Below are 144,179 nucleotides of genomic sequence, written 5' to 3'. Positions count from 1 at the left end.
ATTGGATCATAGTAAAGCAAGAGAATTCCAGAAAAACATCTACTTCTGCTTCATTGACTACGTTAAAGTGTTTGTGTGGATCACAACGAACTGTGAAAAATTCTTAAAAGAGATGGGAATACCAGACCATCCTATCTGCCTCCTAAGAAATCTGCTTGCAAGTCAAGAAGCAACTGTTAGAACCAGACATGGAACAATGGACTGGTTCCAAATTGGGAAAGGAGTATGTCAAAGCTGTATATTGCAACCCTGCTTGTTTAGCTTATATGCAGAGTACATCAGGAGAAATGCTGGACTGCATGAAGCACAAGCTGGGATGAAGATTCCTGGGAGAAATATCAATAACCTCAGATATGCAGATGACACCACCCTCATGGCAGAAAGTGAAGAGGAACTAAAAAGCCTCTAGATGCAAGTGAAAGAAGAGAGTGAAAAAGATGGCTTAAAACTCAACATTCAAAGAACTAAGATCATGGCCTCTGGTCCTATCACTTCATGGCAAATAGATGGGGAAACAGTAGAAATAGTGACAGACTTTATTTTCCCGGGCTTCAAAATCACTGCAGATGGTGACTGCAGCCATGAAATTAAAAGATGCTTGATCCTTGGAAAAAAAGCTATGGCCAACCTATATAGCATATTAAAAAGCAGAGACATTACTTTGTCAACAAAGGTCCATCTAGTCAAAGATATAGCTTTTCCAGTAGTCATGATTTGAGAGTTGGACCGTAAAGAAAGCTGAGCACTGAAGAATTGATGTTCTTCAACTGTGATGTTGGAGAAGACTCTTGAGAGTCCCTTGGACTGCAAGGAGATCCAACCAGTCAATCCCAAGGGAACTGAATATTCAGTCCTGAATATTCATTGGAAGGAGTGCTGCTGAAGCTAAAGCTCCAATACTTTGGCCACCCAAAGTGAAGAACTGACTCACTGGAAAAGATCCTGATGCTGGGAAAGACTGAAGGCAGGAGGAGAAGGGGATGACAGAGGATGAGATAGTTGGATGGCATCATTGGCTCGATGGAGATGAGCTTGAGCAAGCTCCAGGAGTTGGTGATGGACAGAGTAGCCTGGTGTGCTGCAGTTCATGGATTATCAAAGAGTCAGACATGACTGAGCTATTGAACTGAACAGAGAACTCAATAGCCAAATACCAAAATTTGATTTTATAAAATGAACTAAGGACCTGAATAGGCATTTATCCAAGGAAGACATATAAATATCTATCAGGTACACGAAAAAATATTCCACAGTCTATAAATGTAAAGAAAATACAAATCAAAGCCACAATGAAATATCATCTCATACCTGTAAGGATGGTTATTATTTAAAAAAATAAAAAAGATCACAAGAGTTGGTGAGGATGTGGAAAGATTAGAACCTCTGTGCACTGTTGCTAGAAATGCAAAACAGTATAGCCATTATGGGAAACCGTATAGAGGTTCTTCAAATAATGAAAAGTAGAACTACCATATGACCAAGTAATCCCACTTTTAGGGTTTTATCCAAAAGAACTGAAACCAAGATCTCAAAGAAATATTAGCACTTTCATGTTCATTACACCACCATTCACGATAGCAAAGATGTGAAAACAACATAAATGTCTATCAATGAATGAAGAAACAATACTGTACACATACAATGGATTATTATTCAGTCTTTAAAAAGAAGGAAACTCTGCAATATGCAACAACATGGATGAACTTTGAAGATTTTATGCTAAACAAAATAAACCAGTCACAGAAAGACAAATATTACATGACTTCACTTATATTTGGTATCTAAAATAGTCAAAATCATAGAATCAAAATGTGCAATGGTGGTTGCCAAGGGACAGAGGGGTGGTATGAATTATTAATTAACAAAAGTTTTAGTTAAGCAAGATGAATAAGTTCTAAAGATCTGTTATACAATATACTGTTATCTATCCTATAGTTAACAATGCTGTATTGGACACTTAAAAATTATTAAGAGGGTAAATCTCATGCTAAGTGTTCATTCTAAAAATGAAATTTTAAAAAAGGACTCTGAAATAGGTCTGACTTTCTTACATCAATTTGTTTTTGAGGCTCTGAGGGATAACTTATTTCTTACCATTTCTGCTCTCTAGAGGCTACCCACATTCCTAGGCTTACTGCCTTCTTTATTTCATCTCCAGAGCCATCAACATCAGACGAAGACTCCCACTGCTAACTCTCTGGCTTTGTTACACCTCTCTCTCCCATTTACATAATTACATGGGGAACATCTGGATAATCTCCCTATACATGGGAGAGTGATTAATGTCCTCCAAAAATACCCAAGTCTGAATTTCTGGAATCTATGATTACTGCCATGTAAGGAAAGAAGACTTCTGCATATGTAATTAAATTAAGGATTTTGAAACAGGGAAATTATCCTAGATTATCTGGGTGAACTGTAATTACAAGTGTCCTTATAAGTGGGAGATTGAAGGAGATTTCATGAAAGAGATATGACAGAAGCAGAGATTAGAGAGATTTATGCTGATTGATTATATTCTTAGCAGCCAAAGATAGAGAAGCTCTATACAGTCAGCAAAAACAAGACTGGGAGCTGACTGTGGCTCAGATCATGAACTCCTTATTGCTAAAATTCAGACTGAAATTGAAGAAAGTAGGGAAAATCACTAGACCATTCAGGTATGACCTAAATCAAATCCCTTATGATTATACAGTGGAAGTGAGAAATAGATTTAAGGGATTAGATCTGATAGAGTGCCTGATGAACTGTGGATGGAGGTTTGTGACATTGTACAGGAGTCAGGGATCAAGACCATCCCCATAAAAAGAAATGCAAAAAAGCAAAATGGCTGTCTGAGGAGGCCTTACAAATAGCTGTGAAAAGAAGAAAAGCGAAAAGCAAAGGAGAAAAGGAAAGATATAAGCATCTGAATGCAGAGTTCCAAAGAATAGCAAGGAGAGATAAGAAAGCCTTCCTCAGTGATCAATGCAAAGAAATAGAGGAAAACAACAGAATAAGAAAGACAAGAGATCTCTTCAAGAAAATTAGAGATACCAAGGGAACATTTCATGCAAAGATGGGCTCGATAAAGGACAGAAAAAGTAGGGACCTAACAGAAGCAGAAGATATTAAGAAGAGGTGGCAAGAATACACAGGAGAATTGTACAAAAAAGAGCTTTACGACCCAGATAATCATGATGGCGTGATCACTCACCTAGAGCCAACATCCTGGAAAGTGACGAAGTCAAGTGGGCCTTAGGAAGCATCACTACGAACAAAGCTAGTGGAGGTGGAATTCCAGTTGAGGTATTTCAAATCCTGAAAGATGATGCTGTGAAAGTGCTGCACTCAATATGCCAGCAAATTTGGAAAACTCAGCAGTGGCCACAGGACTGGAAAAGGTCAGTCTTCATTCCAATCCCAAAGAAAGGGAATGCCAAAGAATGCTCAAACTACCACACAATTGTACTCATCTCACACACTAGTAAAGTCATGCTTAAAATTCTCCAAGCCAGGCTTCGGCTATATGTGAACTGTGAACTTCCAGATGTTAAGGTTGGTTTTAGAAAAGGCAGAGGAACCAGAGATCAAATTGCCAACATCCGCTGTATCACTGAAAAAGCAAAAGAGTTCCAGAAAAACATCTATTTCTGCTTTATTGACTATGCCAAAGCCTTTGACTGTGTGGATCACAACACACTGTGGAACATTCTGAAAGAGATGAGAATACCAGACCACCTGACCTGCCTCTTGAGAAACCTATATGCAGGTCAGGAAGCAACAGTCAGAACTGGACATGGAACAACAGACTGGTTCCAAATAGTAAAAGGAGTATATTGTCCTGTATATTGTCACCCTGCTTATTTAACTTATATGTAGAGTACATCATGAGGAACACTGGGCTGGAAGAAGCACAAGCTGGAATCAAGATTGCCGGGAGAAATATCAATAACCTCAGATATGCAGATGACACCACCCTAATGGCAGAAAGTGAAGAGGAACTAAAAAGCCTCTTGATGAAAGTGAAAGAGGAGAGTGAAAAAGTTGGCTTAAAGCTCAACATTCAGAAAACTAAGATCATGGCATCTGGTCCCATCACTTCATGGCAAATAGATGGGGAAACAGTGGAAACAGTGTCAGACTTTATATTTCTGGGCTCCAAAATCACTGCAGATGGTGATTGCCGCCATGAAATTAAAAGACGCTTACTCCTTGGAAGGAAAGTTATGACCAACCTAGATAGCATATTTAAAAGCAGAGATATTACTTTGCCAACAAAGGTCCATCTAGTCAAGGCTATGGTTTTTCCAGTGGTCATGTAAGGATGTGAGAGTTGGACTGTGAGGAAGGCTGAGTGCCAAAAAATTGATACTTTTGAACTGTGGTGTTGGAGAAGACTCTTGAGAGCCCCTTGGACTGCAAGGAGGTCCAACCAGTCCATCCTAAAGGAGACTAGTCCTGGTTGTTCATTGGAAGGACTGATGCTGAAGCTGAAACTCCAACACTTTGGCCACCTCATGCGAAGAGTTGACTCACTGGAAAAGACTCTGATGCTGGGAGCGATTGCGGGCAGGAGGAGAAGGGAACGACAGAGAATGAGATGGCTGAATGGCATCACCGATTTGATGCACATGAGTTTGGGTGGACTCTGGGAGTTGGTGATGGACAGGGAGGCCTGGCGTGCTGCGATTCATGGGGTCCCGAAGAGTCGGACACGACTGAGCGACTGAACTGAACTGAACTGATGCTTCCAAGATAGAGGAAGAAGCCCCTAACCAAGGAATACAGGTATCCACTAAAAGACAAGAAAATGGACTTTCCATTCAGAGACTCCAGGAAAAAATTAGCCCTACAAACACTTTTATTTTAGCCCAGTGAAACTGATTTTGGCCTTCTGAAATCCAAAACTGTAAGAAAATAAATGTGTACTGTTTTAAGCTACTAAATTTTAGTAACAATAGGAAACTAATACACCATCTCAAGGTCTGCTGATTACCAACCTTAATTCCACCTGAAACCTTCATTTCATTTGCCTTGTAACTTAATATACTCAGTTTTCAGGGATGAGGACATGGACATCCTGGGGGAAGGGCATTATACTGCCTATACCACAATTTCACATAAAGGGAAAAAATAAAGAGCGGGTCAACAAAATAAGTAAATGTCAAATATTAACAGCAAATATAGGAGAATGTATTTACAATCTTGGGTGTGTCAAAGGTCTTAAGACAACAAGATTGTTAAGACTGCTTTTTAAAAAACTGATACATTTATTTCCATTAAAGTTTTAAAACTCTGTAATCTAAATTACATAAAGCAAAAGCACAGGCAACAAGCTGGCAGAAAACATTTGCAGCATATATAACCAAGGATAGGACTTCCCTGGTGGCTCAAATGGTAAAAGCATCTGCCTACAATGTAGGAAACCGGGGTTCAATCCCTGGGTCGGGAAGATCCCCATGGAGAAGAAAATGGCAACCCACTCCAGTACTCTTGCCTCGAAAATCCCAAGGACAGACGGAGGAGCCTGGTAGGCTACAATCCACAGAGTCTCAAAGAGTTGGTCCAAAGAGTCAGATATGACGGAGCGACTTCACTTTCACTTTAACCAAGGATTGCATGCGTGCTAAGTCGCTTCAGTCGTGTCCGACTCTGTGTGACCCTATGGACACAGCCCACCAGGCTCCTCCGTCCACAGGATTCTCTAGGCAAGAATACTGGAGTTGGTTGCCATTTCCTTCTCCAAACCAAGGATTAGTAGCCCATTTTATACTAGTAAAAATAGAAAATGACTTAAGTGTCTATCAGTAAGGAAATGATTAAATGGTGCATTTACCCATATAATAGAAAGTTAGTTGCACAGCCATGTCCAACTCTTTGTGATTCCATGGACTGCAGCCTGTCCCACTCCTCTGTCCATGGAATTCTCAAGGCACAAGTACTGGAGTGGGTTGCCATTTCCTTCTCCAGGGGATCTGCCCAACCCAGGGATCGAATCCAGGTCTCCCACATTGCAGTCAGATTCTTTACCAGCTGAGCCACAAGGGAAGCATACAATAGGCTACCTACAACAATTTAAAAGAATAAGCAAGAATTTTTCTGATTCTTTGCAAAAATCTCAAAGACACTGATATTTTAGACAGTAACAGAACAGTATGTACTGTATAATGCTATTTTTAGGGGGGAAACAATATGCACCAAACAAAACCATAAATCATAAAGTATTGTCCTCACTTTTAGGAAGATATCAGCAGTTATCTCTGGGCAGAAGAGCAGCAGCAAAGGGAAACATTAACTTTGTTCTATATTATTTGAAGGCAGACACACTCATGTATAAACTGAATAATATTTTTTAAAGCACAATTTTGTCTTGTTCATCATTGTATCCAAGCAGCCAGCACAGTACTTGACTGGTAATGTTTGTTTAGTGAATGAAATCCAAGGGGATGAGATTTACTGCTGATGATGAACATGCCTGAGTTATGCCTAAACTCTTCCTGCTTCAAGCCCAGCTTGGTATTCATTTGGAAACTGCTTTGGGGAAATTGGAAGTCTGAGCCAAAAGTGAGTGAGAGAATATGTGTGTATGTGTGCTTTAGTATGTATAATAATTTATATTCTTTATGCTTCCAGACAACAACTCTGCAAAGTAGTCATCCTCATACCCATTTTACAAATAAGGAAACTCAGGCTTAGTTAGATAAGAGACTAACTGAAATGACTTACCCTAAGGTTTTCTTTGTTCTCTTCCTGTAAATGCAATTTTGACAGTAACAGAATTCTTACAAAACAGATTGTGGTGAGTTCAACAAAAATACTTCCTTCTACCAGTACTTGATTTACTTTACTAAGTGTTTGTTTTACTTGTATTAGATAGTTCATAGCCTTGATTTTTAAACTGGCAGTAAACTGTATTCGGTACAAAGTAAATCTCCCTCCACACAGCCTGCAGTCATCTACCTCCCTCCCTTGAGACAATAGTCAGCAACTTTTTCTGTGTCTTTTCGGAAATATTCCATGTATATACAAGCACACAAATATACCTGAAATCTAATTTGAAGTATTTTACACATAGAGTCCTGTACTTTTCTTATTTCACTCAACAATGTACCTTGGAAATCATTTCAAATTTGCTAGATCCACTACATTCTGGTTAATAGCTGTACATTACTAATTTTAGGGAAAACTCATAATTTAATTAATCCCTCATTTATGGCGACTGCAGTTGTTTAATATCTCCTGTTATTACAAAGCTACAGTGGCTATTGTTATACATAGGCCATTTTGCACACGTGTAAATGTATCTGCAGAATAATTTCTAGAGGAGCAATAGCTGAATACAAAAGATGTCCCTTAAATTTTTCATAGATACTGACAATTTTCCTCTGTAGATGTTATATAATTTTACTACCCCCCCACCAATGTTTTTTTATACTCCTCTGCCAACACTTGGTAATATTTTCTTTTTTAAAAATTTCATTTATTTTTTTTTGTAATTAATTTATTTTTTATTGGAGGCAAATTATTTTACAATATTATATTGGTTGGTTTTGCCATACATTGATATGAATTCGCCCCGGGTTTACATAATTTTCCCCTCCTGAACCCCACTCCCACCTCCTTCCTCCCTTTATCCTCCCTCTGGGTCATCCCCGCATGCCAGCCCTGAGCGTCCTATAACATGCATTGACCCTGAACTAGTGATTCGTTTCACATATGACAACATACGTGTTTCAATGCCATTCTCCCAAATCATCCCACCCTCACCCTCTCCCACAGAGTCCCAAAGACTGTTCTATACATCTGTGTCTCTTTTGCTGTCTCGTATACAGGGTTATCATTTGCATCTTTCTAAATTCCATATATATGTGTTAGTATACTGTATTGGTGTTTTTCTTTCTGGCTTACTTCACTCTGTATAATAGGCTCCAGTTTCATCCACCTCATTAGAACTGATTCAAATGTATTCTTTTTAATGGCTGAATAATACTCCATTGTGTATATGTACCACAGCTTTCTTATCCATTCGTCTGCAGATGGACATCTAGGTTGCTTCCATGTCCTGGCTATTATAAACAGTGCTGCAATGAACATTGGAGTACACGTGTCTCTTTCAATTCTGGTTTCCTCGGTGTGTATGCCCAGGAGTGCGATTGCTGGATCATATGGCAGTTCTATTTCCAGTTTTTTGAGGAATCTCCACACTGTTCTCCATAGTGGCTGTACTAGTTTGCATTCCCACCAACAGTGTACGAGGGTTCCTTTCTCTCCACATCCTCTCCAGCATTTATTGCATGTAGACTTTTGGATAGCAGCCATCCTGACTGGTGTGAAATGGTACCTCATCGTGGTTTTGATTTGCATTTCTCTGATTATGAGGGATGTTGAGCATTTTTTCATGTGTTTGTTAGCCATCTGTATGTCTTCTTTGGAGAAATGTCTGTTTAGTTCTTTGGCCCATTTTTTGATTGGGTCATTTATTTTTCTGGAATTGAGCTGCAGGAGCTGCTTGTATAATTTGGAGATTAATCCTTTATCAGTTGCTTCATTTGCTATTATTTTCTCCCATTCTGAAAGCTGTCTTTTCACCTTGCTTATAGTTTCCTTTGCTGTGCAGAAGCTTTTGATTTTAATTAGGTCCCATTTGTTTATTTTTGCTTTTATTTCCAATATTCTGGGAGGTGGGTCATGCAGGATCCTGCTGTGATTTATGTCGGAGAGTGTTTTGCCTACGTTCTCCTCTAGGAGTTTTTTAGTTTCTGGTCTTACATTTAGCTCTCTAATCCATTTGGAGTTTATTTTGGTGTATGGTGTTAGGAAGTGTTCTAGTTTCATTCTTTTACAAGTGGCTGACCAGTTTTCCCAGCACCACTTGTTAAAGAGACTGTCTTTTCTGCATTTTATATTCTTGCCTCCTTTGTCAAAGATGAGGTGTCCATAGGTACGTGGATTTATCTCTGGGCTTTCTATTTTGTTCCATTGATCTATATTTCTGTCTTTATGCCAGTACCATACTGTCTTGATGACTGTGGCTTTGTAGTAAAGCCTGAAGTCCGGCAGGTTAATTCCCCCAGTTCCATTCTTCTTCCTCAAGATTGCTTTGGCTATTCGAGGTTTTTTGTATTTCCATACAAATTGTGAGATTATTTGTTCTAGTTCTGTGAAAAATATCTTTGGTAGCTTGATAGGGATTGCATTGAAAGTATAAATTACTTTGGGTAGTATACTCATTTTTACAATATTTATTCTTCCAATCCATGAACATGGTATATTTATCCATCTATTAGTGTCCTCTTTGATTGCTTTCAGTAGTGTTTTATAGTTTTCTATGTACAAGTCTTTTGTTTCCTTAGGTAGATATATTCTTAAGTATTTAATTCTTTTCGTTGCAACAGTGAATGGAATAGTTTCCTTAATTTCTCTTTCTATTTTCTCATTATTAGTGTATAGGAACACAAGGGATTTATGTGTGTTGATTTTATATCCTGCAACGTTACTGTAATCGTTGATTAGCTCTAGTAGTTTTCTGGTAGAGTCTCTAGGGTTTTCTGTGTAGAGGATCATGTCATCAGCGAACAGTGAAAGCTTTACTTCTTCTTTTCCAATTTGGATTCCTTTTATGTCTTTTTCTGCTCTGATTACTGTGGCCAAAAATTCCAGAACTATGTTGAATAGTAGTGGTGAGAGTGGGCACCCTTGTCTTGTTCCTGACTTTAGGGGAAATGCTTTCAGTTTTTCACCATTGAGGATAATGTTTGCTGTGGGTTTGTCATATATAGCTTTTATTATGTTGAGGAATGTCCCTTCTATTCCCACTTTCTGGAGGGTTTTTATCATAAATGGATGTTGAATTTTGTCGAAGGCTTTCTCTGCATCTATTGAGATAATCATATGATTTTTATTTTTCAGTTTGTTAATGTGGTGTATTACGTTGACTGATTTGCGGATATTGAAGAATCCTTGCATTCCTGGGATAAAGCCCACTTGGTCATGATGTATGATCTTCTTAATATGTTGTTGGATTCTGATTGCTAGAATTTTGTTAAGGATTTTTGCATCTATGTTCATCAGTGATATTGGCCTGTCGTTTTCTTTTTTTGTGGGGTCTTTACCAGGTTTTGGGATTAGGGTGATGGTGGCCTCATAGAATGAGTTTGGAAGTTTCCCTTCCTCAGCAATTTTCTGGAAGAGTTTGAGTAGAATAGGTGTTAGCTCTTCTCTAAATTTTTGGTAGAATTCGGCTGTGAAGCCATCTGGACCTGGGCTTTTGTTTGCTGGAAGATTCCTGATTACAGCCTCTAGTTCTGTGCTTGTGATGGGTCTGTTCAGATTTTCTATTTCTTCCTGGTTCAGTTTTGGAAAGTTGTACTTTTCTAGGAATTTGTCCATTTCTTCCAGGTTATTCATTTTATTGCCATATAATTGCTGATAGTATTCTCTAATAATCCTTTGTATTTCTGTGTTGTCAGTTGTGATCTCTCCATTTTCATTTCTAATTTTATTGATTTGGTTCTTCTCCCTTTGTTTCTTGATAAGTCTGGCTAGTGGTTTGTCAATTTTATTTACCTTCTCAAAGAACCAGCTTTTGGCTTTGTTGATTTTTGCTATGGTCTCTTTTGTTTCTTTTGCATTTATCTCTGCCCTAATTTTTACGATTTCTTTCCTTCTACTGACCCTGGGGTTCTTCATTTCTTCCTTTTCTAGTTGCTTTAGATGTAGAGTTAGGTTATTTAGTTGACTTTTTTCTTGTTTCTTGAGGTGTGCCTGTATTGCTATGAACTTCCCCCTTAGCACTGCTTTTACAGTGTCCCAGATGTTTTGGGTTGTTGTGTTTTCATTTTCATTCATTTCTATGCATATTTTGATTTCTCTTTTGATTTCTTCTATGATTTGTTCGTTATTCAGCAGCGTGTTGTTCAGCCTCCATATGTTGGCATGTTTAATAGTTTTTCTCCCATAATTGAGATCTAATCTTACTGCATTGTGGTCAGAAAAGATGCATGGAATGATTTCAACTTTTTTGAATTTACCAAGGCTAGATTTATGGCCCAGGATGTGATCTATCCTGGAAAAGGTTCCATGTGCACTTGAGAAAAAGGTGAAATTCATTGTTTTGGGGTGAAATGTCCTATAGATATCTATTAGATCTAACTGGTCTATTGTATCATTTAAAGATTGTGTTTTCTTGTTAATTTTCTGTTTAGTTGATCTATTCATAGATGTAAGTGGGGTATTAAAATCTCCCACTATTATTGCATTATTGTTAATTTCCCCTTTCATACTTGTTAGTAATTGTCTTACATATTGCGGTGCTCCTATGTTGGGTGCATAAATATTTATAATTGTTATATCTTCATCTTGGATTGATCCTTTGATCATTATGTAGTTTCCTTCTTTGTCTCTTTTCACAGCCTTTGTTTTAAAGTCTATTTTATCTGATATGAGTATTGCTACTCCTGCTTTCTTTTGGTCTCTATTTGCATGGAATATCTTTTTCCAGCCCTTCACTTTCAGTCTGTATGTGTCCCTCGTTTTGAGGTGGGTCTCTTGCAGACAACATATATGGGGGTCTTGTTTTTGTATCCATTCAGCCAGCCTTTGTCTTTTGGTTGGGGCATTCAACCCATTTACGTTTAAGGTAATTATTGATAAGTACGATCCTGTAGCCATTTTCTTTATTGCTTTGGGTTCGAGTTTATACACCCTTTCTGTGTTTCCTGTCTAGAAAAGATCCTTTAGCATTTGCTGGAGAGCTGGTTTGGTAATGCTGAATTCTCTCAGCTTTTGCTTGTCTGTAAAGCTTTTGATTTCTCCTTCATATTTGAATGAGATCCTTGCTGGGTACAGTAATCTGGGCTTTAGGTAATTTTCTTGCATCACTTTAAGTATGTCTTGCCATTCCCCCCTGGCCTGAAGAGTTTCTGTTGAAAGATCAGCTGTTATGGGAATCCCCTTGTGTGTTATTTGCTGTTTTTCCCTTGATGCTTTTAATATTTGTTCTTTGTGTTTGATCTTTGTTAATTTGATTAATATGTGTCTTGGAGTATTTCGCCTTGGGTTTATCCTGTTGGGGACTCTCTGGGTTTCTTGGACTTGCGTGATTATTTCTTTCCCTATTTTAGGGAAGTTTTCAACTATTATCTCCTCAAGTATTCTTTCATGGTCTTTCTTTTTGTCTTCTTCTTCTGGGATTCCTATGATTCGAATGTTGGAGCGTTTAACATTGTCCCAGAGGTCTCTAATATTGTTCTCATTTCTTTTGTTTTTCTTTTTTCCTCTCTGTTTCATTTATTTCTACAATTCTATCTTCTAGCTCGCTTATCCTGTCTTCTGCCTCTGTTATTCTACTGTTTGTTCCCTCCAGAGTGTTTCTGATCTCATCTATTGTATTATTCATTGTATATTAACTCTTTTTTATTTCCTCTAAGTCCTTATTAAACCTTTCTTCCATCTTCTCAATCCTTTTCTCCAGGTTATTTATCTGTAACTCCATTTTGCTTTCAAGATTTTGAATCATTTTCACCACCAAAATTCGAAATTCTTTTTCATGTAGATTCCCTATATCTTCCTCTTTTGTTTGTGTTGGTGGGCATTTATCTTGTTCCTTTAATTGCTGGGTATTTCTCTGCCTCTTCATCTTGCTTATAATGCTTTGCTTGGGGTGGCCTTTCCCTCTTCTGGCCGTTTGTGGAGTTCTCTTTATTATGTAGTTTCCTTGCTGTGTGTGGGGTTGGACAGGTGACTTGTCAAGGTTCCCTGGTTATGGAAGCTTGTGTCGGTGTTCTGGTGGGTGGAGCTGGATTTGTTCTCTCTGGAGTGCAATGAAGTGTCCAGTAATGAGTTATGAGATGTCAGTGGGTTTGGAGTGACTTTGGGCAGCCTGTATATTGAAGCTCAGGGCTAGTTTCCTATGTTATTGGAGAATTTGCGTGGTATGTCTTGCTCTGGAACTTGTTGACCCCTGGGTTTAGTGTAGGTATGGAGACGTTTGATGAGCTCCTATCGATTAATGTTCCCTGGAGTCAGGAGTTCTCTGGTGTTCTCAGGATTCTGGCTTAAGCCTCTTGCCTCTGGTTTTTGGTCTTATTCTTGGAGTAGTCTCTAGACGTCTCTGTCTGTCATTTCCAAGGTGGTTCCCTCTGTTTTAGCTTCTGTTTGCTGGTCTCTTCAGTGTCTAATTTCCACCCTGATACTAGGGGGTGGGTGGACACTTTTTAAGGCTCAGTTGTTCAGTCCTGTTCTGGGAAGGGAGGAACGCTGCAGACGAATATCTCTGGCGTCTGTGGGGAGTGCTCGCAGCGTCTCGGCCACACTGGGTTTGCCCCCGCTCACAGCGCGTATGCTGTCCCAGTCTACACTGCGCAGGCTCTAGGTTGCTCTGCCGGGAACTGTCCGAGGCCGGTGCCGGGTTGTATGCACTTCCCAGGTCTGAGCGGCTCAAGTTCAGGTTCTCAGGTACTCCACAAAGGCGCAGACTTGGTTGGGCCTGCGTTTTGTGCCTTCCCCGGTCCGAGCAGCTCAGGGGACCAGGTGTTTGGCGAGCGCGGTCTCTGCGACTTATCGCCTCCCCAGTCCCCGCCACTCAGTTTTCTGGGTGTACAACCGGTGCACCTTCTCAGGGGGATATCGACCGGCCCGAGCCCAAGAAGTCCTGATTAGCAACAAGCCTGTGTGCAGTTTGTATCAGATGCCTTTCTGGCGCCGCGGTTGCCCGCTCCGGCTCTGGCTGCGCTCCCTGCCTGTCTCAGCGGGGGATGGGGGATGGGCCAGCCGCAGCTGGCTCACTCTGCTCAGTCCTTTATTCTGTGAGCGGGGCTGGCCGAGTCATAGGTTAGAGCTTTCCACTTTTTCGTGGGGAAGCTATCCCACAGTCTGCTTTGCTCTCCCCAGTTCTCTCAGATTGTTCTTGCGGCATTCAAGCCCAGTCCTCTCTCTAAGCAGTTCAGCCGGCTCCTCCCTGCCCAGCCCCCGCTTGCTAATGGCGTATGCAGGCGTCTGTGCTGCTTTTCCGCTGGGAGTTACCGTTTGGCGGGTAATCTGTGGGTTTTAAAAAAATCTTAAAAAAAAAAACCGAGGGTTATGTGGCCCTCTGAGCTTCCAAGGCTAGCCACAGATTCGCCAGTGAGAGTGTTTCCTGGCATTTGGAAACTTCTCTCTTTTTAAAGCCTCCCTTCCCGGGATGGAGCTCCGTCCTTACTTCTTTTGTCTCGCTTTTTATCTTTTATGTTTTTTCCTACCTCCTTTCGAAGACAATGGGCTGCTTTTCTGGGTGCCTGACGTCCTCTGCCAGCATTCAGAAGTTGTTTTGTGGACTTTACTCGCGTTCAAATGTTCTTTTGATGAATTTGTTGGGGAGAGAGTGGTCTCGCCGTCCTATTCCTCCGCCATCTTGTTCCTTCCTTCATTTATTTTTTAATTGAAGGAAACTTGCTTTACAGAATTTTGTTGTTTTCTGTCAAACATAGTGTTTTCTTATACAAGGAAAAGAAAAAAAAAGAAAAAATTTATTTCATTTGCATTTGGCACCCAAAGGTGGCCCTTTCAACCTTGCCCAGGGGCAAGTTGCAGTTCCATCAACACTCCAATTCCTGCAATGGTACTACTTATCAACTGAAACTGAAATCTATTTCCCTCTCTTTTACCTTAAACATGATTGATCTACTTCATATAGGGCTCGGCATGGAAATTATTAATTCTGCTCTTCCATTTGAAAGATAACTCTCCTTTCAAGGTGATCAACCCCTCACTACCCTGGGTCACTTTCTGATTGAACTCTCCAGAAACATCCACGTTCGGTTCTAGCATGGAACCACTGCCGCTTTCTGGCAAGTATTTACATCAGTAACTTTTTCTGGCAAAAAAGGAACACACTGTTGCCATCTCTTTCCTCTCTCCTTTCATCAATCTCATCTCAATGGCCCTTAGGAAAACACTTTATTTCATTATTTCAGTTCAGTTGAGTTCAGTCCCTCAGTCGTGTCCCACTCTTTGCAACCCCATGAACTGCAGCACGCCAGGCCTCCCTGTCCATCACCAACTCCCAGAGTTTACTCAAACTCATGTCCATTGAGTCGGTGATGCCATCCAACCATCTCATTCTCTATCGTCCCCTTCTCCTCCTGCCCTCAATCTTTCCCAGCATCAGGGTCTTTTCAAACGAGTCAGCTCTTCGCATGAGGTGGCCACAGTATTGGAGTTTCAGCTTCAGCATCAATCCTTCCAATGAACACCCAGGACGGATCTCCTTCAGGATGGACTGGTTGGATCTCCTTCTAGTCCAAGGGACTGTCAAGAGTCTTCTCCAACACCACAGTTCAAAAGTATCAATTCTTCTGAGCTCAACTTTCTTTACAGTCCAACTCTCACATCCATACATTACTACTGGAAAAACCATAGCCTTGACTAGACGGACCTTTGTTGGTAAAGTAATGTCTCTGTTTTTTAAAATGCTGGACTTGCCTGGTAATATGCTGTCTGCTACTGGTGCTGCTGCTAAGTTACTTCAGTTGTGTCCGACTCTGTGCGACCCCATAGACGGCAGCCCACCAGGCTCCTCTGTCCCTGGAATTCCCCAGGCAAGAACACTAGAGTGGGTTGCCGTTTCCTTCTCCAATGCATGAAAGTGAAAAGTGAAAGTGAAGTTGCTCAGGCATGTCCGACTCTTTAACCCCATGGACTGCAGCCTACCAGGCTCCTCCATCCATGGGGTTTTCCAGGCAAGAATACTGGAGTGGGTTGCCATTGCCTTCTCCAATCTGCTGTCTAGGTTGGTCATAACTTTCCTTCCAAGGAGTAAGTGTCTTTTAATTTCATGGCTGCAATCAGCATCTGCAGTGATTTTGGAGCCCAAAAAAATAAAGTCTGACACTGTTTTCACTATTTCCCCATCTATTTGCCATGAAGTGATGGGACCAGATGCCATGATCTTAATTCTCTGAATGTTGAGCTTTAAGCCAACTTTTTTACTCTCCTCTTTCACTTGCATCAAGAGGCTTTTGAGTTCTTCACTTTTTGCCATAAGAGTGTTGTCATCTGCATATCTGAGGTTATTGATATTTCTCCTGGCAATCTTGATTCCAGCTTGTGCTTCTTCCAGCCCAGCGTTTCTCATGATGTACCCTGCATATAAGTTAAATAAGCAAGGTGACACTATACATCCTTGACGTACTCCTTTTCCTATTTGGAACCAGTCTGTTGTTCCATGTACAGTTCTAACTGTTGCTTCCTGACCTGCATACAGGTTTCTCAAGAGGCAGGTCAGGTGGTCTGGGATTCCCATCTCTTTCAGAATTTTCCACAGTTTATTGTAATCCACACAGTCAAAGGCTTTGGCATAGTCAATGAAGCAGAAATAGATGTCTTTCTGAAACTCTCTTGCTTTTTCCATGATCCAGAAGATGTTGGCAATTTGATCTCTGGTTCCTCTGCCTTTCCTGTATTTCCTCTATTTCTTTGCACTGATCACTGAGGAAGTCTTTCTTATCTCTCCTTGCTATTCTTTGGAACTCTGCATTCAGATGCTTATATCTTTCCTTTTCTCCTTTGCTTTTCGCCTCTCTTCTTTTCACAGCTATTTGTAAGGCCTCCTCAGACAGCCATTTCGCTCTTTTGCATTTCTTTTCCATGGGGATGGTCTTGGTCCCTGTCTCCTGTACAATGTCACGAACCTCCGTCCAGAGTTCATCAGGCACTCTATCAATCAGATCTAGTCCCTTAAATCTATTTCTCACTTCCACTGTATAATCATAAGGGATTTGATTGAGGTCATATCTGAATGGTCTAGTGCTTTTCCCTACTTTCTTCAATTTAAGCCTGAACTTCGCAATAAGGAGTTCATGATCTGAGCCACAGTCAGCTCCTGGTCTTGTTTTCGCTAACTGTATACAGCTTCTACATCTTTGGTTGCAAAGAATATAATCAATCTGATTTCGGTGTTGACCATCTGGTGATGTCCATGTGTAGAGTCTTCTCTTGTGTTGTTGGAAGAGGGTGTTTGCTATGACCAGTGCATTCTCTTGACAAAACTCTATTAGCTTTTGCCCTGCTTCATTCCGTGCTCCAAGGCCAAATTTGCCTGTTACTCCAGGTGTTTCTTGACTTCCTACTTTTGCATTCCAGTCCCCTATAATGAAAAGGACATCTTTTTTGGGGGTTAGTTCTAAAAGGTCTTGTAGGTCTTCATAGAACCGATTAACTTCGGCTTCTTCAGCATTACTGGTTGGGGCATAGGCCTGGATTACTGCACTATTGAATGGTTTGCCTTGGAAATGAACAGAAATCATTCTGTCGTTTTTAAGATTGCATCCAAGTACTGCATTTCAGACTCGTTTGTTGACCATGATGGCTACTCCATTTCTTCCAAGGGATTCCTGCCCACAGTAGTAGATATAATGGTCATCTGAGTTAAATTCACCCATTCCAGTCCATTTTAATTCACTGATTCCTAGAATGTCAATGTTCACTCTTGCCATCTCCTGTTTGACCACTTCCAATTTGCCTTGATTCATGGACCTAACATTCCAGGTTCCTATGCAATATTGCTCTTTACAGCACCGGACCTTGCTTCTATCACTGGTCACATCCACAACTGGGTATTGGTTTTGCTTTTGCTCCATCCCTTTATTCCTTCTATAGTTATTTCTCCACTGAGTTCCAATAGCATACTGGGCACCTACTGACCTGGGGAATTCCTCATTCAGTATCCTATCATTTTGCCCTTTGTTACTGTTCATGGGGTTCTCAAGGCAAGTATACTGAAGTGGTTTGCCATTCCCTTCTCCAGTGGACCACATTCGGCTGTGGTCCATGTGATCAGATCGGCTAGTTTCCTGTGATTATGATTTCAGTCTGTCCGCCTTCTGGTGCCCCCTAGCAATACCTACCGTCTTATTTGGGTTTCTCTTACCTTGGTCGTGGAAAATCTCTTCACAGCCGCTCCAGCAAAGTGCAGCCACTGTACCTTACCTTGGGTGAGGGGTATCTCCTCAAGGCTGCCCCTCCTGACCTTGAACGCGGAGTAGCTCCTCTCGGCCCTCCTGCGCCTGCGCAGCCACCGCCTGTTGGACGTGGGGTAGCTCCTCTCGGCCGCCACCCCTGGCCTCAGGCGTGGGGTAGCTCCTCACGGCCGCGCCTCTTTGCGTGGTTCGTTGCGCTGGGGCCGGCGTCTCTCGCGTCGCGTCTGCACCGCCGGGGCCGGCGTCTCTCGCGTCGCGTCTGCGCCGCCGGAACAACAGAATAGGAAAAACAAGAGAGCTCTTCAAGAAAATTAGAGATTCCAAGGGAACATTTCATGCAAAGATGGGCTCGATAAAGGACAGAAATGGTATGGACCTAACAGAAGCAGAAGATATTAAGAAGAGGTGGCAGGAATACACAGAAGAACTGTACAAAAAAGATCTTCACGACCAAGATAGTCACGATAATGTGATCACTGACCTAGAGCCAGACATCTTGGAATGTGAAGTCAAGTGGGCCTTAGAAAGCATCACTACGAACAAAGCTAGTGGAGGTGATGGAATTCCAGTTGAGCTATTTCAAGTCTTGAAAAATGATGCTGTGAAAGTGCTGCACTCAATATGCCAGCAGATTTGGAAAACTCAGCAGTGGCCACAGGACTGGAAGAGGTCAGTCTTCATTCCAATCCCAAAGAAAGGCAATGCCAAAGAATGCTCAAACTACCGCACAATTGCACTCATCTCACACGCTAGTAAAGTCATGCTCAAAATTCTCCAAGCCAGGCTTCAGCAGTATGTAAACCGTGAACTCCCAGATGTTCAAGCAGGTTTTAGAAAAGGCAGAGGCACCAGAGATCAAATTGCCAACATCTGCTGGATCATGGAGAAAGCAAGAGAGTTTCAGAAAAACATCTATTTCTGCTTCATTGACTATGCCAAAGCCTTTGATTGTGTCGATCACAATAAACTGTGGAACATTCTGAAAGAGATGGGAATCCCAGACCACCTGACCTGCCTCTTGAGAAACCTGTATGCAGGTCAGGAAGCAACTGTTAGTACTGGACATGGAACAACAGACTGCTTCCAAATAGGAAAAGGTGTACGTCAAGGTTGTATATTGTCACCTTGCTTATTTAACTTATATGCAGAGTACATCATGAGGAACGCTGGGCTGGAAAAAGCACAAGCTGGAATCAAGATTGCTGGGAGAAATATCAATAACCTCAGATATGCAGATGACACTACCCTTATGGCAGAAAGTGAAGAGGAACTCAAAAGCCTCTTGATGAAAGTGAAAGAGGAGAGTGAAAAGGTTGGCTTGAAGCTCAACATTCAGAAAACTAAGATCATGGCATCTGGTCCCATCACTTCATGGGAAATAGATGGAAAAACAGTGGAAACAGTGTCAGACTTTGTTTTTTTGGGCTCCAAAATCACTGCAGATGCTGATTTCAGCCATGAAATTAAAAGACGCTTGCTCCTTGGAAGGAAAGTTATGACCAACCTTGATAGTATATTAAAAAGCAGAGACATTACTTTGCCAACCAAGGTCCGTCTAGTCAAGGCAATGGTTTTTCCCGTGGTCATGTATGGATGTGAGAGTTGGACTGTGAAGAAGGCTGATCGCCGAAGAATTGATGCTTTTGAACTGTGGTGCTGGAGAAGACTCTTGAGAGTCCCTTATCCTGCAAGGAGATCCAACCAGTCCATTCCAAAGGAGATCAATCCTGGATGTTCATTGGAGGGACTGATGCTAAAGCTGAAACTGCAATACTTTGGCCACCTCATGCGACGAGTTGACTCACTGGAAAAGACTCTGATGCTGGGAAAGGTTGGGGGCGGGAGGAGAAGGGGACGACAGAGAATGAGATGGCTGGATGGCATCACCGACTCTGTGGACATGAGTTTGAGTGTACTCCGGGAGTTGGTGATGGATAGGGAAGCCTGGCGTGCTGTGATTCATGGGGTCGCGGAGAGTCGGACACGATTGAGCGACTGAACTGAACTGAACTGAACTGAACTCCTCTGCCTTTTCTAAAACCAACCTTAACATCTAGAAGTTCACAGTTCACATATTGCTGAAGCCTGGATTGGAGAATTTTGAGCATGACTTTACTAGCATGTGAGATGAGTATAATTGTGCGGTAGTTTGAGCATTCTTTGGCATTGCCTTTCTTTGGGATTGGAATGAATACACCTTTTCCAGTCCTGTAGCTACAGCTGAGTTTTCCAAATTTGCTGACAAATTGAGTGCAGCACTTTCACAGCATCATCTTTCAGGATTTGAAATAGCTCCACTGGAATTCCATCACCTCCACAAGCTTTGTTCGTAGTGATGCTTCCTAAGGCCCACTTGACTTCTCATTCCAGGATGTCTGGCTCTAGGTGAGTGTGAGTGATCACACCATCATGATTATCTGGGTCATGAAGATACTTTTTGTACAGTTCTGTGTATTCTTGCCACTTCTTCTCAATATCTTCTGCTTCTGTTAGGTCCCTACTTTTTCTGTCCTTTACTGAGCCCATCTTTGCATGAAATATTCCCTTGGTATTTTTAATTTTCTTGAAGAGATGTCTAGTCTTTCCCACTCTATTGTTTTCCTCTATTTCTTTGCACTATCACTGAGGAAGGTCTTCTTATCTCTCCTTGCTATTCTTTGGAACTCTATATTCAAATGGCTATATCTTCCCTTTTCTCCTTTGTTGTTGGCTTCTCTTCTTTTCACAGCTATTTGTAAGGACTCCTCAGACAGCCATTTTGCTTTTTTGCATTTCTTTTCCTTGGGGATGGTCTTGATTCCTGTCTCCTGTACAATGTCACAAACCTCCATCCATAGTTCATCAAGTACTTTGTCTATCAGATCTAGTCCCTTAAATCTATTTCTCACTTCCACTGTATACTCATTATTATTTAGCTTTGTGCAAACTAGTTTCCCCAATTCCCCAAACACAAAGATAGACTCCTTGATTTCTAAGGCCAAATTTATTTCTCCTTACTATTGGGCCATTAAAACTAGTTTCCCCAGTTCCCCACCTACAAAGATAGACTCCTTGATTTCCAAGGCCAAATTTATTTCTTCTTACTACCGGGCCAATAGAAAATCTATTTATTCTTACCTATACAAAGTTTGTGGAGAAGGAAATGGCAACCCACTCCAGTATTCTTGCCTGGAAAACCCTATGAACAAAGGAGCTTGGTGGGCTACAGTCCACAGGGTCACGGAGAGCCCGACATGATTGTGCTTGCACACTCACACAAAGTTTGAAAATATGGCAACTAAGAAAATCTTTTTATATGTTTAAATAGCTTTAAAATTATATAGCAACTAATGATGACTTAGACATTACCAAGTAGAAGGATCCTGAGATTTGCTTCCTAGATTGCCAACTTCAAATTTCATCTGCGACAACAGTTTTCTCACTTGAGTTACTAACAATAAGAAGAACCATTTCATTATATGATTTATAATGAGGGTGGCACTATTTTTCTCTCTCTCCTCTAATAAAGAAATAATACTATCAGTAGCTTCTTCTGGGTAGAGTCAACATGTTGATTTGTTCTCTTATTCACTTAAAAAAAAAACTTTGGGGCAATCTTTACCGAATCACAGATATTTGGCTTGATTGCAAACAGTTATGATGTTAAGATGTTTGTATAACAGGAAAGATTTTCTCAGAAGGTAGCCAGAACAGAATATTGGAATGTTTATGATCAACACCAGTACTTTATGTTTTGTTTTTATCTGTCCTTAGAGATGGTGAGTCTTGTAGTCCTATGGCTTGGCACAGTGCCTGACATACAAGAAGTACTCAATAACTATCTCTTGCATAAACTAATGAAAGAGAAGACTACTTACAGAGGCAGAACTCCTCACATTCTTCCCCCTCAAATCTCACATCTTTTTTTTTTTTTTTAGTAAACTGGTAGGGTCTGGGGCAGCTACATTGTCCACCTGAATGGAAGCAGAGTTTAGGGAATGATTATACTGTTTGCTCAGAAATACCTTAAAGATATATATAAACAGAGAAGATAAACAATTTCAGGTAGCTGTATATGTGGCAGAAAATGTAAATGCAGCCTTGTTCCTCGACTGTGATGCCTCAATAGAAACAATTCTCTAAGACCAAGCCCATCTACAGACAGAACTGGAGCAACACTCGATTTAGTCAGCTATTTAAAGGAAAAGACTACTGAGAATTCAGAAAACAGTCTAAATTACTGTAAAACAATTCACTCAAAGAAAATTCAAATAGAAAAAAACAGGAAAACTGTATATATATATATATATATATATATATATATATCTCTTTTTGTTTCTTTTTTGACCATTATTGCTTAAGTTCTGCACGGGAGTTCTGAGGGTAGGTGCTCCTTGGAAGAAAAATTATGACCAACCTAGACAGCATATTAAAAAGCAGAGACATTACTTTGCGAACAAAGGTCCTTCTAGTCAAAGCTATGGTTTTACCAGTAGTCATGTATGGATGTAAGAGTAGGGCTATGAAGAAAGCTGAGAATTGATGCTTTTGAACTGTGGTGTTGGAGAGGATTCCTGAGAGTCTCTTGGACTGCAAGGAGATCCAACCAGTCCATCCTAAAGGAAATCAATCCCGAATATTCATTGGAAGGACTGATGCTGAAGCTGAAACTCCAATCCTTTGGCCACCTGATGCAAAGAACTGACTCATTTGAAAAGACCCTGATGCTGGCAAAGATTGAAGGTAGGAGGAGAAGGGGACGACAGAGGATGAGATGGTTGGATGGCTTCACCGACTCAATGGACATGAGTTTGAGTAAACTCCAGGAGTTGGCGATGGACGGGGAGGCCTGGCGTGCTGCAGTCCATGGAGTCGCAAAGAGTCGGACACGACTGAGCGACCGAACTGAGCTGAACTGGGGCCCTCCCAGGGGCCGCCAGGACCATGCAGGCACCTGGGAGACGCGGCCGAACCCAGGGTGCTCTGCTCTCAGGGAGCCTGGGGCTCTGGGTTCGCCGCACCCTGCGCGCTCCCCACTGACGCTAGAATGCGCCTCAGTCCGGCAGTACCTTTTTTTTTTCCCTCCACGGCCGGTTGACTCCGAAGTTTCGTCCGTTATTACGGGGAAATCCCCGGCCGGCCTCAGAGCCGAGCTGCGGTCCCGCGGGCTCCAGCCGGCCTCTGGGAGGGGGCCCGCCGTCTAGTTAAAAACCTCTCCCTTTCCTCTTCCTCGCTCCCTTTCTCTCACCTCCCTTCTCGCTCTCTTTTGTTTGTTTGTTTTTGAAATCAGGCCGCTCGCAGGAGGCCGCCGCCCAGCCCCGCGTTTCACTTCCCAGTGGCGCTGGCGGCGCTCTGAGCGCCCGGGCGCCGCGCACGTGCCCGCTCCGCTCGGCTCGGCGAGCGCAGGTTCCGTAAAGCGCCCGAGCCGCGCTCCTGTCGGCCGAGCCTCTTCCGGGCCTTCAGCTGAGCGCAGTGGGGCGCTCGCTCTCGTGGAGAACAGGGTGTGCGTGCGTGTCTGTGTGTGTGTGTGAGAGAGAGAGAGTTGAGGAAAGAAGAGCCTCCTTTTACAGTGCAAAAAAGAGGAAGGCGAGCGGGTGGAGAAAATTTTGGAAGAGGTAGCTGAATGTTCCTGGAGTAGGAAATGGCAACCCACTCCAAGATTCTTGCCTGGAAAATTCCATCGACAGACGAACCTGGCGGGCTACAGTCCACATAGGATCGCAAAGAGTGGGACACGACTGAGTTCGCAGATACAGCTCAGTGTTAGAGCCAGACGGGGCTTCAGAGACGTGGTCGGGGACAGAAAGTGGGAAGGTGGGGCAGGGAAGACTGAGTCACATAGGATGTATGAGAACGGAACCTGGCACGTCAGAGTCATTTTGCCATTCGGCTGGAAAGCAAAACAAAACAAAGAAAAGACAGAAGGACTATCAGTGGAAATGGCAGAATAGGAAGCTCCATGGGCCGTCCCGACACAGAAACACCAAAATGGTGTCAGAAATAACTTTCTGGGAGCTCCGAGAAATAGTTGATCATTTGTAGCATTCAAGTGAGCCCTCAATCAAGAAAAAGATGATTTAAATACAGCATAATGGAGACATTCTGCTGCTGCTGCTAAGTCACTTCAGTCGTGTCCGACTCTGTGTGACACCATAGACGGAAGCCCACCAGGCTCCCCCCTCCCTGGGATTCTCCAGGCAAGAACACTGGAGTGGGTTGCCATGTCCTTCTCCAATGTGTGAAAGTGAAAAGTGAAAGTGAAGGCACTCAGTCGTGTCCGACCCTTAGCGACCCCACGGACTGCAGCCTACCAGGCTCCTCCATCCATGGGATTTTCCAGGCAAGAGTACTGGAGTGGCTTGCCATTGCTTTTAAGGGAATAAAAAAGACTATAAGAGTAAACTATGAACAATGTACACTAACAAATTAGGTAACCTAGATAAAATGGACAAATTCCTAGAAACATATAGACCATCAAAACTGATTTGAGAAAAAGAAAAAAGAAATCTGAACAGCCTTATAACCAGAGATTGAATCAGTAGTTAAAAAAAAAAAAAAACCACCACCTTCTGATGAAGAAAAGTCCAGGACCAGATCAGTGGTTCACTAGTGAATTGTATGAACTGCTTAAAGAACAATTAACACCAATCCTTTTCAAACTCTTCTAAGAATAGAAAAACAGTCAACACTTCTTAAACTCATTTGATGGGACCAATATTATGTAATACCAAAACCAGAGACATCACAAGAGAAAACAACTACAGACCAATATCCCCTATGAATATAGATGGAAAAAATTCTGAATAAAATCCTTGCAAACTGAATGCAGCAGAATGTTAAAATAATTTCACACCATGACCAGGTGATATTTATCTCACAAGGGGTTCCACAAATAAGAACCAATCAATTATATTATACCATATTAATAGAATGAAAGAAAATGTAATAATCTTCAATTGATGCAGGAAAAGAATTTTACAAAATCCAACACTTTTCCATGATAAAAACATTAAACAAGCTAGGAATAAAGAGAACTTCCTCAATCTGATTAAGAGCATTTATGGAAACAAACAAACAAACCCTACAACTAACATCAACAGTAAAAGACTGAAAGAGCTACCCCTAAGATCAGGAACAATAACAACAATGCCTGCTTTCACTGCTTCTATTCAAAATTGTATAAAAAACATTGTCCTGAAAGTTATAACTTGAACAATATGTCAACAAAAAGGAAATAGGAGACATCCAAATTGGAAAGAAACAAGTAAAACTATCCCTCTTTGCAGATGACATGATCGTATATGGAAAATAAAGAATACACACACACACACACAAAGAAAACTATTAGAGCTAATAAATTCAGTGAAACTGCAGGATAGAAGATCAACATGAAAATCAGTTGTATTTCGAAACACTAGCAATGAACAATCCAGATAAGGAATGGAGAAAATTCAATTTTTAGTAGCATCAAAAAGAATAAAATATTTAGAAATAAATTTAACCAAATAGGTGCAATTAAAGAAGACCTAAATGAATGGAAAGACACCCTGTGGTCATAAATTAGAAGACTTAATAGTGTCAAGATGGCAGTAGTATCTAAGGTAATCTACATATCCAGTAGAAATTCCTATGAAAATCCCAATGTGCTTTTTTCTTTCTTTGGTAGAAATGAAAAAGCTGATCCTGAAGCATACATGGAATTGCAAGGGACCCCAGATACAAACTTGAAACAGATCAAGATACTTTTGGAGTTACTTCCCTGCTGGTCCAGTGGTTAACACTTTGCCTTCCAACACAGAGGGTGCAGGTTTGATCCCTGGTTGGGGAGCTAAGATCCCATATGCCCTATGGCCAAGAAACCAGGACATAAACAACATAAACAATATTGTAGCAAATTCAATAAAGACTTAATTTTTTTTTTAAAAGATACTTTTGAAAAGAAGAACAGAAATAGAATACTTACTCCTCAATTTCAAAACATGCTGCAAAGCTAAAGTAATAAAAACAGTGTGGAGCAGGTGTTAAAAATATGTATGTATCTCAGTGGAATATAATTGAGACTCCAGAAATAAACCAATACATCTATACTCAATTGATTTTTTTAATTTACTTAAATTTTTTTTTTATTGCACTGGGTCATCATTGTTGTGCCCAGGCCTTCCCTAGTTACGATTAGCAGAGGCTTCTCTTTGTTGCAGAGTGCAGGCTCCTCAAAGTGGTAGAGAATGTTGTGGAGCACAAGCTCTAGGGACACAGGCTTCAGTAGTTGCAGTCAATTGATTTTTGACAAGAATCCCAGACCATTTAATTGACAAATAACAGTCTCATTAACAAATGGTGTTGGACAATTGGATATCCACTTGGAAGGGAAGATAGAACCCTACATTATACCACATGCCAAAAAAAAAAAAAAAAACCACACATCAAAATGCATCAAAGACTTAAATAAGAGATATAAAACTCTAAAAGTCATAGAAGAAAGTATAGAGGTAAATCTTCAATAAGGACCTACTGTATAGTAAAGGGAACTCTGCTCAATATTATGCAACAATCTAAATGGGAGAAGAATTTGAAAAAGAATAGATTTGTGTATGTGTATAACTAAATCACTTTGGTGGACACCTGAAACTAATACAACACTGTAATCAACTATACTTCAATATGAAATAAAAAGTAAAAAAGAAAACATAGAGGTAAATCTTTATGACCTTGGATTTGATAATGAAATCTTAGATATGACACCAAAAGCATAAACAGCAAACATAAAGCAAAATTAATTAGACCTCATCAAAACTAAAATATTTTGTGCACAGGAACACTGGTAAGAAAGTCAAATAATGGCAAATAGAATGAAAGAAAATATTTATAAATCACATATTTGATAAGAATCTGGGGTCTATAATATACAAACATTTCTTACAATTTCACAGCAAAAAGAAAAGTAACCCAATTTTAAAATGGGCAAAGGACTTGAAAAGACATTTCTCCTTTGAAGTAATCAATAATCAATAAACATACAAGTAATCAATAAACACATGAAAAGATACTCAACATCTGCACTCATTAAGGAAATATAAATCAAACCCGCAATGAGTTATACTTAATGCCCAATAGGATGCCTTCTTAAAACACACACAGACACACACAGAGAGAAAATAAGGAGGATTTGGAGATGCTGGAATTCTTGTACATTGCTGGTAGGAATATTTAATGGTGCAGCTGCTGTGGATAACAGTTTGGCAGTTCCACAGAAGGTTAAGCAGTATAATTATAACCTAGCAATTCCACTCCTAGGCATATACCCCAAAAAATTGAAAACAAATATTCAAAACAAATACTTGTATACAAATGCTCATAGCACTATTCACAAAAGCCAAAAGGTGGAAACAACCCAAATGTTCATTACATATGACCAGATAAACAATGGACTATTATTCAACCATAAAAAGGAGTGAAGTGCTGACACATGCTGCAACACGGATGAGCCCCAAAGCATTATGCTAAGTGAAAGAAGACAGACCCAAAGGACAACGTATTGAATGACCTCACTTATCACCAAGTGTCCAGAATAGGCAAATCCACAAAGACAACAAGAGGTTAGTGGTTGCTAGGTTCTGGGAACAGGGAGGGTCTAGTGAACATGCTTATTGGGTATGAGAGATGATGAAAATGTATTGGAACTGGGTAAATGGTGATGTTGCACAACATTCGGAGAAGGCAACGGCACCCCACTCCAGTACTCTTGCCTGGAAAATCCCATGGATGGAGGAGCCTGGTAGGCTGCAGTCCATGGGGTCGCTAAGAGTCGGACACGACTGAGCGACTTCACTTTCACTTTTCACTTTCATGCACTGGAGAAGGAAATGGCAACCCACTCCAGTGTTCTTGCCTGGAGAATCCCAGGGAGGGGGGAGCCTGGTGGGCTTCCGTCTATGGGGTCACACAGAGTCGGACACGATTGAAGTGACTTAGCAGCAGCAGCAGCACAATATTATGAGTGTACTAGTACCACGTTAGTGGATTATAAAATTTATAATTGTTGATCTTATGTGAATTGCACCTCAGTAAAAAATGAATAAGCCACGGAGGCCAAGGCAGCTCTAGCTGAAGTTGGAGCCACGTTCCTGCAGCACCCTTGCTCTGGCAGAGAAGGCCGAGCCAGTGTTGACTTGGGTGGCAGTCAGCGCAACAGACTCACGCCCCCCCCCCGCCCGGCCAGCAGAGCACTGGACGGGCACTGAGGACCCTCTCACGCAGGTCCCCAGCGCGCTGCAGAAAGGGCTGCGTGATTGTGAGTCACGTTCTGCTGGCTTCGCCAACTATTGGCTGTAACACTTTGTGCAAAATACCCAAAACCTTTACCGGACTCGGATTCTGGGGCCAGGTAAGTAAGGGAAATCTCAATCTGAGGTCTCCCCTGGAGTTTCCATTTATCGATATTTAATCGCATTTCATCAATCTGAATTTGCCGCTTTGGCGATTTCGTCATCTGAAATCCGGATTTCTTATTGGTCTATGGTATCATGGCAACCCACTCCAGTATTCGGTGCCAGGAAAAATGCTAGGGACAGAGGAGTCCATGGGGTGGCCAAGAGCCCGATACCACTGAAGGGACTGAGCGGTGCACACACACGTACACACTCACTATTAACTGCAGCGGTTTTCCTAAGAGGTACGTGAAACAATGGTGAGTGTCGGAAACAATGCTGTATCTGCGATTCACTGAAACAGGCCTTAAAATTTCTAGTTATGTGTTGTGTGCTTATTATTTGATGTCTGTCTTGCCTCCCTTCCCACCTATACTCCTGGCAAGATGTCATAATAGGTGCTTAATAAATGTTGACTGAACGGAAAGAACATATTTTTTATTTTTTTAATCCTTGGCCCCACCCCTCACAGGCAGTTTGACACAAGTAGAGTCATGTAATCCATTTAAGCTTCGTTTTCCTAGTTCACAAAATGGCTGTAATAAACCCAGAGACTGGCAGGTGCGAGGCTTGAAAGAGGAAGTGTCCTTTTTAGACGTGTTCCCAGGACAGGAGTACTCGCACCATAAAACTCCAACCCGATGAAAAGACAAGAACGGTGTCAATTTTTTTTTTTTTAAAGAAAACTTTTATAGCAAAATGTATATGGGAAATTTAAGGGAAAGGAAAATCGAAGCCGTTCCAATTTTTTTTTTTTTTTAAAGAAAAGCTTTATTTGATGTATGCCTGCTAAATCGCTTCGGTCGGACACGATGTCCGACTCTGCGACCCCATGGACCGTAGCCCGCCAGGCTACTCTGTCCATGGGCATTCTCTAGGCAAGAATACTGGAGTGGACTACAATGCCTTCCTCCAAGGGATCTTCCCAACAGAGGGAACTGGCATTAAGACAGCTGGGAAGAATTGGGTGTGGGTGATGTTCTTTCTCGTATTCCAATGATTTCAATGATTCTTCAGGTCCGAGCTGTCTGTAGGCAGAGAGAGAGAGAAAGACATTAGAAAACGGAAGTCACAGACTGTAACACCTCCCTCCTCCTCTCTGCCTCCATCCCCCGGCAATGCTGACGCCTTATCCAGGGTCTGTCTAGGGCGTCTGGACCTTCCCAGCCGCCGCGGCACTCACTCGCCTCCGGAGTTTCGCAGCGCGTCCGCTGCCAGTCTGGGCTGCTCCGGGCTCCCCAGCGGCTCCCGAAGTGCCCGACGAGGGCAGGGAGACAGCGGTTGAACAGCCCGCGGGGTTGAGATAACAAAGCGGGTCTATTACTAGTGCCAAGTTGTTTACCACACATAACTCCGGGCGACTGGAGGCGAAGGTGTCGCCGCCTTGCCTTTCGAACGTCCCAGGTAGCTCTTGCCTCTAACTCAGAGAGATTCTCGAACTGGCGTAACGAGAGAGGTCAGGGGTGCTCGGGCTCAGGGGTGCTCCGCAGTATGAGAATCTTCGGTTCCAGTCCTATTGTTTTTTTTCCCAGACATCCCTTTCCCAAAGCGGTTAATAGCTTCCTAACGTTTCTAGAACAAAATCTATGTGTGTGTTTTAATATTTATTTGGTGCCCAGGGTCTTAGCTGTGACATGTGGAATCTTTCATCTTCACTGTGGCATGCGAACTCAGTTGCGGCATACGGAATATAGTTCCCTGACCAGAGATGGATCAAACCGGGGCGTCTTGCACTGGGAGTAGGGAGTCTTAGCCAATGGGAGACCAGGTTGATCTAACATCCTTTTTTGGATTTACTGGGCCACTACCTTATCTGGTCTCTACCCTTCTCTTTGATCTCTGTGTGCTTTCTCCATCTGGCCTTCCCATCTTCTTAAACTGCCAGGTTCTTTTTGGAGTAAGTCTTTGCACTTGAGAGTTTCTCTGCCTCCAGTGGCTAATCTCTTCTCATAAGTCTGGTTCTCTGACCACTCTTAAGAGAGTCTTGCATCCTATTCACACTTCACTCTTACCCACCACATTAGTTTTACAAATTCACTCTTCGAAATACAGTGTTTTGTTGCTTAAAAGTCTAGTTTCCCGGAATATAAGCTCAATGAGGGCAAGACTCCTGTTTTGTCTTGTTCATTTCTGTGCCCGACATAGAATGGGGCTGATCACACAGTAGGAACTTTGAAAAAGAAAAGAAAGAAAGAAGAAAGGGTGGGAAGAAGGGGACGTGGTAGGGAGAGAGGAAGGAGGGATCATCTGTACTTGGGTTAAATATCTTCGGTTTGATTATTCATTTGCCTGTGGCCCAATTTGATCATCTAAATCCTTCTCCTCTTCAGCTCCTCCCAGTTCTTACTCCGCCCAACAGCCCTCTGATTGGCCCCTGATCCTATACCTTCCCTGGACTTCTCTGGTGGCTCAGACCGTAAAGCGTCTGCCTACAACGCGGGAGACCCGGGTTCAATCCTTGGGTCGGGAGATCTCCTGGAGAAGAAAATGGCAGTCCATTCCGGTATTCTTGCTTGGAATGGAAATCCCATGAACAGAGGAGTCTGGTAGGCTACAGTCTATGGGGTCGCAAAGAATCGGACACGACTGAGCGACTTCACTTCCCTATGCTACGGTCTTAGGCAAGCTTCAACTTCAGGACAGAGAGGGTGGCAGGCTAAAGATGTGCGTGCCTCTCATACCCAAGGCGCAGCACTCAAGACATCTCCCCCAAATCCAGAGCTAGCCTCTCCACTCCGTCCTCCTAAGCTCCGCTAGAGCACGAGAAGCCTAGCACCCCAGTTCTGAGCCAAAACAGGATAGGTTTCAGTCTCTTTGAAGTTATGGTTTACCTTAAATTTTCGTGTAATTTCGTATTGATACAATGCTTTAGATAGATAAAACAATTCTGTCTTCAGAAAACTAAGAGTAAAGTTGGTATTTTAAGCAGGTAGGAATGAGGTAGGGGAAAGGGGGCCAAGGGAAAAGAAGTTCTTGTGGCTGTAGAAAAAGGCAAGGAGGACCATATTCCCATCATAACAGAATGCTCAAGGGAGGGAAAAGCTTCAGAGAGTGTTTCTCATCAGTTCAGTTCAGTCGCTCAGTCGTGACCGACTCTTTGCGACCCCATGAATGCCACGCCAGGCCTCCCTGTCTCATAGAGTGCAGCAAATCCCAGTGCGCAGAGTTGGGGAGGTATCCGCTCCAGTTACCCTCAGAACCCACTGGGGGAGCTCTGGAAAACACCGCATTTTGCAACAGAGTCGGGAATGACAGGTCTCTGCCAGATGATGCCACGAGAAGCTGACTTAGGAAATCCCAGGGTGGTTCAGCGATCATGGTAAATTAATGGGAAAACTGAGAGCCATTGCACGGATGCGGCTGCAGCCCATTTGCAGGAAGAGGGGCCACTAGATCTGTAGCCTCCGCAGTGTTCAGTTCTCCTCCATCTAGTCTAGTTGTGCAGTGAGTGTTTAGGGGATGGGAGGCCCGGTTTCTGCGATGGGCTTTAACGTGCGGAAATCCATCTTGAGATATCCCCGTCCGCAGCCCTAACGTGGTGGCGCGATCGGAGACTGGGGTTGTCCCACGGGTTGGCAGGGTGGCTAACACCAAATAGCCTACTCTCCTGAGTCCAGCTTTCTCTTCTGAAAAGTGAATGCTCTGGGAGTCGGAAGCTCTCTGAGTTCAAACCCATGAATCCACCACCTCACCTGCCGGACCTTCCGCGGAGTCTGCGCGGGCGTGGCTACCGCCTTCCGTGCCCTCTGCGGCCGCGCGCAGGTACCGGGCGACGTCGCGATGGCCGCGCTCCTCAGCCAGGTCCACGGGCAGGCGGCCCCAGGCATCGCGCGCATCCAGCCGCGCCCCGGCTCGGTGCAGGGCCACCAGCGTGTCCAGGAAGCCCTCCCGCGCGGCGTCGTGCACCGGTCGGGTGAGCGTGGCGGGGTCCGCGCAGTTGGGGTCCGCGCCGTGGAGCAGCAGCAGCTCGGCCACGCGGGCGCTGCCCATCATCATCACCTGCCGGAGACAGCAGAGTGGTCAGGACGGGTTGGGGCAGGGGCAGGATTAAAGAAACTACTTGTAGAACCCCTACTCCCCGCAGAAGCGCTTAGAATCCTCAAGTATCTAGTTACTACTTTTTTTTTTTTTTCAGTTACCGACTCGCTTAGCCAGTTCTCCTACCTATTCTTTTTTTTTTTCTGTACACAGTTATATTCTCCAACATTTTGCGGGGTGCCAGCCACGAACAGAACAGTACCAGAGTCATAGATAACAGCAAAAGGGTGAGGAACAAACTGACTTCTACTACAGCCTAACCTCTTGTATTTTCTTATTTTGATATGAAATTATGCAAGGCCCAGAGACTTTGTATGGTTCACTGCTGTATGTCCAAGCCCAGAACGTGGTACCTGCTTAAAAGCAAAAATGAAAAAAAAAAAAAAAACCCACACAAAAACCTAATTCTTGTAAAACTTTAAGCTACCCTTGATTTCCCTGAACGTTAAACTTCAATTTTTTGAAGTATAAAATGAAAAAGTTTGTCTAACCGTCCTAAAATACCTTCTCTGGTAAGCTTAATGTCCCCCAAAGATGTCCACTTCCTGATACTCAAAAGCTGTTAACATATTACCTTATATGAAAAAAGGGACTTTGCAGATGTGATTAAATTAAGGATTTTGTGGGCAATTAACCTGTATTGTCAGGGTGGGCACAATTATATTACAATTTCCTTATAAAAAGATCCCAGTCAGAGAGAAGATGTAAGAATGGAGGCAGAGGCCAGAGAGAAAATGCTGGGTCCAAGAGCCAAGGAATGTTGACTGTCACTAAATGTTGGGAGAGGCAAGGAAACGGATTCTTCCTTAGAAGTCCCAAGGGGAATGCAACCCTGTGGACCCATTTTAGAATTCTGATTTACAGAACCGGAAGATAATAAACTTATGTTGATAATAAATTTGTGGTAATTTGTTATAGCAGAAATAGGAAGACACTTTCCAAGATCACACTCTGAGACTTCATTAAAGAGGAGGTGCTCACCTCATTTGGTTCCTAAGTAATCTTTGATGATATGACCATTACCAAAGAGGAATTGTGAAATACTGTTTACAATCACAGCAACTTTGCAATTTGAGTGTTATACAGCGGGTGGTGGTGATAGACCATTCTTTTTTAGGGTAACCATTATTTGGTTACATTAGCTACACTATATTGAGGAATTATTTATTTTTAGTTGAATTCTGTATTAAACTTGAATTAATTTGTCCAAACCAAGGAATCTTAACAAGTTATACTATGCTTGTTGAGTTCTGTTCTGGAGAAAGTGAAACTGATTTAATTTTCAAAAAAACACAGAAAATTTAAGTGAACCAACTTGCAGCTACAAAAAGAAAGAAAAATTAACATAGTGCATTAGAAGAAATAATTGTTTTAAAAGAAAAACTGGGGAAATTTACACTATTAGATTTCTAATGGATTATGAATTAATTTCCAAAACAAAGGGGATGCACCCAAGGATACCATAATCTTTTGGAAGCTCTACTAAAAGTGCCAGAACTCGTATATATATGTATGTCTACTTCCATGCTTGTATATAATGCAGGTGAAAATATATTAGATGAGTTGGATAAATGAAGTCCTTGGTCTTAGTCATTAAATTGGTTAAAGGTCTTATTATATGCTATAGTATTAAAGCATAAAAAGTAACATAATATTTAAATCATAGCAGCAATCCAAAGCAAAAAGAAAATTAATCATTCAAATGAATATTTCTAGGGTACTTAAGTCAAATTGAAGATTTATAAATTTAATTTAGTAATTAAAATTTTTCTATAAACTATTTTTAAACACAAATTTGGTTAGAGGTCAAAAGTAAAATCATATCCCTTTTGTCGATGCCCTTCAGTTCAGTTCAGTCGCTCAATTTAAAAATAATTTAAAATTAATTATCTTTCTTTTTGTATTTAAACAATAAGGTCTAATATAACATCTTCCAGAACTAGAAGGCTGTTAAGCCCAGTCTGCAAACTGCTGGCAAAACTTTAGAGATATCCAATTATGAATCATGCATTTTTTAAAAAAAAGAATGCATGCTTCTCTTCTATAACCATTCAAGCTTTTTATCTCCAAATCTCTCCACATTTCAAATCCCAAATAATCTCAAATTTGAGGATATTTTATTTTTATTTTTGTATCTAAAAGTATATAAAATGTATCCATTCTATGTAGCATAGTTTGAGGAAAGGACGATTCACTTATGAAATCACTTGTGAAGTTCCAGGTTGAGTTACTTTTCCTTTGTCTTGTTATGCTGGAGTGTGTGCAGTGTGCATTTCATATAAATTTTATTTTTCAGAATCAGAAATCATTGTCGAAACCTGGACTAAAACTGGAGTGATGGCCAGGAAGAATTCATTTTTAGCCCCAGATTTAGGAAGTTAATGAAGGCAAAAAAAAACAGAAAAACGAACTCACAGCGAATCCTCACACATACAAAACTGGAGTGGGGAGAGGAGAAATGACATTTTTAAACCATGAGGAATTGAAAACTCCCCAAGAAATTAATCTATACCAAGTAAGTTTAAAATACCCCAAAAGGTAAGAGACACTCAAGTGGTAACTAAATTGGCAGCATTATTTCAGGTCAGGCATAATTGCACTAATTTTTTTTTTCATATATGTCTATTTCCTAAACAAGCATATATGTTCCTTACTCGGTTAAAAAAATAATAAACACGATATGTGGTTGCTTCCGAATAATTTTCAATCGACCTTTATTCCAACTTACACAGCAGTAGATTTCCACTGAAATCTCCACCCCACCCCCACCCCCCAAACAAAGAAGTCGATCAGCTCCGTTCACAGTTCTGTAAGTTCGGGGGTAAGTGGTCCAGAAAGTCTCACTGCCTTTATACTCGTGCTCCAGACGTTCGTCAATTTCGTGTCTCGGTCTATATTAACACACATAGGTTCTCCCTTCTAGATCTTCACACCGTTTTAGAGATCTGAACCCCAAGCGCCTTCTCAGCCAACTCCGGGGCCGTCCTGAGCCCCCTGAGAGTCGCCGAGAGGAGTCTCCGATCCCGAACTCGGTCTGAAAAGTCGCCCCTTTACCAAGAAACGCTTACCTGGTTCCGACTCACTGGCGGACCTCGTCCTCCAAAGACTCTTGCCATCCGCCCTCCCACCCGCGGCAGACCTGCCGACCCACCTGAATGGCGCTTCGACCGTAACTGTTCGGCGCGTTGGCCGACGCCCCCGCCTCGAGCAGCGCCCGCACCGCGTCAGCCCGGCCCCGCGCGGCGGCGGCGGCCAGCGAGTCGGCCGAGGTCTCCATGCTGCTCCCCAGCGCTCGCCCCTCGCGCCCTCCCTCCCTCTCGCCTGCGTCGAGCGCGGGCGGCCCGCCCAGGCAGCTCGTGAGCAGCCCGCCCCTCCTCTTTCCTCCTCCGGGGCTGGCGGAAGCGGCCCCCAGACTCGGCCCCTCGACTCCTCCCGAGGAGTCTTTCCACCCGGGGAGCGCCCCCCACGCGCTCTTCCAGGAGGCGCCCTTTGCTCCCAACGAACGAGACATCTCTGAAGGCGCCCCCCGCCGGGCCTCCTCGGTCCCAGGTCCGCCGCCCACGCGACCCGAGGCACCGGCCGGAAGCCGCCCGCTCCGGGAGCGCAGCGGGACCGCGAAAAGAGGGCGCCCTGGGACCTCCTCCCTGCTCCCTCCCCGCGCCCTCGCGGCGGTCTCCGCGCGCAGCGCGCCCCCACTCTCATCAGAGGCACACGCGCGCCTGCGAGCGAGTTCACTGCAGCCAAGTGAAAATTCCTCGTGTACACACCCTGCGTGGCATGAGACAACTGCCCAGGATTCCCAACTGCCAAGTTCGAACCAGTGTGTTTGGTGTCAGGCAAAGTATTGCTTCCTCTTTTAATCAGAAGAAAACAGCCAGCTTGTCCTGGCGCTGAGAGCCCACACTAGGTATCAGCCATTCCACCATGAGGCTTTCCTTCTTGGAGAGGACACACTCCCCCTCCAACACTCAGCACCAGGGTTTGGAGCGCTGGCTCAATTATGCCAGAAATTCTAGCTCAAACGTCCCTTCTGGAGAGCTGGCTCACGCGCCAGGCTGTGCCTCCCTCCCTCTGCACATATGTAAAACGGATGTCGGGGGAGAGCGTTTCCTAGGCTTGCACAATGCCTGGCACAAGTGCCCGGTATACGGGCTGGCTCAGAGCAGATGAGGTCAGTTTAAAAGTGGAGATGGTGGCGATTTCTACCCATAAGCAGATAGGAAAGTGGCAAGGGTGTCCTTGGGCTTGGTAGGCTCTGTTCTCAATAATTCCTCCTACACCAGAAAACATGCTCATTGCTCTAGGGACAGGGCTGCATTCAGAGGTGATTCAGAAAGCAGGCTCACACACTGTCTTGGTGCCACTTCTGTCCACCTTTCCTTCCTATTAGAAAAACCTTACACTTTTCTTAGTTGTAAAATGGGGGAGGGGGGTAAGAGTTGTCCCTACTTCCTAGGACTGTTTGGAGTTTTAAATGAATTGATACACACATAAGCATTTAGAACAGTATCACACATCCTAAGCTAATGCCTGTTAGCTCTTAAATTATCCATTTTGAAGATTTTCTTGCAATCTAGGAGACAGAGAAGGAAATGGTTTGTGTAGAATTATCAATATTACATATAAAAGGGCAGGCAAGAAAACCTTAATCAATGATGGACATCGTCCAACAACCGACATATTTAATGAAAAGCTAATGCTTAATCTGTCTGCTAGATAACCCAGCTCTGTTTTAAAAGTTATATTTCAATTCCTACTTGACTCCTCTTGAAGACCCAGAATACTTGACTATACTTTCAGTGGCTGTTAGCTTAGGCGACACATGAGGTTTTAAATAATGCCAATTAAAACTCTTATGGGATGTCAAATCCATTATAAAATCCACAATGCATCACTGTGTTATTTATATTTACCTCCAGGCACCTATCAATTACTGGAGCAACAATGATGTGGAAAATTCAAACTGTGGTAGAACATAATGTTAACATCTTCTAATGCAGCTTAAGGTAATTGCATGATGGGGGAGGGGAAAACAGCGGTTGTGGTAATGAGATGGAGAGAACAGATTTCCCTTGTAATATGTCTGGCTTTTTAGACTAATATCAAAATTAGTTCTCATCATTAAAATAATGGTTCTTAATCTTCTGGGCAGGGAGAATAGGCCCTTTGGAGAACCTGTTGAAAGCTGTATACCCTCTCCTCCAAAAATAAAATATGCAATTTTATTTAAAGTGTGTGTTTGCTGGCATATGTAACTTTTAGGGAATTCAGAAATTCCTCTGAAATTCAACTATAGATTCCTACATCAGGAACTCTTTAAACTCTCATGTAATATATTGGACTGTTGATGAAGGAAATGGGCAATAGAACAGTATAAAAACATCCACTGGATGCATTATATATAGACATAGAGGTTGATTTTCTTCAAGAGCAGGTTTTAGAAATGTATGCTCTAGCTCCAACACTTATAGTAGAGTCCACTAAAGACTATGGCATCCTTGAGCGTGGCCCCTTTGTTCTAGAAATTGACCCCATTCTCAGTCAGTAATCTTGTATAAATAGGTAGCTAGTAATAGTATGAAAGATTGCCTAGTTTTTCTTTTAAAGAACTACCAAACGCTCAATTTACTAATGTATATTAGATCAGACCTGAGGGGGAAAACCTCAGAAGAAATAAAATATAAAACCCAGGATCCTGATGCTGGTTATGCTAGTCTCAGATTAGCCACGTGTAAAATGGAGTCATATTTTATGGACTGATAAAATAAGATGATACATGTCAAAGAACTTTAAAAATTCTAAAGTTTGTTGGTTACTGTTATTACCCTTCTCAAACTTCCTTCTCTTCCCTGAAAATGACATGGCCTTATTTAGGTTTGTGCTGTGTTGGCAGTTTTGAAAATCTACACTATTAAATAAAAATCTGTCTCAATTCTGATCATTTTTTTTTCCACGATTACTCATCTCTAAAAATGAATGTTCATTCAACAAGCTCAGAGGTTAAGGGTAGAGCATTGAGTGTGGCGGGGGCAGCGGGGGGGGAGAAGATGTTAAATGTATGGGGCTTGAGTTAGAATGCCTGGGTTCAAACCTAGGCTTTTCACTTAATCACTGTATAACAAAGTAACTTAATGTACTTGGAGCTCAGTTTTTTCATTTGTATAACTGGGATAATAGTACTTGACTCAAACAGTTATTGTAGGAATTAAATGAGGTATTATTTGTAATATGTGTAGAAGAGCAAAGAGAAGCAGAGGATGACATAAGAAAAAGAAAATGGACCCAAGCTCATTCTGTGGCTTAGGCAAAGTCTCCATGGATGCTGAAAGCTCATCTTAGTCTTAAAAAATGTGAGTATAAAGATTTTCACAGGTCAGCTGATAGTTCAAGGCAACGTGTGGTAAGATGAGGCAAAAGGAAGGTGAAAGAGGCCTGAGCACACATGTACCCTAAAGGAAGAGTGCCAGGTGACAGGAAGAAGTGTTCAGCTCAGCTCAGTTCAGTTCAGTCGCTCAGTCGTGTCCAACTCCTTGCGACCCCATGAATCACAACATGCCAGGCCTCCCTGTCCATCACCAACATCTGGAGTTCACTCAAACTCATGTCCATCAAGTCGGTGATGCCTTCTAACCATCTCATTCTCTGTCGTCCTCTTCTCCTCCTGCCCCCAATCCCTCCCAGCATCACAGTCTTTTCCAGTGAGTCAACTCGTCGCATGAGGTAGTCAAAGTATTGGAGTTTCAGCTTTATCATCAGTCCTTCCAATGAACACCCAGGACTGATCTCCTTTAGGATGGACTGGTTGGATCTCCTTGCAGTCCAAGGGACTCTCAAGCATCTTCTCCAACACCACAGTTCAGGAGAAGAAAAAGAGAGAGAGAGAGAGAAATTGAGGACACAGGCAAGATAGGGTATTTCTGAGGACCTGAGCCACCTAAAAAGTCAGGAAGAAATCGTGTACAAGGCACAGGGAGTGGTCATAAATTTGATGCAGGAGATTCAGCTAGATGTAGGAAGGGAGAAAAGGTCAGGGCAGGGAGGAAGTTGAAACACTTCCTTCTGTGAACAAAGAAGCCTGGCTTGTTTACAGTGATGATAAGATGGTGGGTTAGGAAGTGAGAGTGGTGAAGATTTAGGATATCTGTTAGGAAGAAAGAGGGATGGGCTAAGACAGACTTAGGAACTGAGAAGCCTTTCCTTCAGCCTGGAGAACCCAGCTGAGGGCAGGTGACACTACTAGAGGAGTACGTGACTCTTTTATTTAAATTAAAGGAAGCTTTGTGATGATGGTGCTCCTGTGACCCTACAAATCAAAGAATAGTAATTCTAGATGTGTTGAATCAACACATCACCAGAAGGAGAAAGAAAGACATTGATAAGGTGTTAATAGTATTCTGAAATTAGGTGCTGGTTCTTACAAGCCACTGCAGGATTCACAGGGTATGATATGCATGATATGCAAACACATCATTTGAGATCATTATTTTATCAGGAAAATAGAGGGTATTGTCACCTCTGACTTGGTGACAGGACTGTCTGACAACTGACAGTCTTGATTTCACTATCTGACATGTTTTTAAAAATTATTTTTTAAAAATTATTTTTAATTGGGGGATAACTGCTTTATAGTATTGTATTGGTTTCTGCCATATAACAACATGAATCAGCCATAGGTATACATATGTCCCCTCCCTCTTGAACTTCCTTCCCTCCTCCCACCCCAACCCACCCTTCTAGGTCACAGAGCACCTGATCTCAGCTCCCTGTATCATACAGTAAATTTTCACTGGCTATCTAATTTTACATATGGCAATCTATATGTTCCAATGCTCCTCTCTCAATTCATCCCACCGTCTCCTTCCCCTACTGGGTCCACAAGTCTGTTCTCTGTGTCTACGTAATGACATGCTTTTCCACTGTGAAATCTTTTGAGATTACTCTAAGCTTCAATGTCCACATCTTTAAAATGGACTCTATCTTGCTCTACCTTTCTATCTCATGAGATTGTTACATCAAGTGAGGCAATATACATAAAAGCATACATCTCTTTACTGTATTTAATATTAGTATCATTATAAAAGAACCATTTAATATATAGCTTGAGGTTAAAAATAAAATGTATATAGAATACCTTTGGACAGAAGAAACAAAGAAGCCTGTTAACTGTGGGGAGAAGAAAAGGGGTATAAGGATGGGCATGTGATTTTCTTTTCATATTCTATGACTTATATTGTTGGAATTTTGTACTATATGTATATATTAACCATCTCATTAAGTAAATGATATATTTTATTAGACAAATAAAAGTTGTTTTTCTGAAAGCCATCATTCATAATGTTATTTGATAAAGATTAACTGAGTTCGTACTATATGCCAGGCATTTGGCTTTAAATCGTGGATACAAAAAAAGAAGGGTCCTTAGTCAAGAGGGTAAATTAGGGAATTTAAAATTAGTTAAAACTAATTAAAATTAGTTTAAAATTAGTTAAAAATAGGGAATGTGCCCCCAGAAATTAACAACCATCAACATGTTTGATTCTCTGGAGGAGAAAGGTGGTCTGGAATTGGGATGTACCCTTTAAGGGAGCCTACATTAACAGTAGGAAGACTGTTAATTAGCAGAAGGAAGACTCACTCTGATCCATGCACGTCAGTGTGCACACTTTAGTGTGGTAATACACTTCAGACCTGTGTTATCAGGAAAAAGATGTTGTGTTTCAGGGCCTGGAGAGGTTCCAATAATTAAGGTAATCTCCTTAGGAAACAGCTTATCAGAGCAGGTATGCTCAGTTAATGGTGCTTCTAGACACATCTGGGTTGAGCCTGAATAAATGGGCTCCAGGCTATTTCAAATCTTGAAAGATGATGCTGTGAAAGTGCTGCACTCAATATGCCAGCAAATTTGGAAAATTCAGCAGTGGCCACAGGACTGGAAAGGGTCAGTCTTCATTCCAATCCCAAAGAAAGACAATGCCAAAGAATGCTCAAACTACCGTACGGTTGCACTCATCTCACATGCCAGTAAAGTCATGCTCAAAATTCTCCAAGCCAGGCTTCAGCAATATGTGAACTGTGAACTCCCAGATGTTCAAGCAGGTTTTAGAAAAGGCAGAGGCACCAGAGATCAAATTCCCAACATCCGCTGGATCATGGAGAAAGCAAGAGAGTTTCAGAAAAACATCTATTTCTGCTTCATTGACTATGCCAAAGCCTTTGACTATGTGGATCACAAAAAACTGTGGAAAATTCTGAAAGAGATGGGAATACCAGACCACCTTGACCAGCTTCTTGAGAAACCTGTATGCAGGTCAGGAAGCAACAGTCAGAACTGGACATGGAACAACAGACTGGTTCCAAATAGGAAAAGGAGTACGTCAAAGCTGTATATTGTCACCCTGCTTATTTAACTTCTATGCAGAGTACATCATGAGGAATGCTGGGCTGGAAGAAGCACAAGCTGGAATCAAGATTGCTGGGAGAAATATCAATAACCTCAGATATGCAGATGACACCACCCTTATGGCAGAAAGTGAAGAGGAACTCAAAAGCCTCTTGATGAAAGTGAAAGAGGAGAGTGAAAAGGTTGGCTTAAAGCTCAACATTCAGAAAACTAAGATCATGGCATCTGGTCCCATCACTTCATAGGAAATAGATGGAAAAACAGTGGAAACAGTGTCAGACTTTATTTTTTTGGGCTCCAAAATCACTGCAGATGCTGACTGCAGTCATGAAATTAAAAGACGCTTACTCCTTGGAAGGAAAGTTATGACCAACCTTGATAATATACTAAAAAGCAGAGACATTACTTTGCCAACAAAGGTCCGTCTAGTCAAGGCTATGGTTTTTCCCGTGGTCATGTATGGATGTGAGAGTTGGACTGTGAAGAAAGCTGATCGCCGAAGAATTGATGCTTTTGAACTGTGGTGTTGGAGAAGACTCTTGAGAGTCCCTTGTACCGCAAGGAGATCCAACCAGTACATTCTAAGGGAGATCGATCCTGGGTGTTCATTGGAAGGACTGATGCTAAAGCTGAAACTGCAATACTTTGGCCACCTCATGCGACGAGTTGACTCACTGGAAAAGACTCTGATGCTGGGAAAGGTTGGGGGCGGGAGGAGAAGGGGACGACAGAGAATGAGATGGCTGGATGGCATCACTGACTCTGTGGACATGAGTTTGAGTGAACTCCGGGAGTTGGTGATGGACAGGGAGGCCTGGCGTGCTGGGGTCGCGGAGAGTCGGACACGACTGAGCGACTGAACTGAACTGAGGGTTAAATGAATGCAGATGGTGACTGCAGCCATGAAATTAAAAGACTCTTACTGCTTGCAAGGAAAGTTATGACCAACCTAGACAGCATATTAAAAAGCAGAGACATTACTTTGCCAACAAAGGACCATCTAGTTAAGGCTGTGGTTTTTCCAGTAGTCATGTATGGACATGAGAGTTAGACTATAAAGAAAGCTTAGCACCAAAGAACTGATGCTTTTGAACTGTGGTGTTGGAGAAGACTCTTGAGAGTCCCTTGGACTGCAAGGAGATCCAACCAGTCCATCCTAAAGGAGATCAGTCCTGAGTGTTCATTGGAAGGACTGATGTTGAAGTTGAAACTCCAATACTTTGACCACCTGATGAGAAGAACTGACTCACCTGAAAAGACCCTGATACTGGGAAAGATTGAAGATAGGAGAAGAAGGGGACAATAGAGGATAAGATGGTTGGATGGCATCACCGACTCAATGGACATGAGTTTGAGTAAACTCTTGAATAGGGAGGCCTGGCATGCTGTGGTCCACGGGGTCACAAAGAGTCAAACACGACTGAGTGACTGAACTGAACTGAAAGCAATGGAAGAATAATTTCAGGCACCCCTTTTAATATAGAAAGAGATAGTAAAGTAAAGAAGAGCCCAGGCCTAGCTCCACCACCAACTTTATCACCTTGAGAAAGTAATACTTTATTCTGGCTTCGATATCTTCAAAGTGGACACAATAACAGCTGTACCTCAAGAGACTTGTTCAGCCAAGAAAACTGCCCCTCAAAGTGCCCCTGGGTAAGAATTCTAAGAGCTTAGTGTCTAAGCTTGGCATTTTAAATGGGAAAGAAGAACTTTCTTGGGTAAAAAATGACAAAGAACACAAAGTTTTCCTTTAATTATTTATTTAGTTTCCCACAGGGATAAAATGTAACTTTAATAGAAGGGGAGATCTCTGAGAAACAAAGCAGATCTCTGTAACAGGTTAGTTAAAAATAGGGAATGTGCCCCTAGAAATTATATCTTTGGAAAATTCAAGATGGAGGCATGTTTTCTTCTCCCCTCCCCCTACTTTTTAAAAACTATTCTCTAATTAAATCCAATACAGCACAATTACTGAGTATCTGTTATGAAGAGGGCACTCTTTCAGGGACTCTATGATTTTTCACTTGCACTCTGAATTATTGTAAAATTTATCTTCCTGCTCAAACAGGATGTGGGCAAAGAGCACAAAACACAAATTCTCTTTAACTTATTATAAACCCGATGCATAATTATAGATAAGTCCCAATTTCTCAGTCTTGGTTTCCAAAGTATTAATTGGGTGTAGAATCTGCAGTACCTATCATCATCTTCCCAACATGATTTTGAGGATAACTTGTAAGTATATGTTATACAGCAGGTGTCTTTTCCAAAGTGTGTGCAAAACATATGTGATTTTAAATCTATGTAAGGAGTTTCCTATTAAAACTATTTCTAGGTTGGACTCTTGTGAAATGAGGACTCTATAAATCATGAAAATGATTAATCTAACTAAATTGTTTTGTAAATGTCTGTTTTTGTTTGTTGATAAGTTTCTTTTGTTGAATTACGTATGCTTATCTGTGGCTACTTAGCAAGTTGAAAAAACTAAAAGGTAGCACTGTATGTATGTGTATGTCTCTCTCTCTTTATATATATAGTATGTGTATATATAAATATATAATATGTATTTGTGTGCACACATGAATAATTTGTTTATATCCACAGAATATGGAGAATTAGAATTAGCCTCATCCTGAGGGACAAAATAAGTAAAGCATATAATTAGAAGAGAGAGAAAGAAGAAAACAGAAACAAGAGAAAATTCATTCCAAGTTGCCAAGAAAATCATAATGGCTACCATTATTGAACCCCAACTATGTGATAAGCATTAAGCAGCTTTAGATCATCATTTCTAATCCCACCACTATCCTGTGGGATAGAGAGTATTATCCTTCCTTCATAAATCAGAAAAAAAGAAGCCTAGAGTGCTTAAGTCACAATGCACAAGGAGATGCATTTCAAGCTCAAGGTTCCCAGTTCCGTCTGAGAGATGCACTCTCTCTCCACTGGGTCTCCCTGCTGATTGATTTGTACAGATTGTAGTGGACAACTAAGCAGTGCTTTCTCTTTTTTGAGAACTGTGCCGTCAGGCAGGTTGTGAATTCTGGACCAAGGTGACAGGATCCCCATTTTGGGGAATTATCATGCTTCCGTGTGATTATTCCTGGCTAATGTCACATGGTGACAGAAATTTGGATCTTGAAGTCCCCTTAAAGTCACTTAATCCAGTCCTCTCATTTTTGAATGACTTTTTGCTGATTATAGTTCACATATGCAAAAAAGTCAGAAATGAGCTTTATAAAGAAAATGAAAAATTATACTACATACAAACAAGGACAACATTTTGAAATATTTCCTTCCTGTCTTTTATCCTTGCTCAGTTCATGTGCATATAACACAGTTTTGAAATGAGCTTTTCGTCTTACTCATCGTTACAGCATTTTCCCAAATTCTCCAAAATCACTTTATAAACACTACTTTTAATTTGCTGCAACACACTCTACTAGGGGGGAAATGTTTACCTACTGATGCCCCTGTTGTCAGATATTTAAGGGGTTTCAAATTTTTGCAATAAATTGTATTGCAGGTTTTCAAAAAGTTTAAGTCTTGTGACACATAGTAAAAAATTGTTTTTCAAAAAGTTACCCCTTTGTCTTATAAATGGAGGGGTAGTGCATTGCCATGGTTACTCAGCAAGTAAATGTTTCCTGCAGATCTTAAACCCAATCCTCCTTCAATTTCTTTCTTGGGCCACAGCAACTTACTCTGACCATGACAAATGTGGTTGGTGAGGAAGTCAACCACACCCTTAAATAATGATCTTGGAGAAGACACAAATGCAATATGGGTAATGGGACAATCTTAGTCGTTATACTCAGGTAGCCCTCATCCCTCATTGACCAGGTCTATGGACTTGAATAAATGACATAAACTTTCTGAGCCTCCATTTCCTTACCTCTCAAAGTGGGGAATAAAACATATCTCATAGGGTTATTATAAAGAATATAGAATGTCAGATATAGAAAAATCCAGGTACATAGTAGGCTCTCAATAAATGGAACTTATTTTCTTTTTTAAAAAAGGATACGACACCTACTATCATCTTATTCATCTAGTCCATCTGTCAATTTTTTTTCCTCATTACCGTACATTCTGGCAGGTATCTGTAGATTGAACAAGCAAACTCCTTTCCAAAAGGTGTGATTAATTCTGTCCTCTTTGAATTCTAATCCCATGAAAACAGAGCTTCTTTGTAATCATGTTGGCTGTATTATAATAAAAGTACTTGCACAAAATCTTTCATTAAATCATGGGAAGTAACAAAGGAGTGTGTCACTATGTTCAGTGTTTCCTCTGCATTCATTGCCACCCACCACCATTCCTTGGATTGCAGTTCAAGTAGAAAGTACAGTGGAGAAACTATAGGCAAAATTGTAAAGTTTACCTTCTCTAAGCTTCTGTTCCCAACCTCCCTCTTTTTCCTCCTTGATGGGATAGATTTTCTCCTTTCAAACATGTGTTGATGTCTTAATTGCTAACCTTGAAGACATATAGTATTCCAGCATATAGTATGCTGATGCTTGTATGTGCTAGTATCAACTTGAGAAAGTGAAACTCACAGAGAAGTAACATTGTGTTTAGTTTTTACTCTTGGTGGAAGTTGAGTGTTCACGGTTGATCGATAGGGTTTAACGATGATTTAGGATACTCTAATTTCCAGTAGCCTAATACTCAACTATTCTAATACATCTATATTGAAGCTTTCCTCTTCAGAGGGAGACCTAGTTACCACCCTCCCCACAACTATCCTTTAAGAGCAGACTGTCTTCTTGGGGCTCTAGAGTCTAACTGTTATCTTCATTTTTTTTTTTTTCCTTTCCTGGACTTCTGAAAATTCTGAAGCCAAACTACATTCTGATATTGTAAAAGATCATAAGAAAATTTTCTGTGTTGGATCACTCTTCCTGGAGTCACATTCTTTACCCACTATGGGATTAAACTTCTCTGGAAGGAATTAACTTCATGATCACATATGTCAATTCTGAATAAATCATAAAATGCTTTCTATTCATGTTTTAGCACCTTTCACTTACAGATTTAACATTCCAACTTATGCTTTTTCCTTGAGACTCTAGATTGAGGATATACTTTTATAGTTCTCTATCTTATGGTTAAGATGATAACTCCCAGACTTCATTTTTCAAAAAAATGATAACAGGATATTTTTTATGTTTACTCTGCACTAATTTTATATACCTAAGTTAATTTTGTGCAAAGAAGTATATTCAATATATTTTGTCTCTTTGATATCTTACTAAATGTGAATAAAATAGTTGGAGGTTATCTTCTAAGGCAGACATCTGGAAGGTTTTGAGTATGACTTTAATGTTTCTTCCCCACTTTCCATCCACCACACACACCCACACCCCCACACTCACACACACACGCTCAAATATACACACTCACACACACAAACTTATGCATGCACATTTTTTACCAAAGAACTTTTAGGAAAATCTGTGCAAAAACTATTGATTCAGATACACTGCAGCAACCTTTCTGAAGGAATCAAGAACCCATAATGTGTGTTCCCTCCAAAAATTATTTGGGGTTATTAAATTTTTTGATAAGTTAAAGACAATCTAATAAATTTTCTTCAATTTTCTAAAACCAATTTAATTTCTTATTTTAGAAAATGGAGGTTCATGACTATTGTTAATACCTATTTAACAATTATGAATACTAGAAAAGTTTGGGATCACATTACGAAGGCCATCATGTAGGGCTTCTGTAAAACTTTATACTGATTTTATGCACAAACTTACCTGACACCTTGGAATACATCAGGGATTTGAATAAATAAATATATGTTTATTATGATATACATATTCTTTAAAATGGAGTTCAGGAATTCCTAGCTACTCTAAATAATTAGAGTTAAGAAGGCATTTACTGTAAAAGTGAACTAATGTGCTTTTAAGGATGTAGTTTAATTAGGCACTCTAATAATAACTGACAAATGTATGTGATGGATTGAAGGTTTACAATGCCTCTTTACATATGCTATTGGTATATGTACTAGTACTTACTGGATGAGTACTACAGGGTACCACCTTGGGTTTACAGATGAGAAAATGGAAGCATTAAGAGTTTTAAGTATTCAGTCCTAATACCACACAGCTAGTAAGTAAAAGAAATGGAATCTAATCACAGACCACATATTCCAAGAAAGTGACATTTCTATTTTGTGCTTCAAGTGACCCCTATGCTGGTGAATAGGTTTCCTATTCATTGATCTTAAATTGAAGTGGAAGTGAGTAATTTAATTTATAAGGAAGTTTTGAGTTAGTTTTATTCTGGGCAAGATACAAATTTCTAAAACAAGCTAATCTTCTTGTTTTATTATGAGATTCAATGGCTTTTAGAGCCTAGAAGGACTTCAGTTATTAAACTGCCTTATTTTTCAGAACTTTTTCATTCACCTAATCAATATATATTTGCTAGAATATATGTAGCTGATGCTGAATAAAATGTAGATCCAAGAGAGTTAAGCAATTTACAAAATAAGAACTAACTATAAGAGATGGAACTGAAACTATATGTATACATTTATAGTTATATATATAACTATATATACAGTTATAACTATATATAAATGTATACATATAGTTTTATATAACTATATATAGTTATAACTATATATAAATATATACATATAGTTATATATAACATATATATATATATAAAACATGTATTCACTCAAGAGGCAGTTATAAAGGGCTAAGTTAGGGCATTTGGGGCAAGAAGCATACCCAGTTGAATTTGGCATGTTACTAGTCAATGACTTTTGACAGACCATTTGCAACCCAGTCTATGAAATAATAGAATAAAACCCCTAAAACAAAAGGAAAATGTGACAATTAAATGAAATAATATAAGTTGATGTGCTCTATTACTGTTAATAATCTCCTCATAATTATTTTGAGGGAAAAGAGAAAGCAAACTTGACCATATACTTTTAGAAGAAAGTTTCAACAAGTTTCTTTTCAAAAATTGTGTTACATAAAATAAATTCAGTTTCAACTATTCAGTGTGTAAACTGAATGGAGTAAAATTCAAAGTGTCCATGTTGCATGTACATGTAACAGTTATTTCAGAGTTAAAATATACTGCTAGCTCTATAGGCTGGTAAAGATTTGCAACTGGGGGGATACACTGTTTTGGGATAGTTGCTGTTTCTTTAAATTGGGTGAAAGAGTTGTACAATTGCTGAGTCAGATGATCTGGCAGCCAGAGAGAATCAGAGCAAGAAAATGGTGGCACTCAAAAAAAGAAAGTAAAACGTAAGTTCCCCCCCCCCCCCCAATAAACCAGCAAACTAATAGGTGTAACATTAGAAAAATGTAGTTTAAAAGCAGAAAATAATGACTATAATTGGGAAAGCATAATATTGTAGTTTTACCTATAATTGCAAATTCTTTTTAAGCTTACATTATTTGTAAATATATTTTCTCCTCACCAACGTGTTTTTACAGACACAAAGACCCAACATTTTGTCTATAAGTGCTTTATTCTGTTATGGGTACATTTTACTGTAATTTGCCTTGATCATAAATAAATATAATTTAAACCTGTAAAATACGTCTATGTTTTCTTTTCCTTCTCTTACATAATTTTAGTGTGTTATGTTTACTGCTTGGTTTCTGAATTGGAAAATAAAATAAAATAAATCCCTTATTACTTATTACTCTATCTATCTAGCACTATCCATCCTATTTAAACAACAGTAAGTACATATAGTGCTTCAGAAAGATATCATTAATGTCTTTTGTGGAAATTTTCTGTCTGGTGCTACAAGCTTTAATGCACAAGTATATCCTACTACATCCTTTGCCCTCAAATGTGTTCTGATTGTAGAGACCTGGCATCTAAGAGACGATCTTTTCCAAGTCACATGAAGAATCACATAATACTAATAAAGGGTCCCCTTCATTTGGTAAAATAGCTCCTCCAATGATTTATTCAGATTCTCAATGTCCTACCTGGGACCCAAAGTGTGATTCTAAAGTTTTAAATCCTATCTAAAAGTCTGAATTTCAACTTAAAAGTAAATAATCAAAAATAAGTTAAAAAACAAACAAACAGGGACTTCTCTGGTGACCCAGTGGCTAAGACTCTGTGCTCCAAAAGCAGGGGGCCCCGGGTTCAATCTGTGGTCAGGGAACTATATCCCACATGTTGCAACTAAGATCTGGTGCAGCCAAAAAAAAAAAAAAAAATGTTGGCCATATTTGTCCCAAGGAGCTACCTCTTAACAGAATCCCCTTTAAATGCTTTAAAATGCAGGTTATTGGGACTCCACAGCAAATCTGCTCAGTTAGATATTCTGAGAGTGAATTCCAGAAATATGTATTTTAAAGAGCAGTCCAGGTAATGATGCTGCTGATAACCTTTGCCTTACTTCTTTAACTTCTCTGATTATTCTCATGCCTAATTTAAAAAAAAGCATATTTATTTACACTACTCTGATGGCATAGCTCTGTTAGTTTCAATTTGTTTAAGAGATTTCATATCTTTGTTCATACAGTTCTGAACCTCTACAATCTACAAAACTTTTCTTCCTTGAGAAAAAAACTCCTACTGGCTTTGCAACCATTTAAATAAATTCTGAGATTTTCTTTTTAAAGGTAAGGGGGCAAACTGAGAGCTAGTTGAAGAAGAATTAAAAAGTCATTTCTAATAAATACTTAAAAATCAACTTATTCTTTTCCAAAGGACCTCTGGGGCACTGTAATTTTAAATCTTGTAGTTGACAATTTAATTCTTCCCTTCTATTACTTCTTTCTGATTATGTAGTCCTGCCCAACTGCAACAATCACTCCAGTTTTCGGAAATATAAAACTGCACTGACAAGCAGAGATTATCTTCAATCCTTCTTTCTTTAAAAAGCAAATGTTATTGACATATAGTAAGTTCAACAATTGTCAATACACATGGGATTGCTGAACAAACACTGAAAGACCATGAATTAGGATTCGGAGTCTCTGCGGAGGCCCCCAATTGGTGGGCATTTTCTAAGGTGGAGTAGTCTTTAAAAAGAACTCCCTTTTCCTACTAAACAAAATATTTATTACTAAGGTTGTCTCCATCAGTTGGCTTGTTGACATAGAAGTTGACCTTATTTGCAAACTTATATTTTTTTTCATTCTGATAAATGATATCTTTTTAATGTTTTAACTGACGGGGCAAAGTTTTCAAATATGAGGAAAGTTTCAGTATAAGAAGAAACCTATTGCGAGACTGTAGCACTAGGAGAATATTACGGACCGTTCTTTATACCACCTTGCATCCCAGACAGAGAAACAAAGAAATCGAGGCCCGTCAACACTCTGGTGGCCCCCTAGCCTGGAAGGTAAAGGAACAGTCGCCAAAACTTGGACGTGCACCTCGGAGTGAACCTGTCCCATCCCGCTCCCACTCTTGGGGGTGGGGGTTGGGGGAGGCCTAGTCAGTTTCAAGCTGGAGAGGTGACCCAGAGATGTCCCTTGTCATACTTTCACCCCTCTGAAAGCCACGAAGCCCACTCAGACTCCACCTGCCCCCACGCCTCTCTCACCTGTCAGCCCGTGTCCTGCTCTGCGTTTAACCCTTGCTCTGCTCTGTTACTTTGATGAAATATTACCTGCGGAAATAGCTGCGGTGAGGAGGAGCGAGGCCCAGAGAAGGCTAAAAGTCGAAAGGGTGCGTTCGCGGAGTTGGGTGATAAATAGGTCAGCGTCTAGCTCTGGCTGGAAGGTCCTACCGCAGCGGCCAATAAAATCTCCGGCATCCGAAGCATCTCTAAGAATTGATTCGGTGGGGATATAAGTCAAGGAGGGTGGCTGGGGTTGAGAAGTGAAGGGGCCGGTTCAGAGCAACTTCGAGTCTCGCTTCCTTCTAGACCTCACTTTGGGGTTCTGGCGACAACCGTGGCGACCCCAGCCCAGCTTTGGGAAGTGGCAAGCCCCACCTTGAAGTCGTCTAGAGAGGACTTGGCAGAAGGGATCCCGAGAAGGCGGCAAGTGCTAGAACCGGAGAGGCCTAACACCCTGGCGCCTTGAAAACAGGTAGAGTCACCCATTTGTCAATTATTTAAAAACGAACTACGTTGTGAATAGAGACAGCGTGCCCTAGTGTCAGAACCCTTGCAGACTCTCTCCAGACCTTAAAGTCACGTTCTTATATAGAATACTTGTGCAATAGAATAGTTTCCTCATCCTTTCTAAGCAAGGTCTTAGTTCACTGTACTATAGGAAAATAAGGTTTTTATCTTTTCTTTCTTTTTTAACTGGTGATGGTCATAGCACTTTGGAAAACTCAAAGGTATAACGAAAAAATAAAAGACCACCGACCATCTTGAGGAAGCCACTGTAAATGTTTTGTTACAGTGTGTGTGTGTGTGTGTGTGTGTGTGTGTGTAGAGAGAGAAGCAAGAATAAGAATTGTTTACTGTTACTGTTTTAAATCTTGCTTTTAAAAAAATCACTTAACTTTATAATGTAGTAATTTTACATTCTATTAAATATTCTTCAAAAACATGATTGCCTATAATGATCCAGATCTGAAATATTTCAGATCTAATTCCAGAGTAAATTTCAATATAATTTAACAATGTGATTGCTAGAATTTTAGGCAATTTTCAATTTCTTGCTGCTATTTATTTATTTGTATCAATTTTTGTCAGAATTTTTCTTTCCTTAAGATGATGCCTACTTATAGAAAAGCTAAATAAAAGTATATGGATATTTAGAAGCTCTTGATATACAATGTAAAAAATGTTCTTGCTGGTGAGGTGTTTAGGAAAGTGCATTAATCTTCAGTCAATAAACAGACACAGTATTAGTCATCAGGTATGTGAAAATCAGAATCTAGAGAGCTATAGGGTTTTTTTAAAAAGTTATTAATATTAGAATTTTATGTTTAGAAAATGAAATTATACCCATTGTTTACATAATTTACACTACAGAAAGAAAACACCACTAAAACTTTTTATCAGGCTGGATTTCGGAGCAGAGAGGATTCTCTGGCCTAGAGTGTTTTAGGATGGAGTAGGGCAAGTGAGGTTATGCTTTTCAAAAATGACTAAAGGTTTTAGAAGCAAAAACACTGGGCCAAATGTTCAGCCTTCCTTTAAGAAAGTATTTTTTTGAGAGTATTTTTTGATATAGATCACTTTATTATCAGGAGTCACTCATGTGTTGGGAAAATGGTTTCGCTTAACTCTATCGTGGTAGTTACTAGTGATAAACTAATACGTAATTAGCAGACCTGTAAAATATTGTGGATTCAGACAGCAATAGGCTGTGTTGAGAATGAACGTTTTAAAATTCGAGTCCCCAAAGAAGTAAATGAATATTGTCTTATTTCTGATACCTAGAGATCATGTACACATTGAGAGTAATGGTTTAAGCTAACTGTATAGTGCTTACTGTGAGAGAACACTATGCCATTAAAGGAGGGGAATACCCCTAAAAGTTGCCAGATAGCAGTAAACAAATAAATATTTAATTTCAGAAAAGTATGACTATTTTATAAATACACCAAGGTAGAGGTAATAAGTCAGTCAGTGTAATTCATCAGGCATGTATGGATAAGAAACTAGTAACATGAAATTTTATTATATACAGTTTCCAGTCATATAAAAAAGTCATAATGAATATATTTGCAAAACTATAAAACTATGTTAAACTAACAACACCATACAGGTCAGCATTAATGTTAACTAATTCATACAAGATATATTTTTAGCACTGTGGCTCTCAAGGAATTGTATGAGTCCCAACATAATTACCATCCACATAAATTCTTAAATCAGCACAACCATAGACATAATATATATAATTGTGAAATATAGAATTACATGCCATTTATAATGAATACTTCCAGATGTTTATATATGTGTAAAGTTTCATATACGAAGTTGGAGAATTGCACGTATTTTCAAAATATTCTATTTTATCTAAGCCATGTGTTCTGACATCACATATTTGCTGAAAATTGGGCTTTTCATATCATCAATGCATTTTTAAATAGCTTTCATTCCTGAAAATTGACTTATACCTAAATAACAAGGAATAAATGGCTATTTTCAATGAACCTATCATTTTTATATTTTAACACTTTATACAACAAATATAAAATGAATATTTCTCTAACTTAAAATAATCGCAATATTACCTATGTACTCCTAAAATAGAAATCAAGCAATTACAGTATTTACATAGGTTAAAAATTTCTACCTCATTACTATAGGTTTTTGGATGCAACTTAATAATTTAAATAAAATAGCTTTATATAGAGAATAATATTAAAAAGGAAGATATTAAAAAAACATATAATAGTGGCTAAATGCTTGCTGGTACAGATAAAGCACCGACCGTTTAAAAAATGGGATCCTGTTAGTGTTTTAAAATGAACTGAAATCAAATCCAGCAACACCCCTTGAAATTTTTTACAACCTACTTCTACTAATGCTCAAAAATAACTGAACTTTAATAAAAATATGAAAAAGAAAATGTGTACTTTCCCTATCAATTGTTTGTAGATTTTCGCCAATAGAATTGAGGCACCTAATTAAACACGGATAGTGTTAACAGTTTCACATTTACATGTCAAAAAATCTACTAACGTTAAAATAAAAAAATAATTCCCCCCTATGCTGGCCTTTGCTTTTTTCAAAATGCATATTCCCAGGGAAATAAGCCACAAGGAAGGCCACAAAAATGAAGCCACATTAAATTGTTTTCGGATTTTTCATACTGGTTCTAATTAGGACTCTATATATTTAACTATACATATATATATTTCAACTGTTCTGGTCATAGGAAATTACATCGACTGTGTAAAGAATTATCTGATGTGAGGACACAGCTACCTAGATTTCTGTTTTTCAAGAAGTAGGCCTCATTTTGGGCCTTTTAGTTGGGGCCTGAGATGATTAAAATATGATCGGTGTCATTCTTGGGCTCTGCACTGCAGTTCTGGCTTCTTCTAAACATATGGGCATTGTCCCCACTCCTTTAGATAACACCAGGCCGCTAAAGAAGAAATCTCCATCTCACTACGAAAGTCAGTCTCTCCTCTGACTTGAAAAAGCAAGTGATTGCTCCTCTTAGAAGTTACTGATCCTGCAATCAATATTACTATTTCGAGAGTATCAGTAGTATTTGAGGGTGCGAGCCCCCACCCTCAAACCTCCTCCACTACTGCAAGGAGAGAGGGTTGACCCGGCAGGAAGAAAAAAGGCGGCCTCCAGAAATCTAAGACCGTTAGTAATACTTTCCTTCAGGGCACAATAAAGTGCTTTTGAAATACACCTTGTGTGTGAATGTTTGTGTTTGTTTACTGATTCCCAGCCAGGAAATTCAGGAGTGACTGATTTCTAGAGTGGATTTAGAGTCTCCCGGTTTTCCCCCAGAGTTTCAGGAACTGTGAAGGGGGCTCCGGGCTCAACATGCTGGGCGAACTGCACCTCGGAGAAACGGTAACCCGTATGGGGAGAAAGTGCAAGGAGCCGCCAGCCCCCGTAACAGCCTCCTCCAACCTCGTCCGGAGGTGACTTATCTGTGCACTAGATTACATCAAACAAAATCACCCAAGGGCCGATTGCGCCCGGGGATTTTCGAGGCCTTTCCTACCTGGTCTAGGATGCGGTCGCTGCGCTCTGCGCTGTCTCCTCACTAGCATCAGCACGAGGGCCGCAGCGGCCCGCACACTCGGCGCTGCCCACTCACCCGCTGGCCGCGCGATGTGCACCACGAAAGCCCTGACTCGTGGTGGGCCGTCCGCGCGCCGAATCCTCACTGTGATCAAGAGCCGGCGCACCATGTTCTCGCCGCCTCGGAGCGCGGCGACCGCTGCGCCGCCTTTTGACTTCAGAGGTAGGCAGCTCGGCGCCCGCCCCCCGGGGATCGCAAACTGAGACCCACGCGCAGCCGCCCGCCCATCTCCGCCCCGCAGGCGCGCCCCCGCCCGCGCCGGCGCGCGCTCGCTCGCCCCCCACCTCCTGGGAGCCCAGAACTGTTCTGCGCACAGCGCGCGCGGGAAAGGCGGGCCGAGGCGCCGGGCGGCGCGCGCGCGGGAGGCTAGCTTCTTAGGTTCCTCTCTCGCCCGCGCACCTCTCCTTTCCCGCCTTGTCAGCGCTGCCCCCTCCCCTGCCCCGCCACCTTCCCACCCAGCGCGCGGGAGCGCCACGCGGTGACAGCTCCGGGTCCTGACGCCACAACGCATCTCCAGGCAGCCCGCCCCCCTCGCAACATCCGTCACCTGACCCGGCCATATCAGGAACCGCCACGGTCCGGCTCGCGTCCCTGCTTCCCTGGCCCCCTTCCTTTATTCCTCGCGCCCCTCGCTGGGGTTGGAGGGGGGGGTCCTCCCTTTCTTCAAACCGGATCATTTAAAAAAAAACAAAAAGAAAGAAAGGGAGAACAAAACAAAAACGCCAAGTCATCTCCTGGCTCTATCCGCCATTCAGGAGGCTGGATGTCAGTTTTTGAAAGAAATGGCGCTACGCTCCACTTCTAGATTTGGGAAACCAGCGGAATTAAAGGAAACTGCTGCGACATCTGGACACTGCGTGGCGCTGGCGCCGCTGGAGCGGCGGGCCCCGCGCCGGACCAGGTAGGCGGAGCCGAACCCCAACTCCCGCTGGCTCGGGGCGCCCCTTCCCCTCCCAGCTCCACGCGCTGCGGAGGGTTCTGGGCTAGGCCAAGAGTCCATTCCCCAGGCAATTTTTATTTTCGGTTTTGACATCCCGCTCAGCGAAGCATCTGAACGCTTCTTCCTCTTTCCTCCTCCCGCCGCGCTCCCCTCCCCCACGGCTGCTCCCCGCTCCCCGGGAGTCCCTGCGTCCAGCGGTCGTCCTCCCGCAGCCTTGCCCCCTCCTCCTCCGGGCTCCCGCTCGGACACGCTTCCCTCTCGCTGCCCGACCCCCCAGCAGGGCCCCTCTTGTCTCTCCTCGCCTCCCTCCCTCCCTCCCCGCTCTTTCCTTCCACAACCTTTCTTTGATCCTTTCTTTCTGGACATCTCCCCCCCATTCCCCTCCCTGTGCTGCTGTGGTCCACCCGGCACAGGAAAGCGGGGGAAGGAAAGGAAAGAGCCGCATAAAGGAGGTTGGGGGGGAGGTTGAGTCGAGGACACCGAGGCGGCCTGAGGACACTCAAGAGCCGGGTTCCGGAGCGCAGTCGGACTGGTCCCGGCTCCCGGGCTGGAAAGAGCTTTGACGCGGGCTCGCCGGCTCCCCGAAGGCGAGTGGTCCAGCCCAGGACGCCGCTTGCAGGCGGGCGGCGCTGACCCGATGCCACCAGCTCCTCGGCCCCGAAGTCGGTATCGATCGGCCCAGAGCCTCGCGGGCTGGAGGCGCGGCCTGGCCGCTCGGCGTGGAAGAGAGGGTGTGGGACTAGGCCCAGCCTTCGGAGCCTGAAAGGTGGACCACACTGAAGTGGCTTCTTTTGCTTGTGCTCGAGCCTAGTGGCCGAGCTGCAGAAGTGGATCCCTAATGAGACAGCCGCCAGGTCCTCTGGAGCAATCGCCGAGCTCCTCACTATCTGGAGGAGGCAAGTGGGACTCGGATGGTGCGAGCCACCGTACTGTAACGATGAGGCCAGGTCCAGCTGCACTCGGGCTGCTTCCACTCCCCATCCCTCACTTCCGCACAGGACGTAGCCTCCTGACTGGCCAGTTGAAATGAGACTCAGGGGCCAGGCTTAAATGTTTTTGTTTAGTCGCTAAGTCATGTCTGACTCTTCGCGACCCCGTGGACTGGAATCTGCCAAGCTCCCCTGTCCATGGGATTTATGAGGCAGGAATACTGTAGAGGGTTACCATTTCCTTCTCCAGGGGATCTTCCCGACTCAGGGATCGAACCGGTGTCTCCTGAATCTCCTGCATTGCCAGGAGGATTCTTTAGGATTGAGCCACCAGGGAAGCCCCAGGCTCAAATAGCCACTCTTCTCTCCTATAGGACTCCCTCAGACTCTCCTGACCATCCAGGCTCCATGCTGAGGCTGCTTGCCACTCTTGTGTGACAGAATGAATGTGCTTTCTCTTCACAAGGTTAGCTAGTTCTTCTTCAGGTCTCTTCTCGGGTATCCGCCCTCAGAGACTCTTCCTCTAGGCACTGTTTTTGTTTTTTTTTTCCCGTAAAGCGCTTACCCTACAGAAGTTATCATAAATAATTATTTGTCTCTCAGTATGCAACCTCCATGGACGGTGGATCTTGCTCTATTTTGCACTATGCCCATGATCCCCTCCTTCACCTCCCTACCTCCCACCCCCCCCAAAAAAAAACTTCATAGGAGAGATGGGCTTGTAAAAACTTACAATTATAATGAGGGAATTTCGTTTTATGGCAAACAGAGGAGGGGTACTTTAGGAGATAGGGGATAAGAGAAAGAATCCTGGAGGAGAAATATTGCCCAGTTGCAGCTTATATCATTTAAGAACCCTGGAGAATGGAAGAGCGAACCCAGGTATTGTTATTAGCTGTGGCACTAAACTATGGTGGGTGAGGATGAGAAGACCTGTATTACACATTTCTGTATTATCATTTCTTGAAATTATTAGTCAGAGTTCTCTAGAGAGACAGAACGAAATGTGTGTGTGTTTCTATGATTTATTTTAAGGAATTGGCTTACCCCAGTTGTGGGGGCTGGCAAAACTTGAAGTCTGTATGACAAATAGGCAGGCTGGAGACCCACAGAAGAGTTGATGTTGCAGTTTTGAGTCAGAAGGCAGCAGCCTGGAGACTGAATTCTTTCTTCTTTGGTCAGCCTCTCTTTCACTTAAGGCCTTCATTCAACTAACTGGATGAGGCCCACACACATTATGGAGGATAATCTGCTTTACTTAAAGCCTATGGATTTAAATGTTAATTATATATTAAAAATAGCTTTATAGCAATATCTTAACTGGTGTTTGACCAAACAGTTGGATACCATAGCCTTGCCAAGCTGACACATAAAATTAAACCTCACATTATCCTATTATTCCTAAAAGGTCTGCTGAGCTTCAGTTTCCCAAATGAAGTTTTAGACTTCAGATCCCAGGTTTAAATTCAGGGATCTGTCTATATTGATTTGGCCTGTATAGCTTCACCTATAACCATTTCCTCTTCACCTAAACTTGTTCTGGGGATAAGGAGGGTTACCTACTTCAGAGGAATGCCATCTGAATGACAGCACAGAATAAACGATAAGCTATACAGTAAGCTCTATATAGTAGTGAATGAACAGTTCAATGAATATAAAATTAAAAACTCAAATTCCATCTTGGTTTTCCCTTGCTGCCCAACACCTGTGTTTTTTTAGTTGTGGTATCCAGGGGAATTCTATCTAGTTTTAATTAGACTAAGCAAAATATAATTATGAAGATGAATCTTTACCAACACAACTAACTTGTGGTATTCCACAGACGTTTGGAGTTTCACATGACTTTGGCCATGTGTTCTTCAAAAACTGTATGACCAAGAGCTGGGCAGTGTTATTTGTAGGCACTTTGGCTTCTTTTACTTATTTTATCCTCACTGTGGCCCTTTGAATTTGGGATTACTACCCTATCTTACAGGTGAGAAAACTGAGGCCTAGACGGACTAAAATCTTGGATACTTTATGACCTGCAAGTGCCAAGGCTGGAATCATTAAGAAAGTCTTTGGACTAAAATCCTTGTGCCCTTTCTGTTGTTCTACAGGCTAGAGTCAACAGGAAGTGAGTTTTTGATGGGTCATTTTTGGCCTAAAAATGGACTTCGCAGATCTGAGTGTTTGAATGGAGGAAAATGATTTTTTATTTTTAAAAATGATTTCTATTTTGGATCAGCAAATTCATACCACAGGCAGAGATAGGAGTGGGCATTTTACTAATGATTTGTCTGTACCATCCAACTCTACTACCCCCAGCCATGATGTCCTAGAGACAACTAGCTTTTTCCCTTAGGTATCTCTTGATTATCAAAATTCTGTGAGAATTACTAATATTGCACATGCTCAAACTAAAAATCCCAAAGGTGTAAGACACAGGACACTATAAACAAGATTTTAAAACTATTATTTGAACATATATACAAAAGATTAACTCTTAGAATATATGAGTACATAAGTGAGTTAGAAAAATAACCCAGTAAGAATGGTAACAAATAATATAATGGGCAGTTTAGAATAGAAGGTATTAAAATAGTCAAATGGTAAAAAACTATGAAAATATATTCAACTTTATTGATTAGTAAAGAAATGTAACAAAAACACTGACATATATACCTATAGGTATGGCAAAAATAAAAAGAGTGATAACATTGGGAAAGTTGTCAGAAAACAATCATCCTTACATACTATTGTAATTTGGTACGTTCATTTTGGAAGGCAACTTTATAGTATCTATTAAAACTGCATACATATACATACCCTTTGACTCAGCAATCCCAGTGAGTTTATGTATGCACATACACACATACATAAATATAGGTATGGAAATATGTATACTATTTGTGTAGGGTTTATATGTGTTTGAAAGAAATACATATTACATATATATGTATGTACTTCCCTTTGATTTTGCAATTCTACTCCTATAACTCATCTAAGTATGAGAAGTATATATGCATATATGTGTGTATATTTTATTGGAGATATACACATATACATACACACGTATATACAAAGTTAAGTATGGAAAGATTTTATACATACATATGTGCAGACATATACTGTATGCATGTGTGTTTGTGTGTGTGAGAAGAAAAAGAGAGATGTACCCTTAGCCTTAGTAATATCACTTCTATAAATTGCTACAGATTGCTCATATAGGGATGAAAAAAAGGTTCTTTAAAGCATCATATGTAGTAGCAAAAAAAAAAAAAGGAAACAATTTACATGTTTGTCAATAAGAAACTGATTTTTAAAAATTTGGGTTTATCCATAAAATATAAACTATGCAACTATACAAAAAACAAAGTGCATCTTTATTTCCTAATGCAGGTTGTCAAAGATCTACTACCAAAGAAAACAAGTTGCAGAATGGTTTTCAAAATGTGTGTGTTGGGAAGGGGTGTTTACTTATATGTAAATATGTACTTATATTTCTGGGAAGTTGATTAATTAAAAAAAAAAAAGTAGTTACTCCTGGATAGTGAGAATGATGGGTAGGGAGGTTTCAGGAGGTATTAACTTAATTCTGTTTATTTTCTGTACTGTTTGAAAGTTTACTATGAACCAGAATTTTAAAATAACAACTACAGAAATTTTCATCTTCAAAACTAGAGATTCTAATTTTGTAGTCCTGAAGTGGTCAGTGACTTCAAAATTTAGAACACAAATGATTGAGAGCCAGGGTTGAGAATCACTTCCCTACATATTGGTCTCAAATGACTGGTGGGGAAAGCACCATCATTTGTACAGATATAATAAATACCTGGGGCACATATAAAATGAAATGTCATGTAATTTTTCCCTAGAAAGGGGATGGCATATTCTTCTGTTCAAGATGGAATTTAAACAGATCAAAAGGCTCCTGAAGCTCTGGAATAGATCCATATATAATATCTCTAACTATCAAAGGCCAGATTAGAGAGTAGTAGAGGATGACAAAATATTTTAGGCAAGGTTATAGCTTATAATTCTAAATTGGCATGTTGGAGGCAGATACAGAAGACTGTACAGGGTACTTACTTTTGTGTCCTAGGAAAGGTGATAGAGTTTAGTAACTCATAACCCACAGACAGAATGAGAAGCCAATTTCCCAGAATTCACAGAAGAAAACTATGTGTTATTGATAATCTGTTGACCTACCTGTGGCTTTGTTAATAGAAAAAGTGCTTACTATTTTATGTTTATATGTTATCTTTTATAAACATATTATTAGATATGTAATGACACATACTAAAATTATTTACAGCTTAATCTGATAAAGAAAACAAAATGCAATTATTTATATTAAGAGATAAGGGAAAACTGAAGAACAATGGATAGTTTTTAACCTATCTGGTTTACGGCTATACTGAAAACCACTCGAACAGCAGACACTCATGACTGGTTCTGATTCCCACTCTTAGCCACACCTATTATCTTGTCAGAAGAAAGTGGAATTCTCAGTGAATGCAGTTTTCAACTAAAGCAAAGGGATGAAGAAATTTGTGATGGGATAGGGAAGCGAGTAGAGTTTGGTTAAAATGAAATGGAGACCCAGAGGTCACACAAGAAAAGAGTTCAAAAGCAGTAGCTCCAATCCTGTCAGAATATAGAGTATTCCACAGAGAAAACAGATTATGCATTTTGGGAGAAGGCCAAATTTGAAACGGAAATGAGGCATGTTTTAATTACTGTAATTGGTCTTAAAAGTTTTCACCTTAACTCTGTGGTAAAACATTTTACATGCCAGCACTAACTGTATAGATCTACTGTAGGTCTAATGGCAGGGGCTTCTGAATGGGAAGGGGATTAACAGGTGTTTGGGGTTCTTTGTAAACTTCAAAGAAAATGTAGACGTCTGTGAGACAGTCATTGTATCATCTTCATAATTCTCTCTCCATTTTTTTTACCTCCAGAAAAATATTTGGTTTATATTGATTTAAAACTTCAAATTAGAAAATCAGAATTGGGTCCTCAGTTGGCAAATACATGATTTATATTACTGTGCTTAATATGTAATCCATGCCAGTTACATGTTATTTCATCAGTAGTACTGGCTTCAAAGCAGAAAAATTTCCTATATTACATAATTAACAAAGGGGTGATATATACAAGTTATTTCCATAAAGTAAAAAGGACTCCTACCCTAGTAGCTTAGATGGTAAAGAATCCATCTACCAATGCAGGAGACCTGGGTTTGATTCCTGTGTCAGAAAGATACCCTGAAGAATGAAATGGCAACCCACTCCAGTATTCTTGTCTGGAGAATCCCATGGAGTGAGGAGCCTGGCAGGCTCCAACCCAAGGGGTTGAAAAGAGTTGGACATGACTGAGGGACTAACAGAAGCACACATACCATTTGTAAAAGCTGATCCTGAGAAAAGCTTTATAGAAAATAGAGACAGTAGGGAATGAAAAGATTCCCATTATTTTAGGCCTGGAGATATTTCACAAACCCCACCAGCGTGTAGATCATATTCAGTTTGTTTTGGTTTGATTTGATTAATTCTGTTGAGCTACTCAGTGATCCATCTTCCACAAAACACCACATGCCTCTCCTTCTACTCCTTTCTTTTCATCTCATTCTCTGCCCTCCTGAAATGGCTGACTAATACATATTCAAAACAAAGATCATGGCATCTGGTCCCATCACTTCATGACAAATAGATGGGGGAACAATGGAAACAGTGACAGACTTTATTTTCTTGGGCTCCAAAGTCACTGCAGATGGTGACTGCAGCCATGAAATTAAAAGACGCTTGCTCCTTGGAAGAAAAGTTATGACCAACCTAGATGGCGTATTAAAAAGCAGAGATATCACTTTGCTGACAAAGATCCGTCTAGTCAAAGTTATGGTTTTTTCAGTAGTAATGTATGGATGTGAGAGTTGGACTATAAAGAAAGCTGAGCACCTAAGAATTGATGCTTTTGAACTGTGGTGTTGGAGAAGACTCTTGAGAGTCCCTTGGACTGCAAGGAGATCCAACCAGTCAATTCTAAAGGAAATCAGTCCTGAATATTCATTGGAAGGATTGATGCTGAAGCTCCAGTACTTTGGCCACCTGATGTGAAGAACTGACTCACTGGCAAAGACCCTGATGCTCGGAAAGATTAAAGGCAGGCGGGGAAGGGGACAGAGGATGGACATGAGTTTGAGCAAGCTCTAGGAGTTGGTGATGGACAGGGAAGCCTGGCGTGCTGTAGTCCATGAGGTCGAAAAGAGTGGGACAGGACTGAATGACTGAACTGAACTGTACTTATTCAGGTGATACTAAGCTCTTCCTGACCAGCTGGTTCCTACTATCACCTAACACTTAGGGACCTAAAACTTCGTAATCCAATGGCAACAAATGAGAAAGTGCAGACCTTTAGAAATGGGTCTGTAAAATCCGTGACAGCTATTTACAGAGTTATTCATCTTCTAATGACATTTCTACATATTTTAGCATTCTCACGCTTCCCCAAACTTTTTTCTTGGTTTTATTTAACTCCTATACCAACTCCCTTTAGGTCAGAATCACTAGTTATAAGCGTACTTAAAAAAACATAGTTCCTTCCAGAGCATTTAGTTGGTAAATACCTACTTCAGCATTATTTTAATAAATTTATTGGGTTTACCTGCTTATCTCAGTTAAAGAACTGAGTTCTGAGTGATATGAGATAAATGCAAACGCAGCAACAAAAAATTAGGTAAGATGGAGTAAGAAAGCTTAAAATTAAACTACATATTTATTTTACAAAGCGTCTTTTTTTGTGCTAGTTCCCACAAACTTGTCTCTAACTTTTCAATTAACTGGTAGAGATGGTACTTATAAAGATCCCCCTTCCCCAGGGCTCCAGAATTTTAAAATGTATCTCTTCTCTCTCTTCCTTTATATAGCTTTTCTTGGCTCAGACAGACCATGGCAAAATCATTACTAATAAAATATAAGACCCCATCACAGTCATGTATATGAGAAACTTATAAAGGGATAAAATGTTAGTGATAGTTGGGAGCTTAAAAATAATCTAGTACCACTCCCATTTTTTATAGAGGAGGAAATTGGGGCTAATCATGTCATTTGATTTAGTAGATCATATATTGAATTAGTTGAAGAACCAATACCAGAATCCAGGTCTCCTACCTTCCATTCAAGTCCTAATTTCTCTTTCCTTCATTCCCTCTTTCTTCCCTGGAATTTTAAATAGAACAGGAAAAGATGTTGAAAGTATTGTGATTCAACTCTTGTTGCTTCTTCAAGTAATTTAAAAAATTAAAATGTTCTTATTTTCTTATGTATTTACTTCCCTCCATCTTTTTAAACTTGGTAATTGAATGCAATGAAATTACACCAACCTAGGTTTTCACAAGATAATGAAATAGTTTGTTAATAGTGAAAACCTAGTTCTCATATCAGATTTTGGTTATGATTAGCTGCAGACATAAATACCACAGCAGTCTTCTTATACTGTAGATGACACCAGCTTTTCCATTTGTTTCAGAAAGTAGTCCACAAGAGTGTTTCTAAGGTTTTAGAATCACTAATTCTAATTGCTCTTTTTTTTTTTTTGATAGAGTGGCAACATCTTGAACATTGGAAAAGAAAAATAAGCATGTCTTGGTTTTTAAAATAGTTGATAATTACGGAGATGGTAAAAAAAAAATCCCTATTGACTATTACATATTAACACACAAGTAATTTGGTTTTTAACATTTCCCATAAAGGAAGGGCAATATAGAATCTCAGTGTGATTGGTGTAAGTTATATTAGTTTTATTTATTTGCTGAAGGTCAGTTCAGTTCAGTTCAGTTGCTCAGTCGCGTCCGACTCTCTGTGACCCCATGAATCACAGCACAGCCAGGCCTCCCTGTCCATCACCAACTCCTGGAGTTCACTCAAACTCATATCCACAGAGTCGGTGATGCCATCCAGCCATCCACAGAGTCGGTGATGCCATCCAGCCATCTGATTCTCGGTCGTCCCCTTCTCCTCCCGCCCCCAACCTTTCCCAGCATCAGTGAGTCAACTCATCGCATGAGGTGGCCAAAGTATTGCAGTTTCAGCTTTAGCATCAGTCCTTCCAATGAACACCCAAGATTGATCTCCTTTAGAATGGACTGGTTCATTCCAAGTAAGCGGCTGCGCTTTCTTGGAGCAGCTGTGAAGAGATATGCCACGCCCAAGGTAGGTGAAACCCAAATAAGACAGCAGATATTGCAAGGGGGCATCAGAGGGCAGACACACTGAAATCATAATCACAGGAAACTAGTCGATCTGATCACATGGACCACAGCCGAATGTGGTCCACTGGAGAAGGGAATGGCAAACCACTTCAGTATACTTGCCTTGAGAACCCCATGAACAGTATCAAAGGGCAAAATGATAGGATACTGAATGAGGAATTCCCCAGGTCGGTAGGTGTCCAGTATGCTGCTGGAGATCAGTGGAGAAGTAACTCTAGAAGGAATGAAGGGATGGAGCAAAAGCAAAACCAATACCCAGTTGTGGATGTGACCGGTGATAGAAGCAAGGTCCAGTGCTGTAAAGAGCAATATCGCATAGGAACCTGGAATGTTAGGTCCATGAATCAAGGCAAATTGCAAGTGGTCAAACAGGAGATGGCAAGAGTGAACGTCGACATTCTAGGAATCAGTGAACTAAAATGGACTGGAATGGGTGAATTTAACTCAGATGACCACTATATCTACTACTGTGGGCAGGAATCCCTTAGAAGAAGGTCAGTTAGCTAGCTTTATAAAATGAGCTTATTTGGTCCTGGACACCATATTCATAGTTTTTGTCATAACACAGAAATAAAATATAAAGGCATTCCTATGAACACACTTTCCCAAACTGTTAGGAGCTGTATGGATCTTGAGTTCTCAGAATTTATTTCATTCCTTATATTTGAAATTACTAATTTTAGCCATTAGAACATAGGAAATTTTAAATAGATTTTGCTTTCATAGTAAATCATCTGTTTTCTCATCCATTCACTCAGCTGAAAAAAGAAATATAAAAATGAGGCCAAATGAATACATTATTGAATTATAAATTTATTTTACTTCCAGATCTTGCAGTGAAGGTCAGGTGATAAGATTTTTACAAACCTTGGTAATATTTTAGATTTAGATACAGAAATTAACATATGTTTTTCTGTAATTGTAAAATGAAGCCAGAAGCAGGGCTCATGTATATAGAGCTATGTTTATTTGCATGTATCCTTCAAAGTAAAATCTTAAACAGATTTAACATATATATTTCTTGTACGGCTGATAAAACACATTGGCCATACTTGCCTACCAGGTGGATTTGAAATCTGAATTTACTTTTATATGCATCATAAATATTTCAGTGCAACCAGGTGGTACTTGATTTTCCAATAATGTATGATGTTTTGGCATATATATATGTATATATATATGAATCTCACAGTACCCTGTAGTATGCAACCATATTTTCTTGACTTACTTTCCATTAATATAAGGTTGTCACCAGATTCCACAACTCCCTTAAATTAGGAATGGAATGCACGTGTTTTAAGCCAAAAACTTGGTGTCCAGTCTCAGCTTTTCTTTTTAACATTAAAACAGTGAAATATCAGTTATTCCAATGCTGCAATGAATCAAGCAACACTGGAAATTAAATCCCCAAACAGTACACCTTTAGTTTGTTCAGCAGATATTAAGACATTTCACGAGCCATCATTATGTATTTTCAACAGTTTCACACTCAGTCTACTCTTTCAGCAGCCCTGTGGGAAGTATCCTGAGATCATTTACTGGGTAAGTGCATGGATCTTCTAAGAAAATTTTGTAATATTTCATAGTTTGACCCTGGAGACACTCCAGTAAAGGAAGCAAACTTGAACAAAGAAATAAACAGGTTAAGGACTGAAGTAACCTGGGAGATGGCGCTGTGCCACAGCTTCGCATAAAAGCTGTAGTTCTTCCCCACGTCCTTCCCAAGGGCCACGAGTTACTTTGTTATTTAAAGTCTCCGAATTAAGACTGCTACTGAAGAACAACCCAGAAGTACAAAATATCACGAAACCTTTTCAAGTGGCAGTTTACAGGGGGCTCTCTGAATCCTACCTTATAGAGATCAAACAAATCTTGACAGTTAACAGCCTACCTACAATCGCTCTCGCTACAACCCGGACTTCAGTCTGCGCGAGGAGGGAACACCGCAGGAATCTCGCCGTAACAGCAGCAAATGAGCGCCCCTTTCGGAGAGATGTTCAGCATCGCCTCGACCTGGGGACTTTAGAATAAGCGGGCAAATCGAGGTGCCTTCCGGGTCCTCTCTTCCCCATCGCTGTCTGATGGGGCTGGACAGGAGGCCCCAAGGCTTCCAGCAGGCAGCTTTCTGCTCGCGAGCTGCCCCGCTGCGCAAGCCTGCAGAGAAAGCGCTGGCCGCCTACTGAGCCCGCGTCGATCTTCGTCCTCGTCATCGTCTGGTCCTCCATCTCAGACTTCCCCTCAGGGCCCGGCGTGGGGACTTTCAGGGGAGGTCCTTCAAGGTCAGTGGGGCGATCGTTAGCACCTGCCTCCCACCTGAGGGCTAGCTGCCGCCGCCTCCACTCCGCCCCAGCACCTTCTGTGTGAAGATTCACAGCACTCGGGTTTGTTCATGGACTTGTTCACATGCCGCTTTTCACCAGAAAAACAAACCTGGGAGTCCCACATTCGGCTCCTGCTGGAAATGCATGTGCCCCACCTCTATTCATTTTGCTTCACGGTGAGTGCAGAGGGCGGTGTCCGGGGGGTGGTGGGGGGGTTGGGGGGCAGAAAAAATTATTCGCAGTCAGCTCCTCCTTCGCTGCCGGGAATCCCTTCGCCCAGGAAGACTTCCGCGGCTTCGCGTTTGCAGCCCTCTCTGAACTAAGTCGGGGTGGCGAACTGGAGAGGAAAAAAGTCGCTGTGGGCGGCTGTGCGCGCGCCCTCAGTCCCCCGCGGCCGCGCGCAGGTACCGGGCGACGTCGCGGTGGCCGCGCTCCTCGGCCAGGTCCACGGGCAGGCGGCCCCAGGCGTCGCGCGCATCCAGCCGCGCCCCGGCTCGGTGCAGGGCCACCAGCGTGTCCAGGAAGCCCTCCCGCGCGGCGTCGTGCACCGGTCGGGTGAGCGTGGCGGGGTCCGCGCAGTTGGGGTCCGCGCCGTGGAGCAGCAGCAGCTCGGCCACGCGGGCGCTGCCCATCATCATCACCTGCCGGAGACAGCAGAGTGGTCAGGACGCGGGTGGGGGCAAGTAGAGTCTTTCCAAAAAAAAATTTATTCATCCTGGCCCTTACAAGCCTTGGAAGTCCAGTTAAGCTTAATTTGCTGACGCAAATCCACCCCCAACCCCCGCTCCCCGACCCCTAGCAGCCCCAGTTCATACTCTGCTCAGATCTAATTAGTTCAGTTTTATTCTCCAAACGTGGGAAGACAAGGAAGAGCTGATAACAAAGTGCTTATCGCCGTTGTGGGAAAAATTTTTAAAAATTTCCATTGAAACAGGGGAATCTATGTTGTTAAATGATGTCTGGGCAGAGTTAAGTTTAAAGACTTTTAAAGTCTTAAATTTATTTCCCTTGCTCTCCCCTAGCCATAATCCCCATCTAAATAATTTACTAGACAGTCAGCTGATATATTTATTTTAGACGTTAGAGTAATGCTTTAGGAGAGAAAATAAGAAACAACTACGTTGAAAACAAGGTTTACTTTATTTCTTGTACTAAATCCCCTGTGGGAAGGCTTTTACTTTTCACTGTTAAATGTCTCTGCTCATAAAGGGCGTATATATAGTCCCATAATTTGAGCCACAATGGGAGATAGAGGGGGGAAAGTAGAGTCCTGCATAGTTTTATTAGATGATGAAAACAAACTATTTGTTTTCAATCAATGATTCACCACTTTTAACATTATAGATAAGGGCTAAAGTTTAGAGGATAATATATTTGATGTAACATAAAATAGACACTATATTTGCATTGTACAGAATTTTATAACGTGCTAGGATTTTATATTGTTAAATAGTAAACATTTTGCTATCCAAAAAGGAGCTTGGATTTTAGCAGTCAAATCAGAGCAATGCATAACTTAGAAAAACGATGTTTTGAAGCAGTAATCCTACAGTATGCATTTGTGTGCATGTACATTATGCCAGCATTTACCTTATTTTAACAATTTTTGATAATTAAATATTCAAAGTGAAATTACATGTTCTTGTGAGTTTAAGCTTTAAAATGTACCATGGAATGAAAATATAGTATGCTATTTTTTTTCATTGTTCCATGGTTATTGAAAACATCCATCTCCTCCCTTAAAAACCATAATATATTTTCTATTAGTGATGTAAAGGGCATTTCATATATAGAGGAGAAAAAGTGGCTCTTAATATCTCAGAATATGGTGAATTAAAATGACAAAAAACCCCTTTTACAGTTACTAATATAATTGAAGTCTTTAAGGACTACTTTAAAATATTTTTGCTGCTTTAAATAATCCCTCATTTCTTCCAACATTTTCTATGCATTCAAAATGAATGAACACATATTTAAAAACTGCACAATTAACAAGATTTCTTACTAATAACTTGGTTCTGGAAGATGATAGGTGAATACTAATTTTTATTATTTAATACTGCTGACTACATGATCAACAGTAAAATACAAAGTACTACCCTAGATTTTAAAGAAATTAAAAAAATAAATCAGCACTGATTAAAGTGGGATTAATAGTTAAATATATCGAATAAATGAATTTAAACAATGAAGAGGCTAATTATTCATAAAGACCCTTTGCCATTTAACAAAGCTGCAGGAATGTTTATGTAATCCAAGCATTCAGTATGATAAAAATCTATAGAAGCATATTTTTTCTTATGTAACACTCAAGAAACACTGCTAATGTAAAATAAAAGGAATTAAGTACTGTGATTGAGGAATCCTGACTTATTATTTTGTATTCAATTCGCCTGCATGAGGAAAGAATATACCATTTCATATCAGAGCTTAAAAATTCAGGATGATTTTTTTTCATGTGCTGTGATGTAGGATTCCTTAAATCCAATCCAAATTGCGTAACTTGTAATTTAATTATCTCTATCGTTGAAAGTTGATCGCTATTTGTTGAAAGACAAACAGATAAGACAAAGCAGTTCTCCCCAAATAGCCTCTCATTTTTCCCTTTCCTGCCCAGTTGAACCTATCCCTTGCATCTCTTATGAGATGGGAGAGGGAATACTGGCCTTTCCCCCCCATTAAAAAGAAAAACAAACTGAAGTAGTGGGCTTTCCAGTCCCTTTCTGTAGAATTTTTGATGAGTGAAAACCTGCTTTACACCTGAGCTCCATACTCCAGCAAAGAGAGACACAGGTCTGTTCGTGGAGATCTCAGTTCCAGCCGCGTCCACGGAGGCGGCGGCCCCGTGTTCGTGCGCCCCCTGCCGGCGAGGCCCGGGGCCCCCAGCTACCTGGATCGGGCGTCTCCCGAAGCGGTTGAGTCTGTTGGGATCCACTCCGGCTTCGAGGAGCTGCCGCACGGCCTCCACTTGGCCCCGCGCCGCGGCGTTGGCCAGGTCCGCATCACCGCCACCACCACTGAGCATGCCCTTGTCCTCTTCGCTCACTTCGCAGCCCCCAAGCGCAAACTGTCCCGGATAATCCACCGCTGGCCGTGAACTTCGCAACACCCTACCCTCCCTCCCCACCTCGCCCTGGAGGGCTCTCCCCACTCGGGAAGAGCTCAGCTCAATTTCAGCCCCTCTTTGCCGTCCTTTTGCAGCAAGAGGGGTCGGTACAATGGCCGAACGGCCCGTAGTTAAAGCCGGGCTTTTCCCGGATGGCTCCCAGGAAAATGCGCTCCGCGCAGCAGCAACCTAGCAACCTTGCGCGAACCCGCTCCGATTGCACAGTGCGGGCGCGTCAGAGTCCTCACCGCGGAGCTTCCCTCCGGCGGAGCGGAGAGCCGGCCGGGACTGAACCCGTCCCCAGCTGGGCTGTCGAGAGGCGCTCTCCAGCCTCCTTAGGCTCCGCCCGCTTCGGGTCCAGGCTCGTCCCACTGTGCTGGCGCCGAGGCCCGGCCCGCGACTGACGTTACTGCCTGAGAGGGTAGGGGCGGGGGAGCAGTCCAGAAGGTGCCCGGCCGCATGCGCCGGACGACGCCGAGCGGAGGCCAGCAATTCTAGGTTAAGTTTTTTGGAGCAGTTGAAGCAGTGTACTCAGCTCCTGATCTCCTCACTCCAGCAGGCGGAGCAGAGGATTTCTAGTTCTTCAGTCCCGGCCCAGACCCTCTCACTTGGAGATGTTAGTCGCTCCCTGTGTAATCAAAAGGCCGGGCATTTGAAATAATCTTGTCTCAAGCTGTCTTAAAGAGACAGCTCTGCCCCTCTCAGGCAGGTTAAATTCATCCCCAGGCTGTACTAGAATTTCACTTGCTTCACATCTTTCATCAAATTTAGCAGTTGGGAAGGGGGTGTCTATTTGACTCAGTCAAAAATAGGTCTGACTGAAAAATCCCGAGAAGCATATTTTTAATGTGCTTTTTATTCTTTTCATCTTTAAATTATGGATGCAATACTAAAAAAATAAAAACAGCCCACAAAAACAAACAAAAACCTTAGCCAGCCACACCCCCCCAACACACCTAGTTTGAGAGTTGCAGAGCTTGGTATGTCGGACACTTAAAAAATATAAATATACAGTTTAAGAACTTGGGATCTCAGTTTCATGATATTTGAACTATTTTTGTTTGCACTCTTACCTATTTAAACCCACCTCAGCAAGTATTTGATTTCCATTTATCATGGGTAATAAAGGAAATTATGCAGTAATAATGAAACATAATAAAACAGGGGTGTGGTGCTGGGCCTGTCATTAAACAGGCTGAACCTGTCATTAAACCTGCTTCTGAAGATTTAAAGGCCAAGTGCTTTGCTTTTCTTCCTAATCTTCGTGAGTTTGTATTAACAGATGCATTGCTTTAAAGGTTAAAAAAAATTACAGCTGATGCACTATTGAAATAAGAGAATCACAAGTTAAGTATTTGTATTTCCTCACAGAAAACTTTGGTGAGGAGCACTTTATAATGCCCCTGACATTTAACAGCTCTTATCTTGAACATCCTTTTTGGTTTAGAGTGCTGAGAAACACAAAGGGAGGACAACTGAAGTAAGAGACTTCACATGTTTCCTCTACAGTGTATCTTATTTTGGACGCTCTTGGTTCTAATCCACTGTAGAATGAAAAAGAGCTCTTTATGGACGGGGTGGAGGTGGCATGGAAGTGTGGTGGTTAGGGCTGTAGATTTGCTGACTGAGTCTCAACAGGGTTGAAATTCACCTGGATGGGGAAGAGAGGGGGCAACATTAATAACATTTTTTTTTTCTCTCTCACCACACCCTCATTTCTTAGTGTTCATGGCTTTAATTCCTCTTTTGCTCTTATTTGTACCTCTACTCTTATCTCGGAAAAAAAAAACCAAAACCTTGTCCTTTTATTTGTTGGTGATGATTCTATTCCTAGTCTGGCCAGAAGAACAGAAGTCTGCTGCGGGATGAAAAACATGAACAACTGTTTTTGTCTTAGAGGCCAGTTCCCATGCACAGTGTATTTGAGATTACAGGTGTGCAGGCTGAATGGGAGAAGGAAGAGAAAAGATGGACAGTAGGAAGCCAGAGACTTTGAAATGAATGGCATTGGGTCTCTGCAAGTTACCTTGAGGAGCTGAATCACTAGACTGATATTGGCAGATATGGTGGCAAATGGGCTCAGACAAAAATATCTTCATCAGAACAGCCTGATTACTCGGAAATTTAGTGCACAGCCAGATGCAACAAGGCATTAGAGGGAAGGTTGTTGAATCCTCCCTCTAATGAATTCAGCAATTAAATTTAGTTCAAGAATACTTAGTTCAACATATGCTATACTGCATTTCACAGTTGAACAAGATATTGGTCCTAGATTTTAAGCCAACAAATAGAGAGTTTGAGAATCAATGCAATCCCTATCAAAATCCCAGTGGCATTTTTCAAAGAAACAGAACAAATAATACTAAAATTTATGTGGAACCACAAAAAGTCCAAATAGCCAAAGCCATCTTGAGAAAGAACAGCAAAGCAAGAGGCATCACACTTTCCTGATTTCAAACTACATTACAAAGTTACAGTTATTAAAACAGAATGGCATTGGCATAAATAAGGAAATTAAGATCAATGGGATCGAATTGGAAGCCCAGAAATAAATCCATAGTTATCTGGTCAATTAATTTATGACAAGGGAGCCAAGAATATACAATGTGGAAAGGAAAGTTTCTTAAAAAAATGCTGTTGGGAAAACTGGGAAGCCACATGCATAATAACAAACCTTGACAGCTATCTTACACCATACCCCAAAATAGACTCAAGATAATTAAAGACTTGAATGTAAGACCTTAAACCATAAAACTCCTAGAAGTGGTAAGGAATGGTAAGGAGTGGTAAAGCTCATAGGTGGTAAGCTCCTCGACATAGGACTTGGCAATGATTTTCTGACTGACCGAAAGCAAAGATAACGAAGTGGGACTACATCATGCTAAAAAGCCTCTTTACAGAAAAGGAAATCATCAACAAAATGAAAGGCACCCTGTGATTGGGAGACAATATTTCCAAACCATATATCTGATAAGGGACTAACATCCAAAATATATAGAGATCTTATACAACTCAATAGCAAAACCCCAAGCAATCCAATTAGAAAATGGGCAAAAAGTCTGAATAGACGTTTTCCCAAAGAAGACATACAGATGGCCAACAGGAACATGAAATGATGTATAACATCACTAATCATCAGGAAAATGCAAATCAAAACCACAGTGAGATATCATCTCAAACTTGTTAAAATCACTATTATTAGAAAGACAAGAAATAACAAGTGTTGGTGAGGATGTGGCGAAAAGGCAACCCCAGTACACAGTTCATGGGATATAAATTGATGCAACCACTGTGGAAAAAAGTATGGAGCTTCCTCAAAAAACTAAAAATAGAACTACCATATGACCCAGAAATTCTACTTCTGTTTATTTATCTGAAGAAAATGAAAATACTAACTCAAAAAGATACACAAATCCCCATGTTCACTGCAGAATTATTTATAACAGCCAACATATGGAAACAACCTGTGTGTCCACTAATGGATACATGGAGAAGCAACTTGTCAAATATATATTTTAGCTACAGGGAGATTTAAATCTTGTCATTTGTGATAATATAAATGGAACTTGAGGGCATTATGGTAAGTGAAAGAAGTCAGACAAATACCATATGATCTCTTTTATGTGTAGAGTCTAAAATGAAACAAAATCCCTCCCTCAAAAAACAAAAAATAATCAAACTCATTAATACAGAAAACAGATCGTTGGTTGCAAGAGACAGGGAGTGGGGGCTGTGTGAAAAATGGGAGAACTTTTTTTTTAGCTTGAATAAGTTGTTTAAATAAATGTAAAAAATGTATTCCCACTTTTATTGTAACATCTGTCTCATCATTGTCAGCTCTACAATTTCTCCTTTGGTGTAGTCTCTTGTTTGAAGTCCTGTTCACCCCTACAGCCAGTTAGAATACTTGTGAATTTAGGGGGACAAAACCCAGCCCTTCTTGCTGTAGCTGTTTGCCCAGCCACTACCAATAATCCTTGTCTCCCTCTTCAAGTACCCATTCTAGACCCCCTCCCTCTTAGTGCATCTGGTGGTCTAGGTGTCTAACTTAGCAAGTCAAGTAGACCCCCCATTCCTGAGAGCTGCGACTAGTCCTCATGCTCTTTTCAGATCATGGTTGGTATATTTGTATATTTACTGTCACAGTTGGGCAGATAAATATCAAGAGATATTCCAATGGATTATCTGAATATCAAATGCTTTTTTCCTTTTCTTAGATTCAGAAGTCCCATCTTCTCCTGATAAACATGGTTAATTATCCCCCATAGAAAAGATGACTCCTTTACATCCTAACTGGTCTCTTGGCATGAAGGGTCTGAAATGATTGGGCAGCATCTAGAGCTTAAATGGAACTCTTCTTAAATTGTTCTCTCTCTATGAACCTAGATTTCCAGGCCATAGGTATTAGAACTGTAAGGGTGGAAAATATAAATTTCTCATGTGGGTTACAAAATGTGATAAGCCACTCCTGGCAATGGTCTGAGAGGTAGCAATGTCTAGGTTTCAGAGGGGGGCCATCCAGGATGAAATAGAATTGGTTTGCAGGAAACCAATGCAAAGTTTTAGGGTTCCCAATGAAAGTGAGTTCAGGATAGAATTTATTCTTATGAGAGCTTGTCTTATGACATGGAACTGGGCAAGAAGCATTGGGATTGAGGAATTGAAGGAAATGCTGCTAGTGATGGATATGATTATTCAGGTACTCAAGAACTCAGATGTAGAATGACAGATTACTTGCAGATTTACTTTTTGAAAAGGTAGATGTAGGGATGGATGAAAATAGTGCTTGAATATACTACGACTATCACTACTATTATATAAGTATACAATTTTAACTCTATTCTAACATGAATGCTAGTATGATTGCATAAAAATATGGCGCAAAATTACAAACCCAGTTGACCATGATAGCTCAGCTCATAAATTTTCCTTAAACCAGGCAAACTTTCTTAGTCTTGCCTTCTGAAATTGCATGTTTCATCAGCACAGGTAGATATGACATGTGAAGAAGAGAGGAAGCATGAAGTGGGTACAAGATGGCCAGAGCTTAAAAAAAAATAAAAGGTTCCTAGATTTTAAGAAACTCTTTCTAGTGACACTCAAAACTAGCAGAGTTTCCATTTAATGTGATAACTTTAGAGAGATGCATCTATAAGGCTCCCTGGGAGTTAGGAATAGGAGAACTTAAGAAGTACAGGGAATTTTCTTAGAAATGTTGCAGCTGAAGAGAGTCTTTAAAAAAGGATTGGAAGTTGATTGTTTCCTGCATTCTTGCTTCAAGCCTTGGATTTCTCTAAAATTTAACAAAAGCTTAGTAAAATATAGCCTGAGCCAATTTTTGAGCCATCTTCTTAAATGGTAAGGCACAAAGTGTCTGAAAAATAAAAACTATTTGAAGTTGATAAGATGGAGGAGAATTGTTGTTGTTGTTGAAGGAGATGTAGATAGAGAATGTTAAGACAGGAAAAGTCCAAAGAGCAAAATGCCTGATAAGCTTCTGATAAGCAGATATGTGCACTAAACAAATTGACTAGAAAAGAACTTTGGACAGGGAAAATATTGCCAGGGGTATGCATGGTTACTAGCACCATGGACAGCACTTCTCTATTAAGCAAAATCTGGGTGGTCCTAACCCACTCCAGACTGAGAATTCCTGAGGAAGCTGCAAACTTGGTTTTCCAAAGCCCCTTGCTCCCCTGAAATTTAAAGGAAACCAATGGAAGCTCAATGGATGTCTTTTACAAAACCAACCTGCTCAGCCTGGTTTCCAAGTATTATTGGATAATCTACACAGAGAATTCTATGTAGACAATATTAAATATCCTCTATACTTGAAAGATGAGAGGAGAAATTACACTTATTGTGTACTGTGTTGCAAATGATTTATGAGTATTATTTTATTCAATCCTCATAAAATCCCTATGCAACATGTACTTGTATCTCACTTTTACAGGAAAGAAGTTAAGTCACTTGCATACTAACTAATCATTGGAGGTATGGTCTAACCTGTGTGGCCTCAGAGCCTCTACCATTTACACTACATAGGGGTTTTTGCAGCTGTCATGATAGGCTTAACTGGAAAGAAAGCACAACAAACTGGTTTATAATTAGTTTTCAGTCTACACTGTGTTTTCCAGATGGCTCACCTCATAACACATCCTTAATAGACTTCAAAGATGATATTTCACACATAATACAGTAGCACATTTGTCTTGGGCAATAGAGGGAGATAATGAAACATTTTACCTCTTCCTAAAACCCAGCTGTCTCTAGGATGAAATATAACCTGTTGTTAATGCTTTGAATGCATTTAAGAGATGAAATGGATGGGAACAGAGTGGGCAACTGAAATTGGAATTGAAATAGCTCTGCCTTTTAGTAGAGTGGATTATTTGCAGGTGAGAAGGGAGAGAAAGTAAATTGCATAGAATTTTGGAGGTAAATAGAATGGAACAAGTAGAATAAGAAGAGAGAGAAAGTAAACAGTAAATTGGCATAGCATTTTGGAAGTTAATAGAAGGGAAGGAGTAGAATCAGTTCCAATATTATAAATAATTCAGATCCCTAGTGAAGATGTTTGTATTCTAGTTCGTGAAACTACAGGGCTTCCCAGGTGGAGCTACTGGTAGACTACCCGCCTGAAGTGCAAGTTAGACATAAGAGATGCAGGTTCGATTCCTGGGTCGTAAGGTCCTCTGGAGGAGGGCATGGCAGCCCACTCCTGTATTCTTGCCTGGAGAATCCCCCCGGACAGAGGATCCAGGCAGGCTTCAGTCCACAGGGTCCCAGAGAGTTGGACACGATTGAAGCAACACTATATATATGAACTCACTTTAGAAGTATGAATAAAATCAGTTGAGTGACCAAGAGAAGTAGTAACATAATTATGCCCTCATAACTGTCTCTTTCCTTTTTAATCTAAGACAGTGGTTCTAAGTTGGGAGAGAAAGAAATTCAGAATCATATTCATGGCTTTTTCAAGCTACTGTATAATGACCCGCATCTCACCAGGAGACTTAATTCTCTTCATTTCACCAGTTGAGATTTATTGCCCCAGGACCCACAGTACAGCTCCTTCCATACCCCAATATATGGTTATAAGTTTAATTGAATGATGGGCATATATATCATTTTAGCATCAGTATTAGTTTTCTGGGGCTGTGTGTGCATTCTAAGTTGCTTCAGTCATGTCTGACTCTTTGGGACCCTATGGACTTGTAGCCCACCAGGCTCCTCTGTCCATGGGATTCTCCAGGCAAGAATACTGAAATGGGCTGCCATGCCCTCCTCCAGGGAATATTCCTGACCCAGGGATCAAACCTGCATCTCTTATATCTCCTGCATTGGCAGGCAAGTTCTTCACTGCTAGCACCACCACAGACAAGGTGGCTTTAACAACAGGGTTTTATTTTTTTAGTTTTGGTTCACTCTTCTTGCCTTGCAGACGGTCTCTTTCCTACTGCTGCTTTACATAGTCACCCTGTGTGCATGCAAGTTCCTGGTATCTCTTTTGTGTGTCCAAAAATCCTCTCCTTATAAAGATAGCCCACCCCAGGAGCCTTGTTTTAACTTAATCACCTTAATGTGCTATCTTCAAATACGGTCATTCTGAGATACTAGGGGTTAGAGATTTAACATTTGAATGATTCACTTCATATGGAGTCTCTTCCAAGTTTTACACATATCACTTTTCATTGCTTTGTAAAAAACTGTTGTCAGTAATTTATTTATTTGTATAAGGATGAAAATAAAGACACCACATTGAAACTGGTTGAAGTTTTTAACTAGTCTCTTGTCTCTTCTAATTTATCAGCACCCCTCTTTCTTTCTTCTTTTTTTCCTCTTTCAATTTATTTATTGAGAGAATTGGGTTGTTAATTTTGTAGTTTTCTGAAGTCTGGACTTTTCAGAATGCTTCTTCATGATGACATTTAACATTTTTTTCTGTTACTTGTATTTCTTATCATTTGTTATTAGATCCAGAGTTTGGGGTGTCATTCAGGCTTGATATTTTGGCAAAAATACTTCATAAGAAGAATTATAAACTTCCACCAAGAGGCAAATAGTCTGATTGTCTCTTTTTCTACAACTTTGACAGTCATTATTTCTTAGATCTATAATTTCCTTAGGGGTTGCAAAATGGTGATATTTTAATCCTTTCAATACTTCTTCACCTACTAGCTGGGCTACTTCTATAAAGAGACACTTTTCTTTATTATCTACTTGGTTGCCCTGAGGTACATATAAGAGACAGAATGAATACTTTATTTTCAAGTTTTCAAAATGATGAGTTGAGTCCCTAACCTCTTCCAAAGGTGATTACTGATTTTTAAATTATTGTAGATGTAGGCATTTAAACATAATTGGTATGTTTCAGTTTATTATAATTATCATTCCTACTGATGCTCAAACTCTATCTTTGACCAATGGGAGCTCCTGAAAGTTGGCTCCTGAGTCTTTTTAACATGACTTCAGTAGTCTTTGACAGAATCCTTTATTTCTGGCATGATAATATATTCCACTTTTATCTTGTATAGTTCCCTCACTATACTTGGTATCAACCATTTCTCAAAGGAGCACTGATTATTTTTTAATGGGAAATGGAATTTTAAAAACACAGTCTAAGTGCTGGGGATTTTATTGCTCCCAACCAGTGATTATATTTTTAGGCCTTTGTGTTTATACATTAAACATAGTTTCTTAGATCAGAATATTTACATACATTTTCACCAACATGAATTTACAGAGGACTTGCTGCTCAAGTTAGACATGATGAATAATACAGCAGTATAGGAGTCAGTAATGATTTGTGACACGAAGTTCTCTTTCTTTTATATTGACTATCTAGTTTTAATGTCTATTGAGTTAATGATGCTATGCTTATGTGCTTAACCATAATTCATTCAGTATGTCCATACTTACCCCCACCTCAGAGATTGCCACATGTAGTTCTTTCTGCCTGGAATGTTCCTCCTTGCAACTATGTATCTAGTATGTAGTGAATTTCACAGCTCTTACTATTGTAGATGGAATATCAGGAGTTACCTGAAAAGCATTTTCTCAAAGTAGAGATAGTTGCTAAATTTCTTGAAATATGCTAAAAAAAAAAGTCAATGAACTGAGAATTTTACTTTATCTTCATTTTCTCTTGAATATTGTTATTTAATATAAATTACATATTTAACTTTTTTCTCAGAAATGTATTATTTCTGAGCTATATGTAATACTAATTTTCATTAGGGATAATTATACATTTCTGATACAGTATATTTTTTCTTTCTATATATTTGACAGGTGTATATATAAAGGACTCTTTGTATATAAAGGCATAATACTTTATAGTGATTTTTTGAAACTTAAAATGTAGTGATTTTTTAAAACTTAAAAAAATTACAAAGCTTATTTGTTTAAAAAATGCAAGTGTATATACAAGCACATATACACATGTCTCAGCAGAATTAATTGGCTTGAAGATTTTATTAATCTGATACAAGCCTCCATCTTTATGAGTTATTGTGAAATGAAAAGTGGATCTTTTTCTCATCTACAAGAGCAAGAAAATGTTGCTCTTGTAGATCTAGCACAGACACAATCAAATCATTACCCTTTACATTGTTGAGAAGCTACTTATTCAGAATGTAAGCTCTTTGGAAGAGGAAGGTTATTTCAATTCACTCCTCAATCTTCTGCAATCTGGCTTTCATTCAGAATCTAGGTAACCATTTGTGAAAGTAATCAATGATTTTCTTGTCACTTAATTCAATAATCTGACTATAATTTCTTATAATCTTCATTTGACTATAGTTTCTTCCTACAGCTTTGTATCCAGATTAATTCTCTTTTCTGTGAATTTTAAATTTCTTGCCTCTCACAAAACCATCCTCTCATATATTTACAATATGTCATGTGTGTGATATAAATAATACCAACATGTTCACATCTTCTTACAAATATATGTGTATATATATATTTTGTTTGTTTGTTTGTGCCTTGTGGCATGTGGGATCTTAGGTCCCTGACAAGGGATCAAACCCATGGTCCATGCATTGGGAGCATGGAGTCTTAACCATTGGACTGCTGGGGAAGTCCCCTAAAATATATTCTTATTTCACATTTAACCCATCCATATTTTTAGTGACAACACCAAAGTGAAATCTTGAAGTATTAGCTATCTGTAAAATACTTATCTATTAGGAAATTTTATATTGAGTCCCTACTAAATATCAGATACTATGGGCTAGGTATAAGTGATGAGCAAATCAGAGTATTAACTACAAAACTTGGTAACTATCATTATGTAAAAGTCCTGGATGCTATCTGAATGCATAATGAGGGAAATGATCTGGTCTGGTGGTCAAGAAAATTAAGGGATATTTGGGTTGAGATCTGTAAGATAATGTTGGTATTAATTAATCAAAGGAATGGGGGCAGTAGTTGCAAGGAGGAACATTCCAGGCAGAAAGAACTGCATGTGGCAAGCTCTGAGGTGGGGGTAAGTATGGACATACTGAATGAATTATGGTTAAGCACATAAGCATAGCATCATTAACTCAATAGACATAAATTTGAGCAAACTCTGGGAGATTGTGAAGGACTGTGTGCTGTAGTCTTTGAGGTCGCATAGAAGGACACGATTTAGCAACTGAACAATAACAGTAGTTAAGCATAGGGATGGAGGAGAAGAGTATGGCTAACTGTGGTTGGAAAATTAAGTACAGCAAAATCTTGTAAGCGTAGTATAGGTCATGTTAAGAATTTTTTTCTTTATATTAAGAAAAGGAGAAGCCATTGATGTGTTTAAGCTGAGAAGTGATGTGATCAGATTTTCAGTTAAATAAAAGAAGAAAAAAATTACTTTAGATGCACATTGGAGAATGGTTTGGAAAAGAAGCAAGAGTGGATACCTGTGGGCTGGCAGTTCAGCGGATAGATTACGGTAGCTTGAACTGAAGTGTTTATACCCAATATGGAAAGAAATAGAATGCTGTAAGATGTATTTAATATTTAAGGATTAACTTCAACAGAGTTTAGCAATAAATTTGAGGTAGCAGATAAGAGAGTGGAAGATATTATGGAGATTTGTACAGCTCAAGAAGTTGGTGATCATGGTCATCAAAATAAGGAACACTGGAGGAGGATGCAGTTTGAGGTAAAGATCACAAGTTTGCGTTCAGAGAGCTTTAACTTGAGACATGGTGATGTATCCAGAGTGGAGGTGTCCAGTATTAGAAAGATGGGTCTGGAGCTCAGAGAGGAGTGCAAATTTTAAATGCAATCTAATTTATACTGACAAATGTAGAAATGAAATTTTATGTCACAATTTTAGCATGGAAAGTTTATTTTTCAGAAAAAAATAGTAAAAGTTATAGCAAATAATTCTGAAATGTTTCCAGCAAAAAAGTTGATAAAATACATTGAAACCACCTCTTCCAACTTTAAATTTGCTTGATCATTCTGAAGATATTTTTTATAATTCTTTACATTGATAATGCTTTTTGTTTATTTTTAGAAATTTAGGCTTAACTTTTTTTTGATTGTTTATATATAAGGACTAGTTCCCAAGATATGAATGCACAGGAATATTTTGGAGATGTCAGTTCAGTTCCAGACCACGGCAATAAAATAAATATCACAATAAAGCATTTGCACAAATTTTTTTGTTTCCTAATGGATATAAAAGTTATACTATAGTCTGTGAGTGCATGCATGCTCAGTCTATCAGTTGTGTCCGACTCTTTGCGACCCCATAGACTCTAATCCATCAGGCTTCTCTGTCCACAGAATTTTCCAAGTAAGAATATTGGAGTGGGCTGCCATTTCCTATCCCCAGGGATCTTCCCTGACCCAGGGATTGAACCCTTGTCTCCTGCATCTTCTGCATTGGCAGGAGGATTCTCTAATATTGTGCCACCTGGGAAATTATACTTAGTCTGAAAGTGAAGTGAAAGTGTTACTTGCTTAGTTGTGTCTGACCTTTGCTGCCCCCTGTTCCCTGGTGGCTCAGAGGTTAAAGCGTCTGCCTCCAATGCAGGAGACCCGGGTTCGATCCCTGGGTCGGGAAGATCCCCTGGAGAAGGAAACGGTAACCCACTCCAGTATTCTTGCCTGGAGAATCCCATGGACGGAGAAGCCTGGTAGGCTACAGTCCATGGGGTCGCATAGAGTTGGACTTGACTGAGCGACGGAACGGAACGTACTATAGCCTGCTAGACTCCTCTGTCCCTGAAATTATCCAGGCAAGAACACTGGAGTGAGCAGCCATTCCCTTCTCCAGGGGATTTTCCCTGACCTTAAGGATTGAACCCGGGTCTTCTGCATTAGAGGCAGGTTCTTTACCATCTGAGCCACCAGGGAAGCCCCATACTGTTAAGTTAGTCTATTAAGTGCTAAATTGCATTATGTCTTAAAAAAAAACAAAGCGCATACCTTAACTAAAAATATTTTATTATTAAAAAATGCTAAACATTGTCTGATTCTTCAACAAGTCATAATCTTTTTTGCTCATGGAAGGCCTTAGCTCTATGTTGATGGCTTCTGACTAATCAGGGTGGTGGTTTCTGAAGACTGGTGAGAGTGTGTCGATTCCTTAAAATAAGATAAAATGAAGTTTGCTGCATTCATTAACTCTTCCTTTCATGGAAGATCTTTCTGTAGATGCAATGCAGTTTGATAACACTTTACCCACTGTAGAATTTTTTTCAAAATTGGAGTCAATCCTCTCAAATCCTGATGCTGCTTTATCAACTAAGGTTGTGTAATACTCTAAATTCTTTGTTGTCATTTCAACAGTCTTCACAGCATCTTCATTAGGAGTAGATTCCATTTCAAGAAACTGTTTCTTTGCTCACCCATAAGAAGTGACTCCTCATTTATTAAAGTTTCATCATGAGATTGCAGCAATTCAGTTACATCTTCAGGCTGCACTTCTAATTCTCTTGCTCTTTCCACCACATTTGCAGTTATTTCCTCCACTGAAGTCTTGCGTCCCTCAAATTCATCTATGAGGATTGAAATCAGTTTCTTCCAAACTCATGGTAATGTTGATATTTTGCCCTCTTCTCATAAACCATGGATGTTCTTAATGGCATCTAGAATACTGAATCCTTTCCAGAAGATTTTCAGTTGACTTTGCCCAGAAGAATGACTATCTGTGGTAGCTGTTGCCTTATGAAATGTATTTGTTAAATAATAAGACTTGAAAGTCAAAATTACTCCTTGATGCATGAGCTGCAGAATAAATGTGTGTTAGCAGGCATGAAAACAATCTTAATCTCATTGTATATCTCTATCAGAGCTCTTAGGTGACCAGGTGCATTGTCAGTGAGCAGTCATATTTTGAAAAGAATTTTTTTTTTCCCCCTGAGCAGTAGGTCTCAGTAACAGGCTTAAAATATTTAGTAAACCATGTGTAGACAGATGGACTGTCATACAGAGTCTGTTGTTTCATTTATAGAGCTGACACAGAGTAGATGTAGCATGATTTTTAAGGGTCCTAAGATTTCTGAAATGGTAGATGAGCACTGGCCTCAACTTAAAAGTCATTGCTTCATTAACCCCAGGCTTTGAATTTTGATTTCTCCTCTCTAGCTGTGAAAGTCCAAGATGGTATCTTCTTCTAATACAAGTTTTTATGTATAAATGAAAATCTATGTTTAATAGAGTCACCTTTGTTAATTATCTTAGCCAGATCTCTGGATATCTTGATGTAGCTCCCACGTCAGTACTTGATGCTTCACCTTGCACTTTTACGTTATGGAGACATAAACCTCATGAACCAACTTCTGCTACCTTCAAGCTTTTTCCCTCACCTCTCTTAGCCTTCACAGAATTGCAGAGAGTTAGGGCTTTCTTTGGGTTAGGCGTCTTAAGGGAATGCTATAGCTGGTTTGATTTACATTCAGGCCACTGAAACTTTCTCCATATCAGCAACGAGCCTCTTTTACTTTGTTATCACTCGTGTGTTCAGTGGAGTAGCTATTTTAGTTTCCTTCGAGAACTTTCCCTTTTCATTAAAAAATTAACTGTTTGGTGCACAAGGCTTCCCTGGTGGCTCAGATGGTAAAGAATCTGCCTGCAATGTGGGAGACCCAGGTTTGATCCCTGGGTTGGGAAGATCCCCTGGAGAAGGGAATGGCTACCCCTTCCAGTATTCTTGCCTGGAGAATCCCGTGGACAGAGGAGCCTGGCAGGCTGCAGTCCATAGGGTTGCCAAGAGTAGGACATGACTGAACGATTTCATTTTCTTTCGGTGCGGAAGGCCTAACTTTTGACCTATCCAGGCTTTCAACATACCTTCCTCTCTAAGCTTAATCATTTCTGGCTTTGATTTAAAGTGAGAGAACTGCAAATCTTCCTTCCACTTGAATGCTCAGAGGCTATTGTAAGGTGATTAATTGGCCTAGTTTTAATTTGTCTTATCTCAGTGAATAGGAAGGCCTGAGGAGAGGGAGAGAGACAGAGAAGGGCAGGTCAGAGGATACACATATTTATCTGTTAAGTCTGCCATCTTTATGTTGTTACAGTTTGTGGTGGCCTCAAACAATGACAATAGTAATATCAGAGATCACTGATCACAGATCATCATAACAAATATAATAATAACCCAAAAGTTTGAAATATCATGAGAATTATCAAAATATGACACACAGACATGAAAGGAATACGTGCTGTTGGAAAAATAGTGTAGATTTGCTTGCTGCAGGGTTGCCAAAAATCTCCAGTCTGTAAAAAACACAAGATCTGTGAAGCACAATTAAATGAAGTGCAGTGAAACAAGGTATGCCTGTAATTCAAATTGGAATAATCTATTGAATTCAACCTTGGAATAATCTATTGAAACAAATCAGAGAACTACATAAAAAACACTCAGAAACAATGCCAGGAGAAGGCACTTAACACATAATTTCCCTGATAAGAGTTTCTTCTGAAGTTTCTCTTTATACGTGCATTCTTACTAAGTGAAAAAAATAGCGAGCAAGACAATATCATTAGAAAATTATCTAAAAGTAAGGCCCTTTCTGGATGAGGAATACTTTTCTTCATGGTTGCTCATTTCTGTGTGCGTCTGTTCTGATCATTCAGTTCATCTAATAGTCACTCAACAAATATTTAATGAGTGTCTTTTATGTGACAGGCACTCTTTTAAGCTCTCTAGATGTACTGGTGACAAAATAGTAAAAGATCCCCATCCTCATGGCTGTTATATTCTAGGAAGAGTAGCAATTTCTGTTGTAAAGGTAATCATAGTATAGAAATAACATGTAAAAGAAGTTATTTTAAAATTGAATATATTTCATATTTTATACTACACCCTCTAATATACAAGGTTTGTTGTTCAGTCACTCAGTTGTGTCCAACTCTCTTGCAACCACATGGACTGTAGCCCGCCAGGCTCCTCTGTCCATGGGATTCTCTAGGCAAAAATACTGGAGTGGGTTGTCATTTCCTTCTCCAACACAAGGTTTAGTTTATGATAAATCAATACCCAATAATATAAAGACTTCTAAAAATTTTTTGTTGCATGAATGAATCAATAATAAGACCATTTCCTCAAAAATCATAAACTGAATGCAGAGTTATTTTCATCTTAAAGAAAGCTTAGTAGATTTAAAGTAAAAGTTTCAAGAAACAGACCTAGACACCAGAATAAGGCATGTCAGGTTTGGGTTACTAATTTTGCTATTCCCATATTAAATGAGTACCCCTAATTCAGAGTTGAAGAACTAGATGTGGTTATATACCAAGGCATAGTTGAAATGAAAGTTTTATAAAGGTATCATAAACCAAAATTCAGTATCGTTATGATGGCAGTTTTAGGATTTTAATTTTGACACTCTAGTCTCAAATTGTGTTTGATGTGGTTATAACCAAGGCAGTGTTGAAATGAAAGTTTCAAAACAAATTCAAAGAGTTATCAGAAACATAATCAATATAAAGGCAATGTTAGGATTTTAAAATTTTGCACCTAATCTTAAATTAGCACTTGAAATTTAACAGTGAAGTATTAGACATGCTTATAAAACAGTGTTACTGATTTTGGTGTATACTTTGTGAGTACGGTTTGAGGTTCATCTACGTGGGGTTCCTGATGGATCATTTGACATGAATCCAGTCATAGAGGAGATGGTCTAACCAATTCAGATTGTTGAATATTCTCAAGGAATACTGGCCAGGACTCTTTATAGGATCCAGAGAAGAGAGAATGTATGTGGCCACGCTCTGATGGCACCTCCCATCTGGTCTCTGACCCAACCCACAAGACTCTGCAGTAGTCAGGGTGATATGAGCCTGCAAGGCACACCTGTCCTGCTGTTTGGGGTCATCTTCCAGGGTTATGTGGGAAGAGAAGACTAATGGGAAGACATTCCTTCTAAGTTTAATCTGAATGTTCTTAGAGAATATCACAATGGCTTGCTTTCAGGTTTTTAAAAATAATTTTCCATTTTCATCTATTTACTTCTGACTTTGTATACTTACAAGTTAATTTTATCTTGTTTGTAGTTACTAAGGTCTGAATCTTGTGGTATTAATACTCCATGATTCAAATGAGCAAAAACTTGCTTCCTGTTACAGAATGGGGAGTGAATAATATAGAAAAGTAATATTTTCCTCATAGGACCATTCCATTTTGTAAAATCTCCTGAATTCTAATTCCCACCTGTTCATGGGCTATAACTTTAGTAATATTTTCTCAAAGTAGATTTTGCAAGTCTATTTTTCTTGATCTAAAGACATAAAGCTCAAAGTTCTTCTTGGAAAGAGAATTAAAAACATTTTGGTTACCCTTATCACTTAGAAAATCAGATGTCAGTCAAAACTTACATGTCATACTGAAAAAGCAAAACTCAGATGCTGTTTGCTCTTGAGGAGAGATTTCTTTGCAGTTACACAACCCACCAGGTATTTGGAGCCCATGAGTAATGTGCTTCTTCTTTGTCTGTAGAATTGTTCTTGGCTGGAAGGACATGCAGAGGAAGTGGTGAGTGGTCACATCCCTGCCTGGAAGAAACCCTAAGAAGTGCCTGAACTGTACCTTTTTGTTTGCTCCTCTGCCCTGCAGAGTAAGTGGGGAGAAAGAGTTTGGGCCAGGAAGCAATTGCTTCTTTTATTCTGCTTCATGTGTATGTCCTGTCTGGGGATTTGGGGGAAAAAAAAAAAACCTCATTCTCTGACCTTGTTTTGAATGCCCCGGTGTTGATATATTTTCCCACATTCCAGAGGAAAGAAATTAGAATGCTAAAAAGTAAAAGTGTAAGAGGTCAAAAAAGATGAGGTGTGGGCATACTAAGTGGAGGTCCAGAAGTAGACTGAAAACAGGGTTTAAAGTTAGACAGACCTGAGTTTAAATTCTACTTGTCAATATATGGCAAAATCACTACAATAGTGTAAAGTAATTAGCCTCCAATTAAAATAAATAAATTAAAAAAATAAATTCTACTTGTCTTATTATTTTGCTGAGTTACTTTGGCCAAGTTACTTAACCTGTTTAACGTTCTGTTTCCTCATTCAAATGAAAGATAATATTAATATATCCTTCCTCAAGGATAAATATTAGTTGAAATTATATATGTACATTTTAGCATAGTGAGCTCCTAATAAGTGGAAGTTATTATTAATACATCCTAGGACAAGAAAAAAGTCATAGGGAATGAATAATGTTTTATTAATAAAATATTAGTAGATGATTATTTGTGGGCAAACAATTTAGGATTGGATTTTCAAGGAGTCATCTCTTTTACCAGGTGTAGTTAGGTTTGCTCTGCTAGTATTAAGGATATACCTAGTTACCTTCTTCAACCAGAGTCACAGGGCAAAAGTTAATGAATGAGATTCAGTGTATTTACTGAGCATTCTAAATTTTATGCAATCATTTGTATACTGCTTTCACAATGTTTGTCCTATTCTTAGACCATCTAGTATATTCTTTTCTTAATATTTTTCTTCAGTTTGACTCACACTTTCCTCAACTTCATTTAAATCTCATTTAAGCAACATTAGCTATAAAATCATGGGTTTGCTATGTACATTATATTTTTCTGCTTGCTTGCTAAGTCACTTCAGTCATGTCCGACTCTGTGTGACCCCATAGACGGCAGCCCACCAGACTCCCCTATCCCTGGGATTCTCCAGGCAAGAACACTGGAGTGGGTTGCCATTTCCTTCTCCAATGCATGAAAGTGAAAAGTGAAAGTGAAGTCGCTCAGTCGTGTCCGACCCTCAGCTAATACACTCTAAAAACATACACTTGAGAAAAGTTCCTCCTATAATCCATGGGCCACTTAAAATCATCTCAAGTACCTCCAGTGCTACGTTACTGTAGTTTGGAAAATATTGACACATGTGATCTTCCTTAGTCCTTCCTTAGTCCTTGTAACAATTATATGAGGCAAAAAGAGAAGGCATAATTATTCCCATTCCTAAGATGAGAAAATCAGGTTCATGGATAAAACTTTACAGCCAGTAAATTTCCAGAAATGGGCCTGGCACTCATGCTTCCTCCGTATTAACCCAATGCTTCTAGTGTACTATGAATGCTTCTAAGGAAGACACATTTAGACCTAAAAATAAAGTTCTCTTTATTTGGATATGACTATTTTGGAATTTGGTGGTAATCTAAATAGCAATCAGATAGAAAATAATTAGCAAACAGAAACACTGAGAATAGATTGCCAAGTGGTGGTTGGCAGCATCTCGGGTAGTTCCAGATTAGCTCAGCCTCCTAGAAGTCATGCCTGTGTAATCCCCTTCACTTGGATAACTTACTTTGAACCAATAGAGTGTGGCAATTTAGAGAAGGAATCATTTCCCTGATTACAAAATATTTACAAAAGATTGTCACTTCTATCTTGCTAGAAGACTCCTGCTGATTCTTATGAAGAAAAGTTGCCATAGGAGAAAGGAACTGAGGACAGTCTCCAGCTAAAGCTGGCAGGGAACTGAAGGCCTTATTTCACCCTCTCTCAAGGAACTTAATCCTGCCAACAATCAGGTATATTAACTTGGAAGCAGTGCCTTCCCTAGGTGAGCCTTCAGATGAGACCCCAGCCCTGCTGGACACTTTCACTGCAGGCTGGTGAGGAGCTGTGAAGAGGAGGACCTGTCACACCATCCTCAGAATCCTGGCCCACAGGCATTTTAAGCCATTCATTTTGGGGAGGGGGTGATTTAATTTACTATTCAGCAACATGTAACATGAGTCCATAGGGGTCCTTTTAAGAAGTGACTCAATGAGGTGGGATCAAGTGAAATGGTTGAGCGTGGGCCCCAAGTGTTTGCAGTTCTAATGGATTGTGATACTTCACACTGGACACCTTTTCTACCTCCTTTATTCTCCCATTCTTTCCTCTTTTCCCTCTCTCTTTCCCTCCTCTTCATTTCTTCTACTCTTTCCTATGTTTTTAATTAATAGAGCAGTTGGAAGCTTAAAGCAATAGTAACGCTAAAGAGAACTCCCATCTGTAAAACATTATCATGTAACCTTTCTTCAATGCCTTGCCCTGGGCTTCATATGCAGGTTTCATGTGCAGATGTGGGAAGTACTTGACAAAGGTTCAACTCTTGCTATTATTTAATCATCATGGAGTTGCTTCATTACTGTCCGTTCCATTTTGTTTTCAGTTTTCTATTTGTGAGAGTATCTTTATTCCTTGCCGGTTTTGTATAATCATCGTTTCCCTTTTCCTCTGTGTGAGAGTTATAGCACTGATCTAATCAGTATCATTTGCTGACTTTGATGGGAAGATGGTTTTTTCTGCAGGTATCCTTTCTACAAAATTAACAACATTGAGAATGAGGAAATGTCCTGCCTGCTTTACATCATAATGAGTCCCTTTGGATTTTCTATTCACCACATTACCTAAAAGATTTTCACTTTTCTTTCAAACCCATACCCTCTTCAGTGAAAGAGTGAAGTCTTAACCACTGAACCACCAGGGAAGTCCCCTTCCCATCCTTTTCCTTTTTGAAAGATTTTTACTTTTAAGCAATGTTTACTTCTATTTCACACGCACAAGTAGCTAAAGAGAATTAGGCAAGGACCGTTCCAAGTGATTCTATCTGTATACATCCTTGAAAATAATCTGAAACTAGTCCTTGATAAAAGAGGGAGGGGTGAGTTGTGTGAAGGGACAGAGTGGGTGGTGGAGAAGGTGTATATACAGACAAATTTGAATCACAGATTCCTCATTGTATGTCAGCAAAATTTAATGACAGCACTACTCCTAAACACACACACACGTAAATGAATCACATAAAAACTTCCAACAAGTGCTGGCAAGTCAGATGGCAGACTCACCCCGAAACCTGTTTCTCTAATAAAAACCTTGTAATTAAAAACAAGGTTGTCCATAAATTATAACATATAATAACAATTATATGCACTGGTACCAGACTTGATTAGAAAGCTAAAAGTTAGCCTTTTTCAGGTGAATTCTTCAACTCAACCATAGGCAACTAGCAGTTATCATCTATACTTGAACAGTGAGATGCGACCTGGTCCAAATGCTAATACCTATGGACCTTGTTCCAAAAAGAGACTGAGGTGATGCAGTTTTACTCATCTTGTAAGAATGATACTAGTGTTTGCCGTATATTGATAAAGTTCTTACTATGTGCCAGATACATTGTTAGGCATTGAATGTGCGGTCTCAGTTTATCTTCTGTAAAGTCAGAGAACAGTTTACCATGTTTTATTTATATAAAACTGAGGCTTAAAGTGATTGAGTAATTTTCCTAAGTTTACACAAGCAGTGAGTGACCAAGTCAGGGTTTGGACCTGAGTCCGCCTGATTCCTCAAGGTACTCTTTCCATCAAAGTTGTGACCTTGATAAAGGACATGAAATTAGTGAATATATTAGTGAATATGTATGCATAGCCTGTGGCTGTGGCCTTACACCAGACCCTATTGAATGCATGGTAGATTGGATGTGCGTGCTAAGTCACTTCAGTCATGTCTGACTCTTTGCGATGCTATGGACTATAGCCTGCCAAGCTCTGCAGGCTATGGGATTCTCTGGGCAAAGAATGGTGGAGTAAAAGAGGCTTTTTCTCTGTTCAGTTCAGTTCAGTTGCTCAGTCGTGTCCGACTTTTTACGACCCCATGAATCACAGCACGCCAGGCCTCCCTGTCCATCACCAACTCCCGGAGTTCACCCAAACCCATGTCCATTGTGTTGGTGATGCCATCCAACCATCTCTTCCTCTGTCGTCCCCTTCTCCTCCTGCCCTCAATCTTTCCCAGCACCAGGGTCTTTTCAAATGAGTCAGCTCTCCACATCAGGTGGCCAAAGTATTGCAGTTTCAGCTTCAACATCAGTCCCTCCAATGCACACCCAGGACTGATCTCCTTTAGGATGGACTGGTTGGATCTCCTTGCAGTCCAAGGGAGTCTCAAGAGTCTTCTCCAATACCACAGTTCAAAAGCATCAATTCCTCTTCGCTCAGCTTTATAGTCCAACTCAAAATTCTCTAAGCCAGGCTTCAGCAATATGTGAACCATGAACTTCCAAATGTTCAAGCTGGTTTTAGAAAAGGCAGAGGAACCAGAGATCAAATTGCCAACATCTGCTGGATCATTGAAAAGCAAGAGAGTTCCAGAAAAACATCTATTTCTGCTTTATTGACTATGCCAAAGCCTTTGACTGTGTGGATCACAATAAACTGTGGAAAATTATGAAAGAGATGGGAATACCAGACCACCTGACCTGCTTCTTGAGAAACCTGTATGCAGGTCAGGAAGCAACAGTTAGAACTGGACATAATCTCTGACAAGTCACCCAGGTTTGCTGAGTTTTTGTTTTTTCAAATTGATAAACACCATCATCTCAACTATTTATTAGCTAATATGCCTTCCATATTAAAATACTATTCTTCTAGTCTATAAGTTCATCTACTCAGGGGTACCAAGCTAACAAGCCTAAGACAAGTGAGCCCTGTAATGTGGCATGCTGTTCCTTTGGAGTTCCCCTGTGGCAGAGGGTCAGTGTCTGAGAATGGATGGAAGTTCCCTGAAACTATAGCACTATTGCTTCACTGTGTTTCTCCCTCTCTTTCTCTCTTAGGTGCCCAGTTTGGTAAGGTGTCCTGTGAGAACCTGAAGTGTGAAGGAGCTGAAAGTAGGTCTGGGAAGGATGTGAAAGAATTCCTTGATAAAATTCAGGTTCTGAATTTTGGAAACACAAATATGCTTTCCCAAACTTTTTAAGAAGTGGAAGAAAGATCTATGCATAGGCAGAATGCCCTAAATTGATTGCTGTACTCCCATTTCTTAGAATTTGATAATTTTCTAAAAGTATTTATTATACTCAACCTTTTAAAAATACTTAATGGCATACTGCATTGCAGAAGTTGGCCAAACTGTTCTCTAAAAGGCCAGATAGTAAACTCTTTACCCGTTGTGGGCCAGATACTCAATTTTGCTGTTACAGCACCAGAGCAACCATAGATAATACAGAAATGAATGAGAATGTCCTCATTTCAGTATAGCTTTATCTACAAAAGCAGACTGCAGGACAGATTGGACACAAGGGTCACAGGTTGCTGACTCCTGGTATAGTGGAGACAGTTCAGGGGGAATCGCAGTATGGCTCTTTCACTCTAACTAGTATTCTTGGGAAAGATATTTAATTTAGATTTGATGTAGCTTTCTTATCTGTAAAATTGGAAAAATGAAACCTACTTCACAGACTATTATGAAGATTAAGCCATGTAGCTAAATACAGCAAACTGGCACCTAATAACTGCTTAATAAATGGTGACTATAATTATTATCATCATCACAGTATTATTATTTTAATTTCTCTTAGTTTTTTTTTTTCTCCCAGTTGTTTAACTAATGTATTTACAGCAAACCAATAAATGTTGTTGAGGGCAGTTGGAACTGTGTTTTGCTTGTTCACCATTGAAAATTTTTCTCCTGGAATTGGAACGTTGCTTAAGAGAGTGCTGGTGCTTATTTCATACTTATTGAGCTGATACCATTCTCTCTCAGTTCTAGTTTCTCTACCTCAAGAGTTTTGAAAACAAGCGTATAGGAATGGGTGTAGGTGTGCTTTTCCTTATTTGCCTTGCTGGGTAATCGTGTATATGTCGATTGACACCAAACATAGCTCTCACCTCTCCTCATGCTGCAGGCTTCTAGTGACTGAACTCGGACCAGCCCTGGAGGCTGTGAGTGGGAGAGTCTGGGTGTGTCTGGCTTGGGCTGTGGCACCAAGGGAGGGTGGATATGCCTGTTCCACTTGTGTAAGGTGGACGCTAACCAAGTGGCTGTGTCTCTGTGTATTTGCCTTTGTCTTCTCCGTGAAACGTCATTGGCTGATTTGAGCTGCTGGGCTGGATCCCACATCCTGTACACATGCAGTACTGGCTTTCTCTCTGTGGCATGCAGCCTCATTTCTAGAGGTGAATTTGGCTCATAAAAGTGAGACTCTAGCTTTTTAACTTTGTGAATTTCCCTAGAAGGAGAAAAGGTGATGATCACAGCTGAGGGTCTTGAGTCATCCCAAAACTCAAAGAGAATTTTTTGTCAAAGGAGAAAATTGTACAGTAAGGCAGAAGCCATAGAATGGAGCCTGGGATGTTGACTCACCATGAACGTAGGGGCTACATTTAACAGATGATTTTCAATTCCCATTATTAAAAGGATAATCAGTTCTTTTCTCTTTTTTTCTTGACCTTTCCCCCATTCTCTCCTTTTCATTTACCTTTCTTATAATGAAGAGTAAAGACAAATGATAACAAATATGCTGTGGGCTGGTCTGGAGGCTAGATACGCACTTAACATCTGAAGTTGGGTCAAAGTTCACTTTTCTTTTTGAATTAAAATTATAGTGTGCACGGGTTAATTAGATTGAAGGCTTTAAACATTAATAGAGATAAAGCTTGCAAAAGTGACTCCAGAGAAAGTGTCTAAAACAATCTAGTAATACTTAAGGATAATACTAAAAGTTTTCACGCACTACTTTAAAACAAAATTATTTTTGGTAGGTAAAATAATCCAAACACTCAAAAATTTTTTAATTAAAAATTCACTCTAAATCATTGTAATTTTGGAGGTAAAATATAAAAGTGATAAGAAAGAATGCATAATATTTCATACTTTATTTACATATTTGTGCCTTTTTCTGCTTTTGCTTAATCTTTAGAAAAAGTGTTTAAGTTGAATCAAATAACAAAGAAAGCTTTAGCCTAGACTGTTTCCTCCTGATTGTTTTCTTTCACTTCTATACAAATGGACATGTCTGTATGCTAAGCTACCTCATTCTTTTAACATCACTGTATGAGATATTCTATAATTTATTTACACTCCCCTATTAATGGGTTCTTATCTTGTTTCCTATTTTACTTAGGTTTACACTTGTGTGCTCTTGCAAAGTTAGAAATTGTATGCTAATTTCATGGCTGATGTTTTCTTCCATAGCTCCTGGCTTCTTGCATGCCTTTGAGAATGACATTTTGAAAAAAGCCCAAATTTGCTTTTGGAAAGATGTTTTATATATATTTATATCTATTTCCAGGTCTATTCCACGATTTAGCTGTATCAAAGACCCAGCAGTTTAAGTTTAATTCGAACTCCAGCAGAACCTAATACTATGGTTAGACTGGTCAGGCAACTTGCCACTAACTCATCTGTGGGATGGGACTTAAAGGTGACTCTTCCACATTTTCACATCAACATACTGATTTGGCCTTAGTGCCTACTTGCTGTCCCTTTCTCTTGATAGAGCTCATAAAACTATTTGTGTACATGTCCCTGTCTTCCTCAGTCCTCTAAGGGTGGGGATCATACCTTATCATCTTTGTTGTTTTGAAAGTTTTGACCACAGGGCCTGGCCCAGAGTGGTTACTCAAGAAATGTGTGTTAGAGAAATACTTATGGTGGTTTAGTCGCTAAGTCATGTCTGACTCTTGCGACCCTACAGACTTTATGGAGTCTGCCAGGCCTCAATGTCCATGAGATTTCCCAGGCAAGAATACTGGAGTGGGTTGCCCTTTTCCTTCTCCAGGGGATCTTCCCAACCCAGGAATTGAACCCCAGTCTCTTGCATTGCAGGAGGATTCTTTACCACTTGACTCACCAGGGAAACCCCAGAGAAATAATTATACTCAGCTAGAAATTCTCATTCAGATTTCCACATCTGAACAACTGGCTTTCAGGTTTTTGGGTGGGATAAAGAAGAAATAATGGCTTTTCGGTACACACTACACTTTAATGTAGAATTTAAGAGCTGCCACATATAGTTCAGAATCCTCTGTGGCTTTCCAGAGTTAACCTCACTTCTATATTGGCCATGTCTCAATGCTTGGTGACTCTTATCCTGGCGTGTTTTGGCAGGAAAGAACTCTTCACCTGGTTTGCCTAATCTCCATTGGCTTCTAGTTTCAGCAGGAATTGTTTACATGCATTTAATTTTAGCTCTTGGGCTATAACATGTCATTGTTCTTTTTACTTATTCCCTCCCCTTGCACTGGAAACAGACAGGCATCTTCAGTTCCTGCTGCTCCTGTTGGGTATGCTTTCAGGTGACTTTCAGCTTTGCCTTTTAGATTTCCTGGCACTCCGACATATTTTCCAGTTGTATTTCTTGTGTAAGAAAATATAGACTATGTTATTATAAAGTGGGGTGGAATTTGGGGGACAGTATTTAAATCATTCAGGGAACTCATATCCTGGATTTAAGAAAAATTAAAGCAAAGTATTTGGATGAACTTATCTAATTGTTCTGTATTCAATTTACAGGATACTGTATTCAACTCTTAATTTTATCCATTCCTGTCACAATGACTCTAGAAGAAAAAACATATTTGGAGCTTAGTTTTAAAAAAGTCATTTTTAGTAGAATTATTAATTTTTTTCTTATTTAGGGGGAAAAGCATTCCCTAGAAAAATAATAATGAACTTTGGACAAAATGATGTTTTCTTAAGCGTAAGTACTCCATGAAAATTGAAAGTACCCAAAACAATCTTGTACAAGTGCTGTGAAAAGTCTCTTGCACAACTCAATTTCTTTATAGTACTTACACAATCATATTTCTGAACGATTTTCTAGAAACACTTTTTTGGGGACAAAAAGCTTAAAGATGTACAAAGAGATAACTTTAGAAGGAGATAGATTTGTGATTGTGTACTTCTACACTAGGACAGACATAAAATTGTGCCCTTTTTTAAGTACAATTTTCACGTCACTTGTCGAGACAGGGAAACGCAATACACTGTAGAAGGTAACAGTTTGCCACCTAGAGGAGAGAGATGAAACAGCACTTCTTCAAACAGCTTCAGCAGAATTCATTCCTGAATTATTTACACATTTAATTATCAAAAAAGTATCTACTAGGCTTAATTATTGTGCCAGTACATATTTGATAATCTTCTACAGAGTTATGAGCTCAAAGAAACCACAAAGTGTATCTTACTTTAATTGCACGGCTGCTTCTTTTTAAAATCTTATATTTTTAAGGCTATAACTCGAATATCTGGACAACCCCAAATATCATATTTGTGATATGTTACTTTTAGCTCTTGGGATTCCTTTATTGGTTTTTACTCATCCCACTGTAATATCTACAGTGTAGATATTAGTGGCTTCTCTGTGCAAATTAGGAAATGTAGCCTGAGAGAAATTAAATAAGTTTAAAGTGTTACAGCTGTTTCATTATCGTGCCAGTGTGACTCCAGAGTGACATCACCCCGCTCAATTCTAGTCCAATCCAGATGCTCACAAATTATCAGATTGTATCTGGGGTGTGGGCAGTGCTTATGGATTGGGAAGGAGATCATGACCAGCATTGGACTGTCAAGAAAGCAAGCTGGGAGAAGCGTGATGAAGTCAACTAACTAGTCAGAATATAGATGGTAGGATTGCTCATATATATTGGTCATATATAGATTCCTTGTTCATTCCATATAATCAACTCCTAAATATCCCTGAGTTGGTTCAGTCTAGGCCAAAGTAAATAGAAGGCTGTGACAGTCGGTGTGCATGATCACCCCCTTTGCAGCTGAGTATCTAATATCATTAAAAACCACATCTCATACAATACAGAGATATACAATTTATCAATGAATACAACATCAAACTCTTTTGCCGTCTGATTCAATGTTGTTATTATTTCTGTCAAGTAGATAGGCCATGCTGATTATGTAGATGTAGAAACTGAAATACAAGAGGTTCCCCGAATTCAATTCTGGCACCAGGTAATCCTTGGTGCTGGAACCAGTCCCTAGGTTTTCTGAGGTCAACCTGGCATATTTTCTATCACTTCTCATCACCAGTAGAACTGGCTTTGCTTTCTCTGACTTTTCTTGGTCACTTCTGTGGTTTTATACCATTCCCTCCTTGTCATTAAATAACTCTCAAGGCAAGGCAGAAATTCTCATGAAAACAGAAAACAAATGTACTAGAGAGCCTGGCCTTACAAGAGAGAAAACAGAGATAAGGCGAAGGCCTGTTGTGAAGTGGTGTCCATTACTGCAAAGGAGAAAATGGATATATTGGGAGGAAAGGAAAAGAGAGAAAATGAAAACCTCTGAATTGGTACTGAAGTCGTGAGGAGAACAAATGTTATTTGTATCTGAAAACAGGGATCATCTGGAGGAGCTGCATCTAAGGTGAACAAAAGTGTCATTATAGAAATTGTCTAGCTGTTGAGATTCTACTGGGAACCATTTTTCAAAGTAAAGAAAACTCTAATCCACCTCTAGTTTGTTTATGGAGAGGACTTTGCCCAGCTATACCCAGAAAACTTGAGAATATCACACCAGCACAACCCCGAGACAAACTGTGTTTACCAAGGGGAGTTTCTTGAAGAGAAACATTAAGAAACATTAAACAAAATTTGTTTAATTCTGCAGCAGGGACATGTGATGAGTGCATGATGACTTTCTATTGTAGACTGGCAAGACTTAACCTTTCTGCATCTATTGCTGAGGCAGGAAGGAGAGCGTTTTCTTAGGGTTTTGAACTTACTTCAGCTGAAATCTAACTGCAAAGGGCAGCACCAGAGACTATATCTTACTTATTTTGTATCATTCTCTGCACCTAACAGCAAGTTTTTGTTGTTGTTTTTTTTGGGATGATGATTAATAAAGGGTGCTGTATTTTATGTAGTTATTTATATTTAGAAATAATATCCGATATTGTTATTCAATAAATTTGAATGATTTTAATAAAGACATCTGAGGACAATTTACATTCAAAAATTGGTTCAATTTGACTTAAACTCACAGGCTCCAAAGCAACTGTTTTCTGTTTGAAAAAAACTCAAAAATCACCCAGAAGCCATGACCCTGATCCCCATGCTTTTATTTATGTATGGTTAAAGTTCAAATTTCTCAACATACCATAATCTCAGTGTAACTGGCCAAATTCCATGGTGGATAATTAGATCTAGCCTAGCAGGGCAGATTTGGAGGAAGAGAGCAATCACACTGTACTTCTGCTAACCTATGAGCCAAGTTTACTGTGTTTGACATGAGTGGTTGGACTCTCCTCACTTGCTGACTGGACTAGCCCAGCAGGTTCTGCAGGTGAGATCACTGCTTGGCTCTCTCATTGCCAGGCCTGGTAGGCGGAAGAAGACATGAAATAAATGGACTGACTTTGGATTTCAGAAATTCTCTTTCCTATTTCCTCTCCCAAACCCTTTCTTCTGCCAACTGTCTAGGGACTGAAGCACTCATTTACAAATGCATGCATTCATTCTTCCAACAAATGTTTACTAAGAATCCGTAATGTGTCAGGCACTGACCTAGGCTCTAGAAATATAATATATATATATATATATATATATATACATACATATATATATATAAAATCAGGCATTTCCTGCCTTTGAGGACTTATATATTAATAATTCTAATACTCAGTGAAAAATAATTCAAGTCTCTTAAAAAGCAGAAAGTGCACAAAGTTATGGTATGGAAGTGTATTTATAGATGGGAGCTCATTAAATTTATGGCTATGTGAACCTGTGTTTCTGTTCCACTGTGCATTCAGAATAAGCCCCGCCTTCCTTTCTGTACTCAGAGGCTGTCTTGGCTAAGGCCACCACAAATGCTGCTGGAAGCACCGCTCTCAAGCTCTACCCACACTGTTTTTGAGTGTCTTCCATGTGTTGTCCACAAGTACTCAGACCCAGTAGTAAGATTAAAGAATTTTACCATGATACTCACTTTGATCTTATCATGTTAAAGAAAAGAAAAGAGGTATGATTGAACTTCTCAAAAAGCCCTTATGTTTCAGCAAGAGTCTCTGAAGTCTCTTGTTGCATAATCATAAAAGAATTGATGTTAAATGATATGTTTAAACTCCCCTAATCAATTGAACTATAGTCTTTATAGTTAGGTAATGTGTTGCCTTGCTTATGACATGTATACATGCTTTGAAAATCTATTTACAATAGAGTTTTTATCCTATTCCTATTAATAGGCTGTCACTGTAACACTATTATAACCTCTTTATATAGGGGTTTTAATTCAGCCAGTTTCTTTCAGTTTTAGCTTCCTCCCTGACCAATTGTACAGGGCTATCAGGTCTGCATTATGATAATGAAGCTTTAGGTTATTTGTTGGTATAATATCTACATTAATCATTCATTCAACAAAAAATTATTGAATGCTACTGTGTGCTTAGACTTTTCAAACCAGTCAATCCTAAAGGAAATCAGTCCTGAATATTCATTGGAAGGACTGATGCTGAACCTGAAACTCCAATACTTTGGCCACCTGATGCAAAGAATTGACTTATTGGAAAAGACCCTGATGCTGGGAAAGATTAAAGGCAGGAGGAGAAGGGGATGACAGAGGTTGAGATGGTTCTATGGCATTACCAATAGGATGGACATGAGTTTGAGCAAGCTCTGGGAGTTGGTGATGGACAGGGAGGCGTGGTGTGCTGCAGTCCATGGGGTCACAGAGTCAGACATGACTGAGCGACTGAACTGAACTGAATGTGCTTAGACTTTTCCGATGTTGTGGAGAGTGAGTGGTTAAAAATTTCCCTACATGTATTAGAAATTAAAAATTTTTTTAACCCATGTATTTTGAACATTGGTAAAGTGAAAAGTAAAGTTGCTCAGTTGTGTCTGACTCTTTGCAACCACATGGACTATACAGTCCATGGAATTTTCTAGGCCAGAATACTTGAGTGAGTAGCCTTTCCCTTCCCCAGGGGATCTTCCCAATCCAGGGATTGAGCCCAGGTCTCCCACATTGCAGTTGAACCACAAGGAAACAATGGTAAAGATTGTCTCCTATTCATAGGTTTTCTCAATAGTAAGAAATCCTTGGTGTTGAATAAGGTATGACTCAGAGTTTAAGCCCTTTCCATATTCACTGCCTTTATATTTTTCTCCAGTAAGAGCTATTTGAATAAGCAGAATATTTTGATCAAAGATACACACAGAGTTTTAATTATCTTCAAATTTAGGTAGCTCTCAGTCACTGAACACATATTAATGTACTGACATTGATGAAGACTGACTTTTCCCTCAAGAGAATCCTCAAATCCTCAAATTTTAATCCTCAAAACTGCTTTTTTTTTTAATAGCTTGATGGAATATAACATGCTTCTACTATCTCCCCCTTCTTCCTGTGCCCTTTTCACTACCAGGTTTTTTTTTTTTTTTCCTCCTAGTCTTCTTGGCACTTGGAAGGCTTTTTCTGCCAGATGAGTCAGTTAGAGTGGAAAATTTTAACCCGCATTTTCTTTATTGGCTGGGAAAAGAGGCTTGAAGACAAAGATGCTTGAATTTGCTTCATTAGGCTTTTCATACCACCCTCCTGACCCTCTCCTGAGAATACCACTTTATTTTCAAGTTAGAAAACACCAAATCATCTGCCACGGTGCAGAAAAATCACCTGATCTTGAAATCACAAGATCAATACTCAGTTTAGAAAGTTTTTTTTGAAGAACAAGAAAAATGTTATTGATTTACTTGTGTGTGTGCATTTTTCTAATTCCACAAAGGATTTAAGGAGGTTTTACAAACACAAATAATACTGTAGGACCAAGAGTGGAAAGGAAAAAACATGTATATTTTGCAAAAAGAGAAAAGGAAAATAGGAGAAGAATTGTTAAGTTGAAAATAAATTGTATTCTAGCACAGAGTAGCTATCACCTGTCGAGTGTTTATTATAGGTAGAACACAACACTATCTAATCAAAATATGTAGTCTAATATAATATGTAGCCACTGTTTTGAATCTGTTTAGATTTGGTAGATGTAGAAATTGAGGCTTGAGCTGGTTAATTTATTGAACTCCACACTACTAATTCATGTTAGAAACAGGCTTTTGAATCCAAAGCAATCTATGGCTTGCTTTTTGCAGAGGTATTTATTATTAGTAACGGTAACACACCATACTATCTTAGCAAATATACAAATAAATTAGCTGCATTAAATCAGTCAATTTTTTCCCGTAACTGTCATTGCTTAAGAAGTACAATAGGTTGGAGATTCAGTAATTGTTGGGTACTGGTGGTAGTTGTGGTTTTGATGGAGGAAGTAGTAAAATACACAGGTTGTCCCTGCTCTTTCCTACAGTGCAGGTCAAAAGTAGATCATTTAAAGACTAATGTTATCCTTGGAGGCTATATTCTTCACCAAGATATTGGTGTTAAACAAACCATATAGACTCAGCCATCAAGAATCTGCCTGTAATGCTGGAGACTGGGGTTTGATCCCTGAATTGGGAAGATCCCTTGGAGAAGGGAATGCAGCCCACTCCAGTATTCTTGCCTGGAGAATCCCATGGATGTAGGAGCCTGGCAGGCTACAGCCCATGGGGTCGCAAAGAGTCCACGACTGAGTGACTAACATGTTTTCCTTCCTATGCTGTAAATGTGAAGATACACTAAAAAATTCTACTATGATGTAAATTGCTCAAAATTGTGGTTAAAGCTCTTTACAATCTCATAAATCACCATGCACATTCATTAAACACTATACACACACACAAGCACACACACACAAATATACCATACTGAAATATCACAAAATCAGGCCTAAAATTAATTTGTTGGCTATATTAAATACTAAATATGTAATAGGATGCACTTTTGTTTGCATTAGACTTAAGACACAGGAAAAAAATTGGGACAACCTGAATATTTCAGGTCTCTTAAGAAAAGTCTCTGAGAAAGTATTTTGAACAGCTTCTTTTCCTCCAGATAAATTTCCCTGTGTCAAATGGAAGCCATCAGAACAATTCCCTACACCTTAAAGCTACTTCAAAGTACTATAATTTGTCTCCTTGACAGCTTACTGAGTTAGATCAGAGTAATGATTCAAGAAAAATGTGCTGACTCTCTGTCTTAGGCACCATGCTAAGATATTGTGCACATCATTTAAAATTTTAATAGCAACTCCATGAGATGTTATTATCCCCATTTTAGAGATTGAGAAACCACAGAAAGATCAGAGAAGTAAAATAATTTGCCCCAGGGCCACATCCATGATGGAGCCTGAATTTAAACCTAGATATGATGCCAAACCCCATGGACTTAACCACTGGACCGTCCCCACCTATCCTCTAAAAGAACAGCTAAGGTTTTCATAGAGACTTGACTGTGTATAGACAGTTGCTTCAAGAGAGGAAAAAGGCAAGAGGATTTGGAGCATAGGTTTCAGTTCAGTTCAGTTCAGTTGCTCAGTCATGTCTGACTCTTTGCGACCCCATGGACTGCAGCACGGAAGGCCATCCTGTCCATCACCAACTCCCAGAGCTTACTCAAACTCATGTCCATTGAGTCGGTGATGCCATCCAACCATCTCATCCTCTGTTGTCCCCTTCTCATCCTGCCTTCAATCCTTCCCAGCATCAGAGTCTTTTCAAAAGAGTCAGTTCTTCGCATCAGATGGCCAAAGTATTGGAGTTTCAGCTTCAGCATCAGTCCTTCCAATGAATATTCAGGGCTGATTTCCTTTAGGATGGACTGGTTGGATCTCCTTGCAGTCCAAGGGAGTCTCAAGAGTCTTCTCCAGCACCACAGTTCAAAAACATCAATTCTTTGGTGCTCAGTTTTCTTTCTAGTCCAACTCTCACATCCATACACGACCACTGGAAAAACCACAGCTTTGACTAGACAGACCTTTGATGGCAAAGTCATGTCTCTGCTTTTTAATATGCTGTCTAGGTTGCTCATAACTCTTATTCCAAGGAGCAAATATCTTTTCATTTCACGGCCGCAGTCACTATCTGCAGTGAATTTGGAGTGCAAAAGTAGTCTGTCACTGTTTCCATTGTTTCCCCACCTATTAGCCATGAAGTGATGGGACCAGATGCCATGATCTTAGTTTTCTGAATGTTCAATTTTAAGCCAACTTTTTCATTCTCCTCTTTTACTTTCATCAAGAGGCTCTTTAGTTCTTCTTTACTTTCTGCCATTAGGGTGGTGTCATCTGCATATCTGAGGTTATTGATATTTCTCCTGGCAATGTTGATTCCAGCTTGTGCTTCATCCAGCCCAGCATTTCTCATGACATACTCTGCATGTGTGTTAAATAAGTAGGGTGACAATATATAGTCTTGACGTACTCCTTTCCTGATTTGGAACCAGTCAGTGGTTCCATGTCCAGTTCTAAATGTTGCTTCTTGACCTGCATACAGATTTCACAGGAGGCAGGTCAGGTTGTCTGGTATTCCCACCTCTTTAAGAATTTTCCACAGTTTGTTGTGATCTACACAGTCAAAGGCTTTGACATATTCAATGAAGCAGAAGTAGATGTTTTTCTGCAACTCTTTTCTGGAACTAGCTTTTTTGATGATCCAATGGATGTTGGTGATTTCATCTCTGGTTCCTCTGCCTTTTCTAAATCCAACTTGAACATCTGAAATTTCACAGTTCAAATACTGCTGAAGCCTGGCTTGGAGAATTTTGAGTATGACTTTGCTAGTGTGTGAGATGAGTGCAATTGCGTGGTAGTTTGAACATTCTTTGACATTGCCTTTCTTTGGGATTGAAATGAAAACTGACCTTTTCCAGTCCTATGGCCACTGATGAGTTTTCCAAATTTGCTGACATATTGAGTGCAGCGCTTTCACAGCATCATCTTTTAGGATTTGAAATAGCTTAACTGGAATTCCATCACCTCCACTAGCTTTGTTCATAGTGATGCTTCCTAAGGCCCACTTGACTTCACATTCCAGGATGTCTGGCTCTAGGTGAGTGATCACACCATCATGATTATCTGGGTCATGAAGATCTTTTTTGTATATTCTTCTATGTATTCTTGCCACCTCTTCTTAATATCTTCTGCTTCTGTTAGATCCATACCATTTCTTTGCATGAAATGTTTCTTCGCCCATCTTTGCATGAAATATTCCCTTGGTATTTCTAATTTTCTTGAAGAGATCTCTAGTCTTTCCCATTCTATTCTTTTCCTCTATTTCTTTGCATTGATCGCTAAGGAAGGCTTTCTTATCTCTCCTTGCTATTCTTTGGAACTCTGCATTCAGATGCTTATATCTTTCCTTTTCTCCGTTGTCTTTTGCTTCTCTTCTTTTCACAGCTATTTACAACCATTTTGCCTTTTTGCATTTCTTTTTCTTGGGGATGGTCTTGATCACTGCCTCCTATACAATGTCACAAACCTCTGTCCATAGTTCTTCAGGCACTCTATCAGATCTAATCCCTTGAGTCTATCTGTTATTTGTACTGTATAATCGTAAGGGATTTGATTTTGGTCATACTTGAATGGTCTAGTGGTTTTCCCTACTTTCTTCAATTTCAATCTGAATTTTGCAATAAGGTGTTCAGCTCCCGGTCTTGTTTTTGCTGATTGTATAGAACTTCTCCGTCTTCGGCTGCAAAGAATATAATCAATCTGATTTCGGTATTGACCATCTGGTGATGTCCATGTGTAGAGTCTTCTATTGTGTTGTTGGAAAATGGTGTTTGCTATGACCAGTGCGTTCTCTTGGCAAAACTCTATTGGCCTTTGCCGTGCTTCATTCTGTACCCCAAGGCCAGATTTGCCTGTTACTCTAGGTATTTCTTGACTTCCTACTTTTGCATTCCAGTCCCCTATAATGAAAAGGACATCTTTTTTTGTGTGTTAGTTCTGGAAGGTCTTGTAGGTCTTCATAGAACCGTTCAACTTCAGCTTCTTCAGCATTACTGGTCAGGGCATAGACTTGGATTACTGTGATATAGAATGGTTTGCCTTGGAAACCAACAGAGATCATTCTGTCATTTTTGAGATTGCATCCAAGTATTACATTTTGGACTCTTCTGTTGAGTATGATGGCTACTCCCATTCTTCTAAGGGAGTCTTGCCCACAGTAGTAGGTATAATGGTCATCTGAGTTAAATTCACCCATTCCAGTCCATTTTAGTTCACTGATTCCTAAAATGTTGATGCTCACTCTTGCCATCTCCTGTTTGACTGCTTCCAGTTTGCCTTGATTCATGGACCTAACATTCCTAGTTCCATATTACAGCATCGGACTTTACTTCCATCACCAGTCACATCCACAACTGGGGGTTGTTTTTCCTTTGACTCTGTCTCTTTATTCTTTCTGGAGTTACTTCTCCACTGATCTGGAGCATATTGGGAACCTACTGACCTGGGGAGTTCATCTTTCAGTGTCCTATCTTTGTGCCTTTTCATGCTGTTCATAGGTTTAAACTAACTGAAATTGGAAGATGGAACACTTGTATTTTAGTTACTGAGTGGAAGTATACTATATTCAATGTATTTCTCTACTCTGCACACTGTCCAGGTGATAAAGGGGCTTAGGAAGTGGGGATTAGGAAATATCTCCTGTGTTTAGGCCAAGTCACAAGGTTTGTGAACACTTGCCTCTTCTTTTGCCTACAATCAATCTCTCTTTTGATGAGAGGAAGAATAGCCTCATTCTGAATCAATGAAAAGACTTCTGTCTTTTTGCCAGCATATATATGCTATCTGCATTTACAGAATTGAAAGTGTACCTCAAAGGAGCATTCTCTTGGGAAAAAAGGTAATGAGATAAAAGAGAATGAATATTTTTAAAATCATGGACACCTAGGATCGAATCCTGGGGTTGATGCTTTATAGTAGCATAACCTACTTTACTTCTTTGAGCACTGATTTCTTTTCCTGAAACTTGAGGGTGATCCAAATTACCTCCAGAGTTACAGTAAAGATGTAATGCATATAATACAGATAAACTCTTGGAGACGGAAATGGCAACCTACTCCAGTGTTCTTGCCTGGAGAATCCCAGGGACGGGGGAGCCTGGTGGGCTTCCGTCTATGGGGTCACACAGAGTCGGACACGACTGAATGATCCTAAAAGACATAAAACAAATGAAGTCTTTTCATCTCTTGTATTTGTTAAGAGCTCTTCCCTTCCCTTCTCTTCTCCTCTCCCTCTCCTCCCTTTTGTTTTCTTTCTCTTATTTTTCTGTAGCAGTGTTTCACAAGCCCGCGTTTTGTCTGTGTATATTGTTGCTACAATTCTGTATACAGGGAGACCCTGATTCTTTGCATGTGTTGATGTATTGATATAAGTGTCTCATCTTCACAGGTTTTGGAGGGAAACTTTGGATGCTGGTGGATCGGTGAGAAAAAGCACTTATTTTACCCCTGACCTGAGCACTGAAGAGATACCCTCTCACCACTGTTGCAAATTCATGCTTCCAAGAACTGGTGAGTTGAAGAACTTATCCACTGTGTCTCCATTAAAGAAGATATATTGTAAAACATAACTAATAACATCAACAGCAACAACAACAAAAGTAGAAACAAAGCCCTACTATGTAATGCCTTCCTAAATATTTTCCCTTTAAGGAGATTTTGAGATCCAGCTTTTCTGTGGTTATAGACTCTGGATAAGAAAATATTAAATTGGAAACTCCAAAGATGATGTAAGTCATCGGGTATATTTTAGAGCTGGATTTGTTCAACCACCACTTGTCACTGTCATCCTATAAATGTCTCTCTGTACTAACTCCATTGCCCCAGGCAGTCATGTGCCTCTCTAAGACATCTCTCAGCTGTGACCTTCTCTTGGAGGGAGGGAGCTGGCCAAAGGGTGCATAGCAACCAAAGCTCCTCATTATATTGGCCTAACTCTCCTGATCCTACATTTCTCAACATATGTCTTTTTCTCCTTTTCTATTGCGTAAGTCCAGTGGAATCACTTCCGTTGAATTACATGGAAGAGTCTGTTCACGGGGCTAGTCTGGCAGTTCTCCATTGGATATTTAACTTTCACAGTTTCATAATTTGCATATACTGTTTTCTTGAAGTGATAGTTCATTCTCAGGTCCTTTAAACAGTTCAGTTCAGTTCAGTTCAGTTGCTCAGTTGTGTCCGACTCTCTGCGACCCCATGAATCACAGCACGCCAGGTCTCATTGCCTCTTTATGGTTTTACTGGTTTTTTTTCCCTCTGGATAATTTTCGGGGATATTTCTAGTAACCAATCCATGTCAGGGAAGCAGTAGGACAAATGATTTTGAACCACCTTGGTTGACTGAATAAGGTATTTGAGAGAACACTGGAGAAGTGGGGAGGTTGCAGGGGAATATGCTAAAATGTTCTGTTACTCTTGTCCCAACTTTACCCTTTGTCATTTTGGTGGCCATTTGGATCATAAGAAATATTAATGACAAATCTAGTCTTGTTTGAAGATGAAAATTCTAACAGTGTTTACCTCATAGGGATATTGTAAGGTTTAAATGAAATAATCTGTATGAGAGGTATGGCACTATGCTTTCCATTCTATAAGAACTCAGTATCAGCTGTACAGCTATTATTACTCTCAATTCTGAAATTCTGTTGGTCAACCTTTCTCCATTGGAGTTTTAAAATAAAATCTAATAATTAGGCTAATATGTTATATGGTTCTTCCACGGTTCAAGCATTATTGTGAAAGATAGAAACCTTTCCTGAGTCAGTACTACTTTTGAGGATAAAATTGGGATACATATTTCGAATGTATTTTACTCCAAAGAAACTATCTGAGGTAACTGGTGAGAGATGGGACACAAAAACCTATTAGACATCCAAACTGAATTAATGTTAGTTGAATAAAATTCCTGAACAGCTCATTGCCACATCCGAGGAAGAGTTCTGGTCTAAATGAGAACGACCAGAGATTATAGAAAAAGTTCCTTCCTGTTCTTTTAAAAAATACTTGTTTATGTATTGAAATACAGATGATGTACAATATAATGCTAGTTCCAGGTGTATAACATAGTGACGCTGCATTTTAAATGATTATGAACTGATCAGCATGGCAATTCCAGTAACCATCTGTACCCATTGAAGGTTGTCATAGTGCTATTGACAGTATTCCCCATGCTGTGTATTGCATCCCTGTGACTTATTCATAAGTAGAAATTTGTACTTCTTAATTCTCTTCACCTACGCTTATTTTGCCCAGCCTCTATTCCTTCCCCTCTGACTGCTACCCATTTGTTCTCTGAATCTATGTGTCTGTTTTCATTTCATTTGGTTTGTTAGATTTCACATATAATTGAGTTCATGGGGAACTTGACTTTCTCTAACATTTCTCTTTAACATAATACCTTATAGATCCATCCTCATTGTTGCAAATGGCAAGATTTCTTTTACATAGCTGAGTAATATTTCTCTCTGTGTATATGTTTGTAACCATATATATATATACATATAGATCCACATCTTCTTTATCCATTCATCTATTAGTGAATAATGCTGTGGAAGTTCAGATGGTAAAGAATCTGCCTGCAATGCAGGAGAGCCTGGTTTGATTCCTGGGTTTGGAGGATCTGCTGGAGAAGGGACAGGCTACCCACTCCAGTATTCTTGGACTTCCCTGGTGGCTCAGAAGGAAAAGAATCTACTGCAATGCGGGAGACCTGGGTTCAATCCCTGGGTTGCAAAGATCCCCTGGAGAAGGGAACGGCTACCCACTCCAGTACTCTGGCCTGGAGAATACCATGGACTGTACAGTCCATGGGGTTACGAAGAGTTGGACATGATTGAGAAACTTGCACTTTCACATTGGTGGATAATGCTGTAATGAACACAGGGGTGCATATATCTTTTTGAATTAGTGTTTTTGTTTAGGTAAATACCCAGGAGTGAAAGTGCTGGGTCATGTGGTAGTTCTATTTTTAATTTTTTGAAGAACCTCCATACTGTTTTCCATAGAGGCTGTACCAATTAACAATCCCACCTACAGTGTTGAAGGTTTCCCTTTTCTCCACATCCTCATCAACACTTGTTATCTTTTGTCTTTTTGATAACAGCTGTTCTGACAGATGTGAGATGTTATCTCACAGTGGTTTTGATTTGCGTTTCCCTGATGTTCATGATGTTGAGCATATTTTCATGTGTCTGTCGGCCATCTGTATGTCTTCTTTGGAAAAATGTTTATTTAGATACCTTGCCCATGTTTTATCAGGTTATTCTTTTGCTATTGAGTTGTATGAATTATATATATATATATATATGATGTTAACCCCATATTGGACATAATTGTTTGCAAATATCTTCTCCCACTCAGTAGGTGGCTTTTTCATTTTGTTGATGCTTTCCTTTGCTGAGCAACAGATTTTTTAGTTTGATGTAATACTAGTTATTTATTTTGGCTTTTGTTTCCCCTTTTCTAAAGGGACAGATCCAAAAAAATATTGCTAAGTCCAGTGTCAAAGAGTATACTGCCTATGTTTTCTCCTTGGAGTTTTATGGTCAATTCTTATAATTGTCTCATCCATTTTGAATTCATTTTTGTATATGCTGTGAAAAAGTAGTCCAGTTGCATTCTTTTGCATATAACTGTCCAGTTTTTCAAACACCACTTATTAAAGAGGCTGTCTTTCCCCCACTGTATAGTCTTGCCTCCTTTGGTGCAGGTTCATTATGTGTGTGTGTTTCTGGGACTCTTTCCTGTTCTGTCTAAATGCAAACCTGTGTGGCATTTACCCAAGAAATGTAGCCTTTCAGATATGAGTGTGAACCGCACAGGTTCTTTCTCATGAAGCTTCTTTGCCTTTTCCTTTTAGAACACTCCCTCACACCACCCCCTCTCTATGGACCTCCATGTGGGCCTCCAGGAACCTTCAGCTCTATTACAAAGGGCGCTCCAACCAGCCAAAGCATGGGCCAACTTTTAATAGCAACTGCAAAAGGCTGGGGCAAAAGAGAAACAGAATTTCCTTCACAGAACTGAAATGGCTCTGACTAAGACCAAGGGCCCTGAAGTGAGACAGACCTGAATTTAAATATTAGTTTTAACAATGAATTTCTTCCTAAACTTAGGCATAATGTATAATATTATTAAATGATACATATTTCATGGGATCATAATGAAGAGGAAGTGAAGTCATGTTTATAAAGAGCTTCATAGATTGTCCAGCATATAGTAAGCATTTAGTAATCAGTCGCTGTTATTATATTTTCCTCAAAATATTTTGTTTGCCAGAAATCTTGAAAGTTAGTCTTTGTATAGATCCCATGACTGGGACTTGGAGAAGAAAAATGGTCTGAACAATTTGGGCAATTATCTTTCTCCTTAGGATCAAGAGAGGCATTTTTTTTCTTAAATATCCAAATTGTCCATGTCACTTTACTTATCCAGGGACTTGCCGCATCTATACCTTACTTTTATGCTATGGGAAACATTTAAAAACATGTATATACCCACATCGGAGAAGGCAATGGCAAGCCACTCCAGTACTCTTGCCTGGAAAATCCCATGGATGGAGGAGCCTAGTAGGCTGCAGTCCGTGGGGTCGCTAAGGGTCGGACATGACTGAGCGACTTCACTTTCACTTTTCACTTTCACACATTGGAGAAGGAAATGGCAACCCACTCCAGTGTTCTTGCCTGGAGAATCCCAGGGACGGGAGAGCCTGGTGGACTTCCGTCTATGGGGTCACACAGAGTCGGACACGACTGAAGTGACTTAGCAGCAGCAGCATATACCCACATATACTTAGGTTTAATATAATATATGAATATACTTTCTGCAACATTTTGCTTATCTGTTCTCTCCAATGGCAGTAACCCTGTGAAGTAGGTTTTATATTATTCTATTTTATGATTAAAGGGAAAAAGAAGCAACTTGGCCAGGACACAGGCCTTGCAGCTGATTAGGGATAGAGCTGGGGTGTCCTGACCCCTTTCCAGTTTCCCTTCCTTTGTACTGCTCCAATGACCATGGAAACGAAATGCACTGGAGCTTGGCTGCCAGAGAAGTTTCAGCTGATAGGTAACCAAAGGAAACAGCATGGCTGAAATCCAGTTAAAAGTTACAATTCCGTTGGGCAGTTCCTTCTTAACTGACGACAGGAATTGCTGTCACATCCCCGTCTAGCCACTTTGCAAACAGCGGGGATGTTAGCAAGAGCTAGTGGTGAATGGTGAATGCTTCCTAAGGGAGCTGTGATTGCTTTGGCTAGGTTCTGCCGTAGCCGTTTCCTGGTGATGAAGAGACTGTAGGCAGACAATCAGAGGCGGTTACCATCTTCTAATAACCACCTCAGGCTTTTGGCACCTAATTCTCTGGCAGTGTTTAGGGAAGCTCTTTATGTTATTTTATGCTACTTGTCAAGTCCAACTGCTTGTCTAATTTTGCTAAGAAATACGACACTGTCTGTCAAATTGTTCACCACAGTGGGAACCAGTGTGTGCTTTACACAAATGAAAAAGTGAGTCAGTCACTCAGTCGTGTCTGACTCTTTGCAACCCCATGGACTGCAGCCTGCCAAGCTCCTCGGTCCACAGAATTCTCCAGGCAAGAGTACTGGAGTGGGTTGTCATTTCCTCCTCCAGGGGATCTTCCCAACCCAGGGATCTAACCCAGCTCTCCCACATTGCTGGTGGACCCTTTACCTTCTGAGCCACCAGAGAAGTGTGCTTTACACATGGGGTTGTCAAAGTAATTCTGGTCATCTCTGACAAGCAAACAGCAGAGAGAGAAAATTTTTTAAATGGCCCCATTTTACCCAGTTTTCCCATCTGTGGTCCCATGGTGTTTTGAAATCGGGTTGTGGTCCTGAGTGAATGACACAAGGAAACACTTTGCTGCTTGTATTGCCTACTTGGTTTTCATGAACCTCACATGGACTGGCTTCATCCTGTCCCCAAGTCCATAAGCCTCTATCTTCCTCTCCACTTCCTGTGCAGGCTTCCTCTGGTTTGTGGGCTGTGTACTTCGTCTTGTTCCTTCAAGGCGAGGACTGAGCTGCTGGTCAAACAGTTTCTGTGGTGGCTTCTGCCATCTGCTTATCATCCAATCCCAGGCTCAGGTTTTCCTTCCTTGTTTTTTATACCTGAAATAGTTCTTTTCCTGAATTTTTCTATAGCTTTCTCTTTCCACTTTCTTTCCCCTCTTTGTAGTAATTAAGAAGAAATAATGCTCCCCTTCCACACTTTGACTTTGTAATACTTTTTTCCCAAAAGAGTTATGTTCATGAGACTAACGAAAACATGTTAAACTTGGTATTGATTCGATGACTTCATAAACCCCAGACTCCTTGACAGCTTTGTGTGTGTGTGTGTGCGTGTGTGTGTGTGTGAATAAGCTGGCTTGAATCTCAGCTAATCTACCTGAATTTCCTTCTTAAGGCAGTTACATATAATGCCTCTTAAAAGGAATCATCTGTATAAATTTGCAGTTTGGCAGGCAGGTTCCTCCTGGGACTCTGGAGGATTAATAATAAGTCATGGAGATTACACATTCATGTGGGAAATAGGAAGGCCCCAATGTGGGTAAATACTACTTAAGAAGACCCCACATCACAAGGAAGGCTGGAGGTATTTTGGAGGCTCTTAAAACACTCCCTTTGTATCACTTACCACGGTGAACTTTCTGCCTCTAGTGTATGTTATATTCACACTGAATCATTCCAGCGACTTTGCTTTTAGCCTGCATATACCATGTATAGTCTGATCTGGGTAGATAAACCAGCCTTATAGGTTTAAAGGAGATTGCATGAGCTGCTGCTGGGAAGTTTTACTTGAGTTAGTTAGCAACCTGTGAAACTTAGTCCTTGATATTTCAGTAGCTGTCATTGGTAATAAAATCTAGTCCTCATAGCATGGTGAGGGACCCAGGTGGGTAAATAGAGGGAAACCCCTTACTCTTTTTTTCTGGCGTCCCCATAAACTTATGCTGTGACCTTAATTTAAGAGCTTATTGCTTCTCTCACTAAAAAATTACAAATTTTAATACTTTCTGCTAAACAAAAAAGTAAAATTATAAGAATGTAATACTCTTCCAGTGCCCTGGAAATTGTCAAAGAGTGCCCAAGGACTCCCAAGAGCTGGACTGGGTCTGACTCAGAGACTGTTTCATCCGTAGAAACTTAAATTGCTTCTGTATGCTGGGAGTATACAATGAATGAGTGAAGGCACTCTGAATGAATGAAGGGAAAGATAGAACCGGAGTCACACTTTAGTAGCCTAATTGTATATTTTCAGAGCAATGTATTTAAAAAGGGACCGTGATAACACATTTCTAAAAGGAGCTAAACGGCATATTTGACACTTTCTGAGAAGGGATTCTGCTCCTATTACTTGATCTAGGTTTTCAATTTTGGAAGCACTGAGAATTCCCTGTGGATGAATACTGGTGAATTTTTAAGGCAAGCTGAAGACCCAGGCTGCCCTTGTGGACATTAATACTCCCATGGAGCACTTTCCATGAAGAAGAAAAGTGTGGGTTTGCTGTCTTTGCATCAAAACTCCTAGGATTTGGCTGACTGCCTGGTTTATCCCAGGACATTAGTCAGCCCACAAATTCCACATTTGTTTATTCAGACCAGAGCAAGTGAATACTGTCGTTCTCCCATCTCCTTTGTTGGCAAATGCGTTGTTAACCTGAATTGAGTTCTGTAACACAAAACGAAGTGACTAATCTTTTGGGGGTTCCCCCTCCCAGGTTCTTGTATGAGCAACTGAATCTAGAGACCACAGCGTCCCCACTGTCACTTTTCTTCATGCTGTCCTTTTATTCTGAGGGTTCCACATTGTACTTTAGGAAACCAATACCGTCCAGAGTGTGGTTGAACTGGTGCCACCATTAAGAAAAAGCGGTTACTGGACTATTTAGTGTTGCAGCAAAGGGCAGCTAGGTTGATTATTCTCATACTCTTTTTAAAAATCAACATATATTTGGCTACATTGGGTCTTAGTTGTGGTACCAGCTCTCTAGCTGTGGTGTGCAGGCTTAGTTGCCCAGTGGCATGTGGAATCATAGTTCTCTGACCAAGGATTGAACCAGCATCCCCTGCATTGAAAGGTGGATTCTTAATCACTGGACCACCAGGGTAGTCCCTAGGTTGATTATTTACTCTTATGTAGTCTACTGCTGAGCGTCTGCAAATCATCACCTTGTACTCTCAAAAAAAAAAAGTTTTCTCCCTCTGAATATGTGGGTTTGAAGGTACAGGAAGTAGAAATATTAACCAAAAAAATCCAGTTTGCATGATCACAAATATGTGGTAGATCTGGCATATGCAACTAAAAAGAATATATACTGTTATTAATCACCAGGCTATTTGTTTATCTTTGAATATCTTTAAAGACCTAAATTTTTTAGGGGAGATCTGAGGATCTAATTTATAAATCACCATTGGCCATGAAAGAGTGATTAGTTTCAAAAGACAACTGTTTTGCAACATGGTACAAAACAGAAGAGATGATAAAGGAAATCATAAAAATTAACATTTTTGCCATTTAGTCTCAGTTGTTTTTACAGCAGGTGGCACATGGCAGCTTGGCAAATAATTCTCCCCTGTTAGGCCTGTAGAAATTCTGTTTGGTATATCGAGTTTTGACTGTGACTGTGTTTACCATGGATAATCTGTTTTTCTCTCTTCTCTTCCTCCAGCTCTTAGCCAGAAGTACCTTCCAGATGCCCTCTTTCTACCACACTCCTCCTCCTTAGAATAAGGGGACAAGCACATGATGTTGTTTGAAGCAAGAAGATTACAGAATTGCTGCCTGCTAACCCAGCACTTCGGAGAAGGCAATGGCAAGCCACTCCAGTACTCTTGCCTAGAAAATCCCATGGATGGAGGAGCCTGGTAGGCTGCAGTCTGTGGGGTCGCTATGGGTCAGACGCGGCTGAGCGACTTCACTTTCACTTTTCACTTTCACACACTGGAGAAGGAGATGGCAACCCACTCCAGTGTTCTTGCCTGGAGAGTCCCAGGGACGGGGGAGCCTGGTGGGCTTCCGTCTATGGGGTCGTACAGAGTCGGATACGACTGAAGTGACTTAGCAGCAACCCAGCACTTGGATTAAAACAATCTTTTTAGCTTTTTAGTGTGAAATTCAGGGATCACAATTTTTTTTTTTCATTCATGAGACTTTTGCAACTTGTTATTTTCATACCTGAGATCTGGAGGAAAGCTTAGTCTAAATAGTTTCTAAAATAGCCGTTAGCTCAGGAGATACGCAGCCAACAGGAGCTATGTGACAGGAGATATGCATGTGACAGGAACTTTGCCTACACTACACTTTTTTGGTCACATTTTTTTTTTAAGGTGTCATTTAAAAAGTTTGTTTTTTGGAAATGATTCTTCCCACTATTTTTCTATAGAGGGTCAGGGAAATGTATAAATAATTTCTGGGTTAGGTGCAGAAGATACATATGCTGGCAAACAAATCTACAGTGTTGAAGCAGATTGTCCTTTGGAGATACTTTTTCAGGTTTGAGTTCTATGTTTCTGGATTTGACTCAATGAAAATCTTTATTGAGTACCTCGCACATGCACAGCACTCTGCTGAAATAATAGGGGTTGGGGGACTACAGTCTAATTGGAAGACAAGAAGGATAAAGAGAGAACATCTACACATATAGCACAAAGCAGAACAAATTATAATATACAACAGGCTATGGAATATTGTGGAGCAAGAGAGCATTTTTTATTAGTGGAGATAGGAAATGCATTACCAAGGTGATGGCATTCTTGCTGGGTCACAAAAGACAGGTAGAATTTTGGCAGATGAAGAGCCATTCTAATGCAAGAGAATAATAATAGAAAAAGCACAGTGGTCCATTAAGGGCAGAAGCAGGGAAATAAAGGGTGGCTAGGATTATAGTGTGATTTCTGAGCTTCGTGCACACAGCTGTCCATGCCCTCCTCCTTTTTAAAAAAATTAATTAATTTATTTTAATTGTAGGCTAATTACTTTACAATATTGTGGTGGTTTTGCCACACATTGACATGAATCAGCCACGGGTGTACCTGTGTCCGCTCCATCCCAAACTTCTCTCCCACCTTCCTCCCCATCCCATCTCTTTGGGTTGTCCCAATGCACCAGCTTTGAGTGCTCTGTTTCATGCATTGAACTTAGACTGGTCATCTATTTCACATATGGTAATACAAATGTTTCAATGCTATTCTCTCAAATCATCCCACCCTCGCCTTCTCCCAGAGTCCAAAAGTCTGTTCTTTATATCTGTGTTTTATCCGCTGTCTTGTATTTAGGGTTGTCGTTACCATCTTTCTAAATTCCATATATATGCTTTAGTATACTGTATTAGTGTTTTTCTTTCTGACCTATTTCACTCTGTATTATAGGCTCCAGTTTCATCCACCTCATTAGAACTGATTCTAATAGCTGAGTAATAATCCATTGTGTATATGTACCACAGCTTTCTTATCCATTCGTCTGCAGATGGACATCTAGGTTGCTTCCATGTCCTGGCTATTGTAAACAGTGCTGTGATGAACATTGGGGTACACGTGTCTCTTTCAATTCTGGTTTCCTCGGTGTGTATGCCCAGCAATGTGATTGCTGGGTCATATAGCAGTTCTATTTCCAGTTTTTTAAGGAGTCTTCACACTGTTCTCCATAGTGGTAGTTTGCATTCCCACCAACAGTATAAGAGGGTTCCCTTTTCTTCACACCCTCTCCAGCATTTGTTTGTAGACTTTTGGATAGCAGTCGTTCTGATCAGTGTGAGATGGTACCTCACTGTGGTTTTGATTTACATTTCTCTGATAATGAGTGATGTTGAGCATCTTTGCATGTGTTTGTTAGCCATATGTATGTCTTCTTTGGAGAAGTGTCTGTTTAGTTCTTTGGCCCATTTTTTGATCGGGTATTTTAAACCCTCCTCCTTGAACCATTGTTTGCTCCAGAGTCACAGTGCCCCCTGACTCTTTGACAATCTTACCAGCCATTGCGTCTCAGTTACCCTTCCTGGCTGTCGTTCCTCGGCCTGAGCTCTACATGTTGAAAGGTTTCAGCATCAGTTTCTTGTAGCTTTCTTCTCCTAGGTTAGTGATACTGAAAGTGTTAGTCACTCAGTCATGTCTGACTCTTTGCAACCCCATGGGCTGTAGCCAGCCAGGCTCCTTTGTCTATGGAATTCTCCAGGCAATCATACGGGAGTGGGTATTCATTCCCTTCTCCAGGTGGGAAAAGGGGATTTTCCCAACCCAGGGATCAAACCCGGGTCTTCGCCTAGCTTGAAGTGAAGTGAAGTGAAGTTGCTTAGTCGTGTCCAACTCTTTGCGACCCCATGGACTGTAGCTTACCAGGCTCCTCTGTCCCTGGGATTCTCCAGGCAGAAATATTGGAGTGGGTTGCTATTTCCTTCTCCAGGAGATCTTCCCAACCCTGGGATTGAACCCGGGTCTCCCATATTGCAGGCAGACGCTTTACCATCTGAGCCATCAGGGAAGCTCTAGCTTGCTATCATTTAACATCTACATGCCAGTAACCTGCAATTCATTAACTTTCCCCAAGATCCATGCCCTGACCTCTAGGCTGTATATCAGATTGTCTGTTCAGCATCTGCACTTTTGAGGCTCAATATCAGGTCTCTTGGTCCTTTGCCTGCCCCGCTCTGTGGAAATCCTGCTTGTCTGCTAGTCTTTCCCATCTCAGTTAATGGGCCTGCCATCACCTAGTTGCTTAGCTCCCCCCCACCCCCAAACGAAGACTTATTCTAGAGACAGCCTTTTATCTCACTCTCACCATATACTAACAAGTATTTTGAGTCCATTTCTACCCCACACCAAACAAATGACTGTTGTTTTTTGTCATGTTTTATGTAAGATTTGACTTGAAATATACATGAATTATCTTGATAAAAATAAACATTAAATTAAAATATTACTTTGATAGAGATTGTCTCTTGATTCCTTTCTAGAAATTAGCTCCTAAGTTAGCCAGAAGACCCATGTATTCTTAAGTTTGCACCTGCATTGGAATTAATTTTTCCCAACTTCTTTAAGGGCCTTCACATTTTCTTACCCTTCGGACCTAGCTGTTGTGGATTAGATACAGAACTATATGTCCTTTTTTAAAATTTGTTTCATAGTAAAAATAACAATAATGATGACAACAATAGTATTAATAATACTATTAATAATTAGCACCTATTAAGACCTGTGGGCACTGCAGAAAGCACTGTAGATTCATTGATGGTCTAGCCCTCACGGTGACACTGGGATGGATACTATTACTGTCCTCATCTTAGACCTGTCCAAGGTTACACAGCTGGAAAGTGGCAGAGAAACTGGATACAGACTTATTTCTGCCAGACTCCAAAGCCTATGTTTTTAACCAAAAATAATTTAAAATTCTGAACCACTGATTCATCTCGTGCAAAGAATATTTTGTATGCCACACTCAGTAAGATATAAAGATTAGCTCTAGAAAGATCATATAATATAATAAAATAGACCTTTTTACATCACTTTCCCATAGGCCTCATGGTCTATTTTTACGTAATTTCCAAGGTAATTTCACTTTGTGGATGCTGAAAAATTGCCATTCATTTCTTTTTTTCCTCTAACGTTCATCTCTTCTCAGTCTCTCTAAGGGACAACTTCGCTGACATCAAAACTATAAAGAGAGAAACCAGGGAGAAACATGAACCTAATGAGAGGATGAAGTGAATTATTAGAAAAGTTTTTCAGAGGAAGAGCGCTCCTTGCAGCCATTTCAATCTTTATTTCTTTCTGTACTTGACAGTGAGAGTACCACATAAGCCTGAATGAAGACAGAACGAGTTTGACTCAGGATAAACCAGGTTATGCTATGGTAACAAACAGCCTCAAAATATAGTTCTGTATCTAATCCACAACATGCCATGTCATGGGCACTCACTCATGACATGTGCCCATCAACGGCCACATTCTATGATGTATTCTCCATCTATCCAGCATCTGTTTGTACCCCTATGTCTTCATTCTGGGCACAAGGGACATTTTTTAGCTTCGTGTAGAAACTACCTCAGAAGAAACCCCTGCACACAGAAGTTCTTTGATTGATTTTGTTTGAGGCTTTAAATGTTTCCTTGGAAGACTGGTTAACCCCAGTTCCTTTTTTCCCTTGGTTTTGGGCCATTCTGCAGTTGGAATAGTCTGATTTGTGCTTCTTTGGCTCTGAGAACCCCCTCCAAAATTCTCCAATTTCTATCAATGTCTTTGGAGGCAGATAAGTAGGCTTGGTCACTTACTAGTTGTGTGGCATCGTACAATGTCTTAACCTCTCTCAACTTTAGTTTCCTTGTTTGAACAGGGCTGTTGTTCATTATTTGAACAGGGAAAAGTGGCTGAATTTGAGAAAAAGCCAGGAGATAATATTAGTAGCAGTTGTTGATGATTTGGGTGAGGCAGAAGGAAGAGGCAAGGATGTCTACCAGGTTTCTATCTTGACAAATGGGTGGGTGGTGATGCATTTTATTGAGGAGGAGATAAGAGAAGCAATTTGTATTTGTGTGTGTGTGTGTGTGTGTGTGACAGAGACAGAGAGAGATCAATTTCAACATAAGGATTTGAGATATTCTCTAGATATATATGTTGAAATGTTGAGTTTAAGTTTTAATGATACATAGGCGTGTAACCTGGACTGATAATAGAGGTTTCAAAGTCCTTTGCATAAAGAAGATAATTGAAACTGTAGAAGTAGATGAGAGATATTTCTCAAAATGAGCAGAGAAGAGAGCTCAGGGTGAGCCCTAAGAATTTCTTTAAGAAATAAATAAATACTCTATAGAGAGTAGAGGATTCTTCCCTCAAAAGTTAGCTTTTGTGTCACCATATCCCCTCCTTTTTCTCTTCTGTCTCTGGACATATTTTTTTTTTTTGGGGGGGGGTGAAAAAAAAGATTACAGCCTCGATAGAGATGTATAGGAGAGTAGGGAGGAATGTTAATCAAGTGAAAAGATTGAGATGTATTAAAGTTTTAAGATCAGAGACCATATGTTTGTTATGACAATAATCTGAATGGCTTAACATTTGACTTAGAAGTGTTCAACCTTCTAGCTACCAAGATGGCATTGATCCTGTGTTGGGAATTTGCCAGGTAAATGCAGTATAGGAAGAGACATCGATCTGAAAGTGTTGGTGGTGAGTAGTTCAGATAGCCAACAACTTCGAGTCCTCTTAGGGGAATGCTCATGGATGCTTAGGAAATGAAGACCCAGGAGCTGGAGGACTCAATGAATTTGAAGAGCAGATATGTTCAAGTGAGGGTCCTGAGAGCTTTGGGGGAAAAATGGCTGGGTTAGAGAATTACAGTGGGTTGTAGTTAATGGTATGGAGCCATTCTGGTTGATGACAAGTCTCAGGGTGTATGCTGGCAGTGTGGGGAAGTCTAATTGGAGTGGAGGTGAGAATTGTTATTATGTATTTGAGGCCAAGGAACAGCAGATTGAAGGTACGAAATGGCAACCCACTCCAGTGTTCTTGCCTGGAGAATCCCAGGGATGGAGGAGCCTGGTGAACTGCCGTCTATGGGGTCGCACAGAGTCGGACACGACTGAAGCGACTTAGCAGCAGCAGGTGGATTGCTCCCAAAGACACTGAAGTTTTCTGGAGCAATGGCAGAAGTTGGGTTTGAGGGGAGGAGTGTTCTGTCTTAAAGCATGTGACCAGGAGGTCAGTAGATGATAGAAACAGTAAGTTACACAGTAGTATTGTCAGATGTCAAAGATACCAGGATGGAGCTGTGGTGGTTCTAAAGTGGCATTAATGGGTTAATAAATTGTCACGCCTATCCTTAGTTCTGTGGTAGGTGAAATGCACAGCTTAATGTGGGGAGATGTTGTGTTTATTGGTTCTTTTTCTTTTACATAAAGGATGAAGATTCCAGAGGGTTTAGTGGTTTGAGGAGAGAAGCCAGAGAGAAGAGGTACAGAGCATGAAGGGGTTAAGAACAGGGGAGGGAAATTGACTTCCTTTTGGCATATGAGAATTATAGGGATGGAAGCCTTAATTGGAATTAATTGACCACAGACATTCCAAAGGTGGAATTAGTCATAACAAAGATGTCTTGGGTTCTGAGGTGGGGTCTGGCCCAGTCATGTGTGGGTGAACTCACTGTGTGGGGACTGGGGTCATCAAGCATCTGAACATGGACCCGCTTCTGTGTGCCAGATGGAGGACCCCGCCTCTTTTCCCTGGGGTGGTCTCAAGATGCACTGAGTGGCCGCATGCAGGGTAGTTGTCATTTAACATCTCATTCCAGCCTCACAATAAACCTATATCCCTGGAGTTGTGAAGATTCAACACAATCATTTGTGGGAAAGCATTTTAACAACTATGATCACAATAAGTTTGCTGAGTTTTAGTGTTCCCCACACCTTTGATGTATTTCTCTCTATGCTTTTCCATGTGACTGTAACATATTCCTTAAGATAATAAGGACTTCCTTCTAATAAGGACAAAGCCAAGATACTTTATTTACAGTGTTAGCCTGGCACCTGGGCTGATTCTCTGTAGTGTTTATGTAGTCTTGATGTGGACTGGCATCTTTCCCTGGACCTTTGAATATCTTCTTCAGCAGCTATTCATGGCCAGAAGCTCCATCTCTGTGTCTTTTTATTACAAAGCCCAGACTCTCTTCTAGGCCACCCACCAAGTTCTTTGCTTCAGTCTTAAGGGTACCTACAGCTCCAGGCTCATATGTAGAACAGAGCTGACTGACACACACTAAGCAAGGGATGCCAATCTAGTCTAGTTTTCCAGGTACTCCTTGATGATTTGATAGAAATGCATCCACAGGAAAGTAGTACTAGATTCTGAGAACTGCAGTTTTACAATGTTCAATGTCTTTTAGACTTTCTTGGAGAGATGCAGATATGATCCTAGCCAAGAAAAAGTCCTTCCTTTATTAAATCCCCTATCTCCCTTTGAAATTTAACTGAGACTGTACTTGACTTTTTAGATGTTAAATTTTCTTGGAAGGGGAAAGAAGCTCTTGTGATTGCATAGGTTTTATTTTTTTAGGCAGGGGGATGTTAATTCCGAAGTAATTCAGTAGCTTTGTTCTATCATCACTTTTCTGTTCAGTGCAGTATAACACACTTAGTCAACTATTAAGAGGTGTATAAATTATTTTTAGTAAAATGTGAGTCAGTCTTGGGAGAAAAAACTAAGCTATATGTTTCCTTTACTCAGTTTATGACATTCCAGAGAATTGAATAGAAGGAGAAGATACTTTTTTCCTCAGCGTCTGTTTGTACTCCATCCCTTTATACTGGGCAAAAGGGCCATTTTATTGACTTCATGTAGAAATTGCCTTAGGAGTACACCCTGTACGCAGAAGTTCTTTGAACTGTCACTGATATGTGTTTTTTTAGGCTTTAAATGCTTACCTGGAAGGCTGATAAATCCCACTGCCGTCTTTCTCTGATGAGTGAGTGTTAATCTTTTAGTCGTGTCCAACTCTTTACAACCCCACTGACTGTAGCCCTCCAGGCTCCTCTGTCCATGGAGTTCTCCAGGTAAGAATACTGCAGTGGGTAGTCATTCCCTTCTCCACGGGATTTTCCCAAACCAGGGATCAAACCCAGGTTTCCTGCAGCATTCTTATTTTTTTTTAAATCATATCTCTCCAGGCTCCATGGGGTATACCCATCAATGCATAGGGAAGAGATGACTTTTTTGTTTTTTTACAATTGCCCTTTGCAGAGCCATCTTCTGGAAGAAAACCCCAATTGCCAAGGATAAACACATTTTTGGTCATCTTCCTTTTTTGTAAGTTTGTGGAAATTTAATATGTGACCTTTCTTTGCATAATTTTATGGGCTCTAACGTTCACATGGAGACTAGTATTATTTTTTTTTTACTGTAAGAAGAAAATCTGTACTGTATCTTCTGTTTAGGAGATGGGACTTAATCATTGTCATCTTTTGTACTTAGTGGTGCTGCCAAAGTAGTGTGGTCAGAATGAGGATGGAATTTCAAATAAAAGAAACTTGGGAGAACATTTACTTGGTTGAATCATATCGGCAACTATCTCAGCTTCCTCACCTAACACAGCACTAAAATGTGTTACTGCAATTACAGAGTGCTGATTTAAAGGGAAAATGAAAAGGATAAATGCACAAATGTAAACAGCTATGCATCTTGGAAGGATGTGGGGAGCTGCGAGATGAAATAAGGATAAAGCATCTCTTTTAAAGCATACAGCCAACAGCAGTAAGCACAGTGCTGGCCCCATAGCAATGGTTCTGTAATGTTTGTTGATTGAGCTGTTTTTTGAAATAATACTGCAGCATACAAAGCAAAGAGCCTCCAAATGTCTTTATAAAGTGTAAGAAACAGGCTTAACATTTCCATATGCAGTTACAAAACACAAGTCTGAATTCAGAGTATTTGTTGACTTGCAGGTGAAGAGGTAAAAGGAATCAATGAAATCTGAAAACATTCAAAGCCTATTTTCCCCCTTACCTCCCAATTCTTTCTTTCGTTTTCCTCTTCTTATTTCAGGAATCCAGCAAATTTTCTTTTGGTTTATCAACCTCTTGTATTTTGATTCAAACAAGACAACTATAATTCACTGAGCAGGAACCATGACTTATTGGACTTTGAGCCCCCATGAACATCATAGTCCAGTGCCTGGTACATGAGAGGGAATTACTATATAGTGGAATGTTAGTTTGGTTTTTATTTTCTCTTCCTTTCCCAGATATTCCCCTTTTTGCATTTGTATAAACATAAAAAGAACTTTTTCTTCTTTCTCTCCAAATTTGATAAGACTGCTCCACACCCCCATTTTCTTGTTCACATCTGTGAACAAGATGTGAACAGAAAGGATCCTGGCCGTTGAGGACTTCACATGCCTCAACCAAAGGAGGCAGTGCTGAACTCTAGGGAAGGAAAAGTTCTAGACGTAAGGAGGTATGATTGAGTCTGAGAGATCTTGAGAAGTATTCCTGGAGAACTTGTGAGCTGAAGGAAAACAAGATTGATTAGAAGAAACTGGGGAAGCAGAATGTCAGTGAGAGAAGTGTATTCCAGGCAGACAGGACAGTCTATCCCAAGCCTGGATTTGAGACAGAGCATGAATCATTCAAGAAACATGAGAAGTGGACTTTGTACAGCAGGAGCATGAGGGTGTAACTCTTTTTCAGTGATGTAGTGGGTGGTCTCTAAGTGGATTTGCAATGACAATAACATCAGTATGGCAATACCATGTGAACTCTTCTGGTAAACATACATGCTTTCTGAACTCGTTTGTTTGCTTGTTTTTCCAAGTCATGGTCAGTGAGTTGAGTAAATGAAACCTCATTGAGCTTAGATAATATTTCCCACCAAGTTCCTTAAATTCCAAAGCTGGCAGTAAACTGATGGTCAACCTAATCATTGAGGTCTAAGGAGTAATAGCCACACCCAAGTCGGCAGTGCAACTGTCAGAGCAATTAGGCGGAGCTTTTCCTGGGCTACAGTGAGTCCTGCAGATTATGCCAGGGACCCAGGCCTTGGTCTCCCTTGCTAGTAGCTGTAGATGTCATTATTCCTGTAACTGAAGACAAGAGGAGTGGCTTGCCTTCTCTTTGAACATTATCTTTCCTTTCCTAGGTTTTAAAAAATTCAATTTTCCCTGTATAAAAATAATGAAGTGGAATATAGTTGTGGCACATAGAGTGAATACCCTGCACCCAGATTCCTGTCCTGCAACTCCCTACAGCAAGGTTTTGCACCCTAGAGTCCTCTGGCATAATAACCTCTGGCTACAGAGGAGGAGCAGGAATATTATCAGTTAACAGATTCCCAAAACACAGAGACATTTTTTTTTTCTCAAATTAAACACAATAGCTGAGGAATATTGATAGGAAACACAAATTGTACACTCGACAAACTTCATTAAAAGTATTCTCCAGGACTTCTTTCATGGTCCAGCGGTTGAGAATCTGCCTGCCAATGCAGGGGATGTGGGTTTGATCCCTGGTGCAGGAGGATTCCACATGCTGCAGAGCAACTAACCTGTGCACCATAGCTGCTGAGCATGTGCGCCACAACTCCTGAAGCCTGTGCACTCTAGGGCCCTTGTTCTGCAACAAAAGATGCCACTGCAATGAGATGCCCGCCCACTGCAACAAGAGTAGCCCCCGCTTGCTGCAACTAGAGAAAGCCTGCACAACAACAAAGACCCAGCACAGCTGAAAAATAAGTAAATAAATAAAATAATTTAAAAAGTATTCTTCAGGATATGCATCAAAGAACTCCTAGGACAATGGACGCAACACTGAGACACATTATATAACTGTATGGTATTAGGGAGTGCATTTTCTAGCGCCCAGATGCCTCAGATTTAGTGATGGAATCTCATTCATTATGTGAAAACCAAATAAACATTTGTCCTAAAAATGATGAGAAAGCAGGATTAACTCTACTTTATGAACATATAAGACTGTAAAATCATTTGTTATTGATAGAGAGTTGGAGTGTGGGAGGGAGATACATTATTTTAAATTGTATTGTAGGTGACAGAATGAGAATCAGTAATGTTCTAGCTCAAAGGAACAAGATTTTATTGATTCATCAAAATTTATTGAATGATTGTTGTTTTGGGAACTGTATTTGGCCCTGAGCACATACAGATAAATAAGGCATGCTCCCTCATCTCCAAACGGCAGTGGAAATACTCCTTGAAGACTTTGTTGTTCAGTTGTGTCTGATTCTTTTGTGACCCCGTGGACTGTAGCCTGCCAGGCTCCTCTGTCCATGGGACTTCCCAGGCAAGAATACTGGAGTGGGTGCCATTTCCTTCTGCACGGAATCTTCCCGACCCAGGGATCGAATCTGTATCTCCTGCATTCACAGGCAGATTCTTTACCCCTGAGCCACCAAGGAAGCCCCGTTAGAGAAGACATATACATGAGTGAATACTATATAATATGGTATATATTCCAGTCTAGGTAGGTAGGAAGGCCTAAGTACAACTGAGTGATCAGTTTCACTTGAGGGAAGTATTGTCATCAGGGAAGATTTCAGAGGAAAAACGAAGTTCGGTTCAGTGAGTAAGCATTTTGAGATAGATAAGGAAGAAGGGCATCCCAGACAGAGGGAAGAGTGTATTAAAAGGCAAAATGACATTTGACAATAAACTACACAGAGGAAACTACAATTAGGAGAAGCTGAAGTGTGGGGCACACCATGAAGCACTAGCCACACCAAGGCCATGGCAGTGGAAATGTAGCAGATTCCTTCCTTTGGGAGGTACAGAGAGGTACTTAGATCCTCCAGACAGTTCCTACCTCCTGATATTCTAAGTAAGACTTTAGTGGGATCTCACAGAACCAGGAATCAGAGCAAATGCCAGTGACCTTAAAGGCATTTTGTCCAACGTAGTTGTTGATTTTGCCTGACTCAGAGGACTTGTAGAGGATATAGGCCTAGAGTTTCTGGTAGCTGTTTTGTGACACCTGGAGCCTGAAAGCAGAGCAATATAGAGAAGCATAGCAGACAGAAAGGAGAACATTAGGTCCTAGCAACAGGATTCAACCACTGGATTAAGACTCACCTGAAACATGTCTACTCCTGGACACAAACCAGTTTGAATTTTTTGCTTAAGTTAGTTGTTTGTTTTTTTTTCCCTTTTTGGTCAGTTGTAACCTAATGAACCTGGCATCTTCATTTCATAGTTCAGGAGACTAATACCCAGGATGGCAAAATCACTTGTTAAGGGCCTCATTAAAAATTGAAACTTGAACTCAGGTCTCTTCACTTAGGTCAGACTTAGGAATACCCAGCATTTAAAAACTGTCTGCATGTGAGGATCTCAATATGCATATACTTAGAAATCTGTTTTACAGTAGCCTCATATTTGAGAAAGTGACCGAGTTCATTTTAAAAATGCTTTTCTACATAATTGATTTAGAGGGAGCATTCAACCAAGACGCTGACATTGTTGGTTCGTGGACCACTTTTGCCACTAATTACCTTTGTGACCTTGGGCCTATCTCTTTGGGCCTCAGTGGTTCATGAGACATAATTATCTCTAAATCTTCTTTCATTTCTATATTCTAAGCATGCTGCTGCTGCTAAGTCACGTCAGTCGTGTCCCACTCTGTGCGACCCCATAGATGGCAGCCCACCAGGCTCCTCCGTCCCTGGGATTCTCCAGGCAAGAACACTGGAGTGGGTTGCCATTTCCTTCTCCAGATTCTACACCCAATTTTCAATTATCCATTTTGAATATTACATATGGCTCTATTCCCTGGGGAAAGCTTCCTTTTGAACTATTTTGATATTACTGGGTTTAGCTTCACAGATACTTAACACTAATTAGGGGATAGGTGTTGCAAAAGAGAATAATTATTTCTAAGCAGTATTGCTTACGTACTTTTGTATTCTCATATGCAATCTGATATTGTTTGCAGCTTCAAAGTACTAAACAATGCTTTCTAATCCAGGAAATGTGTGATTCCAGATAGGAGTGGTATTAGACAGAGGAAAGACCTATCACTGTGCATCAGCTGGAAAGGTGATGCCACAGTGTTCAGCAGTCAGAAGGAGGAACAGAGCAGAGTCCCAAGAAGCACAGGCAGATTGGGAACCACACATGTGTACAAAAGCACATTCTTGCCCATATAGAATGGGTTTTTTGTTTTTTTTTTACGAGTAGTCTTTCGCAGATCTGCACCACAGTGATCACTGTGGATAACTGTCTTTTCAGAGTAGTTGCCTGTGAAGTTAACAACTTGCTAATATTTTTCTTTACAAGATATTATGAACACTTCACACTTGATGAATTTTTTCGGATAATCTTTGTGTAATATAACGATTCATTTGATTCACCAAAGTAATTTTCCAGCTTGTATAAAGACCAGCTTCAGTCAGTTTCTTAGCCTGTCCCCATTTTAACAATTCTATTGTCTGGAAGATGACCCTGGAGTTCTGTGACCTCATTTGAGGAGTCTTAGAGAGGGACAAAGATGCTGGCTCAGTAGTTTGCTAGAGCCAGATTCCATTTCATCTCTAATTCTTGCCCGTCTGGCCTGCACACACGACTTGAGCTCTCTAATCCTCAGTTTTGTCATCAGTCAAATGGGAATAATGATATTTCCCTCAAAAGACTGCCCAACATAGTGATCATTTACAGCATAGCCTGGATGTTACTAGGTAATAAATTATTAGTGAGGTTTTCTTGGGACTGTGTTCAAGTGACACATTAGGTTCCAAGAAGAAAAACGGCAGAAGCATGAGACAGTCTAATTTTCTAGGTAGATACACAGTATGAAGATGCAGGATAGTTTGATAAGTTCATTTGACCATAAGATAAACTGGTAGAATTTGTCCTAGTTAATTACTCCCTTGCTTTGTTACTTTGGGAAAAGTATCAGGCAGGTTCTTTACCATCTGAGCTACCAGAGAAGCCCATTTTACTTTTCTAGATTTTTACTTATTCATAGTTATGTTGAGAATATTATTGCTATCTTATTTCATAAAAACTGAAAGAAGATAATGAATATGAAAGTCTCTATGAGACTAGAAAATGTAAATGTGAAAGTGCATACTATTATAGTACAATTAACATTAAAATTTAATAATATTACAGGTCATTCATTTTTTTGCATAGTAAAAATAGTTATATTTATGTGTTGGCCCTACTGTTTATTAAAATATTATTTGCTCTGCTTATTAATTTCTGTGAGACTAATATTGCCTACATACTTTATAAAGGGTCCTAGAAAGGCAATATTTGTCAGATATTTCAGGCAAAGGAGTAAAAAGGGAATAGCTATACATGTTAAACATAGCAATTGTTAATGTATGTTTTTTCTACCAAGAAAATGATCCTTTCCTTCTAAAGAGCTATTAATTTTTAGAACAATATTTCCACTACTCAAAAAGATTGTGTGGAACATGTGTTAAATCATAAAACATTTCCCTCTGTAAAATATTTCTAAGAGCATATGTGCATCTAGGCTAGGAAAGTATGCAAAAATCCCCTAGCATTTTCATGTCAAGCCACGTGTATTTAATATACACCACCTCAAAGAGGAACGTTATCACCCAAGCACTGTGTAGTAAGAAGAAAACAGAGATTTCTAAGAATATATGGGTGTAATTTTCTGTTAACTGAAAGTGATTGACAGTTCGTGGAAATCTGCCTTCAAAATAACCTCTGTGGCACCCTTAGTTTTATTAGCTGTGAGGGAAATTGCTTGTTTCTTACCCATTTAGCTATCAGAAGCTCTTTTTCTTTGCCAGCCTAATTGCCTAAATCCCTACGGATATATTATGTAAAATCCATGTTTATTTAGTTTTTTTAATACCATTTTTTTCCCCCATTTGAGAGTTGGCTAAAATAAGATCATGTACAGAAAACTACATGTAGTCTAGATCTAAAGTCATTATATGTACCTGGGGGATTGTAATAAAGTTTGAGGTCCTAGAATTTTAAAGTGATTTTCTGAAGGGAGAAGCTTTATTTCATTTCACGTGCATGGATACAGAACAACTAAATTGTGCTGGTAAAAACTGTAACTCCCAAATAAGAAAGGGGAACTTGGAAGAAAAAGTCAAGCTGAATTTATTTTATCTGCAGAACTTGGTTTAAGGAAGATTATGAAACTATCACTTTAAAAAAAAAAAAGGATTTGATAGAGGAGGAAGTGAAGCACTTGAGAAACCTGTCTGGTCACTTTGGGATACATAGCACACTCTAAGTTAACTTCAGACTTTATCTATTTGCTTCTTTTTACTTCCCAGTTAAACTCTTTCTCCATGCCAACATCACAGGATGCTGCTGACCCAGATGCCACTGCTGGGAGCTAGAGCCTGCGGGTAGAATGTGTTGGAGAATGAGTTTCTTGGGACCATTTTGCTTTTCTTGGACTTCACTGGGCTCCTGCACTTCCCTATGCCCCATCCTGTCCTCAGCTCTGAGTTCAGAAAAAGGATCTTCATACCTGGATCTTGGTTCAGAGAAAGTCTTTGTTCTGAAAAAGCTGATATCCTAAGCCAAATTAGTTTTCTGTGGAATTTTCATAAGCTTGTATCCATAGTTCAGACTTCCATCTGTTCTGCCACGATGTTCTAGACCATTAGTCCTCCATGCGATGGGTATACCACTGGTGGTGGAAGAGAAGATTTTAGGCGGTAATGGATAAATGTTTAATTGCTATATACTATCAATGCATACACATATATTAGTTTTCCATTTATGACAGTGATGAAAAGTTCCTTCCTTAAATACATCTAAATGAAAGATATGAGTTATTTAAAGATGTTTATCAATAAGATCTCAGGTATGGTATAAAACATGAAATTGGCATGTAGCTACTTGAGGTTTGGGAAGCACCGTTATATACTCTAGGCTATCTCCTTATTTACCCTTAGGCCCATAAACTAGTCAGAGTCTCTCAAAAGTCAAGATGTCTTTGGCATGTTGGCCTTTACCTTAAGAATGTCAAGCAATGATGAGGAAATACACCTCAGGAGATTCTAGGAGATCTTTGACATAGAGAATGGTGATAAATACGAAAGAAGAAGTCACCAGGTACAATGGGGTAGAGGGAAGGACACTGATGTTTAACAGCTGGGATATTGGAAATGTTTACTGAAAGAAGAAATCTTTACTGGGATGATCAGGAGTTAGTCAGGTGGAGAAGAAAGGAATGATGTAGTCTGCAAGGAGATCCAACCAGTCCATTCTAAAGGAGATCAATCCTGGGTGTTTGTTGGAAGCACTGATGCTAAAGCTGAAACTCCAGTACTTTGGCCACCTCATGCGACGAGTTGACTCACTGGAAAAGACTCTGATGATGGGAGTGATTGGGGGTGGGAGGAGAAGGGGACAACAGAGAATGAGATGGCTGGATGGCATCACCGACTCGATGGACATGAGTTTGAGTGAACTCTGGGAGTTGGTGATGGACAGGGAGGCCGGCGTGCTGTGATTCATGGGGTCGCAAAGAGTCAGACACGACTGAACGACTGAACTGAACTGAAGCTTATTTTTTAAGCCACAGCTCCCAGTTGTGAGCTTTTGGGCTTTGTCTGGGGGAGATGGGAAGAGTTGGGCTATCTGTAACTTCATTCCTGTTATTCAAGTGTCTGTAGCTTGATTTTTACTGATTCTCCTGCAGAGGATGGAACAGGGTGATGATCCCCTCTATGACCAGTCTCACCCAAGGGGTGATAAGGAAATAGCAAAAGAGGTGAATCATCTGAGGGATCACCACTCACCTGAAATTAAGGAGCAGGAATGAAAAGGGATTTCTCCTTGTATTTAATACATTCCAGAAATGTCTCATTTCATTGTCTGAGAGTGTCTCACAGCAATGAAACTATGCATTCCTAAGGGACTCTACTCAAACCTCTGCAATGCTTGGAGGGGTGATGGAGGAACAAAGGTTGGAGAGCTTGCTCTTCTCAGTGGGGTTTGCATCTTTCCTTATGAAGTCAGGAATGTTTGATAGAAGAGTCAGAGGTTTGAGTTCCTTTTCAAACTTTTTCAGAATGACACAGAACAGGGGTGTCTAGTAGAAATATAATGTGAGCTGCATAGATCATTATAAGTTTTTAATAAACACATCATAAAAGTAAAAAGAAAGAAGTGAAATTAATTTTAATAATATATTTTAACTCAATATATATCTAAAATGTTTTAGCATAAAAATATATAAAATACTGAAATATTTTGTATTTTTTTCCATGTAAATATTTGATATCTGGGGCATACTTTCCACATACAGCCCACAATTAGGTGCTAAATTGTCTTTGAAAATAATATTTAGATTTCATAATGTTGAAAACTAAATTTATGTATCTAAAATGTCTTAAAGTTTTCTCAAAACTGAGTTAAAAATATTAGTTTAAATAAAATAATTCTAGTTCTTCAACTAAGTTAAAAGAAAATAAACTTTCAGTTCCTCCGTTCCACTATCTGTGTGTCAGGTACACAACTGCACATGAGGCTAGGGGCAACTGAATTTGGATGACAGGGTAGAAGAAAAAATCAAAATAAACTTTTTGGGTCACGTTTCATTCCTTTTCTTCTGTAATGATTACCAAAGTAGGAATTTCTTAGCAAGCTGGGTGATGAAAGTACATTAGACAAAGGCTCAGGAAACCTTGCTCTAGACCAAGCTCCATCGTTGATCATGCTCTCCTGTAATTTGAGGAGAATGACACCTGCTTCTCTGCCTTGTCAGGTTTTGCAAAAGATGCTCTGAAGACCCAGTGAAGTCCTAAAGGACAAATTTATGGGGCCTGAATGGTCTTCAGATATCTTAACAGATGGTTCTCAAAAGCTTGTCCACAGGCCAAATGACGTTCCTCCATATTTTTGAGCTTCTTTTTCATCCAAACTTTTCTTAAATAAATTGGCCAACTCTAATTCCTTCAACAATTCCCCTTCACGCTCCCCAGGTCAGTGTTTTAATTCCACTATCATGGTCCTTCTCAAGTGAATGTGTCCTTGTGTTTGTCTCTATGTTTCTTCATTGCACTATGTTGAACTGAATGCACTTAAGATGTGACAAGTGTAAGGCAGAGTAGGGCAGTCATCTTCCTGATCTAGACACCATGCTTCTATTAATGTAATCTCTAGCTTTTGTGCTTGCTTTTCAATTTTTTCTCTTTTGGTAGCCACAGACATTTGACTCATATCAAGCTTATCAGTAACTGAAGCCCCTGTTTTCCCTCTTCCTGTACTTGTTTGATTAATTTTGTTGCACTTTCTGAAATGCCTCCCTTTTTTTTTGAAAACAAAACAAAACCAAAAAACCCCTAGAAACCCCAACAGTTGGTCCTCTCTTTACACTATTGATACCTTTTCTTACCCATCTAGGGCTTCCCTGGTGGCTTAGCTGGTAAAGAATCCGCCTGCAATGAGGGAGACCTGGGTTTCATCCCTCGGTTGGGAAGATCCCCTGGAGAAGGAAAAGGCTACCCACTCCAGTATCCTGGCCTGGAGAATTCCATGGACTGTATAGACCTTGGGGTTGCAAAGAGTTGGACACGACTGAGTGACTTTCAGTCACTTTACCCATCTGAAGTTTTAAGCCATATTGTGCTCAATTTAAAAAATTTTTATTTTTAATTGGAAGGTAACTGCTTTACAATGTTGTGTTGGTTTCTGCTGTACAACGAGAAACAGTCATATTTTCTCCCTCCCACCCCTCTATATCGTTACAGAGTGCTGGACTGGGCTCCTTTTAACAGCAGGTGTAAAGTGGCTTGAGAAGTCTTAGTGAAAGGCCTCTCAAACTTTAGTGAACAGACATCTATACTGGGGGTTGTGTTAAATGCTAATGCTGATTCAGGAGATCTGGGGTAGGGTCCAAGACTTTACATTTCTAACAAGCTCCCATGGATCATGTTTTGTACTACAAAATCTTTTAGGATATCTGAAGGGTTTTCTTTCTTCCATATTTTTCTTCCAATCGTTCTTCCATATTTTCTTCATTATCTGATGAATGTGCATTTTCTTACTGTTAACCACCTCTGAGATCCTTTACAATCTTAGCTGGGGCTTTCGTGTGCAGCATTTTGAGATTCTGTTTCTTAAGGGAAGAAGCCGTGTATACTCTTCTTCTGGGTTTTCTCATAGTCTGATAAAATGAATGTTAATAAATGGTGCTGATTTTTACTTAGTTTGTTTGGCTCCCTGGTGAGAGCTGGAAAAGGCCACAGTCATGCAAAACTTACTGAGGAGGAAGGGTGACTAACACCAAAGTGGCTGTCAGTCTCTGCAGAATATTTCTCCAGTTCGCTTTATGGCATTTTTGATTTCCTCAGTCTCAACTCATTTCATTAAAATTAAAAAGAAATAAATGCAAAACATAAATATCAGGGATCCTTTATTTTCATTTGTGTGGGGAAGAGAGGAAGGCTGAAAGAAGATGTGAAGGTTGCTGTAGGTGAGGAAACAATTTGTGGAAAAGTGAATTTACCAGGTTAGAAGGTTCTGGGTTCCTCAACGCCATTTATACTCTCAGATGTAGACCCAAAGTGAGGTAAAAAGTGGGTGTTTTTTTTTTTTCTTCAGAATGGAAATTTGCCCCAGGTTTTTTTCTTTCCATTTTTTTTTTTTTTTTTTACTCCTTTATCATCTATAGATCTACATTTCCCCTTAGATGCCTCTGTCCTTCCTCCACTGTTACAGCATTTTTTCTCAATCTTCTTGGATTCATCTAGCCCTGTACTGCATTTGTCACACTTCTTTGAAAATCTACTGTGTGTCAAAGTGTCTTTCTAGTAACACAGATAGCCCTCACTCAGTACCTTTAATGTGGTTTCTGTAGAGTCATACAGAGCAACATTGCTTTATGGAAATGAATTTGAATCTTCGGGGGTGTGGAAAAATCACATGTGTTTCACACTTACATGTCTGAAAGGAGCCACTGGTCTATTTTTTTGCTCTCCACTAAATCTCAGAGGGGTGCTGAGTAAGTACCTGCCAAAGGCATGGGTTGGTAAGGAGACTCAGGTAGGCTGACTCTGTGCAATCAAATGTCGGCAGCTTGGTTTGTGTGTGAAAGGACTGGGTTTTCCCCAAGCTGCTGGTAATGATGCAAGAACAGACTTTCCCCTCCCTGGCTTCCTGGAGTAAAATGGCTGCCAACGTATTTGGAACGGAACTTGCAAATGTACCAATCACTGGAAGACAGTAACAAGGATCCTTTGATAGTTTTGTGTTCACTATGATCACCTGGCATCCACTTTCTTCTTAGGGAAGGATTCTGGAATATCATTGGCTGATGCAAGTTTGTGACATGGCTTGCGACATGACATTTGCTCAGGATGCACTGTTGGCATGGGGCGGGGGGCAGTCTTATTTGGATTGGGAGTCCCTCAGGAACACAAGGTTACAGGAGTTCTAGTGGAGCCCGTCAGGGAGCAGAGAGAAACCAGACACAATGGGGAATGTTTAACAATTAAAACCAGCCCTTGCTTGTGTGGTGCTGTGTTTCAACACATCATTCTAATAAAATGGACAGCTGGGAGGAAGAATGGATTTCTGGTAGTTTATGAAGCCAAAAACCTGTTGAACATTCTTTATAAGGTAGTAAAGAAAATGTCAAAACCCTCAAAATTTCAGGGAAGTTACTTAACAGCTCTGATTACCACAGGCCACCAGGCTGTTGGGTCATGGGATCATGGTTTCATGATGAAGAAAATAGGAAGAGGGCTGAGTTAGACTCGGAAACAATTCCAAAATGCACTAGGACTTTCTAGGAGACTAGTTCTTTTTACTTTTAAAAAAAAACCTTTTTTTTTTTTTTTGCATTGAGAAATAACTATGCTCATTAAAAATACTGTAAGATGTCACTTATGAAAAATAAACAGTATGATTTTTGCTTCCACCACCCATTCATACTGCGGTGTATTCTTTCAGAGCTGTTCTCTATGCTTTGAAAAAAACATAATTATGTCCATATGGTAGATATAATTTTGACTCCTTTTGAAATTTTAGCTTATCAAAGCCTGTTTTCTGTTGTTTCAAAGTTGTCAGGCACAATTTGTCATGTAAGTTTTAATGACTGCTTTTGTAAGTTTGAGCCAAAAATTACTTATTCATTCCTATGATGTTAGGCTTTTTTTTTGTATTGTAACTACTGAGGCCACGTGTCTTGACTATTTTGGATTAATTCTTCAAAATTAATTCTCAGGAAGGCTATTTACTTTTCTGTGATGGGCAGAGTCTAGTGGATTTATGATAGAATTCTTGTGTGATTTAAGAGCATAGTGTTGTCTAGGCCAGTATCTATAACTGTATTGTCCACCTAGTGACACGTGAATCACCCAGGTCACTCTCTGCTCCAGCCTCACATAAAACCAGCGGGCTCAGACCTGTCTGGCTGGACTAAGAGGAAGGGATTCTGGGGATGAAAGAAACAGCAACTAATTGCTCTTCTGCGTGAAGTATGCAAATTGATTCAAGAGAGTCCCTGGGACATGTGCTCAGTGAGCTGAAATCCCTGCTTCAAGTGCACTTAACAATTAGTTTCTTGTGGGGGGAATTGAGTTGAGGGGAGTGGATTTGTTCACCAGCGTGTAATCTTGGGCAAGTCTCTTAACCCCGAGACTCAGTTTTTTCATCTGGTACTTAACCTCTTGAAGGGTTGATGGAACAATTAGAGGAAATGTTTGTAAAAGAATTAACGTAGCACCTGGTCTAAAATGAATACTCAATAAAAGTTAGCAAGCGTCATCATCATTATAGTTGTTGCTGTGTCTTGCTAATCTCTTTTCCCAAGGGCTTCACTCTGCCTCCCCAGTCCTTCAAATATCCCCAGACACAGAGTTTCTGGAATCAGGATGTTTCACACCCTGATAAAGAGTATTGGCATGCTTTTAAACTGTGATGCTGGAGAAGACTCTTGAGAACCTCTTGGACAGCAAGGAGGTCAAACCAGAAAATCCTAAAGGAAATCAATCCTGAATATTCATTGGAAGGACTGATGCTGAAGCTGAAGCTCCAATACTTTGGCCACCTGATGCAAAGAGCAGACTTATTGGAAAAGACCCTGATGCTGGGAAAGATTGAAGGCAGGAGGAGAAGGGTGCAACAGAGAAGAAATGGTTGGATGGCATCACCAACTCAATGAACATGAGTTTGGGCAAACTCCAGGAGATGATGGACAGGGAAGCCTGGCGTGTGAAGAGTCTGACATAACTGAGTGAAGCTGATCTGACCACCAAACTCACCCACCTCCAGAAAATGAACTCTCTCCAGACTGTTTCCCTTTATTTCTGCCTGAGCTTACCTGAACTTCTACTTTTCTTTACTTCTGTCTGAGCTTAAACTTTGGTTTCAGCAAGAACACTCAGAACTTTATGTTTAGAGAGGAGAGTATAATTATGTACTGTATGCCATTTATCTGTGGTAAATTGGGCCTATATAAGACATATAGAGAATTGTGTTCATTAACTTTATGTAGTGTCAGGGCACCCAACTCTGGTTAGGTGGTAGTTGGGTAAGTCAGATCTGGGCAGTGGATGAACCAAATCACACAAATTCCCACTTGACTGAGCTGTATAATCTGTGCAGGCCTCAGGGATGAGTCCTGGGAAGAAATGTGGAAGAACAAATGCCATATCGGAGGATGTTTCATGACTGGTGATTACTAGAGGTCCAGGTAAGTGAAGTGACGTGAAAATTGCTCAGTTGTGTCAGGCTCTTTGCGACCCCATGGCCTATACAGTCCATGGAATTCTCCAGGCCAGAATACTGGAGTGGGCAGCCTTTCCCTTCTCCAGAGGATCTTTGCAACCCAGGAACCAAACTGGGGTCTCCTGAATTGCAGGTGGATTAGGATTTATTCCCTGAAAAGGAAACTAGGAGCCAGAGGAGAAAATTAAACAGGAATTACATAGATTTGTGTCATAATAGCAAAATAATTATATTAGCTAAATAATTCTAATAGCTTGCTATATGCCAGTCCCTGTATCTATATTAAGAGATTTATAAATTTCATCCATCCAAATCTCATTTAATAGGTATTAGTATTATCTTCATTTTCCTGATGAGAAAATTGAATCTTAGAGAGAGGAACTAATTTGCTCAAGGTTATAGACATGTAATTAGCAAAGCAGGGATTTGAATTTAGATGTGTTTTCCTCTAAAGCTTAGGTTCACATAGATCTGGCAGCACTGGAAAGATAGATGAAATGGGATGGTGGCTGGGGGACTGGATGCAGAGTGACCACTAATTCAGTGATTTCTGTATTCAAGAGAGAGATGAGGGGCTTCCCTGGTGGCTCAGAGGTTAAAAAAAAATCTGCCTACCAATGCAGGAAACATGGGTTTGATCCCTGATCCAGAAAGATCCTACATGCCATGGAGCAACTAAGCCCATGTGCCACAACTACTGAGTCTGTGTTCTAGAGTTCGGGAGCTGCAACTGCTGAGCCCCTGTGCCCTGGAGCCCATGCTCCACAACAAGAGAGTAGCCCCCACTTGCCGCAACAAGAGAAAAGCCTGTACAGCAATGAAAACTTAGCATAGCCAAAAATAAATAAATACATACATAAAATTATTTTTAAAAAGAGAGAGAGAGACGAGGGTATAAAGTAAAGGGGCTGCAGCAGGAATGGAGATGAAACACGTACATAATCTGGTAAGACTGTATACTGCAACAGTGGCTTCCAACTCTTGAAGAGTATCAGTGTAAGTTCAGCATATTTATTTTTGAAAGTAGATTCCCACGGTATATATACCTCAGGCCTTCTGAATTAGAACCCCTGGGCAGGACTTGATATTTTTCCAAAGCACCCTAGTTCTGAAGCTCTGCCAGGTTTAAGAAACACAGTTCTGCTGCCCTTGATTCAGATGTTTAGGGTGGAACATGAGAGACGGAGGATTCTAGGACGGCATTCAAATTTCTGAATTCTGTGACTGAGTGAATTACGGGCACACTCCACCGAGCTAGAAAATAACAATGGTTTTGAGGGTCAGATGCTGAGTTCAGTTTTGGATGTGTTGAGATGTAGGAGTCCTGTGGGGAGCTGGATATCAGAGTCTAAAGCTTGGAGGAGAGGTCAAGTTTGCAAATTTAGACACAGGGATCGTTGGTATTTGGAGGGTGGTTGCTGTATATCTCCAAATACCAATGACCCCATATTTGGAGTATTTGGAGAATTCCATGGACTGTATAGTCCACGGGGTCGCAAAGAGTCAGAGATGACTGAGCGACTTTCACTCTTTGCTCTATATCTTACATGGAATTTTCAAAATATCCAAATCTCCAATTTTTTTCTCAATAATCAAATAGTCACTCTACATGTTAAGTACATTCACTTCCTGACCTGTGACTGAGTCTATTGCTTTTTAAATCTAAATAGCCACTTTATAGTTCCTTCAGAGTCACTCACTGTTATAAGTACTCATTTGCATCATCTCATTGGATTCAAACCAACGATTTGCTAAACTAAAATTTATTATCCCTATAGTTTAGATGAAGAGATTTAGGGAAGTTGTGTAACGTGCCTAAAGTAATGCAGAATCAAATAGTTGAGTCAGAATTTGAACCTAAGATTCTTTCTGACTCCAGCTTCAGAGCTTTCTGGTTATTTCACAATAGAGCTGCTCCCAAGTCAAGCAGACAATATTCACATTACCTTTACTTTTATAGGCTAACTCCAAAGTATGTTTCAGTTCAGTTCAGTTCAGTTCAGTCGCTCAGTCGTGTCCGACTCTCCGCGACCCCATGAATCACAGCACGCCAGGCCTCCCTGTCCATCACCAACTCCCGGAGTACACTCAAACTCATGTCCACAGAGTCGGTGATGCCATCCAGCCATCTCATTCTCCGTCGTCCCCTTCTCCTCCCACCCCCAACCTTTCCCAGCATCAGAGTCTTTTCCAGTGAGTCAACTCGTCACATGAGGTGGCCAAAGTATTGCAGTTTCAGCTTTAGCATCATGGCAAACCACTTCAGTATACTTGCCTTGAGAACCCCATGAACAGTAACAGTAACAAAGTATGTTTAAATACAGAAAAGTACATTTAGAAAAAATGAGTTCAATGCTTTTGAGACACAACTATATTTAGTAAAATGAGTTTATGTGTACTTTCCTGGGGTCAGTAGCATTAAACTGATCCAAGTACCTTTTGACCTTTGTGCAGTAGCCTGCAGAGTAGTTTCCTTTGTCTGTGCACTCAGAGAAAGGGGCTAGGGAGGGGTATCGCATTGGTTTTACTAGCTGTGGAAATTCTTTTGCATGGATTGACCTTTCAGGATTTTTCCAACTTGCTTTGGGTTGTATATGTAACTTTGGGCTATAAATGAAACTAGAATGGGCTCTTGGTATGCCCAAATTGAAACTGTCTCAGCACTAAGATTGTTTTTCTTTAGGTTTGGCTGGATACAGACATCTGCCACATGGTCTTGATAGAACTGATAAGTATGAGAAAGTGAAAGTGAAATTGAAGTCACTCAGTCATGTCTGACTCTTTGCAACCCCGTGGACTGTAGCCACCAGGCTCCTCCGTCCATGGGATTCTCCAGACAAGAATACTGGAGTGGATTGCCATTTCCTTCTCCAGGGGATCTTCCTGACCCAGGGATCGAACCAGGTCTCCCGCATTGGAGGCAGACGCTTTAACCTCTGAGCCACCAGGAAAGCCCAAGTATGAGAAGACCTGGTCAAAAATATGCAGGCCACTATGAAGACTGACAGGTTGGAGTCAATACACTGAAAGAAATTACATTGTTTTCTGCAAAATGAATCATACAGCTGAAACTGTGTGGTATCATCTGGGCCAACAACCATAATAATAATATTTACCCTCCAAGTGACAGATATCTAAGATAACAACTACACCCAGATGACAACTCAGGGAACAATAGCCCAGCTTTTTGGAATGAGAACAGAATAAATGCTAACTGAGCAATATTCTTTCCAGAGGGATCTCAGCTATGATAACACTATTAGAGACTTAATAATCCCCAATACACTCTGGTTACTAAAATTCAAGATAAAAATAAATTCTACCAGGATGTCAAATATGGAGATATTTGGGTGATGATTAAGGAGAGAAAGTCTGTCAGTTAGTTAAGAGTTGGATAGCTAGAATCTGCCCTCAGATGCACGTAGGTATAAGGTAAGGGAAATCTCACCTAGCTGTGAAAAGGCAAGCTTACCAATAAGTTTGTTTTCCCCAACCCCACCCAGTCAAGTGCATTCCTATTGCCCAGGTGTGCCTGTTTATCCCCAAGTCCCAGCCACACCTACTCCCTGTTCTGGCCCCACACCAAGGAACATATAAAAAGCCCCTCCCTTGAGATCGCAGAATGTCTTGGAGTCACTATTGATTCTTGACCTACTTCCCCTTTTCCATCCTGTCTAGACATGTATCCCAACCTCTCTTCTATTCCATGGCTTGGCACATAGTAGGGGTTAAATATCTGTTTGTCACCTCGATTTGGTTTTGACTCTTGCTTTTCTATTCCTTCACGTCTCAGCCTATACTTTGGATCTCATTTCCTAACCTCTTAATTTTGTCCTTTGGTATTTGGTTGCACAGACCCTCAGGAGGCAGGATAGTTCAATGGAAAGAAGAGAGGATTTAGGGTCAGAAAAGCCCAAGTTCAAATCTTGGTTCCATACTTACCAGTTTTGTAAACTCAAAGAAATCACTCCCTTACTTTGGCCCTACATTCAGTTCATTTAAGTTCACTTCAGTCGCTCAGTCGTGTCCGACTCTTTGCGACCCCATGAATCACAGCACGCCAGGCCTCCCATCACCAACTCCCGGAGTTCACTCAAACTCATGTCCATTGGCCCTACATTACCATGTGTAAAATAGATAGCCAGTGGGAATTTGCTATGTGACTCAGGGAGCTCAAACCGGTGCTCTGTGACAACCTAGAGGGGTGGGATGGGGTGGGAGGTGAAAGGGAGTTTCAGGAGAGAGCCATGTATACCTATGGCTTACTTATGTTAATGTATGGCAGAAATCAACAATATTGTAAAGCAGTTATCCTCCAATTAAAAATAAATTTAAAAAATGACTGTATTATAGAGTAATTGGATGAAAACAGAATAAATGCAAAGAACTTGGCACATTTTATGTGCTCAATCAATATTTCAATATTTGTTGAATGGCCATTTCCTGTCTCATGTCTCAGTCCAGATCCAGCTTCAGTCATTTATTTGATTCCATTCATTCTGGAGTGGGGAATAAAGCAAGAATTATGCTTAGAGCGCATTTATAACACTAGGAACTCAACCAAGGTGAGTTGGAAGCTATCAGGACATCTCATTTGCTGGAGCTGAAGTTATATGTCAGTCCCAGATTAAAACATGGACAAGGCCTCTGCACAGACAAGATAAAGATGCCCCTTCACATACTCCACATGTAAGTTTTTAAATGTCTAAAGAAGTTCAAGCAGTGTTCTCATTTTTCCTCCATGATCTCTATTCTGCAGCTTTAAAAAATATTGTATAAAGAATAGTAACAGTGACGCCGCCACTTTAGAAACTGGCCCGGCATTGCCCTTCAGGTCTTTCCTGCTCACAATAGCTGAGGCAGGTGCAATAAAGGAGAAGGCTTATCAACCAATCAATGTGTTTTAAATCCTTGAGATACAATGTTTTGAGAGTTTACTCTATTTGGACTCTTAAAAATGAAACAAAACTGTTAGCTTCCCTTTTCTGTGTGTATCTTGTCAGTTTGGCCCAGGTTTCTATTACTTGTGACACTGAAATAAGAGTTTTCTCCAACATTAATCCTTCGACTTTCTGCGTGTCCTAACTTGTTCAAGTCTTGTGTTAATACAAGCTCATGGCAAGCAATGTGGACTGAATACCCAACAGCTATAACCCTTCTACTTCCTTGCCGAGAGAATCCCAACACTGTACAGTTACTAAGCCCATAATCTTTTTTTTCAGATAGTGGAGTGCAGTTTATTACACTGGCGGGCCCAAGGGAGAGTCTCCTCTTAGCCAAGGACCCCGAGCAGCTTTTGTGAAAACCTTATATACCCTATGAAAGCCCATAATCTTTATCGGTCCCTCCTTGGCCTCAGTGAATGAATGAATATTAGGTTAAGGCAATCCTGATGTAATTCCTTTTCTTCCTGGTAATGTTTGATTTTATACAGGTGTAATCTTGCTTAAGAAATGTGGAGGCAAAAAAGGGAAATTTTAGGTTTCCTCTGCTCTGGAAAGGGACAAAAGGTTCATACTTTTCTGAATCTGGTTATTGTTGGATGAGAGCTAGTGCCGTGGAAGCTCTCCTGAGATGAGAAAACAAATACAAGGACAAAGCTGACATGCTAAGAATGGCAGAGGAAAAGATGGCAAGAACCTGGATCCTTGATGTCACTGAGTCACTGACTGAATCTATGCTGGAACTATTAGGAATTAGTCCTTATTAAGATTCCCCAGGCAAGAATATTGGAGTGGGGTGCTGTTTCCTTCTCCAGGAGCTCTTCCCAATGCAGGGATCAAATCCGTGTCTCTTGCATTACTGCTTTACTACTGAACCACCTGGGAAACCCTGCGTGTTTTCTA

General features: G+C 40.3%; 3 protein-coding genes and 1 pseudogene across 4 annotated transcripts; 1 reads left to right on the top strand and 3 right to left on the bottom strand.

The window, feature by feature from the left end:
• Window positions 1–28,798: 28,798 nt before the first annotated feature.
• LOC129557536 (uncharacterized) lies at window positions 28,799–36,306 on the bottom strand. The gene is made up of 4 exons (XM_055428140.2): window positions 36,285–36,306; window positions 35,532–36,148; window positions 32,035–32,341; window positions 28,799–29,370 (listed from the first exon to the last, which is right to left on the bottom strand). The coding sequence occupies exons 1-4, from the start codon at window positions 36,304–36,306 to the stop codon at window positions 29,345–29,347; spliced, it is 972 nt and encodes a 323-aa protein (XP_055284115.2). The 3' UTR covers window positions 28,799–29,344.
• An 18,902-nt stretch (window positions 36,307–55,208) lies between these two features.
• Window positions 55,209–56,043, bottom strand: LOC148777283 (uncharacterized; annotated as a pseudogene).
• A 181-nt stretch (window positions 56,044–56,224) lies between these two features.
• Window positions 56,225–142,529, top strand: LOC129557100 (uncharacterized). 2 transcript variants are annotated; one of them, XM_055427669.2, is made up of 5 exons: window positions 56,225–56,378; window positions 87,970–88,005; window positions 107,538–107,659; window positions 138,211–138,298; window positions 141,017–142,529. In XM_055427669.2, exons 1-4 carry the CDS (start codon window positions 56,260–56,262, stop codon window positions 138,288–138,290), a joined length of 357 nt encoding a protein of 118 aa, XP_055283644.2. In that variant the 5' UTR covers window positions 56,225–56,259; the 3' UTR covers window positions 138,291–138,298; window positions 141,017–142,529. The 2 variants fall into 2 exon arrangements, with proteins under 2 accessions (XP_055283644.2, XP_088694000.1); XM_088837874.1 differs by lacking the exons at window positions 138,211–138,298; window positions 141,017–142,529 and adding an exon at window positions 115,838–119,088.
• On the bottom strand, window positions 66,244–71,352 carry CDKN2B (cyclin dependent kinase inhibitor 2B). The gene is made up of 2 exons (XM_055428142.2): window positions 70,812–71,352; window positions 66,244–68,562 (listed from the first exon to the last, which is right to left on the bottom strand). The coding sequence occupies exons 1-2, from the start codon at window positions 70,944–70,946 to the stop codon at window positions 68,302–68,304; spliced, it is 396 nt and encodes a 131-aa protein (XP_055284117.1). The 5' UTR covers window positions 70,947–71,352; the 3' UTR covers window positions 66,244–68,301.
• Window positions 142,530–144,179: the final 1,650 nt, after the last annotated feature.

This window comes from Moschus berezovskii, chromosome 7 (genome assembly GCF_049115385.1).
Source record: "Moschus berezovskii isolate FMDL1 chromosome 7, NW_MosBer_1.0, whole genome shotgun sequence".
Taxonomy (NCBI): domain Eukaryota; kingdom Metazoa; phylum Chordata; class Mammalia; order Artiodactyla; family Moschidae; genus Moschus; species Moschus berezovskii.
The sequence above is the reverse complement of the archived record's forward strand: the minus strand, read 5'-3'. Positions and strand labels throughout refer to the sequence as shown.

Coding starts and splice junctions, on each gene's coding strand:
- LOC129557536 (XM_055428140.2), bottom strand. CDS start 36,306: ATGGTGGAATGGCTGATACCTA. Junction 36,149..36,284: donor GGTGGAATGGCTGATACCTA/GTGTGGGCTCTC, acceptor CATGCCACGCAG/GGTGTGTACACGAGGAATTT. Junction 29,371..32,034: donor CTCCGCGGAAGGTCCGGCAG/GTGAGGTGGTGG, acceptor CTCTGCCTACAG/ACAGCTCGGACCTGAAGAAT.
- LOC129557100 (XM_055427669.2), top strand. CDS start 56,260: ATGGCGCTACGCTCCACTTCTAGATTTGGGAAACCAGCGGAATTAAAG. Junction 56,379..87,969: donor CGGGCCCCGCGCCGGACCAG/GTAGGCGGAGCC, acceptor CTTTGTCTGTAG/AATTGTTCTTGGCTGGAAGG. Junction 88,006..107,537: donor AAGGACATGCAGAGGAAGTG/GTGAGTGGTCAC, acceptor TCATCTTCACAG/GTTTTGGAGGGAAACTTTGG.
- CDKN2B (XM_055428142.2), bottom strand. CDS start 70,946: ATGCTCAGTGGTGGTGGCGGTGATGCGGACCTGGCCAACGCCGCGGCG. Junction 68,563..70,811: donor TCGGGAGACGCCCGATCCAG/GTAGCTGGGGGC, acceptor TGTCTCCGGCAG/GTGATGATGATGGGCAGCGC.